This window comes from Mobula birostris, chromosome 6 (genome assembly GCF_030028105.1).
Source record: "Mobula birostris isolate sMobBir1 chromosome 6, sMobBir1.hap1, whole genome shotgun sequence".
NCBI classification, from domain to species: Eukaryota; Metazoa; Chordata; class Chondrichthyes; order Myliobatiformes; family Myliobatidae; genus Mobula; species Mobula birostris.
The window spans coordinates 113,287,788-113,417,401 of NC_092375.1; the positions used below are offsets into that span (position 1 = coordinate 113,287,788).

Here is a 129,614-nt window from a genome sequence, read left to right on the forward strand (position 1 = left end):
ACTGTAATCAGGAAGCTTAAGCAACACACATCAAAGTTGCTGGTGAACGCAGCAGGCCAGGCAGCATCTCTTGGAAGAGATACAGTCAACGTTTCAGGCCAAGACCCTTCGTCAGGACTAACTGAAAGAAGAACTAGTAAGAGATTTGAAAGTGGGAGGGGGAGGGGGAGATCCGAAATGATAGGAGAAGACAGGAGGGGGAGGGATGGAGCCAAGAGCTCGACAGTCCTTCCAGGTGAGGTGACACTCCACCTGTGAGTCGGCTGGGGTGATACACTGCGTCCGGTGCTCCCGATGTGGCCTTCTATATATTGGCGAGACCTGACGCAGACTGGGAGATCGTTTCGCTGAACACCTACGCTCTGTCCGCCAGAGAAAGCAGGATCTCCCAGTGGCCACACATTTTAATTCCACATCCCATTCCCATTCTGATATGTCTATCCACGGCCTCCTCTACTGTAAAGATGAAGCCACACTCAGGTTGGAGGAACAACACCTTATATTCCGTCTGGGTAGCCTCCAACCTGATGGTGTGAACACTGACTTCTCAAACTTTCACTAATGACCCCCCCCCCCCGTACCCCATCCGTTATCCGTTATTTATTTCTATACACACATTCTTTTTCTCTCTCTCCTTTTTCTCCCTCTGTCCCTCTCAGTATACCCCTTGCCCATCCTCTGGGTTTCCCCCCCTCCCCCTTTTCCTTCTCCCTGGGCCTCCTGTCCCGTTATCTTCTCATATCCCTTTTACCAATCACCTGTGCAGCTCTTGGCTCCATCCCTCCCCCTCCTGTCTTCTCCTATCATTTTGGATCTCGCCTCCCCCTCCCACTTTCAAATCTCTTACTAGCTCTTCCTTCAGTTAGTCCTGACGAAGGGTCTTGGCCCGAAACCTCGACTGTATCTCTTCCTAGAGATGCTGCCTGGCCTGCTGCGTTCACCAGCAACTTTTATGTGTGTTGCTTGAACTTCCATCATCTGCAGATTTCCTCGTGTTTGCGCCAAGAAACTTAATCTCATTTCCTTTGTCCCTCACATTGTCCTATTTTCATTTGAACTTTCCCTCCAAGCTAACACCTTCATCCCCGCCACTAGACTGCACTACCTAGATTTCATTATGGTGTACGATAGAAAGCGTCCTATGCAGGTGCATAATGGCTTGTAACGCAACTGCTCTGCCTATGACCGTAGGTAACTGCGGAGAGTTGTGGACACAACTCAGCACATCATGGAAATCAGCCTGTCCTCCATGGACTCTGCCTACACTTTACAGGGAAGGAGATTAAGAGGTGTACAGGAGCCACAGCGCGGATGACCAGATACTTTTTCCTTCCCCTTCCTTCCCAATCATGATGAAGGGTTTTAGCCCGAAACATTGACTGTTTAGTCCCCTTCGTGACCTGCTGAGTTCCTCCAGTATTTTGTGTGTTACTCAAAGATTTCCAGCACCTGCAGAATCTCTTGTGTTTATAGTAAGGTTCCTTATACTTCATTGTTTAACAGCATTGCACTTTCTCTGTAGCCGAGACACTTCATTCTGTTACTGTTCTACCTCGAAGCACTGTGTAAATGATTTGATCTGCATGAGCAGTATGCAAGACAAACTTTTCACGGCAGATGTGAGAGTGTTAGCAGAATTGTGATTTCAGATAGGAGAGGGGTGGAGGCTGTTCGAAAGCCGCGTGAACATGCAGGGAATGGAGGGATACTGACCAGGAGCAGGCAGAAGGGATGAGTTTAATTTTAATGTTCGGCATAAGCACGGTAGGTTGAAGTGTCCGTTACCGCGCCGTGTAGTTCTGGTGGGAGCGGGACAAAGTGCTTTCAAGCTCGCAGGTGTCAAATATCACATCCCTCCAGGGTCCCGTCCCGGAGCAGAGTGGAGGGTGGGGGTGGTGGTGGAAGGATTAAGGGGATGGACTTTGGGGAGATTTTAGGAAGGTCCTGGAATCACGTGTCCTTCGCATTTTTTTCTCCCCCCTCCGCTGTTCGACCGCTCCGCCTGGTCTTTGTTTGCTCGGGCTATCCTCTGGAGTGTGTGCGGCGTGCGAGGGAGAGCTCCGCATCGCATCTCTGGAATCTCCGGGACCCCACTCCCACCACGCCGGTGAGTACTTAAAGTCCGCCAAGGGACGGCCGGAAAGCAAGCTGAGTGTAAATTGGTCACTGCAAACTTTCCGGAGAGAGATGGGGGTGGAGGGAGTGAGGGAGAGAGAGAGAGAGACTGGGGGGTGAGAGGGAGAGAGAGAAAGAGGGGTGAGAGGGAGAGGGAGAAAGAGGAGAACGAAGGGGAGGGAGAGAGAAAGAGCGGGAGGGGGATGAGGGAGAGAGGGTGAAGGGGAAGGGAAGGAGGAAACTTCTTGCGAAGTTTCAACTGGATTTCGTGCCCCCTTTTTGCCTTACTGTTTCTGATCCATTCCCCCCCCCCCCCACCTCACCCCCGTTTCCTCGGGGACGGAGTAGCTACTGCCTCCTCTCTCAGCCCAGACGGTGAGGAGCCTCCAGGCTCGGGTTACCTGCTTGAGGATGTAGGGAGGGGGAGGAAAGGGACTCCTGGCTTACTTTATCTCAGTTGGGAAAGTGACTGGGATGCGTTGTGAAAGGGTGAGGAAGCCAGACTGGCTCTGCCTCACACCCCGTTCCTCCTCCCGCCAGACTGCGGGACTACTTGCCCCCATCATTCGGGTCTTTGTTCTCGGCTCCCGACGCGAGATGATCGGTGTGTATGGGCAGCGGAGACCCCACCCCCACCCACCTGAGACTGGTTCCAATTAACCCTTTTCACATCCCCCTCCGCACACATTTCTACACCCCCACGCCTGCACTTACCCCACCCTCCCCTCTTTCTTGCCACCACCGTTCTCCTCCCACATCCTTCCCTCACACTTACTGCTCTCCCCACCCCTTCTATCTCACAACTTTCCCACTACCCCCACCCTTCCCTCATCTGTGTCCCCACCAGGTCTACACAACACCTTCCCCATTCCCCTTATTCCCTTTGTCCCCACCATCTTTGCTCTCTTTCTCCCCATTACCACTCACCACGTCTCCACGCCCTTCCACCCCACACCCTTCCCTTTTTTCTTCCCCTTTCTCTTCCTACTCCCTTCCCTCACCCCCTTTCTCTCCCCTACCCCTTCCATCCCACCCCTTCTTTTCCCACTACGTCACCCCATCCCTTTTCCCTCACATCACCACTCCCCACAGCCCTCCATCCTCATCCCTCTTCCTCCCTTCATCCTGTACCTACTTGCCCCCACAACACCTCCCCCACCCCCTGTCCTCTCAAGACCAGTTGCTCCATGGGTCCCCCTTCTCCCCACATTCCTCCTTATGATTTTGCACTTTATTATTTACCTGCTCTGCAGCACTCTCTCTGTAGCTGGTGCACTTTATTCTGCAGTCTGTTACTGTTTTACTGTACCTTGTTCTACCTCAATGCACTGTGCAGTGATTTGATCTGTATGAATATGCAAGGGAAACTTTTTCTGGTACGTAGTGATAAACCAAGCAGCAGAGCTGAGGTGGCACCTAGGTAGCTTAGCAGTTGGCACAGAGCTTTACGGTGCCAGCGATCGGATCATCGGGCTTCCACTCCCGCTGCTGTCTGTAAGGAGTTTTACGTTCTCCCTGTGGATGCGTGGGTTTCCTCCGGGTGATCGGGTTTCCTCCCACATTAGGGTTAGGGCTAGTGAGTTGTGGGCTGGTTATGGCGTCGTGGTGAGCTCATCGTCAGATTGTGCTGGTCACTGACGCAGTGCAATGAGCTTCACCGTTTCTTTGATCTTTCAATGTACCTATGCGAAAAAAAACTGAAAGCTGAACCAAACACGAGAAAATCTGCAGATGCTGGAAATTCAAGCAACACACAGCAAAGTTGCTGGTAAACGCAGCAGGCCAGGCAGCTTCTCTAGGAAGAGGTACAGTCGAAGTTTCGGGCCGAGACCCTTCGTCAGGACGTTTTGGCCTGAAACATCGACTGTACCTCTTCCTAGAGATGCTGCCTGGCCTGCTGCGTTCACCAGCAACTTTGATGTGTGTTGAAAGCTGAACCATCTCCTCTTTCAGATTACCCTAACAGACCCAACAACGGTGCCTGGAAGAATAGCAGAATTCTTAGCAATGCATTAAATCAGCATTGCCAAAATAGTTTTGTTTTAATTATTTATTCATTAAATGTTGATATCACTGGTAAGCCCAGCATTTATTACCATCTTCAACTCTGAGGTTGAGGGACAGAACGTGATTGGATAAGGGTAAAGGTAACAATTAGCTTTAATTGTCACATGCACATCAAAACATATCGTGAAATGCCTTGTTTGCATCAGTGACCACCAGTCAGAGGATGTACTGTGGGGCAGCTCGCAATTGCTTCTGGCACCAACATAGCATGACCACAGCTCACTCACCCTTACTGACCCATACATCGTTGGAATGTGGGAGGAAACTCACCCAGTTACACTGAGAACAGACAAGCTCCTTATAGATTAGATTAGATTGTGAGGACGCTCAGTCCTCGTTTATTGTCATTTAGAAAATGCGTGCATTAAGAAATGATACAGTGTTCCTCCAGAGTGACAGCGGTGGGAACTGAACCCTGATCAAGGGAGAGAGGAAAGATCAAACAGAAGAAATATTAGAATTAAAATTTAAAGGATTAGATAGGATAGACAGTCAGAATCTTTTATCCGGGGTGGAAATGTCTAATACGAGAGGACGTACATTTAAGGTTGGGGGGGGAGTTAAAAGGAGGTGTGCGGGGCAAGTCTTTTTACACACAAAGTAGTGGGTGCCTGGATGTGCTGCCAGATATGATAGGGGTATTGAAGAAGCTGTTAAACAGATATGCAGGAAATGGAGAGATAAGGATAACGTTTACTGAAGGTGCACTCCACAAACCCAACCCATGGACACAATCTTGTCACTGAGTTCAGGAGCTCCATCCCCTGATATTCCTTTGCTAGGATTAGTGGCTAGTTTGGGATGTTGATTCTTGACATTGAGGCTCTTGATTAGTAAGGACGTCGAAGGTAATGAGCAGATGGTAGGAGAATGGGGTTGAGAGGAATGATAGATCAGCCATGATGAAATGATGGGGCAGTCTTGATGGGCCGAACAGCCTAATTCTTCTCCTGTCTTAAGACAGAAGGGAGTTAGTTTAATTTGCATCATGTTCGATGCAGACATCTTGAGGTGATGGGACTGTTCCTGTTGTATTTTCCACGTTCTATAATGTCAGAAGATCCCAGTCTTCTATTTTGATAGGTAAAAAGGTGGTGAATGAGCTAAATGGGGAGGGATCTTTGGAATAACAAACAATTCTTTGCCTGATGTGAGAGCAGAAATATGAGACGTAAACGAGATGCATGATCGACTCCTGCGTCAACTCCTGCAGAATGGAAGCTATGCTGTAAATGGACGTTTCAGGTGTCCCAGACTGGAAAACCTCATCCTGAGAGCAGAAGTTCCCTGTTCCCAGAGCCAGATGGATACACTCTGGGTTACTGTGGGTAGAGATTGGTGTGCCCTTGGCGATGATCTTTGTGTCCTCCACTGGCCACAGGAGGAGTTCCAGAGGATGGATGGTGTCAAATTTTATTCCTTTGCTCAAGAAAGGCAGTAGGGATAATCCTGGGAACTATAGACCAGTCAGTCTTACTTCAGTGGTAGGAAAATTATTGGAGAAGGTTTTTACAGACAGGATCTTTGAGCATTTGGAGAAGCATAGACTGATTAGGGATTGTCAGCATGGCTTTGTGAGGTCATCACTCTCAAGTCTGATTGAATTCTGTGAGGAAGTGACAAAGCACATTGATGAAGGTAGAGCAGTGGATGGGGTGTATATGGATTTTTGTAAGGGGTTTGATAAGGTTCCCCATGGTAGGCTCATTCAGAAAGCCAGGAGGCATGGGATCCCAGGAAACTCGGCTGTGTGGATTCAGAATTTGCTTGCCCACAGAATGTGGTTGTAGGTGGAATGTGTTCTACCAGGAGGTCAGTGATCAGTGGTGTTCCACAGGGATCTGCTCTGGGACCCCTCATCTTTGTGATTTTTATAAATGACTTGGATGAGGAAGTGTAAGGGTGGGTTAGTAAGTTTGCAGATGACACGAAGGTTGGCAGTGTTGCGGATAGTGTAGAAGGTTACAACGGGACATCGACAGGATGCAGGGCTGGACTGTGAGGTGGCAGATGGAGTTAACATGGAAAAGTGTGAAGTGATTCACTTTGGAAGGTCTAATTTAAAGGCAGAATACAGGGTTACCGGCAGGATTCTTCGCAGTGCTTTCACCCAGAGAGTGGTCAGCAGATGGAACGAGCTGCCAGAGGAACTGGTTGAGGCAGGTACATTAATAACATTTGAACGCTATGAGCATAGGGACAAAATGGGGTTCAGAGGGATGTGGGCAAATGGAATAATCTTTGATGGGAACCTAAGCTTAGCCAAAAGGTCTGTATTTTTCTGTAGTGTTCTATGTGGTTGAGAGGAAGGAACTTGGAGCCAGGGTGGGAAGAGGTGTAGTCTAAGAAACTGTGGGAAGGAATCATTTGGCGGGGGGAGCTTCATAGTAAGTATCAATGTCTCCTGAGAAAGAGTCAGAGAGACCTCAACAAGGGCAAGAAATGTCAGAAATGGTTCTGGTGACTTTGAGAGCAGGGTGGAAGTTGGTGGCGAAGGTGATAAGGGGTCAAGGAACAACATCTGCAGCCTTTTGGGTCCCCACGAGATCTTTGGAACCTACTTCCTTAAGGGGGCAGCACAGGCTAGTGTAATGCCATTATGTTACTGGCAGCCCGGTTCAGTTCCCGCCTCTGTGAGGATGTATTCCCTGTGACTGCGTGGATTTCCTCCTGCATTCCGAAGAGGTATGCGTAACTAGGTTAATTGGTCACGTGGGCTCATTGGGTTGGGAGGGCCTGTCACAGAGCTGAATCTCTAAATAAAAGATAGAATAAAAATAACAATCAAACCTTGATAAGCAAAAGGGTGGGAATGGACAGAATATAGGAACGGAAGATTCCTTCAGCTCAGCCACAGTCATGCACACTCCAGGAACCCAGTGGCCTTTTCTGGATTCATACCAAGTTCAAGTTTAATTGTCATTCAACGGTACACATGTACACAGCTGAACGAGGCAGTGTTCCTCCAGGGACAAGATGCTGAACAGTCACACACAGCACAATAGTCATGATAGCCTGTGAAATCACGCAATAATAATATTGGGACAAGTGGTGTGGCCTGAAGACTGCTGATGCGTGGGATGTTGCTCTGGAGCCATGTTTTCGCGAGGGCAAGTACGTAGCAGCTCCTCATTTCGTGCTGGGTCAGCTTGTCTTCCAGGGAGCGAACACTGGAGTGCAGCACCCACATGTGTGTGTTATATGTAGAGGGCGGCTAACAATGGCAGGTTTTGTTCCCCTTACAGCCATTAGTAAACCAGGTGGCTTTTTATGACAGTGAACAACATTGTAACTGTGATGGCAGATTTATTCAATTAACTTTTTAATCAACAGTGCTGTGTTGGCACCAGAATGTGTAGCAACACTTATTTATTTAAATGTAAAGAGCAGAGCAGGCCCTTCCATCCCTTTCAGCCGCCTGCCGGCAACCCTCGATTTAACCTAGCCTAATCATCGGACAATTTACAATGACCAATTAACCTGCTAACACACAAAGTGCTGAAGGAACTCAGCAGGCCTGGCAGCATCTATGGCAAAGAGTACAGTCGACGTTTTGGACCTCGACCCTTCATCAGGACTCCCTCCTCTTGTTTGTAATTGACCTACTAACCGGTGGATCCTTGGAATGAGGGAGGAAACTGGAGAAACGCATGCATTCCCTGGAGAGGACGTACAGACTCCTTACAGAGGACACTGCGATTAAACTCTGAATCCCGGCGTCCTGAGCTGTAATAACGTCATGCTGTCCGCTGCGCTAACATGGCGCCCCAGCACATCCTTGGGTGTGTTGGTTGTTAACACAAGTGACGTCTTTCACTGTATGCTTCGATAAGTAACTGAATCTGAATCTAGTCCCAGTTGCCCATATTCCTCTAAACCTTTCCTATCCATGTTCCTGCCCAAGTGTCTTTGCAATACTGTAACGGCTGCTGACACGGCAGCATAGTGGTTAGCACAGCTCAGGGTGCTCTGGAGTTTGCAGTTCAATACTGCTTTCCTCCCGCAGTTTAAAGACATACCGGTAGGGAGATTAATTGGTCATAGTAAATTGTCCCATGATTAGGTTAGGGTTAATTGGGTTCGTTGGGGGTTGCGTGGCTCGAAGGCCAGAAGGACCTACTCCATGCTATATCGCAAAATAAGTAATTAATGAACAAATGTACCTGCCTCAACAACTTTCTCTGACATTCCATACACTGACCACCCTCTGGATGAAATATTTGCCTCTCCAGTTCCTCTCTCCTTAAACCTGTGCCCTCCAGTTCTTGATTTCCCAACCCAGGGGAAAAAGATTTGATTGCATTCACCCTGTCTATAACTCTTGTGAATTTATACATCTCTATATGGTCACCTTTGGTCTCCTATGCGCCAAAGAAAAACTTCTAGCCTGCTCAATCCCTCTCTATAACTCAGCCCATCAGGTCTTGGCAACAGTCTTGTGAATCTTCTTTGCATGCTTTCCAGCTTAACGACATCATTCCCACAACAGGGAAACCAAAACTGTACCCAGTACTCCAGGTGTGACCTCACAAGAGTCCTATACAACTGCAATGTAATATCCCGACTCCTGTACTCAGCGTCCCGACTGATGAAGGCCAGCGTGCAGAGTGCCTTCTCCACCACCTTGTCCAACTGTGACGCCCTTCTAGATGAAAATTTTTTAAAAATCTGCAGATGTTGGAAATGTGAAAATAAAGCATAAGGTGCCCAGAACAGCTTTCTGAAATGTCTTTGTTAACTCCAGTCTGGGTATCTTACTAGCTTGTGATCTTTCTGTAGTTGTGTGTGTCGTTCAAGATTTCTAGCATCTGCAGAAGCTCTATATTGAGTTACACAAACGCAATATTTTTATTCTGCACTCAGTTATTGCTTCACCTAGTTCTACCTGAATGCACGCTGTAATGATTTAATCTATATGAAGAGTATACATGACAAGATTTTCACTGTTTCCCGGTGCACGTGACAATTCCAGATACAAGTGCAAAGTGGTCATAGTATTGCTGACTGTAGTGATAAGGATTGTAATGGTGGGACATGCCCTCTTCTCATTACTACCATCAGGGAGGAGGTGCAGGAGCCTGAAGACCACACTCTATGTTTTAGGAACAGCTTCTTCCCCTTCCCCTCTGCCGTTAGGTTTCTGAACAGCTCATGAACCCATGAACACTACCTCGTTATTCTGCTCACTTTTTGCATTACTTATTTATTTTATATTTATTGTGACTTATCGTGGGTGGTGGGGTGGAGATACATCTCTACCAAAGGAGGTGTAAGGCACTCACTCCTTACTTCCGCTAGCCTGCAGGTCACTCTTGGGCAAGGTGTAGCACCTGCTTGGCCCTCCGCTCAGGGTCACATGGAGCCATGGGAGCAGGTGGTGGATGGTGGTCTGAGCAGCCCGGTACATATCACACGTCCTGTTTATGTGATCACTGACACCAGGCAGACAATCTCTCATGAGTATTGATAATGGCTGGGAGTCACCTGTCTTGTAAAGACACTGCCCAGAAGATGGCAATGACAAACCACTTCTGTAGAAAAATTTGCCGGCAACAATCACGGAAAGACCCTGTTTGCCCAAGTCATACGACATGGCCCATAACGAACGAGTAAATAGTATATTTTTATGTATGCCCTGTACTGCTGCCACAGAACAACAAATTTCACAACATATGTCAGTGGTAATGAACTCAATTCTGGTTGAGATTCATGAACCAAATGGTTGAAGAATGTGGATTGATTGATTAGTGTGTAGATGAGGGGCAGAATCCAGGAGAGTTATAGCGTCATAGAGCACAGAAACAGACCCTTCGGCCCATCCTGTCCATGCTGTATTGTCTAGGTACTACGCCTAAACCATACTATTCTCATCCACGTACCTATCCAACCTGCTGTTAAATGTTGCAGTTAAACCCACATCGATCCACACTTGTACTACTGTCTGAGTGAAGAGGTTCCACCTCAAGTTCCCCTTAAATAGAACTTAGAACATTATAGCACAGTACAGGCCCTTCAGCCCATGATCTTATGCTGACCTTTTAACCTACTCCAAAATCAATCTAACCCTTCCTTCCTACGTCATCATCATCAGGTGCTGTGTTCAGTTTGAGCTTTGACTGCCATGGCCCACACACTCCTGTTTTGGGTCAAGTGGATCAATTCATTGGTATTCATTTCCTTCCTACATAGCTCTCCCAATCAACTTGCACGTCAGCTTTGAGGGATCCATCGACAGACCCCGAGATTCCTCTGTTTCTAAACACAGAGAACTCTGTCATTAACCCTGTATTCCAAAGTGAATCACTTCACACTTTTCTGTGTTGAACTCCATCTGCCATTTCTTGGCTCAGCTTTGCATCCTGTCAATGTCCTGTTGTAACCTCCGACAACCTTCTGTACTGTCAAAGCTCCACCATCTTCATGTCATCGGCAAACTTACTCACCTACTCTTCCACTTCCTTACCCAAGACATTTATAAGTATCACAAATAGCCGGGGTCCCAGAACAGATCCTTTGTTCATGCTTCACCTTTCGCCCTAAATATTTCACCTTTCACCTTACACTTCCTCCTATTTCTCATTTCATCCTGCCGGAAGGGAAAAAGCCTGCATACATTCACCCTATCTATACCCCTCAATTTTATATACCTGAGAACAAAATGGGGTAAGATTAGAACTGGGTGGTAGGTGTTAGCTGAGGACTTGAGCGGTTGATGGGCCTGTTTCCCTACTGTTAGACCCTGTATGACACACTGTTGTTCTCTGAAGTAAACTTTGTTCCTTACTGGTAACTCAGGCCCTAGATTTTAAACCTGTGTCCCCTGACCCTTGACCTATTCACTGAAAGGAAAAGCTTTCCTCTATCTAGTCCTCGCTCCCGGCGCATGGTTCCAGCAGCTTCTTTCATCCCACAGGTGACTGATCGACCCGCGGAGTTCCTCCAGCAGTCTGCTTTTTTTTTAAAAAGGTCTTTATTTTTCATATGTGCGTTGAAAGGCACCTGTTGTGTCAATGATCAACACAGTCCGAGGATGTGCTAGTGCCACCGTGCTCCCGGTGCCAACATAACATGCCCACAACTCACTAACCCTGATCTGTCGGTGTTTGGCGTGTGGGAGATCAGAGCACCGTGGTAAGCCACATGGGTCACAGGGAGAACCGTACAGACTCCTTACAGACAGTGAACTGGGCTGCTGGTGCTGTAATGGTGTTAACGCTGAACTGTGCTGCCCAGCTTGCTGTTCGCTGGCGCTGTAATCAAGTTTATTGTTGTTTATCTACATACGTGTATATAACCGTATGATGTATATAGAAATGAGCAAACACGAGGAAATCTGCAGTTGCTGGAAATTCAAGCAACACACACAAAATGCTGGTGAACGCAGCAGGCCAGGCAGCATCTATGGGAAGAAGCACAATTGACGTTTCAGGCCGAGATCCTTCATCAGGACTAACTGAAGGAAGAGATAGTAAGAGATTTGAAAGTGGGAGTGGGAGGGGGAGGGGGAGAACTGAAATGATAGAAGACAGGAGGGGGAGGGATGGAGCCAAGAGCTGGGCAATTGATTGGCAAAAGGGATACAAGGCTGGAGAAGGGAGAGAATCATGAGACAGGAGGCCTAGGGAGAAAGAAAGAGAGAGGGGAACACCAGAGGAAGATGGAGAGCAGGCAAGGAGTGATTGTGAGAGGGACAGAGAGAGAAAAAAGAAAAAAAGAAAAAATAATAAATATTCCACGTCCCATTCCCATTCTGATATGTCTATCCATGGCCTCCTCTACTGTCAAGATGAAGCCACACTCAGGTTGGATGAACCTTATATTCCGTCTGGGTAGCCGCCAACCTGATGGCATGAACATCGACTTCTCTAACTTCCGTTAATGCCCCTTCTCCCCTTCTTACCCCATCCCTTATTTATTTATTACTTTTTCCCCTTTTTTTTCTCTCCGTCCCTCTCACAATTACTCCTTGTCTGTTCTCCATCTCCCTTTGGTGCTCCCCTCCCCCTTTCTTTCTCCCTAGGCCTCCCGTCCCATGATACTCCCCCTTCTCCAGCCTTGTATCCCTTTTGCCAATCACCTGTCCAGCTCTTGGCTCCATCCCTCCCCGTCCTGTCTTCTCCTATCATTTTCGATCTCCCCCTTCCCCCTCCCACTTTCAAATCTCTTACTATCTCTTCTTTCAGTAGTCCTGATGAAGGATCTCGGCCCAAAACATCGACTGTACCTCTTCCTAGAGATGCTGCCTGGCCTGCTGCGTTCACCAGCAACTTTGATGTGTGTTTCTTGTCTAAGCTGCTTTTTTTGGGCCAGTTAACAGTTCAGTGTGTGGGGAAGGGTGGGGCCCATTTGCCCATTGGGATTTGTGGGGGAGGGATTGTGGCTGTGCCCATTGGGATTTGTGGGGGAGGGATCGTGGCTGTCTGAGACAGATTTTCTGGCTGCCTAGTACCATCTGTGAGCTGCTCCCTCCCCCACCCCTCCCGACCTCAACGCCCTTTGTTTTAGGTGACTGAAGTTGCTTTTCAGCATCGTTTGATCTCTCTCCCCCTCTCATTGGCATCTGGTTCCCTGCGACTTTTACAACCCTTTTATTGTGGTCTTCTTCCTGGCCTTGTATTAGCAAGGTAATAAAAGCACAAGGTTGTTGGCTCTCAGTGTGCTTCAAAGTACAAAGCTGAATGTAGTTACATTCATGTTACCAAATACTACCCTGAGATTCATTTTCATTTTCTTATGGGCTTTCACAGGAGTACAAAGTGAAATAGAATCAAATAAAAACTACATGCATAAATTGACAGATTGTAGAAATACAGAAGTGTATTAATCAAAAATAACTGATTAAATAATACTGAGAACATGAGTGTAGATCTTTAAAAGTGAGTCCACAGGTTATGGGATTAGTTCAGAGTTGAGATGAGTGAAGTTATCCACACTGGTTTAGGAGCCTGGGGTAATGACTATTTCTGAACCTGGTGGTGGTGGTGGAGCAGGACCTAAGGCTCCAGTACCTCCTTCCCAGTGAGAAGAGAGCATGTCCTGGATATGGGGGTGCCTTGATGATGGATGCTGCTTTCTTGTGGCAGTGCTGTTTGTAGATGTGCTCAATGGAGTGCCTTGCCTGTGATGAACTGGGCAGTATGCACCACATTTTGTTGTCTACCACAGTACTGGTCTACTGGATGGCTTTATTACCTCATGTTACGCTGGGCAGTGAGAGTCGCTGCTCCTCTCACAGATCCCGGAGTGTAAAATGGCCACCCGGCCCCCATCATACATGTCAAAGTTGCTAAGTTGAGTTTATTGTCGCAAAGATGCACAAGTACACAATATCAATAAGGTTGAAAGAATGGAGGGAAAATTTACAAGGATGTTGCCGGGACATGAGGACCTGAGTTATAGGGAAAGATTGAATAGGTTAGATCTTTATTCCCTGGAGTGTAGGAGAATGACAGGAGATTTGACAAAAATGTAACAATTATGAGGGTGTAGATAGGATGAATGCAAGCAGGCTTTTTGCACCTTGGTGGGGTGAGACTAGAACTAGAGATCATGGATTAAGGGTGAAAGGAGGAATATTTCAGGGGACATTTGAGAGAGATTTGGATAGATAGGTGGATGGGAAGGGTATTTAAGGCTGTGGTCCGGATGCAGGTCAATGGGACTAGGCAGGATAATAGTTCAGTCGGAAAGCCCTGTTTCTGTGCTGTAGTACTCTATGACTCTGCACATACCTGCAGCAGCATCACAGGCAAATAGCATCAGAATCGGGTTTATTATCACTGACCAACGTTGTGAAATTCGTTGTTTTGCTGCAGCAGTACAGGCGTAGAAAGAACTATAAGTTGCAATAAAAAATAAAATTAATAAATAGTGCAAAAGAGGAATATTGAGGTGGCTTACGAGTTCATGGGCCTTTTATATAAGCAACATTCACAAGAAAAGCATAAATTATGCACCATTTTTATAAGAAAGAATTGGTAGCTGTGAGAAAAAACAAAATAATCCATTTTAGTGCAAAGTGGTGACAGTGTTGCTACTCCAAGGTAGTGATTAGGGTTGTGCCAGTTGGTTCAGGAACCAAATGGTTGAAGGGAAGTAGCTGTTCTTGAACCTGATGGTGTGGGACTTGAGGCTTCTGTATCTCCTGTCCGATGGTAGATGAAAGCAGATGTCATGGCCCTGTTGGTGAGACCTTTGACGGATGTTGTCTTCATGAGGCAAGGCAGTGCCTCCTGGAGATACTCCTGTGAGCGGGGATTGATGTGCTTGGTAGACTGGGCTGAGCCCACGACTCTGCAGTTACGTACATTCTTGCATTTGAATTGCCGTGTCAGACCATGATGCGGTTAGTCAGGCTTCTCTCAGCAGTACATTTGTAGAAGTTTGGTGACAAGCTGAACCTCCTTAACCTCGTAAGAAGAGCTCTGCACTCACACACTCTTTCTCAAGTGCCTGGTAAGAATCCCTTGAAGTAATTTTCTGACTTCCCTTTGAATTTGTCCCCACCAGCGTGTCCAGATCACTGCAGCTCACCGAGTTTCAAAAAATCTTTCACAGTAATTTGCTGCTCCACTGTGGAGTCTCTTCCAGGAATGTCTGCCCTGAAGCACCTTCTAGCTTGTACTATTTCCCCTCCCTCACCTTCATATTCTACTACCTTCCCTTCCAGTCCCGATCGAGGGTCTCGACTGCTTATTCCCCTCCATAGATGCTGTCTGACCTGCTGAGTTCCTCCAGCATTTTGTGTGTGTTGCTCTCGATTTCCCACACCCGCAGAAACTCTTGTGTCTATTTCACAATCCCAGTGTGGCCTGCTGTACATTGGTGAGACCCATGGGAAACTGGGGGACCACTTTGTCGAGCACCTCCGCACCATCCACCACAAGCGGGACCTCCCAGTGGCCAAACACTTTAATTCCCGTTCCTGTTCCGACGTGTTGGTCCACGGCTTTCTCTTGTGCCAAGGTGAGGCCTCCCTCAGGGTACAGGAGCAACCTTACCTTCTGTCTTGGAGCCTTCGACCTAACGGCATGGATATTGATTTCTCCTTCTGGTAAACAAATTAACCACCACCTCCCCCACCCCCCCCATTCCCCACTTTGACCATGTACTTCTTCTTACCTGCCTATTACTTCCCCTGGGTCCCCTCCTCCTTCCCGTTCTCCCATGGTCCACTCTCCTCATATCAAATTCTTTCTTTTCCAGAACTTGATCTTTCCCGTGTGTCTGGATTTACCTATCCCTTTCACTCCCCACCCCCCCACCACTCCCCCACCTTTTAATTCTGACACCTTCCCGCTTCCTTCTCAGTCCTGAAGAAGGGTCTGGGCCTGAAACATCGAATATCTATTCATTTCCATGGGTGCTGCCTGGCCTGCTGACTACCTGCAGAGTTTTGTGTGTGTTGTTACACTATACCTGCTTCCTTTGCCAATTATCTTCAACCTCTATTCTCCGGTTACTAATCTATCTTTTCAGTGGAAATAATTAGCATTTAAGAAGTAAAGTTCCTTTCCTAAGGTGCTTCTCATTCACTCAGAAGGGCCCACGAGGTTTCCCAGTGAAGCTAGATTAGATCCCCTTTATTTGTCACATGTACATGAAAACATCAGAATGTAAGTGAAGTGTGTACCACAGAGTGTGGCCATTCTTCCAGCGCCAACATAGCATGCCCACAACTTCCTAACCCTGGCCTGTCGGCATCTGGAATGTGGGAGGGAATGGAGGAAACCCACACGGTGCCGGGGAGAATGTACACCCTGCTTACAGACAGCAGTGGGAATTGAACTCTGATTGCCGGTCACCATTATGCTAACAGGCCACACCTTCCCCTCCATAACCTGCTGAGTTCCTCCAGCATGCTCAGGATTTCCAGCATCAACAGGATCTCCTGTGTTTAATGAACACTGTAACTGTACCTGCCTCAACCACTCTCTCTGGCAGCTCACTACTTTCACCCATCACTGTACATGTGAAATAGTTGTCCCCTTAAATCTTTTCCCCTCTCAACCCTAAATCCGTGCCTCTAGTTTTGGACTTGGGGGCCCTGGGGATAAGACTGTGACCACTCCCCCTATTGAATGCCCCTCGTCATTTCTATCAAGGGTCACCTCAGCCTCCTTTCACTCCGAGGAAAACAGTCCCAGCCTATCCAGTCTTTCCTTACAGCTCCTTCTAACAGGGGTGTCACGGTAGTGTAGCAGAACATGACACTATTCCTGCTCCAGGTGTCAGTGTTCAATTCCTGCACTCTCCGTGATACTGAGTCCTCCAGGTGCCCTGGTTTCCTCCCACATTCCAAAGACGTACCAGCTAGTAGGTTAATTGGTCATTGTAAATTGGCCTAGGAGTAGGCCAGGGTTAAATAGGTGGCTGCTGGGTGGTGTCGCTTGTTGGGTTGGAAGGGCACCGTATCTCTAAGTAAAAAATAAACTCAAGCCCTCCAGTCCCTAAGCACCCTTGCTAATTGTTCCTCCTCCACTCTTAACTTTATCACATCCTTCCCATAGTACAGCAACCAGAACTGTGCACAATATTCCAGAATAACACAAAAAGTACTGGAGGAACTCGGCGTATGAGGTGGTATCAATGGAGGGGAATAAGCAGTTGATGTTTTGGGTCGAGACCCTGCATCGGGACTGGAAAGGAAGAGGGAAGAAGCCAGAATGAGATAGTGGGAAGAGGGAATAAGTACAAGCAGCCAGATAATAGGTGAGAGCAGGTGAGGGGGTAGGTGGGTGGGAGAGGGGTCCACAATATTCCAGGTACAATTCCACCAACGTCTTGTATGACTGTAACATGATATCCCAACTCCTGTACTCTACCTGTCTTCACGGAGGATGGGGGAGCGAGACTCACTGGATTGATTGTACATAGAGCCAGCACAGACTAGATAAGCAGAATGGCCTCCTCCAAAGCTGTAACTATTTATACCAGAGACTCCCTAAAGCTCGAGTCAATGATTGAACATAATTGCACTCTCGAGAGAAATTTTAACCCAAGGTCGGCTCGGTACCCCTGACCCCTTGGCCAACGGAACGGTCTCTCCCTGTCTCCTCTGTACCCTTCATGATCTTAAATCCCAATCTCCAGTCTCCTCGCCACCTCCCGTGTCCCAAGGAGAAACCCCCAGCCTCCCCAGTCTTTCCATAGGATGAAAGCCCCTCTCTCCTCCCTGAAATGATTTACGTGTGATGGCATGGTAGCCTAACTTCACAGTGCCAGTGATCCAGGTTTAATTCCCACTGCTGTCTGAAAGGAGTTTTTTATATTCTCCCTGGTATCCTCTGGGTGCTCCACTTCCCGCCCACGTTCCAAAAACGTAGCGGTTAGTAAGCTGAAGGCACGCTATGTTGTTCGCAAGCGTGGCCACACTTGTAGGCTTCCCTCAGCACAACTTTGGACTGTGTCAGTCGCTGATGGAAAGGAAATGACACATTTCACCGTAAACAGGCCCTTCAGCCCACCTAGTCCATGCTGAACTGTTACTCTGCCTAGTCATGTTGGCAGAAATATGTGCCCACATGTGGGGATCGATGTTTCGATGTACATGTGACAAATAAAACTAATCTTGCTCATTTTCAAAGTCAAAGTTCAAAGCAACTTTTATCAAAGAACATAATTGTCACCATATTCTATCTTGAGATTCATTTTCTTCCAGGCATCTCCAGGAACTAAAATAAGGATTTAAGGAAAAACAGCCAATGTGCAAACAAAGACAATATTTTGTAAATTAAATGAAAGTACTGAGAACAAGTGTTGTAGGGTCCTTGACAGTCAGCCTACAGGCTGTGGAATCACTAGTAAGTCACTCACATTGGTAAAATCTCTGCTGCACTCTCTCCAAAGCCCTCACATCTCCCCTGAAGCACAGTCCGCAGATCTAACACAAACCTCCTGTTGTGGTTCTGTAACAGTGGGGTCTGTTTCTGAACAGCCCTCCTTCCCAGAGAGAGCCACCCTCTAGGGTTACCGCATTCCTGAAACCTGATTCTGTGTCAGTGCAACCTGACCTGTCTGCTCATTGTACAAGGGATTGAAAAAATAGCACTTAACAATCAGTACTTTGACCAAGTTGCTTTAAAAAGTTCCTGATGTCTATGGAAGCTTTTTCATGTAATTTCCCTCAGAAAGAACCTTTTATTATTTCTGTGAACCAACACTGTTCCCAGGGGTGTAACCGGCTCTCTCATTAATCAAACAATGCAGCTATGTACTGGGCTAAGTGCACAGGCTCCATCTTAGGCACCAGAGCCACGGCAACCCATTCTGACGGGTTTCGGCCCGAAACGTCTACCATTTATTCCCCTCGATAGATGCTGCCTGACCTGCTGAGTTCCTCCAGCATTTCGTGTGTGTGTTGCTCTGGATTTCCAGCGTTTGCAGAATCTCCTGTGTTCACTACCTGGCTTGAGGTGATTTAGAATCATCACTGGAGCAGAGGATAGCGCAAGAACAGGCCCTTCGGCCCATAATGCCTGTGCTAAACACAAAGTCAAATTAAAAACCAGTTGCATCTGTCTGCGCGTGGTCCATACCCCTCAGTTCCCTGCCTGTTCATGTATCTGTCCGTTACCCGTTAAACGTCCATTGTATCTGCTTCCATCACCACCCCGACAGCCTGTTCTCATTCCACCACTCTTGGCGTAAAGGAACTTGCCCGCACACCACCTTTAAACATTCCCCCTCTCACTTTACATGTAGTATTTGATATTCCTACCCTCTCTAAGCATCTGATAATTTGTTTAGCAATACAGCACACTTCGGCCCAACGAGCCCCTGCTGCCCAATTCCACCGCTGTAACCAATCTACCTGTTAACACATACATCTTTGGGCTGTGGGAGGAAACCCACGTGGTCATGGGGAGAACGTAAAAACTCCTTACAGACAGCGGCAGAATTGAACCCGGTCTCTGGTGCTGGAATAGCCAGCTGCTGCATTCCTGTGCCGCCCTGTTCTGGAGGGAATCCTGAATAGGATTTTTTAAACTTCTACCAATCCTCTGATGCAGCAGGGAAAACATCCTCTCTTTGTATTTTTTTAACTATAAAGAGAGGCGGCATCCTAGTGAGTCTCTTCTGCACCCTCTGCAAAGCCTCCACGTCCTTCCTGTAATGGGGCAGCTAGAGCTTCACATATTACTCCAGGTGGGACTGAACCAAAGTTTCATACATTTGCAGCGTGACTTGCTGACTCTTGTACTCGGTAGCCTTAGCAATGAAAGCAAGCATGTCCTACACCTAATCTTATACGGCAGCCCAACTCATCCATACCAACCTTGATACCAGTCTTAAGCCACCCCCATCTGCCCGTGTGCGGCCCTTAACCCTCTGTCCGTGTACCTGTCCAGAGATGCGACTAACTTTATTTGTCAAGTGTGCATCAAAACATACAGTGAAATCCGTCATTTGCGTTAAGAACCAACACAGTTGGGGCATGTGCTGGTGGCAGCCTGCAAGCATTGCCATGCTGCCGGTGCCAACACAGCATGCCCACTACTTACTCACCCTAACCCGTATGTCTTTGGAATGTGAGAGGAAACGCGCATCATGGCAAGAACATGCAATCTCCTTACAGAGAGCGGTGAGAATTGAACCCTGATCGCTGTCACTGTAACAGTGTTATGCTAAGGCTACCTCATGAAATATATTTAAGAGACAGATAGATTTTTGCATAGCTGAGGAATTACGGGTTCTGAGAAAAGGCAGGTAGGTAGAGCTGAGTCCACGGCCAGATCAGCCATGATCTTATTCAGTGGCGGAACAGGACGGGTCAGGTGGCGGACTCGGGACTACTGCTCCTCGTTCTTACGTTCTTAGGGCCTCTGTGTTAGTTGCCATCTATTGCGGATCGCACATTTGTCCGAGCTAGGCCTCTAGTCTTGTATCCTACAAACCCAGTGCTGCATTGTTACTGCTCGGGAGTCTGGAGCCAAACTCCATCGAAGGAGACCTTTCAGATTCGGATTTAATTTATCAGATGCATGGAAACATACAGTGAAATGTTCCGTTTGCATTAACAACCAACATAACCTAGGGCTGTGCTGGGGCCAGCCCACAAGTGTCACCACACATTCTGGGGCCAACATGGCATGCCCCCAGTTCTCGGCAGAATGACAGAGTCAGAACACAAGCAAAAAAAAACACAACAGCAGCAAAACAAGCCCCATTTCTCCCTTGCACCCACCCACAGACATAGCTAGTCCTCCAACTCCAGGACAATTTCCTCCACTTCCAGACCTCCAGCAGACATTCGGGCTCCGATCTTCGGAATTGACCCCCGGACTAGCTACTGTCTGGATCCGAACTCTGGGCATGCCAACTGTCCTGCCCTCGTGCCCCCTTATGCTTCCTGCTCACAGAAACCCATCCAGGGATGTCTTTCGTCACCAGTCCACGTCACTGGTCTTCGATCGTGGAGCAGAGGCATAGACTCCAGATGTCCTTCACCCCTTGTTGACATTGCTGGCCTATGAACGTGCTGTACTCTATGTTCTAAGAAAAAAAGCACTTAAACAGGAACTTGGATAAAAAAGGTGTGGAGGGATTTGAGCCAGATACAGCAAAGTAGGATTAGCATAGATGGGTAATGGTCAGTATAGGTGAGTTGGGCCGAAGGGCCTGTTTTTGTTAATTCTATGAGAATTATTACATAGAAATAGCTCAGTAAAATGACTGTAATCTCTGTCTGTACACAGCTGGGGTGAGGAGCAGAGAAGGGAATCATTTATAAGAATAACATATTCTAATAGGAAGTAATATTTCACTGTTTTCTTGAGTGCAACAGACAGGGTGGAATACTTGAACCGAATAAACTGACAGTCAGTTGAAAAGTATGCAGGAGGATTTGTTTTCCTCATTGCCTGCAGTTCTGAGCAATCGTATCTGTACGTGCTCAGCAGGGGTGCTGGGGTGGGACGAGAGAGGATCCTTATAGATTATCAATACCACCTGACCGCTACCAGCCCATCGCAGGGTGCAGGTTGTTGTGTTGGTATTCATAGGGGGAGGGGGTCCCGGGTAGTGTTGTCCATATTTACAGCCAGACTCCAGTGGGTGTGACAGTATTGACAGAGGGTCTCTGGGGTGTGTGTCCATATTTACAGCAGGTGTCGGGGACCTTTATTTACAGGGTTCCCTGATTACTGTACGTATCATTATTTACAGGGGTTTCTGGGCAGTGTGTTGGTACTTATAGGGAGACCTAGGGAGCGTACTGGTATTTACAGGGGGTCTGCAGTGGGTTTGTCACTGTTTACAAGATGTCCTTGGGGGTAAGGCTCCTTAATAATGGGCGCCATATTTTTGAGGCACCACAGTTTTGAAGATCTCCTCAATGCCCACGATGGGTCCGGCTGCGTCTGCAACTTTCTGCAGCTTTTCCTGATCCTGCGCAGACAGTGATACAACTGGACGGAATGCTCTCCATCATACATCTTTACAATCTGCTGGGGTCCTTGGAACATACAAAATCTCCTCAAACCCCTAATGAAGTATAGCCGCCTTTGTAACTGCACCAATATGTTGGGCCCAGTAGAGATCCTCAGAGATGTTGATATCCAGGAGTTTGAAACGGCTTCCCCTTTCTGCTGCTGACCCCTCGATGAATGACACTGGTGTGCATTGCCTTGACTTTCCTTCCAGAAGATCACAATCAATTCCTTGGTCTTACTGACGTTGAGTGCAAGGTTGTCACTGCAACAGCACTTAAGCAGCTATGCAGTAATCTATCAAAGAGTCTCGTAAGTGTTCCCAATGAATCTGCTACTAACACCAGAGCTCCCTCTACACCGCCCCATCACACACTCCTTTGGGGAGGGTGAACAGTACAGGTAGACAGTACTACTTACATGACAAATCCATCATATTGTGAGCAGTTAAGAGCCGACCGTGGCTGTATGTCTGGAATTGATCTTGGCTGGTTAATGTACAGTGATTCCGATCAGACTGCGCTGGAATTCTATCTGCCAACAAGTCTCGACACAAACTCTCATAACAGTTTTCACAACTGCACATAAACATCTGATGTTATGGCTTTCCCTGAAACAACATCACGCCATTACATGTGTGACAGTTTCCGGACACTCCTAATGAATCTAACACAGAGTGGAGCTTCCTCTACACTGTCCCATCACACAGACACAGGATCAGACACAAGAGTGAAGTTCCCTCACCACTCCTGGGGTCAGACATGGTGTTCCCAATGCCATGGACCAGTACCATTAAGGAAGGGATCTGTGGGCCCCAGGATGGGAACCCTCGTGTCTACACTGTCCATCGTATACTTCCAGGGCCAGACACAAAGTGAAGCTCCCCCTATACTGTTCCTACATAATGTAATGGATATAGCACAGTCTACCATGGGTAAAGCCCTCCCCACCATTGAACACGTCTATGCAGAGCGCTGTTGCAGGAAAGCAGCAACCATCATCAGGGACCCCCAACTCCCAGGCCGTGCTCTCTTCTCACTGCTGCCATCAGGAAGAAGGTACAGGAGCCTCAGGACCTCCACCACCAGATTCAGAAACAGTCACTACCCTTCAAGCAACAGGCTCTTGAACCAGAGATGATAACTTCACTCCGCCCATCACTGAACTGGACTCTCCAAGGGCTCTTCATCTCATGTTTTTGATATTTATTTATCGTTTTTTTCTCTTTCTTTTTGTATTTGCACAGTTCGTGTTTTTTTGCATGTTAGTTGTCATCTTTCATTGATTGTATCGTGTTTCTTGAACACAATAGAATCAGTGATTACCCGCAAGAAAATGAATCGCAGGGCTGTATATGGTGCCATATATGTACTTTGATAATAAATTTATTCTGAACTTTGACCTAATGACGCATCTCACTGTATGTTTCGATGTACATATGACAAATTAAGCTAATTTGAATGAATGGACCTTTATCTTTAATATAAACACAGGAGATGTTGCAGGTGCTAGAAATCCAGAGCAACACACACGAAGTGCTGGAAAAACTTGGTGGGTTAGACAGTGTCTACGGAGGGGGATAAAAAATAGTCTATACTTCTGGCAGAGACCCTCCAACAGGACTGGGTCCTAATTTTCATTTTTAAGATATTTGCTCAGCTCCTCAGCTCTGCTCCTTGTTCCTGCATGAATCCCATGTCTTCAATTACCTTAATACCTGAAAGTGATTGACGTCAGTGTGGTGACTAAGCTGTTGTGAGAAGAATTGTGTAATGGCAATGTTTGTGCCTGGACCCGCCGGAGGTTATGTTTGATAGAAATCATTCTGTGAGCCATCAGCAGCCACCTGTTGAAACAGGCCCTCGGCCATGACTGATTACTGGGCTGGACGTGCAGAGTCTTTCTGTTTCCTGCCCCACCTGCAACCTGATTGAAGGAGAATTGGACTGGATCCCATCACTAAAGGGTTCTAAGACCATATCACGACCATTGTCTGGAACCTGACTATCCCACCCATCTACGTTTTCATCCAGGTCATCAGTGGCCACTTTATTAGGTACATCTGAACACTTGTTCGTTAGTGCAAATATCTGATCAACCAATCAAGTGGTAGCACCTCAATGCATAAAAGCATGCAGACACGGTCAAGGGTTTCATTTGTTGTTTAGACCAAAGATCAGAATGGGGGAAGAAATGCGAACTATATGACTTTGACCATGGAATGATTGTTGATTTGAGTATCTCAGAAACTGCTGGTTCTCTGGGATTTTCACACACAGCAATCTCTAATCTGAATGGTGTGAGAAACAAAATACATCCAGTGATGGTGGCAGTTTTGTGGGCAAAAACGCCTTGTTAATGAGGGAGTTCGGAGGCAATTGACCAGACAGGTTTAAACTGATAGGAAGGTGACAGTAACTCAAATAACCACACATTAGAACAGTGGTATACAGAAGAGCATCCCTGAACTCACAACATGTTGAACCTTGAAATGTATGGGCTACAGCAGCAGAAGACCACAAACATATACTCAGTGGCCATTTTCATAGGTACAGGATGATCCTACAAATATTCATTTAAATTGTAACATTCAGGATGATTGGTGAGACCTTTAACTTTTTTGTAGTGTCTAACTTGCTGAAGTAGTGAAATTATTTCATTTTCACTCCTGGCCGTTCCTGGCATTTCCAAGCCTGAATGCTTGAAAGCGCAGTGAGCGAAACAGTTCTGAATTGTCTTACTGCTTATTTCTCGCCAACACTTTGACAAAAATCAGTGCTTTTGAACACGGACACGCAAATGCCGCTATTTAAAAACTTTGCTCTAAGCATGACGCTAGTTAGAAAGTTTTCAGCAACAATCTCCTGTCCCAATTAAGTGGCATGGTGTCCAAAATAAATGAAGGAATTCCAGCAATTTTCTCGAATAGGTTTTGTTCTTTAAGAGTTGTCCCAAATAAGTGGCATCTGAATTCATATGGTCATTTTACCGTGGATCCCCTGCATCTTAATCTTCTTGCTGAGCCTGTCATGAGGGACCTTGTCAAGTGCCTTACTAAATCCATACAGACAACGTCCACAGTTCAGGGGCTTTTAGTGATGAACCAGAAATGATGGCATTGCACTCAATGCCACCTCATAAAACATTGCTCGTCTTGTCAAACGTCTAATCCTAAAGGGTGTGCAATTTTGGTGAGGTGGGGAGGGGAGTTTAAAGGTGATGTGTAGGGCAAGTTTTTTTTTTACAGAGAGTGGTAGGTGCCCAAACATGCTGCCAGAAGTGTTGGTGGAGGCAGATACGATAGAAGTGTTCAGAGGCCTATGGATGGGGGAATGGTGGGATATGGACCATGTGCAGAAGACACTATCTAATTAGACATTATCAGCTTAAATAATTCAGCATAACACCGTGGGCTGAAGGGACTGTTCTGTTCGGTGTTCTGTTTTCTGTGCTCTATCTTCACTCTGTCTGACAGGATACCTGGCACTATTTTTAGAAAAAGTAGGTGGCCTAACCAGTTCATGCCTAGATAGATGCCTATCTAAGCTTATCCCATTTGACCACGTTTGCCCATGTACCTCTAAACCTTTCCCATCCATGTAGCTGCCCAAGTACCTTTGAAATGTTTTTCCAGTTGGTCAGTATTTTTTTATTTTATTTAGTAGTACCGTGCCAACCAGGGCATCCCAGCCCACTGAGCCACTTTGCCCAGCAACCCACCTATTTAACACCAGCCTAACTAAAGGACAATTTATAATGACCAATTAACCCATGAATCATTTTGGATTGTGGGAGGAAACTGGAGCACCTGGAGGAAACCCGCACTGCCACGGGGAGAACGTACAAACTCCTCCCTGAGGGCGCTGGAATTGAACTTAGAATTCCAGTACCTAAAGCTGTGATAGTGTTGCGCTGTCTGCTACTTTACCAGGTCAAGAAATATTGTTCATATTTAGTCAGTAGGGGATTCTTTGCCGATGTCTGATCCACAGATGCCCCATCCCTATTTTCTTCGATAGTTTCCAAAAGTTGTCAATCTCGATCTCTGAACATTCTCTCCCACCATGAGTGGTGGCGATGTGTACTGTGTATGGAATGCACTTCAGTTATCTGTCCAGCTACTCTTGAAAGTTCATCTTAAAGACAATAATACTTAAGAGTAAAATTAGGCCACTCAGCCCTTTGGGTCTGGGTTGCCATTCCATCATGGATGATTTACAGTGCTGTGCAAAGCTTTAGAGACACACACACGACATAGGAGAAGAATTTTTCCATTCAGCCTATCGAGTATGCTCCATCTTTCAATCATGGCTGATCCTGTTTTTCGCTCCTCAGCCCCACTCCCCAGCCTTCTCCCTGTAACCTTTGATGCCTTGTCCAATCATGAACCTATCAAGCTCTGCCTTAAATACACCCAATGTCCTGGCCTGCACAGCTGCCTGTGGTATTAAATTCCACAAATTCACCCTTTGGCTAAAGAAATTTCTCTGCATTTCTGTTTTAAATGGACATCTCGCTATCCTGAGCTGTGCCCTTTTGCCCTAGACTCCTCCACCATGGGAAACATCCTTTCCACATCTACTCTGTCTAGGCCTTTCAACATTCGAAAAGTTTCAATGAGATCCCCCTCATCCTTCTAAATTCCAGCATGTACAGACCCAGAGCCATCAAACGTTCCTCGTATTATTACCTTTTCACTCCTGAAATCATCCTTGTGAACCTCTCCTACCAATCAGCCAATGTTCTAACCATACGAGTAACTTTCCTGTAATACCATGGGCTCTTAACTTGGTAAGCAGCTTCATGTGTGGCACCTTGTCAAAGGCTTTCTGAAGTCCAACTATACAGCATCCACTGCATCCCCTTTATCTATCCCACATGTAATATCCTCAAAGAATTCCAACAGGTTCATCAGGCAAGATTTGCCCTTAAGGAAACCATGTAGACTTTGTCCTATCTTGTCCTGTGTCACCAAGTACTCCATAACCTCATCCTTAACAATTGACTCCAATATCTTCCTAACAACTGAGGTCAGGCTAACTGGTCTATAATTTCCTTTCTGCTGCCTTCCTCCTTTCTTAAGCAGTGGAGTAACATTTGCGATTTTCCAGTCCTCTGGCACCATGCCAGAGTCCAATGATTTTTGAAAGATCATTACTGATTCCTCCACAATCTCTACGGCTACCTCTTTCAGAACCCTAGGGTGCAATTCATCTGGCCTAGGTGACGTATGTACCCTTAGTTCTTTCAGCTTTTTGAGCACCCTCTCCCTTGTAATAGTAACTGCACTTATTTCTTTTCCCTCACCCCTTCAACATCATGCTAGTGTCTTCTACAGTGAAGAATGATGCATAATACTCACTTAGTTCATCTGCCATCTCCTTGTCCCCTGTTATTATTTCTCCACCCTCATTTTCTAGCGGTCCTATATCCACTCTAAAATCACTTTTATTTTTTACTTGAAAAAGATTTTACTACCCACTCTGAAGTTGTTTGCCAGCTTGCTTTCATATTTCATCTTTTCCCTCCTAATGATTCTTTTAGATGCTCTCTGTAGAGTCATAAAAGCTTCCCGATCCTCTGTCTTCCCACTAATTTTTGCTTTGTTGTATGCCCTCTCTTTTGCTTTTACGTTAGTTTTGACTTCCCTTGTCAGCTACGGTTGTACTATTTTGCTATTTGAGTATTTCTTTGTTTTTGGAATACATCTATCTTAATCCTTCCTCATTGTTCTCAGAAACTCACACCGTTGCTGCTCTGTTGTCATCCCTGCCAGCATCTCCTTCTGATTTCCTTTGGACAACTCCTCTCTCATACCACTGTAATTTCCTTTACTCTGCTGAAATACTGCTGCGTCAGACTTTACTTTCTCCCTATCAAATTTCAAGTTGAACTCAATTATATTGTGATCACTGCCTCCTAAAGGTTCTTTTACCTTAAGCTCCCTAATCACCTCCTGTTCATTACATAACACCCAATCCAGTATAGCTGATCCCCTAGTAGGTTCAATGACAAACTGCTCTAAAAAGCCATCTCATAAACATTCAACAAACTCACTCTCTTGAAATCCATTACCAACCTGATTTTCCCAATCGACCTGCATGTTGAAATCTCCCGGGACTATCATAACATTGCCCCTTTGACACAGTTTTTCTACTTCTTGTTGTAATCTGGTTCACATCCCAGCTAGTTTTGGGGGGCCTGTTACTCATGCAGTTTCTTAACTAAACCCACAAGAATTCAACATCTTCCGATCCTACGTCACATCTTTTTACTGATTTGAAGTTATTCTTTACCAGCAGAGCCACACCATCCCACTGCCTACCTTCCTGTCCTTCTGAAACAACGTGTAACTTTGGACATTCAGCTTCCAGCTACAACCATCCTTCAGCCAGGATTCAGTGATGGCCACAACATCATACCTGACAATCTGTAATCGTGCAACAAGATTGTCCACATTATTTCTTATACTCTGTATTTGCTGCCTTTTTTGATTCTGCATCCCTAATGCACTGATAGTCACTCTGCTGGCTGCAGATATGTCCTATCACCTGCCTGCCCTTCCTGACAGTCTGACTGCATGCTGTCTTTGCTTTTTAACCATCCGTCCTATCCTGAGTCCCTTCACTCCAGTTCCCACCCCCTTCCAAATTAGTTTAAACCTCCCCAACAGCTCTAACAAACCTGCCTGCAAGAATATTGGTCCCCCTCAGCTTCAGCTGCAACCCATCTCTTTTCAACCAGTCATACCTCCCCCAGAAGAGGTCCCAATGATTTAAGAACCTGAAACCCTGCCCCCTGCACTAGCTTCTCGGCCACACATTTATCTGCCAAATCATCCTGTTTCTACCCTCACCGGCACGTGGCACAGGCAGCAATCCAGAAATTACTATCCTGGAGGTCCTGCTTTTCAGCTTTCTACCTAGCTCTCAAAATTCTCTTTTCAGGACCTCTTTGCTTTTCCTTCCTATGTCATTGGTACTGGATATATTGGTTTTATATATATAGATGGATATAGCTAGGGTGGGTGCCTAAGACTTCTGCACGGTATTGCAGTAATTTTATGTATTGCACTGTACTGCTTTCACAATGAAAGAAACAAACATAACAACATGTGAGTGATGATAAACCTGATTCAGATATAGAAACAGAGAAACATAGAAAACCTACAGCACAATACAGGCCCTCGGTCCACAAAGTTGTGCTGAACATGTCCCTACCTTAGAAATTACTCGGCTTACCTATAGCTCTCTATTTTACTAAGCTCCATGTACCTATCTAAAAGTCTCTTAGAAGACCCTATCGTATCTGCCTCCACCACCATTGCCGGCAGCCCATTCCACACACTCACCACTCTCTGAGTAAAAAGCTTACCCCTGACATCTCCTCTGTACCTACTCCCTAGCACATTAAACCTGTGTCCTCTTGTAGCAACCATTTCAGCCCTGGGAAAAAGCCTCTGACTATCCACACTATTAATGCCTCTCATCATCTTCTACACCTCTATCAGGTCACCTCTCATCCTCTATTGCTCCAAGGAGAAAAGGCTGAGTTCACTCGACCTATTCTCATAAGGCATGCTCCCCAATCCAGGCAACATCCTTGTAAATCTCCTTTGCACCTTTTCTATGGCTTCCACATCCTTCCTGTAGTGATGTGACCAGAACTGAGCATAGTACTCCAAGTGGGGTCTGACCAGGGTCTTATATAGCTGCAACATTACCTCTCGGCTCCTAAATTCAATTCCACAATTGATGAAGGCCAATAAACCGTACGCCTTCTTAACTACAGAGTCAACCTGCACAGCTACTTTGAGCGTCCTATGGACTCGGACCCCAAGATCCCTCTGATCCTCCACACTACCAAGAGTCTTACCATTAATACTATATTCCGCCATCATATTTGACCTACCAAAATGAACCACCTCACACTTACCTGGGTTGAACTCCATCTGCCACTTCTCAGCTCAGTTTTGAACCCTATCAATGTCCCGCTGTAACCCCTGACAGCCCTCCACACTATCCACAACACCCCCAACCTTTGTGTCATCAGCAAACTTACTAACCCATCCCTCCACTTCCTCATCCAGTTCATTTATAAAAATCACGGAGTAAGGGTCCCAGAACAGATCCCTGAGGCACACCACTGGTGACCGACCTCCATGCAGAATATGATCTTTCTACAACCACTCTTTGCCTTCTGTGGGCAAGCCAGTTCTGAATCCACAAGGCAATGTCCCCTTGGATCCCATGCCTCTTTACTTTCTCAATAACCCTTGCATGGGGTACCTTATCAAATGCCTTGCTGAAATCCATATACCCTACATCTACTGCTCTTCCTTCGTCAATGTGTTTAGTCACATCCTCAAAAAATTCAATCAGGCTCGTAAGGCACGACCTACCCTTGACAAAGCCATGCTGACTACTAATCATATACCTCTCCAAATGTTCATAAATCCTGCCTGTCAGGATCTTCTCCATCAACTTACCAACCACTGAGGTAAGACTCACTGGTCTATAATTTCCTGGGCTATCTCTACTCCGTTTCTTGAATAAAAGAACAACATTCGTAACCCTCCAATCCTCCGGAACCTCTCCCGTCCCCTTTAATGATGCAAAGATCATCGCCAGAGGCTCAGCAGTCTCTTCCCTTACCTCCCACAGTAGCCTGGGGTACATCTCATCCGGTCCCGGCGACTTATCCAACTTGATGCTTCCCAAAAGCTCCAGCACATCCTCTTTCTTAATATCTACATGCTCAAGCTTTTCAGTGTGCTGCGAGTTATCATTACAATCACCAAGATCCTTTTCCATAGTGAATACTGAAGTAAAGTATTCATTAAGTACCTTTGCTATTTCCTCCGATTCCGTACAAACTTTCCCTCTGTCACACTTGATAGGTGCTATTTTTTCACGTCTTATCCTCTTGCTCTTCACGTTCTTGTAGAATGCCTTGGGGTTTTCCTTAATCCTGCCCGCCAAGGCCTTGTCATGGCTCCTTCTGGCTCTCCTATTTTCCTTCTTAAACTCCCTCCTATTAGCCTTATAATCTTCTAGATCTCTAACATTACCTAGCTCTCTGAACCTTTTGTAAGCTTTTCTTCTTGTCTAGATTTATTACAGCCTTTGTATACCACGGTTCCTGTACCCTACCGTAACTTCCCTGTCTCATTGGAATGTACCTATGCAGAACTCCACACAAATATCCCCTGAATATTAGCCACATTTCTTATGTACTTTTCCCTGAGAACATCTGTTTCCAATTTAAGCCTCCAATTTCCTGCCTGATAGCCTCTTAGTTCCCCTTACTCCAATTAAACGCTTTTCTAACTTGTCTGTTCCTATCTCTTTCCAATGTCCAATAAAGGAGACAGAATTATGATCACTATCTCCAAAATGCTCTCCCACTGAGAGATCTGACACCTGACCAGCTTCATTTCTCAATACCAAATCAAGTACAGTCTCTCCTCTTGTAGACTTATCTACATATTGTGTCAAGAAATCCCTTTCTTGTAGGTCGAATTAATGTTATTAAAATGTATTTCCTTCCTAAATTTTTGTATCTATTTCAGTCTTTATCAATTTTTATTTCTAAGCTTTTTTTTGATGGGTTAGATTCTATTATTTCCTCCTATCTATGCTCTATCGCTCTAATGATCTTTGCATCATTAAAGGGGACGGGAGAGGTTCCGGAGGATTGGAGGGTTACGAATGTTGTTCCTTTATTCAAGAAACGGAGTAGAGATAGCCCAGGAAATTATAGACCAGTGAGTCTTACCTCAGTGGTTGGTAAGTTGATGGAGAAGATCCTGACAGGCAGGATTTATGAACATTTGGAGAGATATATGATTAGTAGTCAGCATGGCTTTGTCAAGGGTCGGTCGTGCCTTACGAGCCTGATTGAATTAAACGTAAACGCTCTAGACTTAATAAAGCTCACCTTCAAAAATCTGAAAAGGAAGGTGGTACGGCCTTGCCTAATTTTGGTTTATATTATTGGGCAGCCAATACTCGTTGTCTTATTCTTTGGTCTTTCTTCTATCATAAGTCTGACTGCCCAAAATGGGTGGCAATGGAGTAGAACTCTACTAAGGATTTTTCTATTTCTGCATTTCTCGGTTCCGCACTTCCTTGTCATTTGCCTAGACTTATTTTTAATCCTCTTATCAGACATACTTTAAAAATATGGCTCAGTTTAGAAAATTTAATAGTCTTAATGGTTTTTCTCTCTCTAGCCCGATTTTACACAGTCACCTTTTCCTACCTTCTAAACGGGATTCAACATTTTACGATTGGTATAGAAAGGGTATTAGGCGCTTTGAAGATCTTTTATAGATAATTGTTTTGCAACTTTTCAACAACTGTCTGTAAAGTTTAACCTACCTAGTTCTCACTTCTTTAGATTCTTTCAAATTAGACATTTCATTAACCTTTTAAAATCAAACTTTCCTGAGATGCCTGAGAAAAATGTTCTGGACTTGTTCCTTTGTAGCAATCCATTGGGTAAAGGGTAAAGGTTTAATATCTGCTATTCGGGATAAGTTAGTGATCTTGAGGCACGCCCCCTTCGATAAAATTAGAACTGCCTGGGAACATGATCTAAATATCTCCTTATCTGATGCGGTTTGGGATTCAAATCTTAAGTCAGTTAACTCAGCCTCTCTATGTGCTCGCCACTGCCTTTTGCAGTTTAAGGTTGTACACAGGGCTGATATGTCTAAGACTAAATTATCGTGGTTTTACCCTGACATTAGTCCTCTTTGTGATAAGTGTAAAGGGGCTGAGGCTTCTCTTATCCATATGTACTGGGCCTGTCCTAGTCTAGAGAAATTCTGGAGAGAAGTTTTTTCAACCCTATCTCATATTCTTAATTACCATTTAGAACCTGACCCTCTGCTTGCTCTTTTTGGCACCTTGGGTGAAGGTGTTCTTTTTATGCACTTGAGTCTGACTAAACGTCAAACATTACCTTTGCCTCTCTCTTGTCTAGCCGGTTGGTTCTTCTTAGGTGGAAAGATGCTGCCCCACCCACTCACATTCAATGGCTTAATGATATTATGGCCTGTTTAGACCTTGAAAAGATTCATATTCACTTCCTAATTCGGACATAAAGTTTCATAAGGTGTGGGGACCTTTTCTTGAATATTTTCATAACTCCTCTTCAGGTTCAGTTTATCCTTTTTTTGCATGCTACAATCCCTTACTTTCAGCTTTCTTTTTACGTTTTACGGTTTTTTGTTGTGAATTACATTATAGTTTTGGTAGTTGGCATTATACTTTTTTCTTATATATATTTACAGCTCTGTGGGGTTGAATGCTCTGATTAATTTTTTTTTCTTTTATACACAGGAATGGTTGGCCTGGGTATTTTTTTCAGTGGGAGGTTGGCGTGGATACTAATCTTACATGATTTTATTTTGGGTGCTTTTTTTATTGTTATGAATTATATATTGGATTTGTTTGTTTTGCATTGTATAAACCTCCATTTTGTTTTTTTTCTATAGCTCTATTGTAGAAACGCATAAAAAAATTAAGAATAAAAAAAAGAAACCTTCCTGAACACACCTAACAAACTCCACCCCATCTAAACCCCTTGCTCGAGGGAGATGCCAATCGATATTTGGGAAATTAAAATCTCCCATCATGACAACTCTGTTATTATTACACCTTTCCAGGATCTGCTTCCCTATCTGCTCCTCGATATCCCTGTTACTATTGGGTGGCCTATAGAAAACACCCAGTAAAATTACTGACCCCTTCCTGTCCCTAAGAGACTCCGTAGACGATCCCTCCATGACGTCCACCTTTTCTGCAGCCATGACACTATCTCTGATCAACAGTGCCACGCCCCCACCTCTTTTGCCTCCCTCCCTGTCCTTTCTGAAACATCTAAAACCCGGCACTTGAAGTAACCATTCCTGTCCCTGAGCCATCCAAGTCTCTGTAATGGCTACCACATCATATCTCCAAGTACGCTCTAAACTCATCCGCTTTGTCCACAACACTCCTTGCGTTAAAATAGACACATCTCAAAGCTTCGGTCTGAGCGCGTCCCTTCTCTATCACCTGCCTATCCTCCCTCTCGCACTGTCTACAAGCGTTCTCTATTTGTGAGCCAACCTCCTCTTCCCCAGTCTCTTCAGTTTGGCTCCCACCCCCCAGTAATTCTAGTTTAAACTCTCCCCAGTAGCCTTAGCAAACCTCCCCGCCAGGATATTAGTCCCCTTGGGATTCAAGTGCAACACATCCTTTTTTTACAGGTCACACCTGCCCCAAAAGAGGTCCCAATGATCCAGAAATCTGAATCCTTGCCCCCTGCTCCAATCCCTCAGCCACGCATTTATCCTCCACCTCACTCTATTCCTATACTCACTGTCACGTGGCACAGGCAGTAATCCCGAGATTACCACCTTTCCGGTCCTGCTTCTCAACTTCCTTCCTAACTCCCTGTAGTCTTTTTTCAGGACCTCTTCCCTTTTCCTACCTATGTGAAGCACCTTCAATTACTCCAAAAGACTGAGGTTTGGTAAAATACTGAAAGGCTTTTATTCGCTGTACAATATGACCTCCACAGTGAGTGTCTGCCCCCGGACTGAGGGGGAGGGGCAAGGCGAACACCTTTATACAGGACTCTGTGGGAGGAGCCACAGGGGCAGTCAGCAGAGGGGTGTGTCCAGACAGGTAACCGAGTTACAACATATATACATGGTTTACCACACTATGTCATTGGTAACAATATGTACCACGACTTCTGGCTGTTCTCCCTCCCACTGCAGGATATCTTGGACGCGATCAGAAACATCCCGGACCCTGGCCCCTGGGAGGCAAACTACCATTTGAGTTTCTTTCTTGCATCCACAGAATCGCCTGTCTGACCCCCTAACTATAGAGTTCCATATCACTGCTGCCATCCTCTTCCTTTCCCTACCCTTCTGAGCCACAGGGCCAGACTCTGTGCCAGAGGCACAACCACTGTTGCTTCCCCCAGGTAGGCTGACCCCCCCAACAGTACTCAAACAGGAGTACTTATTGTCAAGGGGTACAGCCACAGGGGTACTCTCAAGTACCTGACTCTTCCTCTTCCCCCTCCTGACTGTGACCCACCTGTCTGTGTGGGTCTCTATCGTGGACTGAGAGTGGGAAGGGGGCAGGGAGAGGGGGAATCATGAATGGGGAGAGGGGAGAGCACAGGAAATACCAAAGAGACATTCTGTAATGATTAATAGACCATTTGTTGAGAATCAAATGGCCTTGTCTGGTGTCTCAGTGCCGGGTGTGTCCACCCTTGCCATTCTTTTCCTCACCTCCCTTGCGGCATGGACTCCACTCCTGTCTGTGGCAATGAATTCCATAGATTAATCACCTCTGGCTAAAGAAATTCCTCCTCGTCTTCGTTCTTGTATGTCCTTGTATTCTGAGGCTGTTCTCTCTGGTCCATGCTCTCCCACTGTTGGACACATCTTCTCCACATCCACTCTATCTAGGCCATTCACTGTTCAATAGGTTTCAATGAGACCTCCCCCCTCACCCCAAATTCATCGCATGCTTTCCTGCATTGCCGTACGTACAGTGTTGCTGTAAATATAACTGTGACCCAAATGTGACAGGCAGGTTTCCTGACTCTTCAGTAATGCCTTTCTTCTTACTTTCTTCGATGTGAGTGTCGTCTGTACCTTCCAGCGAGTACAGGCCCAGGGCCATCAAATATTCCTCATACTTTCATTCCCGGAATCATTTCCGTGGAATTCCTTTGGATCCTCTCCAATGCCAGCTCATCTCTTCCACCAAGCCAGACACGGAGCAGCTGCAAAGGAGCACCTTGTAGGCCCTCCTCCCGAGCCATTCGCCATTCACAGCACCCTAACTTAGGAAATTCGTCACCTATCATTCCCAAAGGTACTGTGAGAGCACCTTCGCCAGAAGCACTTGGTAGCTCGAGGATCAAATAGAATCTGCAGATGCTGGAAATACTGAGCAACACACACACATAATGCTGGGGGATCTCAGCAAGTCAGACAGCATCTATGGGGAGGAATAAACAGTCAACGTTTCAGGCCAGGACCCTTCAGCAGGCCTGGAAAGGCAGGGGCAGGTTCCAGAATAAGAATGTTGGGGGGTGGGGGAGGAGTACAGCTGGCAGGTGATGAGTAAGACCAGGTGGGTGAGTGGCTTATGAAACAGGTTGGTGGGTGGGTGCAGAGGCGGACGGCCAGCGTTTAAATTCACATCTACCCTAACTGCACAAGATACTGCAGATCAATGGAGGGAGTTAAAAAGTTGATGCTTTGGACTGGAATGGGGCAAACAGAAGTCAGAATCTGAAGCAGAAACCTCAACTCTTTATTCCCCTCCATAGATACTGCCTGACCTGCTCAGTTCCTCCAGCATTTTGTGTGTGTTGCTGCAGTAGTTTGAGCAGATGTCTCACCTCAGTCTCCTTAGTGGTAGGCAATAATTGAATGGCTTTGAACAATCAGTAAATAAAAACACTCAATGGCCACTTTATTAGGTACACCTGCTTGTTAATGCAAATATCTCATCAGCCAATCATGTGGCAGCAACTCAATGCATTAAAGCATGCAGAGATGGTCAAGAGTTTCAGTTATTGTTCAGACCAAATATCAGAATGGGGAAGAAATGTGATTTAAGTGACTTTGACTGTTGAATGATAGTTGTTGCCAGAAGGAGTACTTTGAATGTCTCAGGAACTGCTGATCTGAATTGTCATAAGCGTTTACAAAGAATAGCGCGGAAAACAAAAAAAAAATCCAGTGAGTGGAGTTCCATGCACCCATCACTCTGTGAAAAGAATTTTCCTCTGATATCCCCCCTAAGCTTTTCTCCAATCACCTTAAAAATAGGAAAGGCTTGGTTAAAATTGAAAGAATACAGAAAGTATTTACGAGAAGGTTTCCAGGACTAAAGTTATGGAGCAGTACAGCACAGAAACAGGTCCTTCAGCCCACCTAGTCTGTGCTGAACTGTTATTCTGCCTAGTCCCATCAAACTGCACCTGGACCATATCCCTCCAACCTGTCCCATCTATGTACTTATCCAAACTGCTCTTAAAAGTTGCATTCGAGTTATAGGGAGAGTTTGGCCAGACCGAATCTTCATACCTTGGAATCTAGGAGGGGTGACCTTGTAGAAGTGTTAAAAGGTATGAGAGGCTTAGATAAAATGGATGGTAACAATTTTCGCCCCAGTGTAGGGGAATCCTAAACAAAGAGGCTAAGTCTAGTGTGAGAAGGGAAAGATTTATAGGGGACCTTATGGGACAACTTTTTCACCCGTAGGGTGGTGTAGGGTTTATGGAATGAGCAACCAACGGGACTGATTGAGGTAAGTACAATACTATTATTTAAGAAACAAATTGGATAGGTACATTGTAGGGGCAGGGCTTAGGGATATGGGCTGAATGCAGGTAATTGGAACTAGATGAGCGGGGGTCGTGGTCAGGATGGACTGGTTGGGCTGTTATTGCTCTATGACTTACCACACTCACGCACACAACCCCCCCTTGGGGATACTGAACAAGTCAGGCGGTATCTGTGAAGAGAGAAACTGGTGGATGTTTTAGGGTTTCCGTTAGGGCCAGTGGCCCAGCAGTGCAGTGGTTAGCACAATGCTTTACAGCACCAGCAACAAGGGCTCAAATCCCACTGCTGTCAGAAGTTTGAGCCTTCTCCCCGTGACCGTGTGAGTTTCCTCTGCATGCTGCAATCTCTTCCCATCTTCCAAAGACATACAGTTAGGGTCACTAAGTTGTGGGCATGCTGTGTGGGTGCTGGAAACATGAACAGATGAAATATGAGGGCAGACTTGACAATAATATAAAGCAGGATACCAAAAGTTTTTTTAGTTATATAAAGAGTAAAAGGGAGGTGAGAGATGATATTGGACCACTGAAAGATGACGCTGGTGAGGTAGTAATGGAGGACAAAGAATTGGCAGATGAACTTAATGGATACTTTGCATCTGTTTTCACTGTGGAAGACACTAGCAGTGTACCAGAGGTCCGTGAGTGTCAGGGAGCAGGAGTGAGTGCTGTTGCTATTACAAAGGAAAATGTGCTAGACAAACTCAAAGGTCTTAAAGTGGATAAGTCACCTGGACCAGATGGACTACATCCCAGAATCCTGAGAGAGGTTGCTGTAAAGATATGGATGCACTGGTCATGATCTTTCAAGAATTACTTGATCCTAGCATGGTCCCGGAGGCCTGGAGGATTGCAAGTGTCACTCCACTCTTTAAGAAGGGAGGAAGACAAAAGAAAGGAAATTATAGGTCAGTTAGCCTCACCTCAGTGTTTGGAAAAGTGTTGGAGTCCATTATTAGGGATGAGGTTTCAGGGTACTTGGAGACTAACGATAAAATAAATCAAAGTCGGCATGGTTTCTGTAAAGGGAAATCTTACCTGACAAATCTGTTGGGAATTCTTCTAGGAAGTAGCAAGCAGGGTGGACAAAGGAGAGGCGGTGGATGTCATTAACTTGGATTTTCAGAAGCTGTAAAATCCTGTGGCGTTACAGGAAAGATATTGGCATAGGTGGAGGAAAGGCTGACAGCAGGAGGCAGCGAGTGGGAATAAAAGGGCCTTTTCTGGTTGGCTGCCAGTGAGTAGTGGTGTTCCTCAGCAGTCAGTATTGGAACCGTTACTTTTCACATTGTTTGTCAATGATTTTGGGTAATGAAATTAATTGACGGCTTTGTGGCAAAGTTTGTGGATGATACGAAGATAGGTGGTGGGGTAGGTAGGGCTGAGGAAGCAATGCGATTGCAGCAGGACTTAGACTAATTGGAAGAATGGGCAAAAAAGTGGCAGATGGAACACTGTTGGGAAATGTATGATAATGCACTTTGGTAAGTGGAACAACAGTGCGGATTATTATCTAAATGGGGAGAAGGTTCAAACATTAGAGTCCTTGTGCAAAACTCCCAGAAGGTTAATCTACAGGTTGAGTCTGTGGTAAAGAAGGCAAATGCAATGTTGGCATTTATTTCAAGGGGAATAGAATGTAAAAGCACGGAGATAATGCTGAATCTTTAGAGGTCACTTGTCAGGCCGTACTTGGAGTATTGTAAACAGATTTGAACCCCGTATCTCAGAAAGGGTGTGTTGTCATTAGAGAGAGTCCAGAGGAGGTTCATGAGGATGATTCTGGGAATGAAGGGGTTAACTTATGAGGAACGTTTGGTAGCTTCGCGCTTGTAGTCACTGGAATTTAGAAGAATGTGGGGGATCTCATTGAAATCTGCCAAATATTGAAAATGGATGTGGAGAGGATGTTTCCTATAATGCTCCAGAACTATGGAGCACAGCCTCAAAATGAGGGGTGACCTTTTAGAACAGAGGTAAGGAGGAATTTTTTTAGCCAGGGTGTAGTGAATCGGTGGAATGCTCTGCCACAGACTGCGGTGGAGGCCAAGTACGTGGGTATATTTAAGGCGGAAGTTGATCGTTCCCTGATCAGTCAGGGCATCAAAGGATATGTCGAGAAGGCAGCTGTATGGGGTTGAGTGGGATCAGCCATGATGGAATGGTGGAGCAGACTCGATGGGCTGAATGGCCTAACTCTACACCTATGTCTTATGGTTTTACAGTGAAACTTGTGGTCTGCCCCCAACACAATGCTTGGACTATGCTGGTCGTTGATGCAGATGACGCATTTTACTGTATGTTTTGATGTACATGTGATAAATAAAGCTAATGTGTAGGTATGGTCCATCAAAGATTGATTAGCGGAAGAGATTTCTGGAGATTGAAATGGAGACCATTTTGTTCAGGCGCAGCAAGTTTGGGCGGCATTGGGCGAAAGATGATCACAGGTTTCTGTACCTGTGTCTTCATGTTTCCCTGATTTAATTTATGGAGATATTTGAAGGGAGGAGCTAAGGTTTTAAATTATTGGGTTTCTCCAAGGCTTGGTTCAGTCTTGTTGAGTGTCACGCCAAAAGGAATCTTTGCCACATCTAAACCTATTCTTTTTTCTTTCTCTTGAATTACAAGGAGCTGTGTTTCAAAGAGGCTGGGCCGAGAGTCACATTTGTTCATATTTTTTAAGGTAGGTTGTTAATCTTGTCCACTCTGGATCCTTGTGTGGGGTAGTTTGTTTATCAGGGTGGCTGGGGGAGCATTTCCATTTGAGACGGAAGTCGGGCACAGAGAAAGTGAGGTTACTTGCAGACGTGACTAGAAATAAAGAGCTTTGAAGGTAAGACTGTCGCTGGTGAAACTGGCTAAGGGTTCAGGAGAAGCTTCCCTTCCCCAAGTTGTTGAAGTTGAGGGGAGAAGTGATGGTCATCGGGAAAGTGGATAAACTCACAAGGAACAGAACATAAGCAGAATTAGGCTATTCCTCCAATCGAGTCTGCTCTATCTTTCCAGCCATGCTCAGAACACGATGAAATATGGAGCCTGAAGACACACGTACATTTTAGAATAGCTGCTTCCCCTCCATCAGATTTCTGAACCCATGAATGCTTCCTTTTTATTTCTCTTATGCTCCATTTATTTAATTTTCATTGTAGCTAATAGTAATTTTTTAAAAGTCTTGCAGTGTACTGCTGCCAGAAAAAGCAACAGTTTTCACATCGTATGTCAGTGACAAACCTGATTCTGATTCAGGTCCTATTTCTGCACTTCAGCTTTTGAGAGGCTGAAATACCAGTTTTAATATCAGTGAAATGTTCAGTTTTTAACTGTGGCATTGATTGCGTTACATTTAGAAAGGTTTTATACTTGCGCTCCCTCTCCCTTCCCCTCTCTATCTCTCTCCCTCTGTCTCCCTTTATCTCTTAATCTCTATCTCCCTTTCTTCCTTTCTCTCCTCTACCCCTCTCCTCTTTGTCCTTTCTCCCACCTTCCCCCCACTCTCCTCCCTGTCCTCCCTCCCTCTGTCCTTTGCAACCCGTAGAACCTATTGTTGATGTCCAAAAGGTAACGTTGCAAAGGATGTGAGATAATATCTTTACTTGAATGTTTGGTAAAATCTGCAAAGGGGGGGATTATTGACTGTACGTTGGTCAGGTCAGAGTGAAGAGGTGGTACGCTGTGGGTATGGGCTTTGTGGGGAGGATTTGTACCAGGGGAGTGGGCTCGGGCGAGATCAGGCTCCTGGATACTGCTGTCCCTTGGGGCTAGTTAGTAAATATTGTCCTGGCTCATTGCCCACCCCTCCACTCCTTGCAGCTTTTGAACTCGTGTTTAAGCAAGCTGAACTGCTCATGTCTCTGGGTGAAGTCGGACATGTTTCCACATAACTCCATGTCACACAATGTGAACATTACCCGTAAGGTATTTAACACACTCCACCCCTGAGAAACACAGAACTTAGTGGCTTAAACAACACACGCAAAATGCTGAGGGAACCTCAACAAGTCAGGCAGATTTTGGAAAGGTGCAAAAATAACAGGGTTGTTGTCATGGGGCACTTCAACCTCCCAAATATTGATTGGTAATTCCTAGTGCAAAAGGTTTGGAAGGGGTGGAATTTGTTTGTTTTATCCGGGAAGGACTCCTAACACCATATGTAGATGGTCGACTAGAGGAGAGGCCATACTGCATCAGGTACTAGACAATGAACCAGGTCAGGTGTTTAGATCTCTTCATGGGTGAGCATTTTGGAGACAGTGACCACAATTCCCTGAACTTTACTATATCCTTGGACAGACAGTATGGGAATGTAGTTAATTGGGCAGGAACATTGGAATGTAAATTGGGAATGGATGTGCTCAGGGAAATGCACAGCAGAAATATGGAGCTTGTTTAGGGAGCATTTGCATGGCGTTCTGGAGAGGTTTGTCTTGTTAGGGTAGGGAGAGGATGGTAGGGTGAAGGAACCATGGCTGATGAGAGATGTGGAACATCTAGTCAAGAAGAAGAAAGAAGCTCACTTAAGGTTCAGGAAGCAAACATTCAACAGGGTTCTAGAGAGTTACAAGGCAGCCAGGAAGAAACTTAAGAATGGATTTAGGAGAGCTAGAAGGGGCCATGAGAAGGCCTTAGTGAGTACGCTTCTGGAAAACTACAGGGCCATCTATATGTACGTGAAGAACAGGAGGATGAGTAGAGTGATGGTAAGACCAATCAGGGATGGGAGAGGAAACATATGCCTGGTGTTGGATGAGGTAGGAGAGGTTCCTAATGACTCAGTATTGACCAGTGAGAGGGACCTTGACTGTTGTGAGGTCAGTGAGGCATAGGATGAAATGCTGGAACAGGTCGACATGAAGAAAGGGAATGTGCTGGAACCTTTGTGAGACATTGGGATAGATAAGTCCCTGGGGCCGAATGGGATAAACCCCAGACTACACTGGGAAACAAGGGAAGAGATTACTGGGCCTTTGGTATTATCTTTGTGTTTTGGCCACAGGAGTAGTACTGGAGGATGGGTGGTGGCAAATGTTGTTTCTTTGTTCCAGAAAGGAAGTAGGAATAATCTTGGGAATTGTAAACCAGTTGAGTCTTCAATGTGGGAAAATTATTGGCGAAGATTCTTAATAGACAGGATTTACAAGTGTTTGAAACATAGTCTGATTAGTGATAGTCAGCGTAGCTTTGTGAGGGGTAGGTTATGCCTCCCATGTCTGATGAATACTTTGAGGACATGACAAAACACATTGATGAAAGTAGAGCAGTAGATGTGGGGTATATGATAAGGCTCCCCATGGTAGGCTCATTCGGGAAGTCAGGAGACATGGGATCCGGAGAAACCTGGCTGTGTGGATTCAGAATTGGTTTGCACACAGGAGGCAGAGATCGGTTGTAGCTTGCGTGTTTTCTGTCTGGAGGTTGGTGACCAGTGGTGCTACATGGGGATCTGTTCTGGGACTATTGCATTTTGTGGTTATGCTAAATGACTTGGATAAGGAAATGGAAGGGTGAGTTAGTAAGTTTGAAGATGACATGAAGGTGGCTGGAGTTACGGAGGTTTGGCCAGGTTACCATGGGACATTGACAGGATGCCAAGCTGGGCAGAGAAGTGGCGGATGGAATTCAATCTGCAAAAGTGAGAAGTGATTCAATTTGGAGGGTTGAATTTGAAGACAAAGTACAGGGTTAATGGCAGGATCCTTAGCAGTGTGGAGGAACAGAAGGATCTTGGGATCCACATCCATAGATTCCTGAAAGTTACAGCACAAGTTGATAGGGTGTTTGACAGGCGTACAGTGTGTTGGCCTTCATTAGTCAAGGGTTCGAGTTGAAGAGCTGCGAGCTCATATCGCAGCTCTATAAAACGCTGGTTAGGCCACAGTTGGAAATATTGTGTTCAGTTCCGGATGTGGATGCTTTAGAGAGCGTGCAGAGGAGATTTACCAGGATGCTGCTTGGATTAGACAAATGTCTTATGTTGTAGTGTTCCAAGTGCGTCCTCACCACTTCAACATAATGTCCCAAATTAGTGCTGTGACTAAAGATGGCCAGTTTTGACACCCCGTACGCCTGTGATGACAAGCTTCCAACCCATTATGCTGTTTCATTGCGCTCCCAGTGCCCCACCATTCATAGCATAAGCCCTATGCAGGTTTAACTTTCCAAAATGTGTCACCTCACACTTACTTGTATTGAGGCTTATGATCAGAATCAGGTTTATTATCCCTGAAGTACATCATGAAAATTATTGTTTTCTAACGGCAGTACAGTGCAAGATATCAAGATACCATAAATTCCAGGCAAGTAGATATTGTAGAAGAAGCATAGTGAGGGAGTGTTCATAGGCTCATGGACCGTTAAGAAACCTGATTACAGAGAGGGAGAAGTCGTTCTTAAAGTGTTGAATGTGTATCTGCAGGCTCCTATACCTCCTCGCTGATGGTAGTATGAGAAGAGGGCATGTCCTGGGTGGTGAGAGTGTTTCTGAGGCACCACCTCTTGAAAATGTCTTCGATGGTGAAGACGGTTGGGCCGTTGGTGGAGCTGCCGGAGTCTACTGCCCTCTTTGGCCTCTTGCGATCCTGCGCATTGGAGGCTGCATACCAGGTGGTGCACAGCCTTCAGTTAAGAGGCTGGAGATTGAGAGAAACTGTTTCAGTTGGTGGAGGATGTTATGTTGAAGTTGTAGAATACATTGGTGAGGCCTAATTTGGAGTGTCATGTGCAGTTCTGTTCACCTACCTACAGGAAAGATATCAATAAGGTTGATAGGGTATGTGGAAAATATACAAGGGTGTTGTTGGGACATGAGGACCTAAGTTTTTGAGATTAGGAGTTTATTCCCTGGTGTGTAGGAGAATGAGGGGAGATTTGATAGATGTATACAAAATTATGAGGGATATAGATAGGGTAAGTACAAGCAGGATTTTTTTCCACTGAAGATGGGTGAGGCCAGAACTAGGGGTCTTTGGTTAAGGGTGAAAGATGAAATATTTAAGGGGAGGATGAAGGGGAACTTCTTTGCTAAGAGAGTGGTGAGTCTGGAGTGAGCTGTCAGCGGTAGTGGTGGATGGAGGTTTGATTGCAACATCTAAGAAAAGTTTGGATAGGTACATCGATGGTCAGGGTATAGAAGGCTATGGTCCAGGTGCAGGTCAATGGGGGTAGGCAGATTAATAGATTGGCACGGACTAGATGAGCCAAAGGGTCTCTTTCTGTACTTTCAGTACTTTTCTGTGATTCCATGACTCCATAATAGGTCATCCTGAATCACCAATACCAGGTGTGTGGATTTGAGAACATGGAGGAGCAGTGTTTAGTGCTGCTGCCTCATAGCTCAAGAGACACAGGTACAATCCTGACCTCGGTTGTTGTCTATGTGGAGTCTGGTTGGTTGGTTAATTGGCTGCCAATAGTCTCTGCCAATGAGTTGCTGAGTGATAGGCTATTGATGTCCCCTAGAGACTCTACGTACTTCCTGTGTCCACTCATTCCTCCCCACTGATCTCCCTCTCGGCACTTACCCCTGTAAGCGGGATAAGAGCTATATCTGCCTCTTCTCCCTCACCACCATTCAGTCTCCCAAACAGCCCTTTGAGTTGAGGTGTCACTTCATCTGCAAGTCTGTCGGGGTCATCTACTACATCCAGTGCTCCCAGCGCAGCCTCCTCTACACCCTCCTTACCTTAAACGTGTGTCCTCTAGTACTTGACCTACCCTGAGAGAAAGATTTTGCTTGCTTACCCTATCATTGCCTCTCGTAATTTTATAAAACTCTTATCAGGTCTCCCCTCAGCCTCCACCACGCTAGCGAAAAAAAAAACAAGTTTGTCCAACGTCTCCTGTAGGCACGTGCTCTCTGATCCAGGTGACCCTCTCCAAAGCCTCCACATCCTTCCTGAAATGGCATGACCAGAACTTCACACAATATTCCAACTGCAAGATAACTTCCTGATTCATACCCAATGCCCCAACAGATGGAGAGAAGCTTGACGTATGCTTTCTTTACCACTCTAATTGTATGGCCAGTTCCAGGGAGCGATGGCCTTGGGTGATGACATACCAGCAGAAAGTCACAGCAACTGGGTCTCTGGCTCTGAGGCGCAGAAGGAGAGGGGGAGCAGAGGATTGCAGTAGTGGTAGGGGACTCCATAGTTAAGAGATCCTGTGGACGTGAAAGAGGCACCCAGATGGTACGTTGCCTCCCAGGTGCCAGTGTCAGGGATGTCATGGATCAGGTCCACAACGTCTTTAAGGTGAGCAGCCAGCACTCATGATACACATTGGTAACGATGACATAAATATGAAAAAAGATAATGTCCTGAAGAGAGAATATAGGGAGTTACGTAGAAAGCTGAGAAGCAGGACCTCCGGAATAGTAATCTTTGGATTGCTGTCTGTGCCACACACCTGTGGGGGTAAAAGTAGGATCATGTGGTGGATCATAATTGGGCTTTCAAGTCTACTCTGCCATTCTGTCATAGCTGATTTATTATCCCTCTCAATCCCATTCTCCTGCTTTCTGCCTGTAACATTTGATGCCCCTTTTAATCAAGAACCTATCAAACTCCACTTTAAATATACCCAGTGGCCTCCACAACCATCTGTGACAATGAATTCCACAGATTCACCACCCTCTGGCTGAGAAATTCCTTCTTATCTCCATTCTAAAGGGATGTCCTTGTATTCTCAGGCCTTGTTCTCCAGACCTAGAGAACAGTCTCTCCACGTTCAAAATTCAAAGGTTGTATTGAGAACTCCCCCCTCCCACCCCCATTCTTTTAAACTCCAGCAAGTACAGACCCAGAGTCGTCAAACACTTCTCCTTCATTAACCCTTTCATTATCAGAATTATTCTTGTGAACCTCCTGGACACTCTCCAATGCTAACACATCTTTTCTTAGATAAGAAGGCTAAAACCGCTCACAATATTCCAAGTGTGGTCTGACCAATGCCTGACAAAGCTTCAAAAGATTGAAGGTTGTTGAGAGGTTTGATGGAGACACCGTTGTTCACACTTGTGTTCTGTTGTCGCCTGCAGTGTTTCCCCTCTCGAAGAAGACCTGAGGTACCAGGATGAGCTGGAGTTTCCTGACCCGGCTCCTCGAGGAAATCAACAATCATTCCACCTTCGTGGGCAAGGTCTGGCTGACAGTTCTGGTGGTCTTTCGCATCGTCTTGACAGCTGTGGGCGGAGAGGCCATCTACCATGATGAACAGAGCAAGTTCACGTGCAACACCCTGCAGCCGGGCTGCGAGAACGTCTGCTACGACTCGTTCGCCCCCCTGTCTCACGTCCGGTTCTGGGTCTTCCAGATCATCCTGATCTCTGTGCCTTCCGTTATCTACCTGGGCTTCGCCATGCACCGGATTGCCCGGATGGAGGGCAGGAGGCAGCCCAGGAAGAAGATACCCATGGTGCACCGGGGCGTCGCCCGGGACTACGAAGAGGCAGATGGCGACAATGAGGAGGACCCCATGGTCTCCGAAGAGATCGAGCCCGAGTCGCTATCCAAGCCGGATGAGAATACCTCCGATAAGAGACCGCACGATGGGAGGAGGCGTATTAAGGAGGACGGCCTGATGAAGGTCTACGTGTTCCACCTTCTGATGAGGACGCTGTTCGAGGTGGGGTTCCTGGTGGGTCAATACTTCCTCTATGGGCTACAGGTCCTGCCCGGTTTTGTCTGCAGCAAACCGCCCTGCCCGTACACCATTGACTGCTTCGTCTCACGTCCCACCGAGAAGACCATCTTTCTGCTGGTCATGTATGTGGTGAGCGGGCTCTGCCTTTTCCTCAATATTCTCGAGCTGGTCCACCTGGGCTGCGGTGGGATACGGGATGGGCTGAGGGGCCGCCGGCTGGCCAAGTGCCGTGCCTTCGCCCCACCGGGCTACCACGCCGTGTTGCGCAAGGAGCAGACCAAGATGAGCAACGGTGACATGTCCTACCGTGGCGCGGTGGGCGGCCTACCGCCGGCAAGCCTGGAAATGACCGACATGGTTCACCGACACCTCAGGATGGCCCAGGAGCAGCTGAACATGGCATACCGAGCATACGGGGATGTCCCAGATCACCACAGGAGTGGCAGCCCCGAGTCCAATGGAACTGCTGTCGAACAGAACCGCCTCAACTTTGCTCAGGAGAAGGAAGGCACATGCTCCGAGAAGACAGGTAAACCTCATGCCAAAGGTCAAGGCGGACCCATGTTGTGGAGAGATGGGAGCTTTAGTTAGAGGACCTGAGTTACTAGGAAAGATTGAATAAGCTCTAGCCTCTACTTTCTTAGAAGTTTGCGTAGGATTGGCATGTCATCTAAAACTTCGACAAACTTCTATCGATGGACAGTGGAGAGTATCCTGACTGGTTGCATTATGGTCCGGTATGCCGCTACAGACGGGAGCATTTAGAAAAAGTCGTTTGCAGGGTGGTAGTGTCCGCAATTATTTTTCCTGCACACTTCTTTGTCCTGGACACAGACAAGCCCTGCTGCTACAGGAAAGCAGCATCTATCATCAAGTACCCCCACCATCCAGGCCATGCTCTTTTCTTGCTCCTTCATTGGGCAGGAGGTACAGGAACCTTAAGTCCCACACCACCAGGTTCAGGAAAGGTTATTACCCTAAAACAATCAGGCTCCTGAACCAGCATGGATAACTTCACTCACTCCAACTCTGAACTGATTCCACAATCTCCAGACTCACATTCAATGATTCTACAACTCATGTTCTCAGTATTATTTACTAATTCATTAAATTCTTACTATTATTTGTACAATTTGCCTTCTTTTGCACTTTGGTTGTTTATGTGTAGTTTTTCCATTTATTCTATTGTATTCCTTTATTTCCCTGTAAATGCTTGCAAGAAAATAAATAATAGGTTAAATATATGGTGACCGTGAGACATGGGAGCAGAATTAGGCCATTCAGCCCATTGAGTCTGCTCCACCTTTCCATCATGACTGATTTTTTTCACCCTCTCAATCCCATTCTCCTGCCTGCTTCCTGTAACCTTTGAACACACTTAATGATTAAGAACCTTTCAACCTCCACTTTAAATATTTCCAAATACTTGACCTCCACCGCCGCTGTGGCAATGAATTCCGCAGATTCACCAGCCTCTGGCTAAAGAAATTCCTCCTCATCTCTGTTCTAAAGGGACGTCCTTCTATTCTGAGGCTGTGTACGCTGGTCTTGGACTCCCCCACTATAGGAATCATTCTCTTCACATCCACTTGATCTAGACCTTTCAATATTCTATAGATTTCAATGAGCTCCCCTCTCATTCTTCTAAACTATAGCAAGTACAGGCCCAGAGCCATCAAATGCTTTTCATAAATTCAACTTTTTGCTCCTGGGATTGTTCTCCTGCACTTCCTCTGGATAATCTCAAATGCCAGCACATCCTTCCTTAGATAAGCGTCCCAAAAGTGCTCACAGTACTCTAAGTGCGGTCTGGCCAATGGCTATGAAGGCTCAGCGTAAATCCTTGCTTTTATATTTGTGACCCTTGAAATGAGTGCTAACATTGCGCTTGCCTCCTTTACCACCTACACAACCTGCAAGTTAACCCTTTAGGAGTTCTTGCACGTGGACTCCCAAGTCCCTTTGCACCTCTGATTTCTGAATATGCTCCTCGTTCAGTCTACATCTTTGTTCTTTCTACCAAAGGGCACTTCCCTACACTATATTCCATCTGCCACTTCTTTGCACAATTCTCCTAATCTGTGTAAGTCCTTCTGCACTCCCTGCCTCCTCAACAATACCAGTCGCTCTTCCTATCTTCATATTGTCTGCAAACCTGGCCACAAAACCATTTAATAAGTCCACTGCATAAATTCAACTTCTTATAATATAATGGAAGTAAATGAGAGAGTATCAAAATTTTCATGAGAAAAAATTTGTGATGATATTGCCAAGACATTTTTATCTCTTGACATACACTCAGTGGACACTGAATCTCTGTTCTTCATCTTCTAATGCTGTAGCCCATCCGCTCACAAACAATGGAAAATCTGCAGATGCTGGAAATCCAAGCAACACACACAAAATGCTGGAGGAACTCAGCAGGCCAGGCAGCATCTATGGAAAAGATTATAGTCAACGTTTCAGGCCGAGACCCTTCAGCAGGACTGGAGAAAAAGGCTGAGGAGTAGATTTAAAAGGTGGAGGGAGGGGAGAGAGAAACAGAAGATGATAGGTGAAACCTGAAGGGGGAGGGATGAGGTAAAGAGCTGGAAAGGAGAATGGTGCATCTGTAGATGGGAATAAACAATCGACATTTCAGTCTGAAGCCCTTCATGAGTCCTGATCAAGGGTCTCGGCCCAAAACGTCGACTGCTTATTCCCACCCATAGCTGTGCTGCTGAGCTACTCCAGAACATTGTGTGTGTTGCTGTAGGTCTCCAGCATCTGCAGTACCTCTTATGTCTATGATTTGCTACCCTCTGCAGCTTTTTCCAGTCCTGTGCATTGGAGCCTGTGTAGTAGATGGTGTTGGAACCAGTCAGAATTCTCGAGTCTTTGGTGACATATCAAAACTCCTCGCATGGTTTTGGGGGATAAGGGCCAAACACAGGCAAATGAAACTTGCTCGGATGGGAGTCTTGGTTGGCATGGATGAACTGGGCCAAGGGGCTTGTACCCATGTGGTATAAATAAATAGTTAACCGTAGGACAAATAGAACATTACAGCACAGTACGGGTCAGATCGCCCACAAAGTTTGACCTGCTCTTAACCTTTTAACCTGCTCTGAGATCAGTCTAAACCTCCTTCCTACATAGCCCTCTATTTTTCTATAATTTTTTTCTAACTATGCCTATCTTTTTTTTCTGTCCCCTGCAGGATTGAGAGGCTGATCCTAACGGAACCGGCTCTTCGACTAAGCGGTTCGGAGGGAGTCCGAACGCTCGAAGTAACTGAGAAAGGGACCTCAACTGGAAAAAAAACTAGTGTTTCATCTTGACCTCCTTGGCGCTAAGGACACTAATTTTTAACTGAAACCTCTGGATACAGCTGGAATAGTGGGTGGGTGGGAGGGTGGGAGTGCTGTTGGCATTTGGAAGAACGTGACTACACTACACGGTGAAAACCAGTGGTGCAGTTCACTTGTACTATTAGGTACCTTTCTGGAACATTCCATGCACAACGCAGTCGGGTACAGTGTGTCTTGGATGAGCTTTGACACCAATCTAGCCTCCTCTGGGAGCACTGAACCAGCATTCCGCTGTACGAGGTGGAATGCCTGTCTTCCTTAAAGTGTTGAGAGGCAGTAACACCTCTAGGCCACAGCCATCCTCAACCTGACCCTTTGTGGGCAATTGCCAATAGAACAAGACACTTTTTAATTCTATTTTTTTTTTTCTGTATCTTAATAAGAAACCCCAGTGTAGTTTTGGGCTTTTGATTGCCAATTGATTTATTTTTTAAATTCCAGTTGTTTACAGCTGTAGAACATTCCAGAACTTTGGGTGTTGAGGAAGAGCAGCGATCAAATGAATCTCCTTTTTTTTTGTTTATATTTTAATGAACTTGATACTGATTTTGCTGTAGGTCGCTGGATGAGATTTCCTGTTTCATTCTGCACAATTCCATGACATATAGTTCAGGCCACAGTTCCACAGTTACTAACTCCTGGAATTCAACTCACTTCCTCCTCAGCCCTTCACCTTGCCCCTCAACCCAACAAAAATCTCCGCAGAATCATTCATTCTTGTCATGCGCAGCGACACAGCGGGGATTGCCTCTCTGACAGCATCAGCGACACCAGGGTTCTCTGGTTGGTTGGCAGATGGGTATTCCCTTGCGTTCCTTGAATTTTCTCTCAGCTTGTTGCCCAGAGCTCTTTTTCCTCTTTTTCTCTCTGGGAACTACAGGCAGAGCAGCTGACTAGGAAGCCTTGCATTGGCCAGTAACTCTAGCCTTTATGAATAAGGTCTAACCTGTAGATTGTTTTTCCCACCCACCTGTCCACCTTTGTAAGGTGTATGAACCAAAGATCAGTTTGCAGTTTACTTTTTTATATATATTTTAGGTAAAAATGCATAGGTTCTTAATCCACTATGTTCTAGTAGTCTTAGATTTTGGAAGGGTTTTCTTTTGGTGAATATTTTCCTTTGGGATTTGAGATTGTCTTTCTGACTGGGTTCTATGTAGTTTACATGTTCCGAGTGTTTAAGTCCGGTACATTTCACCACTGAGGCTCACTTTGTGCTGTTTTCATTTCAAAGACACTTGTTCAGGTACCTGCCGAACCTGTAGACTCCTTCCTCAGCCACTGCTGTGCTCGGAAGGTGATCTGTTTACTACAGCAGTGAGCCACTGTGTTCTACAATCTCATGTGTGAACTGCCTTTGCTGTTGTGCTTTTTTTATATATAGAGAAATAAAAAGGGATGCTGACTAACTTATGCTGTCGAATTCTGTGTTGTCAGCCACACTGATTCTCTGACGTTACCTTGTGCTGGTTGGAGCAGGCAGAACATAAAGCATTGAACAGTACAGCACAGGACCAGGCCCTTCAACACACAACGTTGTGCTCAACCAATTAAATTAGCAATCAAATGGTAAACGAAACTCATCCCTTCTGCCTGCACAATGCCCATATCATTCCATTTTCCTCACATTCCTTACATTGTGCTCTTAAAATTCCCTGTATCTGTCTCTACCGCCAGCGCTGGCAGTGTATTCCAGGTATCCAAGGCTCTGTGTGAAAAAACACCTGTCCCCGCATCTCCTTCGAAATTACCCGCTATCCCCTTAAATGTATGTCCTTTGGTATTAGACATTATGTTCCTGGGAAAAGATACTGTCTGTCTGCTCTTATCTATGCCTCTCAAAATCTTATAAACCTCTATCGGATCTTCCCTCAGCTTCCGCTGCTCCTGAGAAAACAACCCAAGTTTGTCCAACCTCTCGCTCTAGGACATGCCCTCTAATCCTGGGAGCATCCTGATAAACTGAACAACATTTAAACACTTTGTAACCAACTTCCACCCTGCCCTCAAGCTTACTTGGTCCATCTCTGACACTTCCCTCTTCTTTCTTAAACTTTCGGTCTCCAACTCTACTGATAATCTTTTTCCCACTCCTGATTGAGGGTCTCAGCCCAAGGCGTCGACTGTTCATTTCCCTCCGTAAACGCTGCTTGACCTGTTGAGTTTCTCCAGCACTTTGTGTGTGTTACTCAACATTTAAAAGGCTCCAGAACAGGTCCGTGGCGGATAGGAAAGGTATGGGCCAAACACACACAAATGGGACAGTCTAGATCTCTTGTATGACAAGATGGATTCTCAGATTCACAATCTACCTTATTATCATCTTGTGCTTTATTGTTTATCTGCATTGCCCTTTTACAGTAGCTCTTACACTTTATTCTGCATTATTATTGATTTTTATGTTCTACCCCAATGTACTGTGTAATGATTTGATATATATGAACATTATGGAAGACAAACTTTTCAAAATCTTGGTATCTTGGACCCCACTTGGAGTACTGTGTTCAGTTCTGCTCACCTCACTACAGGAAGGATGTGGATACTATAGAAAGGGTGCAGAGGAGATTTACAAGGACGTTGCCTGGATTGGGGAGCATGTCTCATGAGAATAGTTTGAGTGAACTTGACCTTTTCTCCTTGGAGTGGCAGAGGATGAGAGGTGACCTGATAGAGGTGTACAAGCTAATGAGAGGCATCGATTGTGTGGATAACCAGAGGCTTTTCCCAGGGCTGAAAAGGCTGACACGGGAAGGGGGGGGGAGTTATAGTTTTAAGGTGCTTGGAAGTAGGTACAAGGGGGATATCGGGGTAAGTTTTTCACACAGAGAGTGGTGGGTGCGTGGAATGCACTGCCAGTGAAGGTGGTAGAGGTGGATAGAAAAGGGTCTTTTAAGAGACTCTTGGTACATGGAGCTTAGAAAAATAGAGGGCTGTGTGGTAGGGAAATTGTAGGCAGCTTCTCGAATAGGTTACATGGTCAGCACAACAGTGTGGGCTGAAGGGCCTGTAACGTTCTGTAGATTTCTATGTTCTATGGTACATGTCTGAAGGGCGAAACCCCTGGGTTCCCTTGTCTAGAGGTTGGAGGCTCAATGTCTGAGAGCCTGGGGCCAAGGACTGGAGGCCGGAGGCTGTTCATGTGTGCGAGTAGCTGAGAAAGGGACTTCTAGAGTCAGACCATAAGAGACAAGACAGAGAAGGAGAATTAGGCCATTCAGCCAATCAAGTCCTCTGCCATTTCATCATAACTGATTTATTATCCCTCCTAACCAAATTCTGCTCTCTTGTCTGTGTAACCTTTGGTGTCCTTAGTAATCAAGAACCTATCGACCTCTGTTTTAAATATTACAGCCACTGGCGATGGTTTCCACAGATTCACCACCCTCTGGCTAAAGAAATTCCTTTTCATCTCTGTTCTAAAGGGACATCTGAGGCTGTACCCTCTGGCCCTAGACTCTCCCACTATTGAAATCATACTCTCCACTTCCACACTCTCTCTCTCTCTCTCTCTCTCTACCTTTCTGCTCTCCCTCCCTCCCTCCCTCTTTCTCTCTCCCCTTACCTCCTCAACCTGCATTCTAGCATTACCTGTTTTTATTGTAGCCATGATCTCTGTGCTTTAATGATTCTTGTAGTAGGGTTTAGAGGGAAAGGAGGGATTATCCAGCAGGACGATAATAAAGGTTTAATGAGGAACGTAAACTGCAGAGAGTGCTGGATTAGCCTAATACATCGTAGGCTCATCCCTCCCCATTGGTGGTATCTACAGGAGGCACAGCCTCAGGAAAGCACCATCCATCATCAAAGATCCTCACCATCTGGGCCATGCTACCTTCTCACAGCTGTCCTTGGGCAGGAGGTACTGAAGTCCCTTACAACCAGGTTCAGGAACAGAGACTACCCTTCAGCCATTGAATGGCCCACTTCTGTTCGTAGGGTCTTATGGTCTTACGTCTTCTTGAACCAACCAGCAAAATGAAAATTTAAAACGTAAACCACATTTTAGCAATCACTTGAACTAACTTGCACTAAAATGAACTTAGATTTTTTTGGGTTTTAATTGTTTTCTTGCAAATTTATGTCTAATTTACGATGAATTTATATTTCCCTCGTGAATGTTGAGTACCTGTGATACTGCTTCAAATATGGTTTAATTACACCAGCGTGCACATGTCTATAAACTCAACTTTGACTTCGATATTAGAGGAAAAACTGAAGAATTTACAATTAGGATGAAAACAAGTGACAGGGAAGTACAAGATGATAAGAGGCATAGATCGAGCGGACAGACAGAGACAACTTCTCAGGGCGGAAATGGCTAATACAAGAGAGCCTAATTTCAAGGAGGTTGGAGGAAGTATAGAGGGAATGTCAGAGGCAGTTTTTTTACACTGAGTTGTGGGTGCATGGAATGTCCTGCCAGGGATGGTGGTAGAGGGAGATAAATTAGGGACATTTAAGACACTCTTAGGAACATAAAAGTAAAATGGAGGGCTATGTAGGAGAGAAGGTTAAATTGATCTTAGAGTAGGTGAGAAGGTCTGCACAACGTCGTGGGCCAAGAGCCTGTACTATACTGAAATGTTCTATGTTCTCAGTCTCACAATATAAACACACGCACGCACATCCCCTTCAGTTCCTCTCTGGGTTTGTTAGTAATTTATCTGATAGGTTCAAAACTTCAGAACTTCTAAACAATGCAGCGAAGCCAGATACATTCTTGGAGTTCCCAGATACTCCTAGAATTCCCAACCCTGGCCAGAAATTTGATCACATGACCCCCTCCCATCAATCTATCCCCCTCATTGGTCAACCACATCCAGTCTCTCAATTCTCATTGGAGAGGGATCATTGGTCATCTACTCCCTCCCCTCATTGTTCAACCACATCTAGTCTCAATTCCCACTGGAGAGGGAACAGAATTTTCATTATCTGTTTGGATGGTTCTCAAATGTTAGTCAAAGTCTTTTCTCTCTCAAAGTACAGAGTTCAAAGTAAACTTTATTATCAAAGTACATATGTTCAGGAAAGGACCATACCTTGTGATTAATTTTCATGCTGGCATTAAAAAAAACAATGCAATTTATGAAAAACTATACATAAACAAGGAATGTCAAGCAACCAAAATCGTGCAAATAAAATATTATTTGAGTTGCGGAGTGTTTGAAAGTGAGCCTGTAGGTTGTAGAATTGATTTGGAGTTGTGGTGAGTGAAGTTATCTACACCGCTTCAGCAACTTGATGGTTGTAGGGTGATAGCTGGTGGTGTGGGACCTAAGGTTCTTGTAGAAGAGAACATGGCCTGGATGGTGGGATCCTTGATGCTGGATGCTTCCTTGTGGAAGAGCTCCTTGTAAATGTGCTCAATGGTGGGGAGGGCTTTGCCTGTGACGGACTGGGCTGCATCCACTACTCTTAGTAGACTTTTCCTTTACTGAGCATTGAAGTTTCCATACCAGGCCATGAAGCAACTAGTCAGGATATACCGATCTATAGAAGTTTGTTAAAGTTTTAGATGGCATGCCAAATCTATGCAAAATAATACTGAAAACATGCATTAGTAAGAGTCCTTGATGGTGAGTCTGTAGGTTGTGGAATCAGTTGTGAGTGAAGTTATCCAGGCTGGTTCAGGAGCCTGATGGTTGTAGGGTGGTGTTTTCCTGAACCTGGCAGGGTGAGATCTTTATGATTAGTTAAGGAAAGCATTTCAGAAGGGATTAACATTGATGTGATCTTTGCTCCCTGTGGTGTATGTGTGAGATCAAGATCCAGCTTCACGACAGGGCAGGGCTGAACCAGCTTCAGATGCAGCCACACTCCCTAGTGATGATGTTGGGGATGGTCTCGTACTTGAAGGTGAGGCCGCTGTCAGATGTCGTCCTCACTCTGAGGGGTTTCAGTGTGCCAGGGACAGAGGTGCAGCACAGACTGAGACCAGGGCTAGAGGTCAGTCTGTTGGAGTTGGAACAGGTCCCATTGCAATAGTAGAAAATGAAGCTCCTTGGGTGGACAATCCAGTTGCCCCAACCCAGCTCCTCGAAAGTGATGTTGATGGCGGAGCGCTGGCAGTCGTCCCGGATTAGCTCTGGCCTCAGCGGTCTTTGAAGCAGTTTGACATAGGCCAGAGACCAAGGGACAGATGAGCGCCTCGACCTTCCAGGCCTCATGGACTTGATAGTGGACAGGATGAACGGCAGCTTGCTCTGATCCGCAACGCACTGGCAGGTGGGGCACTTGATCTGCAGGACGAGCACCCTGTGCATGATGTAGGGGAGGAACGGCTCTGAGATGTGGAAGACCACCCAGCTTCCTTTCACCTCCACGCTGTTGGGCACTCTGACAAAGCTGTCCTCGATGAGGAAGTAGAGTTCGGCCAGAGGCCGCGCTCTGGCCACTGAGGTGAACTGGCGGATCCCGGTGTAAAACCAGAGCTCAGCAGAGGTCACCAAGTGCCGGTGAGGGTGCATGGACAGCTGGAAGATGTAGTTATGGCCATCGGCAAACCCTTCAAACTGCGTATCACACGGGACATCTGTAAGTGGGACATAGAACATAGAACAGGTGTTGCGATGTTATGTAGAATTTGTATAGTTTTCATTTATTTAAAGCACAGAACTGGCCCTTCAATTCCAGCAAGCCTTGCCTCCTGGCAACCCACCTATTTAACCCTAGCCTAATCGCAAGACAATTTACAATGGCCAACTAACCTGCTAACCGGGACTTGAGGACTTGAGTTATAGGGAAAGGTTGAATAGGTTAGGACTTTATTACCCAGAGCGCAGAGAATGAGGGGAGATTTGATAGAAGTATGCAAAATTTTATGAGGGTATAAGTAGGGTAAATACCATCAGGCTTTTTCCACTGAGCTTGCGTGAGACTAGAACTAGTCATAGGTTAAGGGTGAAAGGTGAAATATTTAAGGGGAACCTCTTCACTCAGAGGGGGGTGAGAGTGTGGAACGAGCTGCCAGTGGAAGTGGTGGATGCAGGTCGATTGCAACATTCAAGAGTTTGGATAAGTACATGGATGGGTGAGGTATGGAGGGAGATGGTCCAGGTGTGAGTTGAAAGGAATAGGCAGAATAATACTGTAGTTCCACATGGACTAGATGGGCCGAAGGGCATGTTTCTCTGCTGTAGTGCTCTATGACCCTATGAACAGTGCAGCACAGCAACAGGCCACTCAGCTCACGATGTGCAAAAGTAATTAAACTAGTACTTAACTAACTAAACTAATCCCTTCTGCCTACACAATCCCGCCATTCTTTACACATTTACGTGCCTACCTAGACATAAAAGTGTTCACACACAAAATGCTGGAGGAACTTAGCAGGTTAGATAGGATCTATGGAGGGGAATAAACAGTCAGACCTTTCCTCAAGACTGGAAAGGAAGGGCGAAGAAGCCAGAAAAAGAAGATTGAGGGGGAGGGGGATGAGTACAATCTGGCAGGTGATCGGTGAAACCAGGTGAGTAGGTAAGTTGGGAGGAGTGATGAAGTAGGAAGCTGGGAGATGATAGGTTGAAAAGGCAAAGAGCTGCAGAGAAAGGAATCTGATAGGAGAGGAGAGTGGACCATGGGAGAAAGGGAAGGAGGAGGAGAATGGTGGTGATAGGCACGTGAGGAGAAGGGAAGGGGGCGAGAGAGGAACCAGAATGGGGAATGGAAAAAGAGAGGGGGGAATTATTGGAAGTTAGAGAAATCTATGTGAATGTCATTAGTTTCAAGGCTACCCAGACAGAATATGAGGTGTTGCCCCACCAATTGTGATGGTATTGTGTTTGCTGACCATGAAGTTCTAAATTCAAGCAAAGATCTTGTGCCCTGTCCGCTATCGATGGCTATAGGTACCGTCACTAAAGGGAGGTTATACAATAACTACCTACTCCTCAAAGGTTAGTTCACTTCCCTGTTTCTTCTCGATGACAAGTTTTGGTGCCAATACTTTATTTGAGTGGTGGACACCTCCCCACCCCCACCAAGGAGGAGATACTTCCAGCTATCAAAGTAGTCTAAATACAGTTAATTTGATTTTAGTGAAACATGTTTAAATCCAACAACATTTTTTAAAACACATAAAAGATTTCTAAATTACAAATGATTTCTAAAACACAAAGGATTTGCAAAACACAGGTACAATTCCGATACACTAAAAAGACATACCACAGAGTTGTACGTAAACGAACCAACAATTGCAGAAATTGAAGGCAGAGGAATGAATTCCAGTCACCCCATCTTTCTGTCATTCTTGATGTTCCTGGACCATTCCTAACAAGCCCGACTGCTCTCTACATTTACACTGTTTTACTGCCACTTGGGTGACTTCACATGTATATATTTTTTAGATACCTTTTTACACAAACAGTCTACAACCTTCTCAAGACAGAGATCCCAGATTCTCACAATTAATGCTGTGAAGCTGGCTTTCTGAGCACATAAACCTTCTAACTATTAACAGATCAGCTACTTGATGTGCTAAGAGAAAGTATCAATCTGGTCTGCAAGCTTCCTTGCACTAAATAACTTAGCCATCATTGTCTGGTTTGAAACAAACACAGTTAAGTAACCCCATTGTCTTACACTTCAACTCTTAAGAAATCAGCCTCTCACTGTGGGCCAGCAAGTCTGTGTTCTATGGACTGCATTGTTTGTTTGCACTGCTGTGTTTTTAACTTCAGACTGATTATTGCTGGCCATTTACTTTAAGAACTGAAGACTGGCTCCCATTTACGACCAGATGCTAAACAAAAAATATTGGTTGGAAGCTTATTTTATTCAAACCAACTCTTTGATCTCTAGAAACTGACAGCCACTTTGTTTAGAAAACAGAGCTTGGCAAAAACAATTTCCTGGATGAGGACAGGGAATATCCATCACATAACTTGAGAGTGGCCTCTTTGTTACAGTAGAGGAGGCCATGGACCAATGTGTTGGAATGCAAAGTGGAATAGATATGCCTATCTAAGAGCATATTAAATGCCTCTATCACACCGTCTTCCAGCATATAAAGCATTCTGTTTGGATGTATTATGGCTTGGTACAGCAACTGCTTTGCATGAGACCAGAAGCAACAGCGGGGAGGTGTGGACACAACTGAACACTTTGCGGAAATCAACCCCCCCCCCGCCCCATGGCAGTGCATTCCAGGCACCCACAGCTCGTTATCAGAAAACCTTGTCCTGCACATCACCAGCAAGAGAAAATCTGCAAATGCAGGAAAACCAAGCAACACACACAAAATGCTGGAGGAACTCAGCAGGCCAGGCAGCATCAATGGAAAAAAAAATTGCACTCAACATTTCAGACCCAAACCCTTCGGCAGGACTCAACATGACTGTAATTTTTCCATAGATGCTTCCTGGCCTGCCGAGCTCTTCCAGAATTTTGTGTGTGTTGCCTGCACATCGCCTTTAGACTAGTCACCTTAAATGTGTGCCCTCTGGTATTGGACATTTTGACCCTGGGAAAAAGATTCTTGCTGTCTACTCTATCTCTCATAACCTTGAACTTTTACCAGGTCTCCCATTGGAATTGGTTTATTTTTGTCCCATTAACCGAGGTGCAGTGAAGAGCTTGTCTTCAATACTGTTCATACAGTTTAATCCATTAAACAACCTCTCCTTATGCCCTCCAATCTAGGCAGCATCCTGGTAAACCTCTTCTGCACCCTCTCAGAATCAGAATCTCAATGAGAATTAGATTTATGATCACTGACATGTGCTTTTCTACAAATTACTGGTTCAGCTTTGGATGTCCTAGATAAAGTGGACAAGGAGACAGTATTTCCTGTAGTGGGGGAATCGAGGACCAGAGGGCACAGCCTCAGAATACAAGGACATCGCTTTAGAACAGAAATGAGGGGGAATTTCTTTATCCAGAGTATGGTGAATCCATGGAATTCATTGCCACAGTCGACTGTGAAGGCCAAGTTATTGAGTATATTTAAAGCAGAGTTTGATAGGCTCTTGATTAGTAAGGGTGTCAAATGTTACAGGAAGAAGGCAGGAGAATGGGGTTAAGAGGAAAAATAAATCAGCTATGATTGAATGGTGGAGCCTATTCAATGGTCCAAATGGTCTAATTCTGCTCTTATGTCATATGTTCTTATGATTTCTAGAATCTCTCATTATAGCTCAAGCCCCCTAATCCAGACAGCATCCTGGTGAACCTCTTCTGCACCCTCTTCAAAGCCTCACTATCATTCAAGAAATGGGGTGACTGGTACTGGATGATAGACTCCTGATGTGATCTAATTAAAAAAGGAATTTGATACACTGCTGGTTCATATATACAGGTTTCTTGAGTCCCCAGAGAACTGTCAATGTCTAAAACATTAACTGTTTCTCCCTCCACAGATGCTGCCTGATGTGTTGAGTATTTCCAACATTCTGTGTTTTTTTCTCAGTATTTGTTTCACGGGCTGGAGGCAGTGTATGATACAGGAAAAGGAACACATTGGGTCAGGCAGCATCTGTGGAAAGACATGGACAGTCGACTTTTCATCTGAATTGGCAGCTTGGTTGGCAAAATGGTTTACTATTGTCACATGTACTGGGTCAAGATGGCACTTGGCTGGTCCTCTTGTATGATAAGATGGACTCTTGGCCTCATGATCTACCTCGTTATGATCTTGCACCCCTATTGTTTACCTGCACTGCATAGTTTTTGGAGCTGTTACACTTTATTTTGCATTGTTATTGTTTTATCTTATTCTAGTTCAAGCACTGTGTAATGATCTGATCTGTATAAGCAGAATACAAGAGAAGCTTTTCACTGTGCCTCGAACAAACAAACACAAAATGCTAGAGGAACTCAGCAGGTCGGGCAGCATCTATGGAGAGGAATACACAGCGTATATATTTCAGGAAACATCCCAACACAGACATTCCCTCTTCTCCCCTCTCCCGTTATCTTTAGGCTCAAGGACAGCTTATTACCCTGATGTTATCAGACTCTTGAAAGAACCTCGTCTTCACAACCGACCTCGTTATGACAGTGCACTTCATTGCCTCCCTGCACTGCACTTTCTCTGTAGCTATTACACTTAATTCTACAATGTTATTGCTTTACCTTGTTCTACCTCAACATGTTGTGCGCTGATCTGATCTGTATGAACAGTATGCAAGACCAGCTTTTCACCGTATTCTGGTACATGTGACAATAATAAACAAATACCAATAAAGGAATCTGAAGACTCTCAATAATTTGCAAACAGCTTCTCTTCAACATCAGATTGCTGAACAGTTCATGAACACACGAACTGTCGAGTTAGTCCTTTCTTTACACTATTCATTTTTTTGGGTGTTTTATATTAATTTTAGGTCTTTGCACTGTACTGATATCTCAAAACAATACACTTCATGTCTTCTAAATCAGTGCTAAGCTCTGATTTGGATTCTGGTGTAGTCTCACTAATAATTGCAACATGATGCCTCAGCTCCTGTAACCCCTGTCCTCAATGTTGAATGCAAGTGTGCCAAATGTTTTCTTCACTACCTTGTCTATCTGTGTCTTTGACATAATATTTTCAGCCTTCACCCTCATTCTCTTGTCCTTGACCCATTTAGTATTGGGAACTCTGAAATGCCCTGAGCTATGATAACTGCTATTTTAAATACAACATTTTAAAATCTCTAATCTGGTCAATGTGCTCAGTTCTGGTCACCTCACTACAGGAAGGACGTGGAAACCACAGAAAGGGTGGAGATTTACAAGGATGTTGCCTGGATTGGGGAGCATGCCTTATGAGAATAGGTTGAGTGAACTCGGCCTTTTCTCCTTGCAGCGATGACGAAGGAGTTCTGACGAAGGGTCTCGGCCGGAAACGTCGACTGTACCTTTTCCTAGAGATGCTGCCTGACCTGCTGCATTCACCAGCAACTTTGATGTGTGTTGCTTGAATTTCCAGCATCTGCAGAATTCCTCCTGTTTACGTTCTTGAATCTGGCAGTATGAGTTTTCAAGTTTTTTTTAGATTGGACATGAAAGGGTTAACATACAAGGAATGTTTGATTGCTCTGGGACTGTACTGGCTGGAGTTTAGAAGAATAACAGCGGAATCTCATTGAAACCTATTGAATATTGAAAGGACTAGATAGAGTGCACATGGAAAGGATGTCTCCTATTGCGGTGAAGTCTAGGACCAGAGGGCACAGCCTCAGAATAGAAGGACGTCGCTTTAGAACAGAGATGAGGAGGAATTTATTTTGCCAGATGATGGTAATCTGTGGAAGTTATTGTCACAGATGGCTGTGGAGGCCAAGTCATTGAGTATGTTCAAAGCGGGAGTCGATAGGTTTTTCATTAGTCAGGGCATCAAAGGTTTAGGGGAGAGTGAAGGAGAATGGGGTTGAGAAGGATAATAAATCAGCTATGATCAAATGCTGGAGTAGATTTGAGAGTCTGAATGGCCCAATTCTGCTCCTTTGTTTCAAGTTAATTTTAAGGAGAGCTCCCCAGTGGATGGATTGTGCCTCTGCATCTTTTAAAACACTCAAAAAGGATAAGGGAACTCAAAGAAAGCAATCTCAGGAACTCAGCAAGGTTGAGCAGCATCTGTGGGGGGGGAGTGGGGTAGGGGAAGGAATTGTTGATATTTTGAATTTTGACCCAACATATTCAACTCCTGGTGCAGGGGCTTGAAATAAAACAATTCCTTTTCCTGCCACAGATGCTGCCGGACCTGCAGAGTTCCTCCAGCAGACTGTTTGTTGCTGCAGATTCCAGCATCTGAAGTCTCTTGTGCCTGCCTCTGTTTCATAGATGATCCAGACCACAGTCCCTCTGTTTTCCACCGGGTGTCAGTCTAGACCCAGCACTTGTCTGTGGTGAGCTGTACAAGGTGATAAGAGATGATATGGTGGACAGCCGGAGGTGTTTTCCCAGGGCAGAAAGGGGTGTATTTTTAAGGTGTTCGGAGGGAAGTATGCGGATATGTTAGAGGTAGGTTCTTTAAACAGAGGGATGAGTGTATTGAACGTGTTGCTGGGGCAATGGTAGAGGCAGATACGTCAGTATGGCACATTTGCCTTCATCAGTCGGGGGCCACTGAGTATACGAGTAAGCAAGTCATCCTGCAGCTGTATAAAACTTCAGTCAGACCGCACTTGGAGTAATGCGTGCAGTTCTGGTCCACCCCATTACAGGAAGGATGTGGGAACAGTGGAGAGGATGTAGAAGAGGCTTACCAGGATACTGTCTGGATTAGAGGGTATGAGCTAAAGGAAAGGATGGACAAACTCGTAATATTCTCCCTGGAGCTGAGGGGAGGGGAGACTTGACTGAGTACCTCTACTACCATCCCCAGCAAGCGGGTTCCATGCACCCACCACTCCCGATATGAGAAACCTATCTTTGGCATCCCCCCACAAAGTGCTGGAGGAACTCAGAAGTCCAGGCAGCATCAATGGAGGGGAATAAACAGCCGTCATTTCGGGTCAAGGCAAAGGTCGCATTTTGCATATGTTGCTCTGGATTTCCAGCATCTTCAGAATCTCTGTTCACTTGAACTTTGACTCTTAACTGCTTGTACACCTCTCTCAAATCACCTTTCATTCTCCTTTGCTCCAAAAAGAAAAGCCCTATTTATCCTGCCGCCCAATCCAGGCAGCATCCTCATAAATCTTCTCTGCATCCTCTCTAAAGCTTCTACATCCTTCCTATAATGAGGTGGCCAAATCTGAAAACAAAACTTCAAGTGGGATCTAACTAAAGTTTTAAAAGAGCTGCATTACATTGTGGTTCATGAACTCAATCCCCAACTAATGAAGGCCAACACACCATACAGCTTCTTAACCAACTAATCAAGTTGTGTGGCAACTTCCAAGTGTCTATGGACGTGGACCCTAAAAACCCTCTGTCCCTCTGCACTGACAAGAATCCTGCCATTAACCCTGTACTCTTCCTTCAGGTTTGACTTTCCAAAGTGAATCACTTCACACTTCTCTGGGTTGAACTTCATCTGTCATTTCTCAGCCCAGCTCTGCATCCTGTCAATGACCCATTGCAACCTACACCAACCTTTCACACTACCCACAATAAAAACTGGTGCCCTTATTTTGAAAATCAGAGCACATCCTGCCCCCACCTCTGTTCTTGATCCTGAATTCTTGATTGATGGGAAGAATCTGTTTCTGAATCATTGTGATCAACAAATTAGTAACAGCTTCAAAGTTCAAAATAAATTTATTATCAAAATACATATACATCACCATATAAAAACCCTGAGATTCATTTATTTAAACAGTATTTACAAGAAACACAATAGAATCAATGAAAGACTACATGCAACAGGATGGACAAACAACCAATGTGCAAATACAAAAGAAAAAAACCCAATAAGTATCAAAAACGTGAGATAAAGTATCCACGTAAGTGAGTCCATGGGTTGTGGGAAGTGAAGTTGAGTGAAGTTATCCCCTTTGGTTCAAGATGCTGAAAGATGATGAGTAACAACTGTTCCTGAAGCTGATGATGTGGGTCCTGAGGCTTCTGCACCTTTTTCCCGATGGCAGCAGTGACAAGAGAGCATGACTCGGATGGTGGGGGTCATTGGTGACGGATGCTGCTTTCCTGTGACAGCGCTTCACGTAGATGTGCTCAATGGTGGGGAGGGCTTTGCCTGCGATGGCCTGGGCCATATCCACTACTTTTATAGGATGTTCCATTTAAGGGCATTGGTGTTTCCATACCAGGCTGTGATGCAGCCAGTTAGTATACTCTCCACTACACATCTATAGAAGTTTGTCAAAGTTTTAGATGACATGCCAAATCTCTGCAAACTCCTAAGGAGGTAGAGGTGCTGCTCTGCTTTCTTCTTAATAAGACCATAACCTAGGAGCAGAATTAGGCCCATCGAGTCTACTCCACTATTTCATTATGGCTGATTCATTTCCCTCTTAATCCTATTCTCCTGCCTTCTCCCCATAACCTTTCACGCTGATGCACCATCAATAACTCCAAAAGACTGGAAGTAGAGTAAGTACTGAAAGGCTTTTATTAGCAGTAAAATGTGACCTCCAGCATGCTGAGTGTTGTCTGCCCCTGGACTGAGAGGAGGAGCAGTGGCCCAATCGCCTTTATTCAGGGGTCTGTGGGAGGAGCCACAGGGGCAGTCAGCAGAGGGGCCTGTCCAGACAGGGAACCCAGTTACAACATATATATATATGGTTTACCACTCACGCCCTGACTAATCAAAAGCCTATCAACCTTAACTGCACCCAGTGACCTGGACTCCACAGCCACGTGTGGCAAAGAATTCCACAGATTACACAGTCCTGAGGCACCTATATCTTCTACCTGATGGCAGCATTGAGAAAAGAGCATGGCCTGGGTGGTGAGGATCTTTGATAATGACATTGTTTCACGTAGATGTGCTCAATGATTTGGAGGGTTTTACCCGTGACGTACTGGGCTGAATCCACTAGCTTCTGTAGGATTTTCCATTCCAAGGCATTGGTGTTCCCGTACTAGGCCATAATGCAGCCAGTCAGCCAGCACACTTTCCACCACACATCTATAGCACTTTGCCAAGGTTTTTGATGACATGCTGAACTTCCACAGACTCCTGAGGAAGTAGAGGTGCTGTTGTTCTTTTTTCACAATTATATTTATATGATGGGTCTGGGACAGGTCCTCTGAGACAGTGACACCCAGGAATTTAAAGTTACTGACCCTCTCCACCTCTGATCCTCTGATGAGAACTGGCTCATGGACCTCTGGGTTTTTTCTCCTGAAGTCTACTATCAGTTCCTTGGTTTTATTGACATTGAGTGAGAGGTTGTTGTTATGACACCACTGAGCCAAGTTTTCAATCTCACCTCCTGTATATTGATTCATCACCTCCTTTGATACAGCCCACAACAGTGGTGTCATTAGCAAACTTGTATCTGGTTGGAGCTGGACTGAGCCACACAGTCAGAGGTGTAAAGTGAGTAGAGCAGGGGGCTAAGTATACATTTCTGTGGTGTATCCGTGTATCTGACCTCAACCGACTGGGGTCGACACGTGAGGAAATCCAGGATCCAGTTGAACAAGGGGTACTGAGGCCCAGGTCTTGGAGTTTACTGATAAGTTTTGGGGGAATGATGGTGTTAAATGCTGAGCTGTAATCGATAAAAGGCTTCCTGATGTGTGCACCTCTGCTGTACAGAGTTGTGTGAAGAGCCGACAAGATAGCATCTGCTGTAGACTTGTTGCTTTGGTAGGTGAACTGGAGCAGATCCAAGTCACCACCCAGGACAGGAGCTGGTCTGCTTCAACACCAGCCTCTCAAAACACTTCATCACTGTGGAAGGAAGTGCCACTGTGAGACTCAACCGCAAGCTGCTCCTAAAGCCATCTTGGAGGCGTTCCACAAATTCTCTCTCTCTTGAAATCCACTATAAACTTGATTTTCCCAATTTACCTGCATATTGAAATCCCTCATGACTAAAGTAACTTTGTCTCTGTGATATGTTTTATATGCTTTTTCTATCTCCCATTATAATTTGTACAGCACATCCTGGCTACTATTCAGAGGCCTGTAAATAATTCCCATCAGGGTCTTCTTACCCTTGCAATTTCTTAACTCTACCCACAAGGAGTCTACCTCTTCTGATCCCATGTCACCTCTTTCTAAAGACTTGGTTTCATTTTTTACCTGCAGAGCCACCCCACCCCCTCTGCCTACCTGCCTGTTCTTTCGATAGAGTGTGTATCCTTGGATATTGAGCTCCCAACAACAATCATCTTTCAGCCATGACTCAGTGATACCCACAACATAATACCTGCCAATCTGTAACTGCAGTATAAGATCACCTACCTTATTCTGTATGCTGCATGCATTCAGACCTGTATCCATCACCCTTTTCAATTTTGTCCTCCTTTTACACTGTAACCCATCTCACTGACTGCCAATTTCCTTACCATCTGCCTGTCCTCCCTGACAGTCTCACTACACACTGCCTCCACTTGTAAACCGACATCCCCATCCTCAGCCCTATCACTCAGATTTCCATCCCCTTGCCAAATTAGTCTAAACCCTCCCGAGCAGCTCTAGCAAAGGATACTGGTCCCCCTTGGGTTCAGGTGTAGCTTGTCCTTTTCATTCAGGTCAGACCTTCCCCAGAAGAGATCCTAGTGATCCAGGCAACTTGAACCCCTGCCCCCTGCACCAGTTCACAGATTCATCTGCCAAATGATCCTATTCTTACCCTCACTGGTGCATGACACTGTTAGCAATGCAGAGATTACTACCCTGCTGTTCAGCTTTCTACCTAACTCTCTAAATTCTCTCCTTAGGACCTCCACTCTTTTCCTTCCTATCTCATTGGTGCCCATATGTACCAAGACACCCGGCTGCTCACCCACCCCTTTAGAATGCCATGGCCATGATCTGTGACGTCCCTGACCCTGGCACCAGGGAGGCAACATGCCATCTGTGTCTCTCTCTGTCACGTCCACAGACTATCCTATCTACTCTTCTAACTATGGAATCTCCTATCACTACTGCAGTCCTCCTCTGGCCCTTCCCTTCAGAGCCATGGTGCCAGACTCAATGCCAGAGACCCGATTGCTGCCGCTCCCCCCGGTATGTCATACCCCCACCCCCAAACAGTATCCGAAACAGTGTGCTTGTTATTGTGAGGAATGGCCACATGGGTACTCTGTACTGCTGCCCATTTCCCTCCCCTCTCTGGGCAGTCACCCACTAACCTGCCCACTGCAACCTAGGGGTGACTGCCTCCCTGTAGCTCCCATCTGTCACCTACTCATTATCCTGTATAAGGTGAAGGTCACTGAGCTGCAGCTCCAGTTCCTTAACACATTCCCTGAGGAGCTGCAGTTTGGTGCACCTGGTGTAGATGTGGTTATCCCTGAGGCTGGAGCTTGCCCAGAATTCCCACATCTCACACACAGAACAAAACACAGTCCCTGGAGCCATTATTACTGCCCGACCTCATTCTTATTTGACCTTGCTAAAGAATCCTGAACTCTGATTGGCTGCTGTTCAAGCTCTGAAAAAAAATGGCGATGAAGCACTGATTTGTAAAGCTCTCTCCTGGACCTGGGTGGAGACTCTTTTACTTTTCACCTCCGAACTTCAATTGACTGCTTTTCAAGCTCTTATGTGCTTAACCCTGGGCAGATCTTCTAAAATGATAATACTGAGGAATTCAAAGTTGCTGATCCTCTGCACCTTTGATCCCCAGTGTGGTAAACCATATATATATATGTTGTAACTGGGTTACTTGTCTGGACAGGCCCCTCTGCTGACTGCCCCTGTGGCTCCTCCCACAGACTCCTGAACAAAGGCGATTGCGCCATTACTACCCCTCTCAGTCCAGGGGCAGATACTCAGCATGGTGGAGGTCACATTTTACTGCTAATAAAAGCCTTTCAGTATTTACTCTACTTCCAGTCTTTTGGAGTTATTGATAGTGCATCACCCAGGTAAGGACTGGCTCTGATTTCTTCCTCCTGAAGTCAATAATCAGTTCCTTGGTCTTGTTGACATTGAGTGAGTAGTTGTTGTTATGGCACCGCTCACTCAGGTTTTCAGTCTCCCTCTTGTATGCTGATTCATCACCACCTTAGATTCAACCAACAACAGTGGTATCAGCAGCAAACTTAAATATGGCACTGGAGCTGAGCTTGGCCTCACAATCATAAGTGGAGCAGGGGGCTCAGCATACAGCCTTGTGGTGCACCCGTGCTGATGGAGATTGTGGAGGAGATGTTGTTGCAAATCCAAACTGCCTGGAGTCCACAAGTGAGGAAATCCAGGATCCAATTGCAAGCTGGTAGGGAGGCCCAGGTCTTGAAGCTTATTGATTGGTTTTGAGAGGATGATAGTATTGAATACGGAGCTATAGTGGATGAAGAGCATCCTGATGCAGGCACCTTTGCTGTCCAGTTGTTCCAGAGTTGAGTGAAGAAGCAATTAAATAACGTCTGCTGTGGACCTGTTGTGCCAGTAGGCAAATTGGAGTAGATCCAAGTCACTTCTCAGGCAGGAGTTGATATGTTTCATCACCAACCTCTCAAAACGCTTCAAGGATGAAGTACCACTGGATGATAGTCACTGAGGCAGCTACCATGTTCTTCATAGGCACCAGTGTAATTGAAAAGTGCTGGAAGCAGATTGCTGAATGGCCCATGAACACTATCTCACTAGTCCTCTTTCACACTGTCGTTGTAAACTTTAGTTATTTATTCAGAGGTACAGAGCAGAACAGGCCCTTCGGCCCATCGAGTTGTGCTACTCAGCAACCCACCTGTTTAACCCTAGCCTAATAACAGAACAATTTTCAATGACTAATTAACCTCCTAACCGGTCTGTCTTTGGATTCTGGAAGAAACACCAATAAAGTATATAAAAATTATATATATGTAATTATATGTGTGTATGTGTGTGTGTATATATATATATATATATGTATGTAGAGAGAGAGAGAAATAAAATATATAACTATGGAGGTTATAGTAATTAACCCCAATAAACAAATCTACTAATTTACTGATTTGTAAATATACTGCAGGATCTGAGATATATTTCAATAAGTAACAATTAAAGCTTACTTGTAATAGGGAAGGAAATGACCTGCGACGTGTCATCGTCCTTGTTGGGCTTTTGGTGGGTAGCCCATTGGTTCAGGTGTCGTTCCAGCCCTGGATGGCTGAAGGGTTTTGGTGTATCCATTCTAGTTTGGTTACAGGTCCGTGGTGCTTCGGCCAAGCCCAGGCTCTGAAGAATTTTGTCCCGCACCTTTGCAAGAACTGCGTCCTGACTGAGGCTTTGCGTGGAGCAGCTGCCCCCCAGCCCTGGAACCTGGAACAGGAGGAGCAGCAGCAGCAGTGGGGGCAGAGAGGCGGCAGGAAGCCTTGATACATAGAGCGGTGAATACATTGGGGCAGAGAGTGCGAGTGTGAGACACCAAGATCTAAAGAGAAAGGATGATATGTATACAGAGAGATGGAGAGAAAGAGGCAGTTAGGAGGCAATATGGTGGTGTACGCAGAAATAAAGTGTTAGCTATTGAGGGATTTAGAGATTCAGTGCAAGATATTTACAGCGAGGGTACAGGCAGGGAGAAAGAGGGTACAGAGACAGTAATTGAGGGAGAAGGGAAGGAAAAAGGGTCGACGGCAGGACAGGAAATGAGACAAAGAGATTGAGAGGAGGAGGTGGTCTGGAATTGGGAAAGAAAGATGAAAGAGTGGAAATAGAGTAAGACTGGGGAGAGAGAGAGAGATACAGAATGAAATGAGAGAGAGGGAGAGAGAATGGGAATCAGAAGGGGTGAGACTGGGAGAGAGTGAGGATCAGAGAGGGAGAGAGACAGGAGAAGGGGGAAAAGGGGTGATACAACAAATAGAATGCAGATACAGAGGGAGTGGGATTGGAGATGTTGGGGAGATGGAGGGAGTATCGAGTGAGAAACAGGGACAAGACTGGGGAGAGAGTGGAGATGAGAGAGGGAGTGAGACAAGAGAGGCTGGAGAGATAGAGGGAGTGAGTGAAGAATGGGAAATGGAGGAGAGAGACAGGAGGGCTTGCAACTGGACAGAGGACAGGGATTAGAGAGGGAGTTAGTCAAGAGCTAGGGGAGATAGAGGGAGTGAGACTGGGAGAGGGGAACAGGGAATGAGACTGCACAGAGAGAGAGAGAAGGGATCAGAGAGAGGGTGAGTGCAGGGAGATGCAGGGAGTGAGTGAGAGTAGGAAACAAAAGGGAGAGACTGGGGAGAGAACAAGAACCAGGGAATTCTGAACAGTGAGGGAGAGGCAGAGAGCCGGGTATTGGGGAGAGAGGGAGGAGGGGCCACGAGGAAGAGGGCAAACAAGGGACACCAGGACTGCCGAGAGAAAAAGGAGGGGAAAGAAGCCACAGCGGTTCAGGAGGAGAAATATGAACAAGCAGCAGAGGAGGTGAATGTACAACCAGACCAGACAGACGCAGAGGCCCAGTTACACAGAGAAATCTGAGGGAGCAGGCTTGAGAGGAGAAACAGAGAGCAGCAGAAATATCCTCTGGTTTTGACCTCAGGATTCCTTGAGCCCCCCAGGCATGTCCTCAGTCACTGTAGCCTTCACAGAGAAGAGCGAGCTGGTAGACTGTTCTTTCACCTTTCTTCCTGACTCTCGTCACTCCCTGATCCTAGCGTCAAGAGCAGCCGCTATCAAAAGTTTGTGAAACACTGTCGACTTTGGGCACATCCTCCAGGGTTGTTCCTGGTGGCAGTGACGTAGCTGTCTGTCTACACAAACCTTATCTCAGCTGAGAAGGCAGAGAACTCTCTCTGGAATGTCGTGTTTTGACTGTTGGAACTGAGCTGGTGGCCATGACACATCTCCTAGTCACCTCTGCCATCCCTCAGGCAACTTGCTCTACGTGGAAACACCAGTCCTTTCTGTGGCTGGAGAGGAGAAGGTATATCATGTAAAGGACAATATAAAGGAGATGGTTATTAATTTCAGAACTTGTACCACTCACATCCACTTTACATCGGCGGCATAGCAGTGGAAAATGCGAGTTTCAAACTCCTGGGAGTGCTCATCTCCCACAAAGTCTCATGGTTGCAGCACACATCCTACACAATCCGGGAAGCTCACCAGTGTCTCTCGTATCTGAAGAGAGCTGAACAATGCATGTCTATACTCATGTCGTTCTACAGCTGCGCAGTAGGGAGCATCGTAGCAAGCTGCATCGCTGCATGGTGCGGAAACCGCCCTGCGGCAAACAGGAAGGCGCCAGGCAAAAACGCCCAAAGCTCACCGGCACCAGCCTACCTGCCATCAAGGACATATATACACAGAAAGGCACAGGAAAAGGGCCAGTAACATCATAAAGGGTCCCACTCACCCTGCTCATGGACTGTTTGTCCCACTCCCGTCAGGGAGGAGGCTATGTAGCATCGACACCAGGACCACCAGACTCAAAAACAGCTACTTACCCCAAGCAGTAAGGCTGATCAACACCTCCACCCACTAACCCACACCTCTACACCACCTACCACCACTATCTTATCATTTCCTGTCAGAGTCATCTTATGTACTCTGTGCTGACCATCACTACAATCAATCTATTCATTTATATTTATTGTGCTTATTATTATTATTATTATTGTGTTCTTTATCTGATTGTGTGTTTTGTTTGTGCTGCATCAGATATGAAGTAACAATTATTTTGTTGTCCTTTACACTTGTGTACTGGAAATGACATTAAACAATGTTGAACGTTGAACCTTGAATTTTCAATGTCTATTTGGTGTGTGAGAGGATGCAGCCCTTGGTGAGTATCTGAACGGGCTTCTCAAGTTTTGGCTGCATCAGCCCTGTGCTCCTGATCTACAGTCATCCAGTACGGAGGGCACTGGTTACTTGGGGTTCTCCTGACAGGCTTGTTCCTGGGCCTGGACAAGATGGCCATTCATAGGTCCAGTCAAAAGTCCGTTGAGGGCTGTGCCTGAGCTGACTGTCCGCCCCTTTCCCGGGGTTACTGCGTTGCCTGGGTGTCCTTAGAGAAGGAGCATGTTGTGTCTATGGTTACAGTGGGGGAGATCTGGGAACGGTTGGCCCCTCCCTCAGGAACTGAATGTTTTGTAGATAATAGTAAGCATATTTTAATTTGAAATCATTAAAAGTTTTGTAAACCCCTAGTTACTGTATGTACACTCAGTGGCCCCTTTACTAGGTACACCTGTACGTGTGTTCGTTAATGCTCGTTAATATATAACCAGCCAGTCATGAGGCAGCAACTCGATGCATAAAAGCACGCAGACATAGTCAAGAGGTTCAGTTGTTGTTTGGACCAAACATCAGAATGGGGAAGAAATGTGATCTAAGTGACTTTGACTGGGGAGTGATTGTTGGTGCCGGATGTGGAGGTTTGAGAATCTCAGGAACTGCTGATGACCTGGGATTTTCACGCACAAGAGTCTCTAGATTTTACAGAGAATAGCACAAGAAACAAAAAGAAAAACCTCGTGAGCAGCAGTTGTGTGGGCAAAAACATCTTGTTAATGAGAGATGTCAGAGGAGAATGGCCAGACTGGCTCAAGCTTACAGGAAGGCAACAATGCTTTAAATAGCCACATGTTACTACAGTGGTGTGCAGAAGAGCATCTCTGACACACAACACATTGAAACTTGAAGTGGATGGGCTACAGCAGCAGAAAACCGTGAAGATACACTCAGTGGCCATTTTATTAGGTACAGGAGGTCTAACAATCGGCCCTGTTATGACCTGGCACCTTATTGTTTACCTGCACTGCGCTTTCTCTAGACACATGAGAGACTGAAGATGTGGAACTCTCGAACATTACTGGAGGAACTCAGCAGGTCAAGTCAGGCGGCATCCATGGAGGGAAATGAACAGCTGACAGTTCAGGTTGAGACCCTTCATCAGTCTTTTTGATTTTTCAAGACGATTTGGCTGAGGAATTAGAGGAGTAGGTGAGTAAATTTGCAGGTGCTATGAAGATCGATGATATTACGGACAGCGTAGAAAATTGTCTTAGGTTACAGCAAGACGTTGACAGGACGCAGACCTGGGCTGAGAGATGAGAGATGGCGTTCATTCTAGAAAAGTATAAACTGATTCACTTTGAAAGGTGAACCTGAAGGCAGAATACAAGGTCAATGTCAGGATTCTTAGCAGTGTGGAGGAATAGGGGGACCTGGGGGTCCATGTCCATAGACCCCTCAAAGTTGCTATGTAAGCTGATAGGGTGGTTAAGAAGGTGTATGGTATGTTGGCCTTCATCATTTGGGGGGCTGAATTCAAGAGATACTGCTTCCTGCTCACCTCATTGTAGGAAGGATTTGGAAGCTTTAGAAAGGGGGCAGAAGAGATTAACCAGGATGCTGCTTGAATTGGAGAGCATGTCATATGAAAATAGGTTGAGCAAGCTAGGACTTTCCTCTTTGGAGTGAAGAAGAATGAGTTTTGGAAAACTACAGCACAAAACAGACCCTTTGACCCGTCTACTCTGTGCAGAACCGCTAATCTGCCTAGTCCCATTGACCTGCACGCGGACCATAGCCCTTTATATCTCTCCCATCCACGTACCAATCCAAATTTCTCTCAAATGTTGAAATCCACTACCTGCGCTGGCAGATCATTCCACACTCTTACCACACTCTGAGTGAAAAAGCTTCCCTCATGTTACCCATAAACATTTCACCTTTCACCCTTAACCCATGACCTCCAGTTGTAGTCTCACCCCACCTCAGTGGAAAAGCCTGCCTGCATTTACCCTATCTATATTCCTCATAATTTTGTATACCTCTATTAAATCTCCCCTCAGTTGTCTATGTTCTAGCGAATAAAGTCTAACCTATTCAACCTATCCCTCTAACTCAGATGCTCAAGTCCCGGCAACATCCTTATAAATTTTCTCTGTACTGTTTCAATCTTACTTACATCTGTCCCGTAGGTAGGTGACCAAAACTGCACACAATACTCTAATAGGCCTCATCAACGTCTTCTACAATTTCAACGTAACATCCCATCTCCTGTACTCAATATATTAATTTGTGAAAGCCAATATGCCAGAAGTTTTTTTTACAACCCTATCTATTTGTGATGCCACTTTCAAAGAATAATGAATTTTGCATATGCTGATCTATGCCCTAAATTCATTGGTCCTTACTCTAGCAAACTTTCTCACTGGGGTATTAGTACTAGTACTGTCCCTTCGGTAGAGGTTCCACCTTCCCTGAAGCAACCTAATGATCCAAATATCAGAATCCCTCCCTCCTGCACCAATTCCTTAGCCAAGTACTAAAGTGTATGACCTTCTTATTTCTGGCCTCATGAGCACGTGGCACAGGTAGCAATCCTGAGATCACAAACCTGGAGGTCCTGTTCCTTAACTTAGCATGTTCAACCTGGAACTCATTTTGTAGGATGTCATTGCTCATCCCACCCATGTCATTGGTACCCATCTCTGGCTGCTCACTCTGCCACTTAAGAATGCTGGGGACTCATCCGGCAGGCAACAAGCCAATCAGTAACCTCATTCTTGTTCACAGAACCTCCTTTCTGTTTCCCTAGCCAACAAATCCCCTATTATGTCGGTTAGCCTCTTTTCTCCCTTTCCCACATAGCCAGAGACCTGACTGCCGTAGCTTTCCTCTACTAGGTCATTCCCCACACCCCATCCAACAGTGTCCGAAGCAGTATAATTGTTGTTAAGGGGAATGGCCACAGGGGTACTCTGCAATGGCTGCCTATTCCCTTTCCCCTTCCTGACGGTCACCCAGCTACCTGTTTCCTGCATCTTGGGTGTAACTACCTCTCTGCTTATCCTGCCTGCCAATCCCTCAGCTTTGCAAATGATCCAGCGTTCATTCAGTTCCAGGTTCAGCTCCTTAACACAGTCTGTTAGAACCCTCTTGCAGTTGTGGTTGTCAGGGACCCTGCCTTTCCACGTACCACAAGAGAAGCATTCCTATCTGGTATCCCCACTGCTCCAAATGTGCAATAAGAAGGAAATAAGGAATAGATAATTTTTAAAAGACAACCTATGGCCTTCGCCTCTCCTCGATGAGCTGAAGCCTCAACTCCCCACTGTAACACTGGCCCACGAACACAATGGCTGCTATGTTTAAACCTAACTTCTTTTTTATTAGCCCCTGCTAAGTGCCTGGTTATGCGCATTTCAATGTCCCCTCGGGAACTGTGTTGTACAAAAGTGCTGACAGCCCCCACTCGCTTCTTTTAAACTCTCTCTCCCTCTGCTCAGTCTGGTGTCTCCCTGGGACTGAGGCACTCAAAAAGTGACGATAGAGGCATAGATTGAGTGGACAGTCAAAGACTATTTTCCAGGGCGGAAATGACTAATACAAGGGGCACAATTTTAAGGTGATTGGAGGTAAGCATGGGGGGGGGGGGGGCGGATGTCAAAAGAAAGCTCTTTACACTTGGTTGTGGATGTGTGGAGTGCACTGCCGAGTGGCAGTAGAAGCAGATGCACTAGAGGCATTTAAGAGACTCTTGGAAAGGCACAAGGATGAAAGAAAAATGTAAGGCAATGTGGGAGGGAAGGGTGAGATTGGTCTTGGAGTAAGTTAAAATGCTGGCACACTATTGTGGGCAGAAGGGACTCTACTGCTTAATGTTCTAGATAGTTGGTATCAGCGCTAAAAGCAGTGGGCCAGCAACAAACTGATTTCCTCCAGCATTTCTATTATTCCAGATTTCTGCATCTGCAGGCTCTTGTGTCTTCCAGTGGGATGTTGTTGGCCAAGTACTGAGGAGCGTAAAAGTTTTCAGAAAGTGATGGATACAGCTTAGCCCAACACGAGGAAAGCCCTCCTCACCATTGAGAACATTTACATGGAGCACTGCCGCCAGAAAGGAGCATCCATCAGCACGTACCCCCGCCATCCAGGCCATGCTCTCTTCTCGCCCCAATCATCAGGCAGGAGGTACAGGAGCCTTAGGTCCCACACCTCCAGGTTCAGGAACAGTTACTACCCCTCAACCATCATGGATAACTTCACTCACCACAACACTGAACTGATTCCACAACCCACAGACTCACTTTCAAGGACTCTACAACTCATGGTCTCCACATTATTTATATTTTTTAATTGCATAATTGTTTCAAAAACATTGTTTGTTTATTAGAGTTTGTTTTTGTATCATTTTTCAGAAATTCTATCGAACATCTCTATTTTCCTCTATATGTTTGCAGGAAAGTTAATCTCCAGATAGTATATGATAACATACTTTGATAATGAATTTTACGTGGATTTCCACTTGCCCAGTCCTTCAGAGTCCAAGCTGAGTTTGTCATCTGCCCAAGAACGCGTCTGCAATGAAAAACTTATCCACAGCAGCATTACTGGCATACAGCATCAGATTAGCAATATTCACAAGAGAAATATAAATTACCCATAACATACACCAATTAACTAAAAAAAAGAACACAATTAGAGCAAAAGACCAGTGCAAAGTATTTGAAGTGGTGATAGTGTTGTTACAGAGAGGCAGTGGTTGTGCTGGGTGGCTCAGGAACCGAATGGTTGAAGGGAAGTAGCTGTCCCTGAACCCGGTGGTGTGAGACTCCAGACTGCTGTACCTCCAGCTGTGAGAAGAAGACATGGTCTGGATGATGATGGATCTATAACAGAACACCTGCTAGGCATATTAGTGTAATTAGCATAATTTTGGCGCAATAATTAGAGTTAGTGCATTAATTAAACAGCGCAAATTTTTTCTCTTCAAATTCCCATTGACGACCCCTCAGCCACACACTAAGGCCAGTCAACCCACTGATCCGGCAAGTCATCGGGATGTGGGAGAAAACCAGAGCAGTGACAGGGAGAGATGCAAACTCCACGCAGACAGCACCGGAATATAGAACAGTACAGGCCATTCGGCCCACGGTGTTCTGCCGACCTTTATGATAAATCGAACCCTTCACTCTCCCATTGCCCTCCATTTTTCTATTATCCATGTGCCTATATGACTGCCTCTATCTCCCCTGTGATTAGGGAGTGTTAGACAGGTTGCAGGGCAATGCAGCTCTTTGGGCTGAAAGAGCTGTTCTGTACCGTATCTCTAAATAAATAGAGTTGCTTAAATGAACCTAAGGTATCAATCTGCCTCTACCACCACCCCTGGCAGCACGTTCCAAGCATCCATCACTCTCCATGTAAAAAAAATCTACCTCTGATATCACCCTGTATTTTCCTCTAATCACCTTAAAATTATTTAATTAATTAATTAATTTATAGACAATAGACAATAGGTGCAGGACTAGGCCATTCAGCCCTTCAAGACAGCACCGCCATTCGCTGTGAGCATGGCTGATCATCCACAATCAGTATCCAGTTCCTGCCTTCTCCCCACAGCCATTGATTCCGCTATCTTTAAGAGCTCTATCCATCTCTTTCTTGAAAGCATCCAGAGACTTGGCCTCCATAGCCTTCTAGGGCAGAGCATTCCACATATCCACCACTCTCTGGATGAAAATGTTTTTTCCTCAATTATGTTCTAAATGGCCTACCCCTTATTCTTAAACTGTGGCCTCTGGTTCTGGATTCACCCATCAGCGGGAACATGCTTCCTGCCTCCAGCGTGTCCAATCCCTTAATAATCTTATATGTTTCAATCAGATCCCCTCTCAGCCTTCTAAATTCCAGTGTATACAAATCCAGTCGCTCCAATCTTTCAACATATGACAGTCCTGCCAAACCGGGAATTAACCTTGTGAACCTACGCTGCACTCCCTCAATAGCAAGAATGTCCTTCCTCAAATTTGGAGACCAAGACTGCACACAATATTCCAGGTGTGGTCTCACCAGGTCCCTGTACAACTGCAGAAGGACCTCTTTGCTCCTATACTCAATTCCCCTTGTTATGAAGGCCAGCATGCCATTAGCTTTCTTCACTGCCTGCTGTACCTGCATGCTTGCTTTCAGTGACTGATGTACAAGAACACCTAGATCTCGTTGTACTTCCCCTTTTCCTAACTTGGCTCCATTTACATAATAGTCTGCCTTCCTGCTTTTACCACCAAAGTGGATAACCTCACACTTATCCACATTAAACTGCATCTGCCATGCATCCGCCCACTCACCCAGCCTGTCCAAGTCACCCTGCATTCTCATAACATCCTCCTCACATTTCACACTGCCACCCAGCTTTATCTCATCTGCAAATTTGCTAATGTTACTTTTAATCCCTTCATCTAAATCATGAATGTATATTGTAAATAGCTGTGGTCCCAGCACTGAACCCTGCAGTACCCCACTAGTCACTGCCTGCCATTCTGAAAAGGACCCGTTAATCCCTGCTCTTTGTTTCCTGTCAGCCAGCCAATTTTCAATCCATGTCAGTACTCTGCCCCCAATACCAAGTGCCCTAATTTTGCCCGCTAATCTCCTATGTGGGACTTTATCAAAGGCTTTCTGAAAGTCCAGGTACACTACATCCACTGGCTCTCCCTTGTCCATTTTCACAGTTACATCCTCAAAAAATTCCAGAAGATTAGTCAAGCACGATTTCCCCTTCGTAAATCCATGCTGACTTGGACCAATCCTGTTACTATTATCCAGATGTGTCGTAATTTCATCTTTTATAATTGACTCCAGCATCTCTCCCACCACTGATGTCAGGCTAACCGGTCTATAATTCCCTGTTTTCTCTCTCCCTCCTTTCTTGAAAAGTGGGAAACATTAGCCACCCTCCAATCCACAGGAACTGATCCTGAATCTATAGAACATTGGAAAATGATTACCAATGCATCCACGATTTCTAAAGCCACCTCCTTAAGTACCCTGGGATGCAGACCATCAGGTCCCGGGGACTTATCAGCCTTCAGACCCAACAGTCTATCCAACACCATTTCCTGCCTAATATAAATTTCCTTCAATTCATCCATTACCCTAAGTCCTTTAGCCACTATTACATCTGGGAGATAGTTTGTGAAGACAGATCCAAAGTACCTGTTCAACTCGTCTGCCATTTCCTTGTTCCCCATAATAAATTCACCCGTTTCTGTCTTCAAGGGCCCAATTTTGGTCCTAACTATTTTTTTCCTTCTCACATACCTAAAGAAGCTTTTACTATCCTCCTTTATATTCTTGGATAGTTTACCTTCGTACCTCATTTTTTCTCGGCGTATTGCCTTTTTAGTTACCTTCTGTTGCTCTTTAAAAGTTTCCCAATCCTTGGGCTTCCCACTCGTCTTTGCTACGTTATATTTCTTCTCTTTTATTTTTATACTGTCCATTACTTCCCTTGTCAGCCATGGCCTCCTCTTACTCCCCTTAGGATCTTTCTTCCTCTTTGGAATGAACTGATCCTGCACCTTCCGCATTATTCCCAGAAGCACTTGCCGTTGCTGTTCCACTGTCATCCCTGCTAGGGTATTGTTCCATTGAACTTTGGCCAGCTCCTCCCTCGTAGCACCATAGTTCCCTTTGTTCAACTGTAATACTGACACTTCCGATTTTCCCTTCTCTGTATTTACAGATACAGAGCATCTTCTTAACACTAGCTTAATCACAGGACTATTTACAATGTCCAGTTAAACTACTAAACGGTATGTCTTTGGAAAGTAGGAGGAAACTGGAGCACCCCGAGATAACGCACACAGTCACGGCAAAAAACATACAACCTCCTTACAAGGGGCACTGAAATTGAACTCTGAACTCCTGAACACTCAGAGCTGTAGTAGCACCCCCTTAACCATTACACTAGTGTGGCATCCCCTCATACTAGTCATTTCCACCCTGGGAACAACCCTCTGGCTCACCACTCGATCTATGCCTCTTATCATCTTGTACGCCACTATCATGGGGAGTGAACTGTTTCTGTGAGACAGCAACACTACTGGCTATGCCTCTGTGCCGTCCTTGACCGTGACGGCCTCAACTCACGGAGAAGCTTTTAAAAATGAGCTTTATCATGGAATTTCTTTGATGGTGAACAATGCCACCAGATTCATGGTGATCTTTCCAATGCACTGACATCGTGACAAGTCCTTGGCCTGCTAAAGATAAGACTCTTTATTAATAGAGGATTAAGGTCTCTGCACGCAAGCAGTGGCGTCAATCAGAATGTCTGGCATTCGTGATACAGAGGCTGCAAAGTTCCAGCCCCAGAAATACTGGTGCAATTCTACACTGCCATTGTAGAGAGCATCTCACATCAGCCATTACGGTTTGTTTTGGTGTAGCATCCTCCCACAATACACGGGGGCTACAGTGAACTCTCAGGTCAGGACAAAGGTCACTGGCTGCAGTCTACCATCACTGCAGGGCCTGTGCGTGTCCAATACGCGAGAAATGGGCAGGAGAAAGCACTGCAGACACTACCCGCCCAGCAAGCTGTCTTTTCAAGATCCGAGATTGTTTATTGTCGTTCTTCGTACACAAGTGTAAAGGAGAGCGAAATAATTGTTACTCTGGATCCAATGGAGCATAAGAAACACAATAAGCATAAAGAACATAATCTTAAAAATCACAATCAGAATCAATATAAAGCAACACACACAAACTGCTGGAGGAACACAGCAGGTCAGACAATATCCATGGGAATGAATGAGCAGTCAACGTTTCAGGCTGAGGCCCTTCTTCAAGACTGGAACTAAATATAAATTCCAAAAATTCCCTTCTGGAAAGTGCTATAGGGCTATTAAAACAATAACTTCATGAAGGCAATTAATCTGATCAACCATTCTAGTTAGCACCCCCACCCCCATCTACTACCTCAGTCATTGGACTGTAAACACTTTACACTTTTTAATAATGCTGTTTACATTGTAAATACATGCTGGTATGCACATTTTATTCCATATTCGTACTTTTAAGTTTGATTTCTATATAACTCTTTATTCTTTATAGTTGTTGAATATTGTTTTTCGTTACATGTCGCGCCTTTACCAGCACACCACAGCAAATTCCTAATACATGTAAATGTTTATGGTGAATAAAGATGATATTTATTCCTTTTATCCTTGGAAGATAGTAACCGGGGGCAGGGGGCTGGGGGAGGTGTAAGGGGGAGCAGGGGGAGCCGTCGGCAATCGGATACCCTCCTCATCATGACGGGTCCATGGAGAGACAGGTAGGGGTGGTGATTTTGGGAAGGGACGATGCCGTCATCCTCGGCATCTTCCTCCTCCTCAGGGCCATCCCAAGTTTTGCCAACTTTATGGTTAGAGAAATCTTTATTATAAGAGAAATCTGAGGGAAAACTTCTTCACACAGAGGGTAGCGCACATGTGGAATGAGCTGCCAGTAAAAGGAATGGACATGGGTTCAATTTCAGCATTTAAGAGAAGTTTGGATGACAACATGGATGGGAGGGTATAAAGGGCTGTGGTCCTGTTATGACTAAGCAGAATGACGGGTTGGCATGGACTAGATGGGCCAAAGGGGCTGTCTCTCTGACTCTAAACTTTTACTCAAACATTAAAGATGGTAAACATTAAGGATTAGTTTGATTTGTCACATGCACATCAAATCAGACAGTGAAATGTCTCGTTTATGTCAACAACAAACTCAATCCGGGTTTGTGCTGGGGAGAGCCTTTAAGTACCGCCATGCCCAACATAGCAGGCCCACAACGCACTAACCCTAACCCGCGTTGTCTTTGGAATGTGGGAGGAAACCAGAGCACCCCGAGGAAACCCACACAGTTGCGGGAAGAATGTATAGACAGGGAACACTGGTTCCCGCCTTACAGACAATAGTGAGAATAAAAACCCAAACGCTGATCGTTGGCCCTGTAAAACAATAGTCGCCACTGGCAGCAGAAAGAATGGCCAAGTGCGCACAGGAAGATTCCAGAGCAATGACCTTCATAATTGCAACTGAGACTCATGCTCCTCTCGTACAGGCCACAATACAGGGGCTATGGAAGGGATAGGGGATAGTGGGGGAGCCTAAGATCAGAGGGCACAGCCTCAGAATACAAGGACATCCTTTTCGAATCGAGCTCAGGAGGAATTTCCATCTGGCATAATTTACATATTATTATTTAATTATTTATGGTTTTATATTGCCATATTTATACTCTATTCTTGGTTGGTGCAACTGTAACGAAACCCAATTTCCCTCGGGACCAATAAAGTAGGTCCATCTATCTATCTATTTCTTTATCCAGAGGGTGGTGAATCTATGGAATTCATTTCACAATTGGAGGCCAATTCATTGGGCATATTTAAAGCAAAGGTTGATAGGTTCAAAGTTCAAAATAGATTTATTATCGAAATACGTATATGTCACTATATACAGCCCTAAGGTTCAGTTTCTTGTGGGCATACTCAATAATCGATAATAGAATCAATGAAAGACCGCACCGACGTAGGCGTTCAACCAGCGTGCAAAAGACCACACACTGTGCAAATACAAAAAGAAAGAAATAATAATAATAAATAAATAAGCAATGAATATCAAGAACAGGAGTTCTTGAAAGTGAGTCCACAGGTTGTGGGAACATTTCAGTGAGGGGTCTCATTCCTCTGTGTTTCAGCCTAGCTCGGAGTTCCTCCCCCCTCCCTCCCCACCTCGCTTCTACCCATGGTGATCAACCTTGTCTGCTTCAAGGTGCTGTACCTGCTTGCTTGAGAGTTAAGTCCTTGAGAAAATCATGAAATCTGTTGTTCATTAAATCAATTTAAAAGTACATTGCTCAGAGGGAAATTGTATGCTGCAGATTGCGCTGAGAATGCACTCAAGAGGTTTTCAGGATTTAGAAGCATTTTATGTGGCCCACAGAATGTCACTGTGGTTCACCAGCACAATCTTACTCTTGATTAGTAAGGGTGTCAAAGGATTTGGGGAGAAGGCTGGAGAACGGGGTTGGGAGGGATAAGGAGTGGCCTAGCTCTGCTCCGGGGCCTTATGGTCTCAGAGGGGAGGTGAGGGAATATCTAATGTTTTGGGAGATCCCAAAGCTGTACCGTACAGACAGCTGATTGTGGGTCTCTAGTAGGGGGGAGGGCGTGGGACTGAACTCTATCTGGTGTCCTCCATATTACCCGGTCACCACCAAGCTGCTCATTGTGGAATCCTGCTATGCATTCATGTGTGCAGTCTTGTTCTCCACATGACGAGTGTGAGCAGGATTTTGGCAGTAAAGGGCTTGAACATACTCCAAGGATGAATCTCTCTCTCTCTCTCTCTCCACCCCCCCTTTCCTCCCTCCCTAACTCTCTCCCATTTCCCTTCCTCCTCCTTCTCTCTCCCTTTCCTCCTCTCCATCCCTCATTCTCTCTCCATTTACTCTCTCCCTCCCTTTCTTCCCCTCTCTCCCCCTCACTCTTTCACTTTTCCTTTCTCCCTCTGCCTCTCCCTTCTCCCCTCTCTGTCTGCTTGTCTCTGTCTGTCTCCGACTCTCCTCGCTCCCTCCCTCCAGCCATCTCCCGCAGATCCCAGGGAGCATGGTGCATGCAGTTATATTGCTTCCTCGCTGAAGTTCAGCTGCTTGGGATCAAGTAACGGGACAAGTTTACATTTTAATTCCATCTGCCTTGTTCCACCGGCGGGTTAGATTGGGGGTTGGATGCTAGGGGTCTGGAGGAACGTGGGGGAGTGTGGGGGAAAGGGTCGTGATGGCAGGCTCCTTCTCTAATGGTACTTGAACGCAGACACATATCATTCTCCTGCTCTCCGAGGGATTGATATAGATTCTCTGGAACCGTACGGATAAATCTTCAGGATTCCTGCGGGACCTCGTTCTATTCTTAGTATAACCAGTCAATGAATGTGGTCTCTCTCTCCCTCCCTCCCCCACTCCCAATTCCAGCCCTTATCGCTGGTGTCAGGTCACAGTGGCAGGAGGTATTTTTGGGCAGAGAGGAGCAACTGCATTAACTCTGCAAATGAGCTGGGCAAACGGTGCAGGAGGGTCAACGGGAGGACGGATGGTGCCTCGGTTGAGGGAAAGAGGTGTCCACACAGCAGCTCCCCCCCCACCCCCGAGCCCACTGACGTACAAGGAGACTGAAGTGGGTGTAATATCTTCCACAGGGAACAGCTTGGAGTGCTGAAGGTAGACTTCTGCACCAGATAAACCAGCAGCTAAAAGCCCCTGATCTCTCTGCGATCGCTCAGTTTATTGTCTGGTAAGTGAGACAATCTGCATTAACTTAATGTCCTGATCGTTGTTTCACCAGGCAGCTGGGAATGACTGGGAGGGTAATGGAGTGTGTAATATCAAACTGGGAATTGCAGGGGGATTGTAGAGGATCAGAATGTGTAGCTATGGGGAAGTGTTGGCTATCAGATCTAACGGTGGGTTATTAGGGATTAAAGTAGTATCCCTAGGTAAGGGGTAACAAGAGTAGCAGGGAATAATGAAGGGTAACAGTGAGCAATGGAGGGTATCGGTGAGTAATGGGGGTACCAGTAAGTAATGAGGACTTCAGTTCCGAAAGCTGTTTGCTTGTGTTTGTTTGCCTGATGGTTTATTTTCTCCACACTTTGGGTGTTTGATGGTCTTTTTAATGGTTCCTTTGTGTTTCCTTGTTCCGCAGCTGTCTCTTAGGAAGTGAATCTCAAGGTTGTATAATGTACACATACCCTGATAATAAACGTACTTTGAACTTTGAACCTTGAACTTTAATGAGGGGTGTTAGTGAAAATAAGGAGAATTGTTATAGAGTTATCCAGCACAGAAACAGCCCCTTCGGCCCAACTCATCAATGCTGACTAGGTTGCCCCCTGAGCTAATCCCTTTTTCCTTCTTTTGGCCCCTATCCCTCTAAGCCTTTCCTATCCAGCTACATGTTGAATAATGTTGCTAATGCACCTGCCTCAACCACTTCCTCTGCTGTCTCATTCCATATACTGGTCACCAGTGAGTGTTATTGGTTTATAACGCTCAAAGCGAGCTACAGTGAAAAGCCCGTCTTGCATGCTCTCCATACAGATCAGATCATTACACGGTGCATTGAGGTAGAACAAGGTAAAACAATAACACTGCTGAATGAACAATTTAGAGAAAGTACAGTGCAGGCAGAAAATAAAAGCCATTTAGGTCCAATGAACCTACGAACTTCACAACCCAATTCTTGGGAATGTGGGAGGAAACTGGAGCACTTGGAGGAAACCGGCATGGTCATGGGGTGAAAATTCCTTACAGACAGTGGTGGGAATTGAACCCAGGTCGATGGCATTGTAAATGTTACACAAACCACTACTTTGTCATCCTACCCTGGGGAGGTGGTACATGAGTCTGAAGACTCACACTCAACATTTCACTGGTTTAAATGGTTGCTTGAAGAATGTTACGGACTTAGCGGAAAGAATCTGATGCATAAGGTATAGGAGCATAATTAGGCTACTTGGCCAATCAAGTCTGCTCTGCCATTCTATCATGGCTGATTTATTATCCCTCTCAGTTCCACTCTCCTGCTTTTCCCCATAGCATTTGATGCCCTTACTAATGAAGAATCTATTGAGAGGGAGTGTGGCCCCACTCTGATTCCATCTCTGAATGATCCTTTCCAATGTTAATAGTGTTGGACGTTCTTTGTTTTAGGTGAAACCCCAGGAGAGACAGTGGACGAGAAGACCTCACTCATGGATGTGTTCGGCGGGGCGCCGAGGTTCTTGGCGTACCCCAGGACCTTCACCGTGCCCAGCGGGGCAGACGCGGTCCTCAAGTGCCAGATCGCGGGAGACCCTCGGCCAACAGTGATCTGGGAGCGGGACCAGACACGGATTTCTCCGTCAGACCGCTACCACTTTGTGGAGGAGGGCGATGAGTACAACCTGGTGGTCCGCCGGGCCCTTCTGGAGGACAGTGGCCAGTACATCTGCAAGGCAAAGAACCCAGTGGGCGAGACCTACGCCGCTGCCACACTCCGGGTGGAGGAAGGGGAGTGGGACTCGGAGAACCGGCCGGTGTTTCTAGTCAGGCCAAGCTCGGCCCGGGTGGGCCGGGGGGATGACGTGGTCTTCATGGGGCAGCTGGCCGGGAAGCCCGCCCCCTCTGTGTGTTGGGAGAAAGATGGGAAGAAGCTGAGCGAGATCTTTGAGAGCGCCCATTTCAGCGCAGGCGGCCAGGGCGAGGGGTGGCACCACCTCAAGCTCTTCGGTGCCCGCCCGCCCGACGCAGGGGTCTACCTCTGCAGGGCCTCCAACACATACGGGGAGGCAATGGCTGCTGCAGTGCTCCTGGTGGACCCTGCCACGGAAGCTCTTACCCCCACCCTCAGCTCGTCCTCCCGCCAGCCAAGCACCCCTGGTCTCCAGAACGGGGAGGGGCAGGAGGGGCATCGGCCCCACCGTGAGCGGAGGCATCGGGGCCGGCCCCAGGAGAGGAGGGCTGAGCCCGGCCTGGGGAGGGGCCCTGCCGGAGCGGGGGACCAACCACACCCCGCCAAGGTCAGGGCCTTTGCCGTGTCCCAGGGCAAACATGCTAAGTTCCGCTGTCTGGTGACGGGCAAGCCCAAGCCCGAGATTGTGTGGAGGAAGGACGGAAGGCTTGTCACTCCCGACCGGCGCCATCTGCTCTACGAGGACCGCGAGGGCTACTTCAACCTCAAGGTGCTCTACTGCAAGCAATGGGACCGCGGACTCTACACCTGTGCAGCCTCCAATGCGGCGGGTCAGACTCTCAGTTCAGTCCTACTCCATATCAAAGGTAAAGATCTAAAGATGAGCTTTACTTGTCACATGTACATCGAAACATCGGGCCGTACAGTGACATGCGCCGTTTGCAACTGTATTATTATCAGACATTGCTGCTGAGCCCAGTTACAACAAACTTCACGACAAATGCCAGAGATATTAAACCTGATGCTGATTATCACTGACATACTATATGTCGTGAATTTTTTGTTTGTGGCAACACTACAGTGCAATACATGAAATATACTACAAATTATAATAAGGAGTGTTGATGTATATATATATAATTAGTACAAGACAGCAAAGAATGGTGAGGTAGTGTTCATGGGTTCATGGTCCATTCATAAATCCAGTGGCAGAGGGGAAGTCATGGTAATTTCTTCCCCTCCCTCCATCTCTCTCTTCCATTCCCCATGCTGGCTCCCCTCTTATCCTTTTCTTCTCATCCCTCTGGTGCCCTTCCTCCTTCCCTTTCTCCCAAGGCCTGCTCTCCTCTCTTATCAGTTTCCTTCATCTCTAGCCCTTTACCTTTTCCATCTATCACCTCCCAACTTCTCACTTCATCCCCCTTGACCAGCTAGCCACTTTCTCCCTCACCTCGTCTCACCTATCACCTGCCAACTTGTACTTTTCCTTCACCCCACCTTTTTATTCTGGCTCACTCCCCCTTCCTTTCCTATCCTGATGCAGGGTCTTGGTCCAAAATGTCAATTGTTTATCTCGCTCTGTAGCTGCAGCCTGACCTGCTGAGTTCCTTTGGCATCTTGTGTGTTGCTCTGACCTCCCTTACTGGTTGCTTCCTCGCCAGAACCCCGGATCAAGTTTCGAAGCCAGCTGCAAGACGTTGAGGTGAAGGAGAGGGAGCAGGCGGTCCTGGAATGTGAGGTCCCCGCTGAGTCCGTCCCTGCCACTTGGTATCTTGAAGACCGGCAGCTGCAGCCCAGCGCCAAGTACGTCATTGAGCAGTGGGGCACACTGCGTCGTCTCACCATCAGGGACATCACCATGGATGACGACGGCGTCTACCTCTGCCAGATGAAGGACGGAGGGAGGAGTATTGCTGAGGTGGCAGTGAAAGGTGAGACCTGGGTGCTGAAGTGACATCCCTATGGATTGATGCTAGCTTCAATCCCTTCTGAAACCAACACCACCAACTTGCCTCCTTGGGCTTTATGTGGAGGTGTGTCCGATGGTGGGTTAGGGACTGGGAATGTAACGAGCTCCCAACATCAGGAGTGGACTAAAAGATGATAAACTCAAGATCCTTGGACTGATGGCTCTGTGCCTGTGCTTGATGGAGTTCAGAAGAATGGGGGGCGGGGGATCTCATTGAAACATTAGGAGTATTGCAAGGCCAAGATATAGAGGACATGGTGACGATGTTTCCAGTAGTGGGGGGAGTCTAGTACAAGAGGGCACATCCTCAGAATGAAGGACGTCCTTTAAAACAGAGATGAAGAGGAGTTTCTTTAGCCAGAGGGTGGTGAATCTGTGGAATTCATTGCCACAGACAGCTGTGGAAGCCAAGTCATTGAGTATATTTAAAGCAGAGGTTGATATTTTCTTAATTAGTCAGGGTGTCTAAGGTTACGGGAGAAGAATGAGGTTGAGAAAGATAATAAATCAGCCATGATAAAATGGCGGAGCAGACTCTATGAGCTGAAAGGCCTAATTCTGCCCTGACATCTTAGGATCTTATGGTCTGTTTCTCACCCACTGCATGCCACCTTGGCTGAATAGAGGAGCACTTTTATTAATCGACTAAGACAACTGTGCTGCTCCAAAGAGCACTATGTGAGGTCATTTCTACTCTCGGCCGTTAGGCTCTATAATGAGTCAATCTATAGCCAGGGAAGTGATGACCTCCTCCTGTTAGATTGTTTGAGGTAACTTATTTTTTATTCTTTCTTACCTCTTTTCTAATATTTGTGTATCTGTGCACTTGTAATGCTACTATGACACTGTAATTTCCTTTGGGATCAATAAAGTATCTATCTATCTAACCCAACGCTATATAGTTGATATTGGATAACTAGGGGATTCAAGGCTATTTGTAGAGGGTTCTGGGAATATAAAGGGCTCCCAATTTAAGGACCGGATTGAGAGCACTGTATCAGGGGGGCAGTCCACAAGTCCATAAGACCATAAGACATAGGAGCAGAATTAGGTCTTTCAGTCCATTATATCTGTTATGCCATTTCATCATGGCTGATCCATTTCCCTGTCAATCCTCTTCTCCTGCATTCTCCCCATAACCTTTCATACCCTGGCTAATCAAGAATCTATCAACCTCTGCCTTACATACACCCAGTGACCTGGCCTCCACAGCCACCTGTGGCAATGAATTCCACCAATTCACCACCCTCTGGCTAAAGAAATTCCTCCTCATCTCTGTTCTAAATGGACACCTCTTTATTCTGAGGCTGTGCCCTCGGAACCTAGATCCCTACTATAGGAAATATCCTCTCCACATCCACTCCTTCAACATTTGATTGGTTTCAATGAGATTTCCCCCTTATTCTTCTAAATCAAGCAAATACAGTACTGGCCCACAGCCATCAATTGCTCCTCATGTGAGAAGTCTTCCATTTCCAGAATCATTCTCGTGAACCTCCTCTGAATCCTCTCCAATGTCAGCACATCCTTTATTCCCACTCTTTGCCTTCTGCCAATCAGCCAATGCGCTATCCTTGCTAGTATCTTCCTGAAATACCATGGACTCTTATCTTGTTAAGCAGCCTCATGTGCGGCACCTTGTCTAAGGCATCCTCCATCGATTCTCCTTTGTCTATCCTGCTTGTTATTTCCTCAAATAATTCCAACAGATTTGTCAGGTAAGATTTTCTCTCGAGGAAATTGTGCTGATTTTGGCTTATTTTATCATGTGCCTCCAAGTACCTCGAAACCATATCCTTCACAATCAACTCCAACATCCTCCCAACCATGGAGGTCAGGCTAACTGGTTACGCACACTCCCCTTTAGAACATCATGGATGCAGTCCAAGATGTCTCTGACCCTGGAACGTAGGAGGCAACACATCCACTGAATCTTGTGTCTACTCCTCTAACAATGGAATTCCCTGTCAGTACCGCAGTGGTCGTCTCCCTCTACCCCCTTCTCTTCTGAGCCACAGTGCCAGAGACCCGGTCACTGTGGCTTGCCCCAGCAGGTCGTTCCCCTCACAGTACACAAAACAGTATATTTATGATTGAGGAGAGTGTCCTGACAGAGGCTGTGTTAGGTAGTGCTGGTCTGTGCAATGTGGCGCCACCGAGGGGCTGGATAGAAAGTTGGCACAGTGGTACTGAGGGAGTGCTGCTTTGTTGAGGGGCAGTATTGTGGAGGGGCAGAAATGTTGAAGACTCAAACTGTGGGAGGGGTGATACTGAGGGAGGGTCACACTGTGGGAGTGGGGGTACTGAGGAAGAGTCACACTGTGGGAGTGGGGGTGCTGAGGGAGGGTCACACTGTGGGAGTGGTGGTACTGAGGAAGAGTCCCATTGTGGGAGGGGTGATACTGAGGGAGAGTCACACTGTGGGAGTGGGGGTACTGAGGGAGGGTCACACTGTGGGAGGGGGTGATACTGAGGGAGGGTCACACTGTGGGAGGGGTGGTACTGAGAGAGGATCAGACTGTGGGAGGGGTGGTACTGAGAGAGGACCAAACTGTGGGGATGGTAATGATGGAGAGTCACACTGTGGGAGGGGTGGTACTGAGGGAGGGTCACACTGTGGGAGGGGTGGTACTGAGGGAGGTTCACACTGTGGGAGTGGTGGTACTGAGGGAGGGTCACACTATAGGAGTGGGGGTATTGAGGATGGTCACACTGTGGGACTGGGGGTTACTGAGGGAGGGTCACACTATGGGAGGGGGTACTGGGAGGCCCACACTATGGGAGGGGGTACAGGGAGGGTCACACTGTGGGAGTGGGGCTATTGAGAGTCACATTGTAGGAGGTGTGGTACTGAGGGAGAGTCACACTGTGGGAGGGGTAGTACTGAGGGAGGGTCACACTGTGGGAGGGGAGGTACTGAGGGGGGGTCACACTGTGGGAGTGGGGGTACTGAAGGAGAGTCACACTGTGGGAGGGGTGGTACTGAGGGAGGGTCACACTGTGAGGGGGAAGTACTGAGGGAGAGTAACACTGTGGGAGGGGTGGTACCGTGGGAGGATCAACTGTGGGAGGGTCACACTGTGGGAGGGGTGGTACTGTGGGAGGATCAACTGTGGGGGGGTCACACTGTGGGACTGAGAGGTATTGAGGGAGGGTCACACTGTCGGAGGGGAGGTACTGAGGGAGGGTCACACTGTGGGAGTGGTGGCATTGAGGGAGAGTCACACTGTGGGAGGGGTAGTACTGAGGGAGAGACACACTGAGGGAGGGGTGATCACAATTCTTCCTCATCTCCATTCTGAAGGGACATCCTTGTATTCTGAGGCTGTGTCCTCTGGTCCTAGACTCCCCCACTATATGAAACATCCTCTCCATGTCCACTCTACCTAGGCCTTTCAATATTCAATAGGTTTCAATGAGATCTCCCATTATTCTTCTAAGCTCCAGCCAGCAAATGTCCAGAGCCATCAAATGCACCTCATACATTAACCCTTTCATTCCCAGGATCATTCTCATGATTCTCCTTTTGTTCCTCTCCAAGGCCAGCACATCCTTTCTTAGATACAGGGCCCAAGACTGCTCATAATACTCCAAGTGCAGTCTGACCAATGCCTTATAAAGCCTCAGCATCACTTCCTTGCTTTTATATTCTAGTCTCCTCAAAATGAATGCTACCATTCCATTTGTCTTCCTTACTACAGACTGAAAATGCAGGTTAACCTTTAGGGAATCCTACACTAGGACTGTGGCAGTGGCCAATTATTTTAAGGTGATTGAAGAAAAGTATAGCGGGGTTGTTAGAGTTTTTTTTACAGAGGGATCGGTGGGTGCCAGGTGTGGTGGTAGAAGCAGATACATTAGGAGTATGTAAGAAACTCTTAGATAGGTATATGGATGATAGAAAAATGTAGGCCTATGTGGGAGGGAAGGGTTAGATTGATCTCGTAGTAGGTTGAAAGGTCAGCACATCATGGGCCTGTTATGTTCTATGTTCTATATGGTGAATGACAGGTTTCTTAGCAGTGTGGAGGAGCGGGGGATCATGAGATCCATGTCCATAGATTCCTCAAAGTTGCCATGTAAGTCGATAGGGTTGTTAAGGAGGTGTATGTTGTTTAGGCCTTCATTAGTCAAAAGTTTGGGTTCAAGACCCATGACATTATGTTGCAGCTATGTAGATCTCTGGTTAGACTACACTTGGAGCATTGTGTTCATTTGTGACCACTTTATTATAAGAAGGGAGTGGAGGTTTGTAGAGACGAGATTTAACGGGATGCCGTCTGGATTAAAGAACGTGTCTTATGAGGATAGGTGGAATGAATTTGGACTTTTCTCTTTGGAATGAAGGAGGATGAGAGGTGTATAGATTGTAAGAATCATAGATAAAGTAGATAGCCAATGCCTATATCTAAGGGAGGCAATAGCTAATATGAGAAGGCATGATGTTATAGAAACATAGAAACATAGAAAATAGGTGCAGGAGTAGGCCGTTCGGCCCTTTGAGCCTGCGCCACCATTCAGTATGATCATGGCTGATCATCCAACTCAGAACCCTGCACCAGCCTTCCCTCCATACCCCCTGATCCCTTTAGCTACAAGGGCCATATCTAACTCCCTCTTAAATATAGCCAATGAACTGGCCTCAACTGTTTCCTGTGGCAGAGAATTCCACAGATTCACTACTCTCTGTGTGAAGAAGTTTTTTCCTAATCTCGGTCCTAAAAGGCTTCCCCTTTATCCTCAAACTGTGACCCCGCATTCTGGACTTCCCCAACATCGGGAACAATCTTCCTGCATCTAGCCTGTCCAATCCCTTTACGATTTTATACATTTCAATAAGATCTCCCCTCAATCTTCTAAATTCCAATGAGTATAGGCCTAGTCGATCCAGTCTTTCATTATATGAAAGTCCTGCCATCCCAGGAATCAATCTGGTGAACCTCCTTTGTATTCCCTCTATGGCAAGAATGTCTTTCCTCAAATTAGGGGACCAAAACTGCACACAATACTCCAGGTGTGGTCTCACCAAGGCCTTGTACAACTGCAGTAGTACCTCCCTGCTCCTGTACTCGAATCCTCTCGCTATAAATGCCAGCATACCATTCGCCTTTTTCACCGTCTGCTGTACCTGCATGCCCACTTTCAATGACTGGTGTATAATGACACCCAGGTCTCGTTGCACCTCCCCTTTTCCTAATCGGCCACCATTCAGATAATAATCTGTTTTCCTGTTTTTGCCACCAAAGTGGATAACTTCACATTTATCCACATTAAATTGCATCTGCCATGAATTTGCCCACTCACCTAACCTATTCAAGTCACCCTGCATCCTCTTAACATCCTCCTCACAGCTAACACTGCCGCCCAGCTTCGTGTCATCTGCAAACTTGGAAATGCTGCATTTAATTTCCTCATCTAAGTCATTAATATATATTGTAAACAACTGGGGTCCCAGCAGTGAGCCCTGTGGTACCCCACTAGTCACTGCCTGCCATTCTGAAAAGGTCCCCTTTATTCCCACTCTTTACCTCCTGTCTGCCAACCAATTCTCTATCCACATCAATACCTTACTCCCAATACCGTGTGCTTTAAGTTTGCACACTAATCTCCTGTGTGGGACCATGTCAAAAGCCTTTTGAAAATCCAAATATACCACATCCACATGGGGATTGGAGGAAAGTATAGGGGTGTTAGAGGTGATTTTTTTTACACACCGTGGGAACGTTGAACACCTTTCCAGGGGTTGTGGTAGAAGCAGATACATTAGGGACATTGAAGAGACTAGGTTTTTATGTAGGCACATGGATGACAGAAAAATGGAGGACTATGGAGGAGGGAAGGGTTAGATTGATCTTGGAGTAGATTAAGGGTTAGCACAATATTGTGGGCTGAATAGCCTGTACTGTATTGTATTCTATATTCTCCTGTGAATGCAGTCTAGTCCATGTCATAATCAATAGCCAGGCTCTTCCCCACCGTGCCCAACATATCCTTCTGGCTGGATTATGGAGATATGCAGTCATAGAGCCCTGAAACAGAACCCTTGGCCCAACTTGTCCATGCCTTCTTGAGATGGTCCCATTTACCTGCATTTGGCCCATATTCTTCTCAATGTTTCCTATCCACATACACATGCAAATGTTTTCTAAAGATTGTAATTATACCCACCCCTACCCCTACCTCTATTCTGTGTTCTGTGTTCTACGAGAGGAGAGATTATCTTCTGCTTAAGCTTCCTCCATTGTTGTCCACTTGCCCAAGGTAAGATCGTGAAGCGGTTGCCACGGAAACTGGACGTGGTGGAGGGGGAGAACGCGGCGTTCTGCGTGGACTTGGACGAGGACAACGTGGACGTTCGCTGGTACAAGGATGGGGAGCTGCTCAGTGAGTCTCACAAGACCATCATCAAATCGTTCGGGAAGACGCACATCCTGGTTTTCGTCAATGCCACCCTGGAGGACGCCGGCGTTATCACCTTTGTGATCAGTGAATCTAAGTCGTCCTCCCAGCTCCGTGTGAAACGTGAGTTGTCCGACATCCAGTCCCGACACTCTCTGGGTAGTGAACCTGACGCCATTTTGTAAGGGAGCAAAGAAACAGATTTTTTTTCTTTTGACAATCCAGGGTGCAGGTCCTTCTGGCCTAGAGCCTGTACCATCCAATTATACCCACAGATGGCACAGTAGCATAAGGGGCAGCAAGGTAGCAATGCAATTAGTGAAATTACTTTAAGCAGCAATCCCCAGTCTGGGTTCGATTTCCCCACTGCTGCCTTCTCCTTGTGACTGTGTGGGTTTCCTTTGGGTGCTCTGGTTTCCTTTCATATTCCAAAGATGTACGGGTCAGGATTAGTAAGTGTGGGCATACTACATTGGCGCTGGAAGCAGGGTGACACTTGCGGCCTGCCCCCAGTGCATCCTCGGACTGTGTTGGTTGTTGATGCAAATGACCCATTTCACTGTATGTTTCAATGTACATGCCACAGTTAAAGCTAATCTTTAAAAAATGTTTAATACTTCAATCATTAATGAGGCAATTTAGGATGTGGGAGGAAATATGAAGCACCCAGGCAGTTCACAGGAAAAACATACATGTGACAAATAAAGCTAATCCATAGGCCAACGGGCCTGTGTTTCCCAAGTACCGATGTGACCTATTAACCTACTAACATGCTCATCTTTGGGGCAACACACACTAAATACTGGAGGAACTTAGCAGGTCAGGCAGCATCGATTGAAATGAATAAACAGACATTTTGGGCCAAGACCCTTCATCAGGACAGAGGTCTTTGAGGTGTGGGAGGAAATTGGAGCACCAGAAACCCAGGCAGTTCACAGAGAAATGTACATGTAGCCATTAAAGCTAATCTATGTGAGCAATTAACCTGCAAGGACCTCCATCACTGGGGTTATGCCCTCTTCTCGTTGATAACAGGAGCCTGAAGACACACACTCACTGTTTCCGGAACAGCTTCTTCCCCTCTGAACTCAGATTTCTGAACGGACTACGAACCTTTGTACACTACCTTACTATACCTTTTGCTTAGTTTTTACACCACTTACTCAGTTTAATTTATATATATATATAATTATAATTTAAAGATAGTTTTATTATTGTGTATTTCATTGTACTGCCGCAAAACAATGAATTTCACGGCAAATGACTGTGATATTAAACCTGATTCTAATTCCTACCAAGCCGTGTTTCTCTGGAATATGGGAGGAAACTGATGAACCCACGTGGCCACAGGGAGAACGTATAAAGTCTTTACAAACAGCAGCAGGAGTTGACCCTGGGTCACTGGCGTTGTAATAGCATTACGCTAACCACCACGCTACTGTGTCGCTCCAAATTGGTTTATTATCGCCCAAAGTCTATGTCAAGGTTGAGTTTATTGTCATACGCGCAAGTACACGTAACCACTGGTGCAATGAAAGACTTAATACAGTCTGCATAGCAGAGCATGAAGATTGAATTCTTCAACTTGTGGTAATTTCTCCCCGTCCTCCTCTCTTTCTCCATTCCCCATTCTGGGTCCCCTCTTCAGAATCAGGTTTAATATCACTGGCAGCTGGCATGAAATCTGATGTTTTGTGGCAGCAATACATTACAATGCATAATAAAATAAGTTACAATAACAAATATTTATATATAGCCATGAATTAAACAAGTATTGCAAAGCAAGAGCAAAAACAAAACCAGTGATAGTGTAACGCACACAAAATGCTGGAGGAACCCATCAGTCTAGCAGCATCCATGGAAATGAGTACAGTTGACATTTCGGGCTGAGACTGGAGAAAAAAAAGATGAGGAGTTTGGAGTTAGAGGGTGGGGGGAGGAGAGAAGGAAACAAGGTGATTGGTGAACTGGGTGGGGGGGGTTGTGAAGTAAAGAGCTGGGAAGTTGATTGGTGAAAGAGATGCTGGGCTGGAGAAGAGGGAATCTGATAGGAGAGGACAGAAGGCTGTGGAAGAAAGGGAAAGGGAGGAGAAACAGAGGGAGGTGAAGGCAGGTAAGGAGATAAGTTGAGAGAGGGAAAAGGGAATGGGGAAAGATGGGGGCGGGGAGGCAGATTTCCAGCATCTGCGGACTTTATTCTTGTTAGTGAGGTCGCGTACGTGGGTTCATTGTCCATTCAGAAATCTGATGGCAGAGGGGAAGAAGCTGTTACCTGAAATATTGAATGTGTGCCTTCAGGCTCCTGTACCACCTCCTTAATGGTAGCCAGCAGAAGAGGGCATGTCCTGGGGGATGGGGGACAGCTCTTCTCCTCACCTCCCTCTGGTATCCCTTTCTTCCACTCTCCTCTCCAGTCAGGTTCACTCTTCTTCAGCTCTTTCACTCTTCAGGTATCGCCTCCCAGCTTCAGAGTACAACCTGTCAGGTGATAAGCGAGACCAGGTGAGGGGGAAGGTGGGTGGGCGGGCAGGAGAGGGGGATTGAAGTAAGAAGCTGGGAGGCGATAGGTGGAAGAGGTAAAGGGCTGCATGGGGAGAAGGCAGGAGAATGGGGTTGAAGGGGAAAATAAATCAGCTACAATTGAATGAGGGGCAGACTCGATGGGATGAATGGTCTTGTTTCACTCCCTGCAGCCAAGAGGCAGACGGTCCCCGGAGCGCCGGAGAACGCCCGGATGAGCTGCGAACGGTCCAACACTGCCTCACTGGTGTGGTCCCCGCCGGCCGAACGCGGCGGCACTGGGGCCACCGGCTTCGTTGTGGAGCGGCAGGAGTTGGGCTCCGAGGAATGGGTGCGCTGTCTGACCACTGAGGAGAGCACAGCCGTGGAGATCCTGGGGGAGAGCGTCCCCGCCGAGGCCCGCTACCGGTTCCGTGTCTGCGCCGTCAACAAGCACGGGCGGGGAGGGGTGACTGAGTTCCCCGGAGCCCTGCACTTGGGTGAGTGGTGATGGGTCATTGGAGGTGGGGAGGGGATGGGGAGCAGTGCCAACTGATTGTAGCGGTTAGAGGGGATGCAGACACTGTTGGGGGAGAAGGTCATTTGGAATTGGGATGAGATTGATGGGCCAGAGGCTGTGGGAGGGTATATCTACCCAGGCAAAGTCACACACAGGGGCATGGAGACACAAACACACACAGATTCACACACACTCACACACACATACAGACAGACAGACACAGATACAGACACACACTCACTCACACACAGACACAAACACACACACACACACACACACACACACACACACACACACACACACACATACACTCACACACACAGATGTACACAAATACACTGGCTCGCATACACACATACTGACTCTCACACACTCACACAAACACACACACACACACACACACACACACACACACTCACACTCACACACTGACAAAGACATAGATACAGACACATACTCACTCACACACAGACACGCACACAAACACACACACACAGACACACACACACACTCTCACACACACAGATGTACACAAATACACTGGCTCACATACACACATACTGACTCACACACACTCATACACACACACACACATACATGCACACATACTGACTCACACAGACACACACACTGACTCACACAAACACATACACTCATTAACACACACACATATACTGACACATACACTGACACATGCACACACTCACACACACAGATGTACACAAACACACTGGCTCACATACACACATACTGACTCTCACACACACTCACACAAACACACACACATGCACACATACTGACTCACACAGACACACACACTCATTGACACACACACATACACTGACACATACACACACACTCACACACACAGATAGAAACATAGAAACATAGAAAATAGGTGCAGGAGGTAGGCCATTCGGCCCTTCGAGCCTGCACCGCCATTCAGTATGATCATGGCTGATCATCCAACTCAGAACCCTGTACCAGCCATCTCTCCATACCCCCTGATCCCTTTAGCCACAAGGGCCATATCTAACTCCCTCTTAAATATAGCCAATGAACTGGCCTCAACTCTTTCCTGTGGCAGAGAATTCCACAGATTCACCACTCTCTGTGTGAAGAAGTTTTTCCTAATCTCAGTCCTAAAAGGCTTCCCTTTTATCCTCAAACTGTGACCCTCGTTCTGGACTTCCCCAACTTCGGGAACAATCTTCCTGCATCTAGCCTGTCCATTCCCTTTAGGATTTTATACGTTTCAATCAGATCCCCCCTCAATCTTCTAAATTCCAACGAGTATAAGCCTAGTTTATCCAGCCTTTCATCATATGAAAGTCCTGCCATCCCAGGAATCAATCTGGTGAACCTTCTTTGTACTCCCTCTATGGCAAGGATGTCTTTCCTCAGATTAGGGGACCAAAACTGCACACAATACTCCAGGTGTGGTCTCACCAAGGCCTTGTACAACTGCAGTAGTACCTCCCTGCTCCTGTACTCGAATCCTCTTGCTATAAATACCATTTGCATACCATTCGCCTTTTTCACCGCCTGCTGTACCTGCATGCCCACTTTCAGTGACTGGTGTATAATGACACCCAGGTCTCGTTGCACCTCCCCTTTTCCTAATCGGCCACCATTCAGATAATAATCTGTTTTCCTATTTTTGCCACCAAAGTGGATAACTTCACATTTATCCACATTAAATTGCATCTGCCATGAATTTGCCCACTCACCTAACCTATCCAAGTCACCCTGCATCCTCTTAGCATCCTCCTCACAGCTGACACTGACATCCAGCCTCATGTCATCCACAAACTTGGAGATGCTGCATTTAATTCCCTCATCCAAGTCATTAATATATATTGTAAACAACTGGGGTCCCAGCACTGAGCCTTGCGGTACCCCACTAGTCACAGCCTGCCATTCTGAAAAGGTCCCGTTTATTCCCACTCTTTGCTTCCTGTCTGCCAACTAATTCTCTATCCACATCAATACCATACCCCCAATACCGTGTGCTTTAAGTTTGCACACTAATCTCCTGTGTGGGACCTTGTCAAAAGCCTTTTGAAAATCCAAATATACCACATCCACTGGTTCTCCCCGATCAACTCTACTAGTTACATCCTCAAAAAACTCTATGAGATTCGTCAGACACGATTTTCCTTTCACAAATCCATGCCGACTTTGTCCGATGATTTCACTGCTTTCCAAATGTGCTGTTATCACATCTTTGATAACTGACTCTAGCAGTTTCCCCACCACCAATGTTAGGCTAACCGGTCTATAGATGTACACAAACACACTGACTCCCACATACACACGCACTCACTGACACATTGACACACACACACACACTCTCGCGCACACACACACTCACGCTGACTCACACACAGACTTAATACATGCAAATTCACAGACAAACAGACATGCACAAATACAAGGAGACATGCACAACTATACACACACACACTGGCACACAGTACAAACACACAAATATGCAAAATCGAGCAGAAGAAAGTGAATGTTTCACCTTGTCTGACTGTAGTCTGAGTTTTCTAAAGTGGTAAAGGTGTCAGCTCAAGTCGAGTTGAGTTTCTTTCCTGTGCACAGTACGGTGAGGTACAGGTACAGTGAAATACTTGCAGCAACATCACAGGCATGTAGGTACAGACCACACACAGAACGTTAATTATATGTAAATTATACAAGACAGTGAAGAAAAAGGCTGCAAAACAGGATATTGGTGACAGAAAAACCCAATCTGAGCCAAGTGCAGAGTATTGCAAGTGATGCTCCATAGTGTCCGTCGCTGAGGTAGAGTTAGGGTTGTGCTGGTTGGTTCAGGAACCTGACGGTTGTAGGGAAGTAGCTGTTCCTGAGCCTGGTGGTCCCAGACTTCAGGCTTCTGTACCTCCTGCCTAACGATAGCAGTGAGAAGATGAGAAGAGGATGTTGCCTGGATTGGGGAGCATGCCTTATGAGAATAGGTTGAGTGAACTCGTCCTTTTTTCCTTGGAGCGACGGAGCACGAAAGGTGATCTGATAGAGGTGTATAAGATGATGAGAGGCATTGATCGTGTGGATAGTCAGAGGCTTTTCCCCGGGGGCTGAAATGGTTGCCACAAGAGGACACAGGTTTAAGGTGCTGGGGAGTAGGTACAGAGGAGATGTCAGGGGTAAGTTTTTTACTCGGAGAGTGGTGAGTGTGTGGAATGAGCTGCCGGCAACGGTGCTGGAGGTGGATACGATAGGGTCTTTTAAGAGACTCTTGGATAGGTACATGGAGCTTAGTAAAATAGAGGGCTATAGGGTGCCTAATAATTTCTAAGGTAGGGACATGCTCGGCACAACTTTGTGGGCCAAAGGGCTTGTATTGTGCTGTAGGTTTTCTATGTTTCTATAAACTGGATTTTGGAGAACCTTGATGGTTGATGTTGCCTGCTTGAGCCAGTGCCGATGGTGAGGTCTGTGTCCACGATATACAGACAGTAATGCTTCCTCTCCCTTTCAGTGCCCGTGGCCAGGATCCGCACTCACCTCAATGACGCAACGGTTTGTCAGGAGGAAGACGTGGAGTTTGCCATTGAGCTGACCGCCCCGGTCATTGGGACCTGGCACATGAGAGGCAGACAGCTACAGGAGGGTGAGCGCATCAGCATCCAGCAGTCGAGGTCGCAGCATTCCCTCCTCATCCGGCGAGCCAAGCTGGAGGAGAACGAAGTGGAGGTAACCTTCGTCGCGCATGGCGTGAGGGACTCTGCCATTCTGTTTGTTAAAGGTAAGGGCGGCGTTCCAGCCTCTCTGTGGGAACACGAATTCAAATTCAAATCAGATCTATTATCATTGAGGCTAGTTATGAAATTTGTTTTTTTGTGGCAAAAATACAGTGGGATGCATAAAATAAATTAGTTATACTGTAGATACATAAACATCCTGACCTCCAGTGGTGCCTGTGTGGAGTTCATATGTTCTCCCTGTGACCATAAATGCTACCTCAATATTCTTTTTGTGCCATTTACTTATTCTGTAATTGATAGCAATTTTATGTCTTTGCATTGAACTGTGACGACAAATTTCACATCATACAAGACTGCAAATATAAACCTAATTCTGACGCTGGTTGCTCTGGGTGTCGATGTTCCCTCGCACACGCGGACCGGTGGGTCAACTGGCTGCTTGTAGTTGGGTGTACGTAGAACCAGAAGCAGGTTTGTTATCACTAGCAGACTGCATGTCATGAAATTGGTTGTTTTGTGGCAGCAGTACAGTGCGATTCATAAAAAACTACTATGTTACAATAAGAAATAAATGTTAAAGCTAAATATTGAAAAAAAAAGAGCAAAATAGTAAAATAGTGATCATGGGCTGTTCAGAAATCTGAAGGTGAAGTGGAAGAGGCTGAGGGTCTTTAGGCTCCCCGATGGTAGTAATGAGGAGAGGGCATGTCCTGCGTGGTGGGGCTCCTCCAAATTCTTGAAGCACCACCTCTTGAAGATGTCCTCCATGGTGAGGTGGGATGTGCCCATGATTGAGCTGGATGAATTTACAACTCTTGCTTTGGCACCACCATACCTGAGAGAGATGGAACTAGTCAGAATGCTCCCTTCAGTACATCTGTAGAGAAAAATTTGCGAATCCATCCCCTCAAGCCTCTTTCATTCCATGTAAATTCCAATCCACCTCTGTTCAGATCCCTCCAAACCAAAGTTCATTGAGTCATGCAGCATACCATAGAAACCCTTCGACCCACTGAATCCATGGTGAATTACAGACTACGAACTGATGAAGAAGTCATGCCAGTGGCTACATTTCATTAGGGGTTTAGTGAGATTTGGTCTGTTACCAAAGGCCAACAAACTTCTACTGATGTTCCGTGGAGAGCATTCTAACTGGTTGCGTCACCATCTGGTATGGAGGGGCCACTGCGCAGGATCGGAAAAAGATGCAGAGAGTTATAAACTTTCCCACTCCATCATGGACACAACCCTCCCCACTGAGGACAGCTTCAATAGGCAATGCCTCAAGAAGGTGGCATTCATCACTCAGGACATACCCTCTTCTCATTACTACCATCACGGAGGAGGCACAGGAGCCTGAAGATGTAAGCACAACATTTTAGGAATGACTTCTTCCCCTCTGCCATCAGATATCTGAACGAATGGTAAACCCATGAACACTACCTCACTTTTTTTGCATTATTTAGTATGGTATGTTTTATATTTCTAGTAAAGTATTCTTTAAGCTGCAGCACTGTGCTGCAGCAGCAAAACATCAATTTCATGACGTATGTCAGGGACAATAAGCCTGATTCTGATTGTGAGACTGACTTTCAAGGACTCTTTACAACTCATGTTATCAGTATTGTTTTTTCTTTTGGCAGTTTGTCTTCTTTCGCACATCAGTTGTTTGTCAGTCTTTGCCTTTTTATATGTACATTTTGTTGTAACTTCTATTGTAAATTTTTTTCTTGTAAATGCCTGCAAGAAAACAAATGTCAAGGAAGCATAGGGTTGCATATACATACTTCGATCATAACTTTACTTTGAACACAACTGCCTTCCCCAATCCCATTTTATTCACCCCACGTTCCCATCAACTTCCGCTACACTCTAGGGGTAATTTACAGCGGCCAGTTACCCCACCATACAGCATGTCAATGGTCCCTTCAGCCCTCCTCTTCCATGGGTGACATGGTGGCTTAGCAGTTAGCCTAACACTATTATAGTATTAGTCACCCCAGTTCAGTCGCTACTGCTGTTGGTCAGGAGTTTGTACGTTCTCCCCGTGACTGCATGGGTTTTGTCTGGGAGCTCTGGTTTCTTCCCACTGTCCAAAGATGTATGGGTTAGTAGGTCAGTTGGTCACATGGGTGTAATTGGGCAGCACGGACTGGTTGGGCCTGTTCCTGTGCAGTATCTCTAAATAAAATTAACGTTGACCACATTGCCCAGTGAGCTGGTTCGGCCCAGGGCCTCTGAACCTCTCCTGTCCGTCCAACTATCTCGAGGGTTTTTAAATGCTGCTAATGCGCCTGCCTCAGCCACTATTTCTGATGCTTGCTTGCGCCTTTAACTCCTGGTGGAGTCGTTGGGGTGCTGTCAAGTTTTGCACCAGCCTGTTCCATCTGTTGTAGTTACGTGCCAGAGCCTGGGTCACCGCAAATGTTTTCCCTGTCCATCTTTTCCTCTGTCTGCCTCTCCTTCTTTTCCCCTCCGCAGTTCCTTGTAGAATGGTCTTTGCAAGGCCACTGGATCTTGTTACGTGGCCGTACCATCTCAGCTTTCTTCTCTTCGCTGTTGTGAGAAGGTCTTCATGGGGGCCAATGTGGTGCTGGATCGTCTTGCGGACCTGCTCGTTTGTGATGTGGTCCAAGTATGAGATGCCCAAGATGTTGTGATAGCATCTCATTTCCAATGCCTGTATCTTCTTCTGTAGCTCTGCTGCGAGGGTCCATGTCTCACATGCGTACAGGAAGATGGAGGATGCACGCAGGAGTCTGATCTTGTACTTCTTGGTGATGTTGCTGTCCCTCCATATTGTCTTGCGTTTGGATAGTGCAGTCATTGTCTGTGCGGTCCTTGTCAGAATTTCTGGTCTTGATCCTTCATCACTGATGATTGCCCCCAAGTATTTGAATTGCTGCACTGTCTCAAGTTTCTGACCATGGACTGAGATGTCTGTTGTGATGGCACCATTGGCATTTGCCATGAGCATGGTCTTCTTGGCACTTATTTCCATTCCAAACTTTGTGGAGGCTCTGTCAAGATGGCTGACCAGGTTGGCCAGTTCGTCCTCTTTTCCTGCAAGTCCGTCAATGTCGTCAGCAAATCTTAGGTTTGTGATGTTCCTCCCTCTGATGCTGACTGTGCCCACATGATCTTCAAGGGCAACACTCATGATTCGTTCCAGGAAGACATTGAAGAGAGTGGGGGAGAGGAGGCAGCCCTGACAGACTCCTACAGAGGTACGGAACCACTCCCTGATGGTGCCCTGAGCGAGTACTGCACTGGTTGCCTTGGCGTAAAGCTGATGGATTGTATGAATCAGCTTCTGGCCCATGTTGAATTTCTTCATGGTGGCCCATAAGGCATCATGCCAGACTCTGTCAGATGCCTTCTTGAAGTCTATGAAGACGTGGTAGAACTCTCTCTGGTGCTGAAGGTGTTTCTCACAGAGGGTGTGGAGGTTGAAAATCTGCTCAGTGGTGCTTCTGCCCTTACGGAAGCCTGCTTGTTCCTCGGCAATGATGTCTTCTGCCTGTGGTCTCAGTCCGTTCAAGATGATTCCGAGCATTACCTTGCTTACATGGCTGATCAAACTGATGGTACGGTAATTCTGGCAAAGTTGGAGATTGCCTTTCTTGGGAAGCACAGTGATCAGCGACTGAGTCCAAGGTGTCGACCATTCACCTGTCCATCAGATCTTATTGCAGATGGTGGTAAGCATGTCTATCGTGACCTCTCCTCCATGCTTCAGCAGTTCAGCAGGGATGTTGTCAATTCCTGCTGACTCCCCGCACTTCAGTGATCGTATTGCAGCTTCAACTTCTTCATGCATGATTGGATAGTCATCCTCATTGGAAGATTCCTGCACGTTCAGCACGCTTGAATCCCCTTTGCTCTGGTAGTTGTACAGTTCTGAACAGTACTCTGTCCACCTTTCCATTATTTCCTTTTCTTCTATGAGACTTTTGCCATTTTTGTCTTGGATGGTGTTTACTTAGGCTTGTTTTTCTTTGGTAAGATCTTTCACCAGTTGGAATGCCTTCTTTGTGTTGTTGTTGCAGACGCTGTCTTCAATGTCCACACGTTGTTCGGTTATCCAGCTTTGCTTTGCTTCCTTCATGTCTCTCTTGGTTTCCTTGTTGATTGTCCTGTATTCTGTTCTTCCCTCTGCCGTGTTTTTATCTTTCTTTAATTTCCTTTAATTTCCTTCTTGTGTCACACATATCCAGTACCTTGTTAGTGACCCATGGTTTAGACTTACGGCGGCTTTTCCCCGGAATCTTGCTTGCTGTTTCCGTCATCACTGTGTTAAAGTTATTTGTGGTGGTCTCCAGCTCTCCATCAAAGAGGGGTATTGATGCAAACTTCCCCCCAAATGCTGCCTGAAATTCTTCAGAGATGGCGGAGTCTCTCAGTTTTTCAAGGTCGAATCTCAGCCGGCTGTTTTTGGCTTGTTGATTCTCCTCAAGCGCACTCTGGTGTTCATCATGACAAGGTCATGGTCACTGCCCATGTCTGCTCCTGGGAATGTTCTGGTCTTCGGTCTGTTCACACCAGATTTGTGCCGTCTTTGCACCAGGATGTAGTCAATCTGGTGATGTTGACCACTGGGGGCATGCCAGGTCCATCTTCAGGATGTTTTGTGCTCTCCAAGTGTGTTTGACAGCACCATGCTGTTATAACTGGCAAATTCCAGCAGGCATAGTCCCCTCTCATTGGAGGTGTCATTGCATGAGGGGCCGATGAGATCCCCCCACTCATCTTGCGCGTGTCTGCCCACCTTGGCATTCCAGTCACCCTGAATGATCAAAATATCTTTCTTGTCTACCTTGTCCATGACATCTTATAGTTTCTTATAGAATTCTTCAATGTGTTCATCGTTGTAGTCTGTTGTTGGGGTGTAGACTTGTGCCACTGTGATGTTGAATGGTTTACTCGCAGGTGGATGGTCATGAGCCTGCTTGACACTAGTTGGCATCCTAGGACAGCATTCTTGATGGATTTGTTGACTAGGAACCCAAGGCCATTTTCATGTCTGTTCTCTTCTCACCTGCCTATTACTTCCTATCGTCAGGAAGGAGGTAGAGAAGCCTAACAGCACACACTCAGCAATTCAGGAATGGCTTCTTCCCTTCTGCCATCCAATTCCTAAACGCCCTGAAAAGGACATGGAACCCGTGAATACTACCTCACTTTTTTAATATTATTTCTGTTTTTGCACTATTTCAGTAAAAGTTTTCGAGTGTCACAGAGACTCTAGCACCTTATGCATCAAGGCTCAACTTTATTCGCCATGTACACCCAGCGACCACTTTATTAGAAACCTCCTGTATCTACTAAAATAGTCACTGCGTGTATGTTGTGATCTTCTGCTGTTGTAGCCCATCTACTTCAAGGCTCGAAATGTGCATTCAGAGATGCTCTTCTGCACACAACTGTTGTATGAGTGGTTATTTGAGTTACTGTCGCCTTCTTGTCAGTTTGAACCAGTCTGGCCGTTCTCCTCCGGCCTCTCTCATTGACAAGGTATCTTCGCCCAGAACTGGATGCTTTTTTTGTTTATTGCACCATTCTCTGTAAGGAGATCAACAGTTTCTGAAGTACCCAAAGTGTCCTGTCTGGCACCAACAATCATTCCATGGTCAAAGTCACTTAGATCACGTTTCTTCCCCATTCTGAGATTTGGTCTGAACAACAACTGAATCTGTTCTTCTTCTTCTTGTTTTACAGTGGTTGGCACCCAGCTTAATGGTGCATTACCGCCAAACTGAATCTGTTGACCATGTCTATGTGCTTTTATGCACCAAGTTGCTGCCACATGATTGGCTGATTAGATATTTGCATAAACGAGCTAGTGTAAAGATGTACCTAATAAAGTGGCCATTGAGTGTACATTTACAAGAATTAGGAATTTGCTGTGGTGTGCTGGTCAGAGAATGAAATGCAACAAGAACAACATTCAGCAATTATAAAGATTAAAGAATTATAAAGTTAGATGTTGAAGTTAGATGTTAAAGAATAGATATCGAATAACATGCATAAATACATAAATACCAGCCTGTATTTGCAATGTAAAATGTGTTTCAAAGTGTTTACAGTGCAGTGCAGTGATGTGAGTAATAGATAGAGTGGACTGTGTGGGGGGGGCATGGGAAGCAGGGAGGGGGCCACTCAGTTCCTCAAACCTGCTGTAAATTCAATATCATAGTTCCTGATCTTATCACTGTCCTGATTGTTCCCATCAACTCTCACCAAAATCAGAAACAGAATCAAAATCAGGTTTATAATTACGTACTGACGTGTTCTGCTTTGTGGCAGCAGTGCAGTGTAATACCTACAATATTCTATAAATTACAATCAGAACTATATCTACATAACATTCAATAAGGTATTAAAATAATAAAATAATTTAAACAGAGCTTGGACAAACTTATGTTGCTTTCACTGGAGCTGCAAAATTGAGGGGAGACCTGGTGGAGGTTTGTAAGAGAATGAGATGCATAGATAGAGCTGAGATGTCTAATACCAGACGGCATGCACTTTAGGTGAGGGGGGTAATTTCAAAGGAGATGCAAGGGGCAAGTTTTTTACACAGCGAATGGTGGGTGCCTGGAATACACTGCCTGGGGTGGTGCGAGAGGGAATTTTAAGAGACATTTAGATAGACACATGAATGTGAGGAAAGTGGAAGATATGGACATTGTATAGGCAGAAGAGATTAGTTTACTTGGCCATTGATTATTAATTTATTTGGTTTGGCTGAATGGCCTGTTCCTGTACTATATCGACCTATATTTCTAAGTAGTGCAAAAAGGAAGCAAAATTCTTGCCTTTCTTGGTATTGAATATACTATGGAAGAGTGGAGTGTACTTTGTGTCAAACCTGTGTGGTTCCTGCACTGGGGGTGTGTGATGGGACAGTGTAGAGGGAAATTCACTCTGTGCCTGATCCCAGGAGAGTGTGATAGAATGGTATGGAAGGAGCTTCATTCTGTACCTGACTCTTGGTGTGTGTGATGGGGTAGTTTTGGGGGTGTGTGATGGGATAGTTTTGGGGGAGGTGTGATGGGATAGTTTTGAGGGGGTGTGATGGGGTGGTATTTGGGGGTTGTGTGATGGGATGGTTTTGAGGGAGGGGTGTGATGGGATAGTTTTGGGGGTGTGATGGGATAGTTTTGAGGGAGTATGTGATGGATGGAATGCATCGATACTCATGTTATTCATCACTTTTTGACTGGGGTCTTTATGTTCCAGCTGTCCCACTGAAAGTCTCACTGAGCCCGGGCATGGAGAAAGAGCAGCGGGTCACAGCCCTTGAGCCGATCGTACTGAGCTGTGAACTGTCCAGGCCCAGCGGCCAGGTCCGCTGGGTCAAAGATGGCCAAGACCTCGAGGCCAGTGACCGGATATCACTTGAATCCTGTGGCCAGACAAGGAGGCTCATTGTCCAGTCCAGCCAGCTCTCAGATTCCGGGCAGTACACCTGTGATGCGACAGATGACTCCATCACTTTCTGCGTTACTGTATCAGGTACGATCTCCTTCAATCTGAAACCAAGCGGAGTTAATCAGAATCAGGTTTATTATAAACACAAGAAAAGCTGCAGATGCTGGAAATCCCAAGCAACACACACAAAATGTTGGAGGAACTCAGCACTCCTGGCTGCACCTATGGAAAGGAATAAACAATTGATGTTTTGGGCCAAGGCTCTTCTTCAGGACTGACAGGGAAGTTGGTGGGGGCGGGAGTGAGGAATGCCTGAATAAAAAGGTGAGAGAGGGGAAAGAGGCTAGCTGGAAGGTGATAGGTGAAGTCAGATGGGTGGGAAAGGTCAAGGGCTGGAGAAGAAAGAATCTGATAGGAGAGGAGATTGGACCATAGGAGAAAGGGGGGAGGAGGGGACCCAGCAGGAAGTAATAGGCAGGTGAGAAGGGGTAAAATGTCAGAGTGGGGAATAGAAGGGCAGGGTGGGGATTTGTTTAACAGAAGGAGAAATCGACATTCATACCATCAGGTTGGAGGCTACCGAGACGGAATATAAGGTGTTGCTGCTCCACCCTGAGGGCGACCTCATCGTGGCACAAGAGGAGGCCATGGATCGACATGTCAGAACAGGAATGGGAATTGGAATTAAAATGTTCGGCCACCGGGAAGTCCCACTTATGGCAGATGGTGCGAAGGTGCTTGACAAAGTGGTCCTCAAATTAGCAACAGGTTTTCACCAATGTGGAGGAGGCCGCATCGGAAGCACTGGACAAAATAGATGACCCCAGCGGATTCACAGGTGAGGCGTGACCTCACCTGGAAGGACTGTTTGGTTCCTGAATGGAGGTGAGGCAGGAGGTGTATGGGCAGGTAAAGTACTTAGACCGCTTGTGGAGATAAGTGCCTGAAGGGAGATTCGTGAGGAGGGATGGATGGACAAGGGAATCGCAGAGGGAGCGATCCCTGCGAAAAGTGGAGAGGGGGTGGGAGGTAAAGGTAACTGTATGTTTAGTGGTATGATCCTTTTGGAGATCGCCCAAATTGCAGAGGATAATGTGTTGGATGCGGAGGCTGACGGGATGGTAGGTAATGACAAGAGGGACTCTCGTTATTACAACACCGGGAAGATGGGGTGAACACAGATGTACAGGAAATGGAGGAGACGTGGGTGAGTGCAGCAAAAATAATACAGGGAGGGAAAGCTTGTTCTTTAAAGAAGGAGGACAGCCCTGATGTCCTGGAGTGGAAAGCTTCATCCGGGGAACAGATGCAGCAGAGGCGAAGAAACTGAGAAAAAATAACATTTTTACAGGAGATAGGGTGGGAAAAGGTATAGTCCAGATAACCATGGGAATCAGTAGGTTGATAAAAGATGTCAGTTGACAGCTTGTCTCCAGAGATGGAGACAGAGAGATTGAAAAGGGGTAGGGAGGTGTTGGAGATGGCCCAAATGAACTCAAGGACAGTATGGAAGTTACATGGATGGGAGGTGTACGGAGGGATATGGTCCAGGTGCAGGTCAGTGGGACTAGGCAGAAAAATGGTTCGGCACAGCCAAGAAGGGCCAAAAGGTCTGTTTCTGTGCTGGAATGTTCTATGGTTCTATGGTTCTGAAGCAAAATCAATGAAGTTGATGAGCTCAGCGTGGGCGCATGTGGCAGCGCCAATTCAGTTGTCAGTGTAGCGGGGGAGTATGAGTGGGGAAGGCTTTGAACATGGATTGTTCTACATAGCTGACGAAGAGGCAGGCATAGTTTGGGCCCATGCGAGTGCCCATGGCCACCACCCAGGTTCGGAGAAAGTAGGAGGAGCTGAAGAAAAATTTAGGTTTATTATCACTGACATACGGTATTAACTTTGTTGTTTGTGGTAGCAGTGCAGTGCAACACAAAAATTACTGTAGATTGCAAGATACAGAAATTGTGTTGATGAGGTAGTGTTCATGGGTTCATGCACCATTCAGATATCTGATGGCGGAGGGGAAGTAGACGTTGTTAAAACTGAGTATGGGTATTGAGACTCCCGTACCTCCTCCCCAGTGGTAGTAACAGGAAGGCATATCCTGGCTGATGAGGGTCCTTAGATGGATCAAAGAACCTATTTTTGTGCTGTAGAGCTTTATGACTCCGTGACTCTATGCTCATCTAAGCTAATCCCATTTGCCTGCATTTGGTCTAAACCTTTGCTATTCATGTACCCATCCAAATGCCTATAAATGTTGTTAATGCATCCACTTTGACCAGTTCCTCAGCCAGTTCTGAATCCAATTGGTTTCCTCTCAGCTTCTACAGCTCCAGAAAAAGAACAACCAAGTCTGTCCAACAGTCCTTATGGTACATGCCGTCTAGTAGTGGTGTGATCACTCGAGTTGAGTATGATGGGGTTGTCTATTGGTGGCTCCTCAGTGGGGTGTAGAGGCTGATCTGGGATCCACATATTCGGTGCAGTGTGGGCAAGTGTAAGTGGTGGTGGTGGTTAGTGGTCGGGTCTTTTGGTTGTTCAGTCTCTCCTTTCACAGCTGCCTGTTTTCTGAGCACAGCAGAGGTCGACCTCATGTAGCACAGTTCTCTGTTGAACAGATTTCCTCCTGGTATGTCTATTGAGTCAATATCTTCCCAGTTTTTAGATGTAATGTTGAATTTCTTCAGGCTGATTTTGATGTTATCTTTGAAGCGTTTTCTTTGGCCACTGGGGGTTTGCTGACCTTCCTTCAGCTGGGAGTAAAGGATCTGTTTAAATTGACATGACATGACTTATCCCTTGGAGCTGGTATTGCTTTGTCTAATGTCCTCCAATCCAGGCAGCATCCTGGCGAACCTCTCCAAAGCTTCTGCATCCTTCCAGCAACAGGGTGACCAAGGCACCAGCACTGAACGTGATACTCCAAGTGTGGCCTAGCTATGGTCTTGAATCCGGTACCTTCTGCATCAACACATGACGAAATAAAGCTCTCTGGAACAAGCATTGAAAGGGAAAATTTAATCAGGTTACGGGACCATAGACCATCAGGCAGAGGAGCAGAATAAGGCCATTTGGCCCATTGGATCTGCTCTGCCATTTGATCATGGCTGAGCTATTACTCTCCTGCCACTGTTGACACCTTTACTAATCAACCCTCTCTTTAAGTACACTCAATGACTTGGTCTCCACAGCTGTCTGTGGTAAAGAATAGCACACATTCAACACCTATAGGAAACATCCTCTCCATTCGACTCTTAGCTGGGCCTTTTAAAATTCGATAGGTTTCAGAGAGATCCCACCTCACCCCCACTATTCTTCTAAAAGACAGTGAAAGGCTCTGGGGATCTTGAAGGGGGTGCAGGTCTGGGTGAGGGAACACCGAGACAGGAGTACTTATGATTCAATCGCCAGTCCTAATTCAAAGTAACATTGCACACAATGCCACAAGGCACTGTGAGTGGGAAATCCGAGGCCTGATGGCTGAGTCTGCAAGTTCTGCGGAGGCTGGAAGCCTGTCCTATCTGTGTGTGTGAGGGGGTGGGTGGGGGGAGGAAAGGGGCTGGCTTTGCTGTTGTTACTTTGTTGGCCTTCTGCAGATTATTGGTGGCATGCTGTGTTGGAACCTGAATGTGTGGTGACACTTGCAGTCCCCACCCCACCCCCCAGCATATACCACCTTGAGATTCATTTTCTTGCAGGCATTCACGGTAAGAACAATGAAATACAACAGAATCAATGAAAGACTACACACAAAGACTGACAAACAACCAATGTGCCAAAGAAGACAAACTCTGCAAATACAAATTATAATATTAATAGTAATAAATATGCAAGTAAATAATATTGAGAACATGAGTTGTGGAGTCCTTGAAAGTGAGTCCATGGGTATCAGTTCATTGTTGAGGTGAATGAAGTTATCCATGTTGGTACAGAGCCTGAAGGTTGTTGGGTAATAACAGTCCCTAAACCTGGAGCGTGGAAACTAAGCTGCTGTACCTTCTTCTGGAAGGCGGCAGTGAGAACAGTGAAGGACTCTGGGAAGGGGGTTATGGGACTGGGTGAAGATACACCAAAAAAGGAGCATTCATGATTCAATGGCCGGTCCCAATTCGAAGAATCCTACACATAATGCCGCAATGCACTGTGAATAGTAACTAACTCAAAGATTTGGCTTTTCAGGGTCTGTCTGGGCTGGCAGCTGTGTCTGCTCTTAATAATGTCATTCAGAACACTTCAGACCGACATTTCTATTCTCCCAAAACTCATGGCCATTAACATTCCCTGCATAACTATTATCTGCAGTTCCTTCTGAATAGATCACATGCAGAGAGGAATGTGGCCCTGGTTCTAATCTCTTTTGGAACAAGGAACAAGACCTTGGAGATGGATCAGCAGAGATTTACAAACAGTAGCAAGAGTGAGGGAAACTAGAATGTGACTTGTGGATACAGAATTGGCTTGCCCGTAGAAGGCAGAGGGAGGTAGTAGATGGGAGTAAATCTCTCGCACATTTCCACAGGTGTACTGTGGAGAGCATTCTAACTGGTTGCATTACTGTCTGGTATGGAGGGGCCACCAGACAGGATTAGAAAAAAGCTGCAGAAAGTTGGAAACTCAGCCAGTACAATCAAGGGCACTCACCTCCCCTTCATCAAGGGCACCTTCGAAAAGCGATGTCTCAAAAAAGTGGCATCCTTCATAAAGGACCCAATCACCCAGTACATGCCCTCTTCTCATTGCTACCATAAAGCAGGAGGTAAGGAGCCTAAAGATGCACAGTAAACTTTTCAGGAACAGCGTCTTCCCCTCCGCCATCAGAATCCAAATCAGGTTTAATATCACCAGCATATAGAAACATAGAAACATAGAAAATAGGTGCAGGAGTAGGCCATTCGGTCCTTCGAGCCTGCACCACCATTCAGTATGATCATGGCTGATCATCCAAGTCAGAACCCTGTACCAGCCTTCCCTCCATATCCCCTGATCCCTTTAGCCACAAGGGCCATATCTAACTCCCTCTTAAATATAGCCAATGAACTGGCCTCAACTGTTTCCTGTGGTAGAGAATTCCACAGATTCACCACTCTCTGTGTGAAGAAGTTTTCCTTCATTTCGGTCCTAAAAGGCTTCCCCTCTATCCTCAAACTGTGACCCCTCGTTCTGGACTTCCCCAACATCGGGAACAATCTTCCTGCATCTAGTTTGTCCAATCCCTTTCGGATTTTTATATGTTTCAATCAGATCTCCCTTCAATCTTCTAAATTCCAGTGAGTATATGTCGTGAAATTTGTTAATTTTATGGTTACAGTACAATGAAATCCATGATAAATAAATATACAGTAAGTGTATATATGCCTATTAAATAGTTACGTTAAAATAGGTGGTGCAAAATAAAATTTAAAAAATAATAGGTAGTGTTCATGGGTTCAATATCTATTTAGAAAACTTTGTTCTTTTTTTGCTCTCTTTTTGTGCTATTTATTTAATTATATACATCATTATAATTTATAGTTTTTTAACATTAAGTATTGCACTGTACTGCTGCCTCAAACAAATTTCATGACATATGCCAGTGATATTATAACTGATTCTGATTTAGGGAGTATTCTGCCCAGAAGTTGGTGACCGGTGGTGTTCTGCAGGGATCTTTTCTGGGACTCCTGCTCTTTGTTAATTTTATAAATTACTTGGATCAGTAAGTGGAAGGGTGGGTTAGTAAGCTTGCAGACGATATGAAGGTTGCTGGAGTTGTGGATAGGATCATTGAAGTTTGAAAAGGGACATTGACAGGTTGCAGAGCTGGGCTGAGAAGTGGCAGATGTAGTTCAACCATAATGTGGAGAACGTGAATGTAGAACAGAGAACATTGAACACTATAACACAGTACAGCCTCTTCAGCCCATGATGCTGTGCTGACCTCTTAACGCACTAGGATTAACTTAACCCTTACTACCTACATAACCCTTCATTTTTCTTTCATCCCTGTATCTACCAGAGGGTTTCTTCAATGTCCCTGCGGTATCTGCCTCTGCCACCACCCCGGCCATGCATTCCACACCCAGTCATTTTCTGTGTAACAAAACTACCTCTGACCACCCCCCCCCCCCCATATGTTCCTCCAAATACCTTAATATTATGCCCCATCGTATTAGCCATTTCTGGCCCGGGAAAAGGTCTCTGGCTACCCACTCTGTCAATGCCTCCTATCATCTTGTATTCAAGGACCCCCACCATCCAGACCATGCCTCTTCTTATAGTTGCCATTGGGAAGGAGGTACAGGAACCTTGGGTCCCACATCACCAGGTTCAGGACCAGCTATTACTCCTCAACTATCACTCTCCTGCAACAGTGTGGATAACTTCACTCTGAACTGACTCCACAAACTGCAGATGCTGGAAATCCAAGCAACACACGCGCGCGCGCGCGCACACACACACACACACACACACACACACACACACACACACACGCACGCACACACACACACACACACACACACACACACAAAATGCTGGAGGAACTCAGCAGGCCAGGCAGCATCTATGGATAAGAGTAAAGAGTTGATGTTTTGGGCTGAGACCCTTCATCAGGACTGAAGAAAAAAGATTAGAAGTCAGGGTAAGAAAGTTGAGGGGGGAGGTAGTAGGTGATAGTTAAAATGAGGAGAAAGAGCTGGGAAGTCAATTGGTGAAAGAGATAAAGGGCTGGAGAAGGGGGAATCTGATAGGAAAGGGTAGAAGGCCATGGAAGAAAGGGAAGGGGGAGGAGAACCAGAGGGAGGTAAAGGGCATGTAAGGAGATGAGGTGAGAGAGGTAAGTGGGACTGGGTAATGGTGAAGGAGAGGAGGGAGAAAATACTGGAAGTTTGAGGAGTCGATGTTCATGCCAACAGGATGGAGGCTACCCAAACAGAATATAAGGTGTTGTTCCTCCAACCTGAGTGTGACGTCATTGTGGCAGTAGAGGAGGGCATGGACTGACATGTTGGAATAGGAATGGGAAGTAGAATTGAAAGAGGTGACCATCGGAAAACCCTGCTTTTTCTGGCGGACAGAGCGTAGGTGCTTGGTGAAGCATCGTACACTGCTTCAGGTGACACTGAAATACAGGAGGCCACACCAGGAGCGCCGGATGCAGTAGGTGACCTCAACAGACTTATAGGCGAACTGTCAACTCACCTGGAACGACTGTTTGGGGCCCTGAATGGTAGTGAGGGAGGAGATGTAGGGGCAGGTGTAGCACTTGTTCCGCTTGCAAGGATAAGTGCTGGAAAGGTGGTCTGCCCACCACCTCCCTCTGGTGCTCCTTCCCCTTTCTTCCATAGCCTTCTGTCCTCTCCTTTCAGATTCCCCCTTCTCCAGTCCTTTATCTCTTCAACCAATCAACTTCCCAGCTCTTTACCTCAGCCCTCCCCCACTCCCGGTTTCACCTACCCCTTTGTGTTTCTTCTTCCCCTCCCCGCAACTTCTTATCCTGACTCCTCATCTTTTTTTCTCCAGTCCTGATGAAGGGTCTCGACCCAAACATCGACTGTTTACTCTTTTCCATCAACGTTGCCCGGCTTGCCAAGTTCCTTCAGCGCTTTGCATGATTCCACAACCAATGGACTCATTTTCAAGGACTCTACAACTCATGTTTTCAGTATTATTTATTTGCTTATTTGTTTATTATTATTATTATTATAAACTGCTTGGTATGGAAACTGCACTGCAGCAGACAGGAAGGCTCTGCAGCAGATAGTCAAAACTACCCAGCACATTGCTGCACCGAGGGGAAGTGTGGGTTAGTAAGTTTGCAGATGATATGAAGGTTACCGGAGCTGTGGATAGGGTCTTTGATCTTTTTATTTTTTCACATTGGTGTTTGTCAATTTTTGTTTTCTTTGATTCTATTGTGTTTCTCTGTTCTACTGCGAATGCCCGTATAACACCCTGTAACAACGGGTTTGGCGGGACTGGAGTGTGTATTCCCTAGATTTACACAGCCAAGGAAACCAATGGGGTTTCACCTGCAAGAAAGCAAATCTCAGGGTAGTATTTGGTGACAGATATGTACTTTGATGATAAACATACCTTGAACTGTGAACTTCAGAAGACAGTACTGGCAACATACTTTAGGCAGCTTGCAAAACGTCTAGATATACTTCTTCCGAACTACTCTCGCTGCAATCTGCAGCCTGTAATTTCCTTTTATTAACATACTTTTGAACCATCTGAAGTGACCAGTGATTTTAGGTTCTTCTGAAGGACTTGGTAGACTTAACTCTCAGGAATGCAGGTACTGCACCTTTTAAGCAGATGAAGATCAGCCATCAACATGGCTGGAAGAGAAGGATGAGGGGAGGACTCCAAACCAGACTAAAATGTTGAGATGTATGGCATTCTCTACCAGCATAATGTTAGCAAAGCTACAGTCAATGGAGAACAAGACTGAGGAACTAAGGGCCAGGTTGCTGTATCGGAGGGAAATGAGGGATTGCTGCATTCTCTGCTTCATGAAGACATGGCTCATTTCAAACACGCTGGATACAGTGCTCCCACCTGAGGGGTTATTGATCCCTGAAGGATCAAATTGCCAATGTGGAGAAGGCAAGAGATGGGGGACTGTGTTTCAGATAAACTCTTGGTGGTGCCCAGACATAGTGGTCTTGTCACATTCTTGTTCTCCGAACCTGGATCATCTAAAGATTAGTACCATCCATTTGCCTTACCAAGAGAGTTCTCTTTCCTGATCCTGACTGCAGCTTCCATAGCTCTAAAGGCAGAAGTTAAGTAAGCACTCGATGTATTGAGTGCTGCAAATAGCAAACAAAAACCAGCCTACCTCGACAACTTTCAACTAATGTCTGGGAATTCAATCAGGCTTGCTTGAAAAAATTTCTGTCCAGTTATCATCAACATATCACCTGGAGCACCAGGGTTCCCAACACACTCGACTACTGCCATTCCTTGGTCTCATTTCAGGAAACCTGATGTTCTGGCTGTTCCTCCAGCATACAGGTCAACACTCAAGAATCCAGAGATGAAGATCAAGACTCTAGACTCCAAAGATAAAGATCAGGACTCCAGACTCCAAAGATAAGGGCAACACAGAGGTGTTCACGGGAGGCAGAGAGCAACTATGGTATTGCTTTGAGTCTTTGGACAGGGCCATGTTCAGAGGTTCTGAACGAATATGCCATTGTTGTCTTGGATGTGTGTGTCTCCACAAAATCATTTGGTCTTCCCGAACCAGAAGCCCTGGATGAACCAAAATATCATCAATCTGCTGAGGGCCAGATCAGTGGCATTCAGATCTGGTGACCAGGTAAAATACAAGAGGCTTGGGTACAACTCCCTGAAAGCCAACTCACATGCAAAGCAGAGATCCTGGACCAAACTAGAATCACAGAAAAATGCTGGGCAGCTGGGGCAGGGCTCGAATGCTGTCACCTCCTGCAAAGTAAAACCAAATGACATATGTGACAAAAAAGTTTCACTCTCAGATGAGCTCAATGCCATTTGTGTATGCTTTGACCAGCAAAGCATAGAGGCACCTTTGCAAACTCACATAGCTCCAATGACCTTGTGACTTCAGCCTCTGAGGCCAATGTGAGAGTGTCTTCGGGATGGTGAACCCACAGAAAGCATCTGGCCCAGAATGGATACATAGCTGAGTACTGAATACCTGTGCAGATCAACTGGCTGGAGTGTTGACTGAGATCTTTAACCTCTTGCTTCGGCAAAGTTTGAGATACCCACCTGCTTCAGGCAGGCTTCAATTAAACCGGTGCCTCAGTGACTATTGTTTAGTAGGTTACGTCCTCTGTGATGATGTGCTTTGAGAAGTTGATGATGAAACTATCAACTCCTGCACGAGAAGTGACTTGAATCTGTTCCCATTTGTCACAGCAGGTCAACAGCAGATGCCATTTCATTGGCTCTTCACTCGATCCTGGAACACCTGGACAGTGAAGATGCATACATCAGGATGCTCTCCATTGGCTACAGCACTTCATTCACACCATCATCCCCTCAAAACTAATCAATAAGCTCGAAGACCTTGGCCTCAACACCTCCTTGTGCAATTGGATCCTTAATTTTCTCCCTTGCAGACCCCAGTCAGTTCAGATTGGCAACAACATCTCCTCCACGATCACCATCAGCACAAAGGATCACAAGGCTGTGTGCTTAGTCCCTGCTCTATACGTGTTACACTTATGACAGTATAGCTAAGCACAGCTCCAACGTCATATTTTAGTTTTCTGATGACACCACTGTCATAGGGCAAATCAAAGGTGATGAGGAATCAGCATAGGGGAAGGAGATTGAAAATCTGACTGATTGGTGCCACAACAATCACTTACTCAACATCAGCAAAACTAAAGAGCTGGTTAATGACTACAGGAGGAGGAAACAGGAAGTCTCTGAGCCAGTCCTCATCAGGGGATCGGAGGTGGAGAGGCTCAGTAACTTTAAATTCCTCAGCGTTATCATCTCAGAGGATTTGTCTTGGGTCCAGCACGTAGGTGCCCTTACAGAGAAAGCATGGCAGTGCCTCTACTTTCTTAGAAGTTTGTGAAGATTCAGCATGTCAACCAAAGCTTCGACAAAGTTCTGTAGCTGTGCAGTGGAGTGTACCGTGACTGGTTGCATCATGGCTTGGTATGGAAACATCAATGCCCTTGAATGGAAAAGTTCTCGCTGTTACCATCAGGAAGGAGGTACAGGAGCTTTGGGTCTCACACCACCAGGCTTAGGAACAGTTTTTGTCCTTCAGCCATCAGGCTCCCGAACCGGAGTGGATAACTTCACTTGCTCGAACACTATCCACAACCTATGGACTCACTTTCAATAACCCTGAGTTGAATAACTCATGTTCTCAGAATTTATTACTTGTATATTAATAACTTTCACTTTGGTTGTTTTCTCATCTTTCCTGTGTACAGTTCCTCACATTGATTCTACTGTAGTTGTATCGCCTGTGAATGAATTTCAGTGTAGTACATAGTGACGTGTATGTACTTTGATAATAAATTTACTTTGATCTTTGATAGATCTCTGACTTGTCTAGCAGTGACTTTGATGAATCCCTGACTTTCTCCGTGATCTCAATGAAATTCCTGTCTTTTCAGAGCCACCAGTGAGAATCGTGAACACGGTCGATGACACCAAGGCAGAATACCTCAAGTCCGACCGAATCGTCCTGAACTGTGAGGTGTCCCGCCCAAGCGCTGAGGTGAGGTGGTACAAAAATGGGCTGGAGGTGGAGGGGGACACAAACATCACAATGATGTCACACGGAGTCCACAGGAGTCTGATCATCCAGAGCGCCAGAATAGAAGATTCCGGAGAATATGTCTGCGACGCTGGAGATGACTCCATCTTCTTCAATATTACTGTGAGAGGTTAGAGGTTAGATAAGATCAGTTACTGCCCCCATGATGTAAACATACTGGCCAGTTTATTAGGTACACCGGAATGCTTGCTTATTCATGCAAGTATCTAATCAGCCAATCATGTGGCAGCAACTCAATGCATTAAAGCATGCAGAGATGGTCAAGAGTTTCAGTTATTGTTCAGAACAAACATCAGAATGGGAAGAAATATGATCAAAATGACTTTAATCGTGGAATGATTGTTGGTGCCAGATGAGGTGGTTTGAGTACCTCAGAAACTACTGATCCCTAGAATTCTCACGCACAACAGTCTCTAGAGTTTACAGAGAATGGTGCAAAAAAAAACATCCAGTGAGTTGTAGTTCTGTGGGCAAAAACATCTTGTTAGTGAGAGGTCAGAGAAGAATGGCCAGACTGGTTCAAGCTGACCAGTCAACTCGAATAACCACACATTACAACAGAGGTGTGTACCTAATAAAGTGGCCACTGGGTGCATGTAGATTGCCTGTGGAACCTCTTGGAATCTAGGGTGGCACAGTGGTGTGGTGGGTAGAGCCACCACCTCACAGCTCCCAAGACCTGGGTTCGATCCTGAGCTCTGCCGCTGCCTGTATGGAATCTGGATATTCTCATGGATGTTCCAGTTTCCTCATGCAGGGTCAATGGGTTTAATTGGCCACTCTAAACTGCCCCTTAAACGTAATGTTGACGGCTAAGTGGAGAGTCAGTGCTCCACACTGGGATAGCGATAAGTGTGACACTATGACAGCTCAGGGAGTTCCGGAGTTTGGAGTTCAACTCCAGTGCTGTCTGTAAGGAGTTTGTATGTTCTTCCCATGACCGCTGGGGTTTCCTCCGGGTGCTCCAATTTCCTCCCACGTTTCAAAGATGTACTGGTTAGTAGGTTAATTGGTCAGTGTAAATTGTCCTGTGATTAGGCTAGGGTTAAATAGGTAGGTTGCTGGAAGGTGTGGCTCATTGGGCTAGAAGGGTCTGTTCCACGCTGTATTGCTAAATAAAAAATAAATGAAGTGGGGATGATTGTAAATGGGTGGCACATGTTCAGCATGGAATTGATGTATGAGTCTAAGATTGTGCAACGCCAATGCCAGTGTCTCCCTGTATGACACTGGAAACACTCATCAGGTCAGTCAGCATCTGTGGAGAGAGAAACGTTTAACATTTGGAGTATTGAGTGTGTTACCTCTCTGCCTCAATCCATGAAAACTACCTCACTATTTTGCTCACTTTTTGCACTATTTATTTTTAAAATATATTCTCACTGTATGTACTTCTGTTGCAGAACAACTAATTTCACAACATTTGACAGTGATAGTAATTCTGATTCTGATGTTGAGTTTTGTCATCCCGTCACAGGAAGGATGTGAAGGGTTTGGAGAAGGTGGTTTACCAAGGCAAATTTTTCACTCTATCTCAGTAAATCTGACAATAATCAGAATCAGGGTTGCTATCATCGATGTCCGCAATGACATCTGTTGTTTTGCAGCAGCAGGCATAAAAAGAAACAGTGCAAGAGCAGAATAGTGGGCTAGTCTTCAAGGGCTCATGGACTGCTTGGGACTGAAAACTAGCAGATGGAATTTAATGCAAACAAGCTTGCCACGGTGGTGAAGTGGTAAGAAAGTTCATACGTTCTTCTCGTGAGCACATGGGTTTCCACCAAGTATTCTGGTTTCCTCCCAAAGACGTACCACTTAATAGGTAAATTGTCCTGTAATTAGGCTGGGTTTAAACAGGAGAGTTGCTGGGCGGCACAGCTTGTTGGGTGGAAGGACCTATTCTCTGCCGTATCTCTCAATAAAGAAATAAGAATCAGGAGGTGTGAGGTGTTGCAGTTTGGGAGGACAAACTGGGGCAGGACTTACATATGGGGCACTCAGGAGTGTGGTAGAACACAGGAATCAGCAAATACAGATCCATATGAGTACAGGAGTTGGGATGTTATGTTGAAGTTGTATAAGATGTTGGTGAGACCTAACTTACAATATGTGTACAGTTCCAGTCACAAACCTACAGGAAAAATGTCCATTATTGAAAGAGTACAAAGAATATTTGGAAGGATGTTGCTGGGATTGAGGAGCTGAGTTACAGAGAAAGGCTGAACAGGTTTGGACTTTATTCCCTGGAGTGTAGAGAATGAGGAGAGATTTGACAGAGGTGCTCAAAACTATGTGGGTATGCAGTTGATAGGGTAAATGCAAGCAGGCTTTTAGAACTGAGGTTGGGAGGGACTTGATCTAGAGGTCATGGGTTAAGGGTCAAAGGTGAAAAATTTAAGGGGAAGATGACAGGGGTTCTTCTTCACTCGGGGTGGTGCAAGTGTGGAATGAGCTGCCAGTGGAAATGGTGGATGCAGGTTCGATTTCAACTTTTAAGAAAAGTTTGGATAAGTCCACGGCTGGGAGGAGTACAGAGGGCAATGGCCCGTAAGTGGTTCATTGGGACCAGCAGAATAACAGTTCAACAGGGAATAGATGGGCCAAAGGGTCTGTTTCTGTGCTGTAGTGTTCTCTGTTCTATGATGATGCCCTGGCAGAATCTGTTCCAAAAACTGTGAGTATGGTTCCTCAGCTCCTGTACTCCTCGATGGCGTTCTACTCTATTGTATTCTATTCTACAAAGCTCTCGTGGCCCTCTGCTTTTGTTGTAGAACCACGTGCAACACTGAGAGTTGCAGAGGACGGGCATCAGACACGGTACCTGTGTGGCGAGACCGTTGTGTTAAACTGCGAGGCATCTCACTCCGACGCTGAGGTCAAGTGGTACAAGGACAGCGGCGGACTGGAGGAGAGGCCGGGTGTTAGGATGGAGTCCGAGGGGGTTCAGAGAAGGCTGGTCATTCCCCACTGCTCCAAGAACGATAGCGGAGTCTACGTCTGCGAGGCCACAGGAGATTCACTGTCCTTCACAGTCACCGTGACAGGTGGGTTCACTGCAGAGAAGATGGTCAAACACAGCATAGCATGTGGGAGCTTCACTCTGTGTCTGACCCTGGGAGTGTGTGATGGGACGGTGTAGAAGGAGTTTCACTCTCTGTCTGAACCCAGGAGTGTGTGATGGGACAGTGTAGAGGGAGCTTCACTCTGTGTTTGACGCTGGGAGTGTGTGTGATGGGACAGTGTAGAGGAAGTTTCACTCTGTGTCTGACCCTGAGAGTGTGCAATGGGACAGGGTAGAGGGAGCATCACTCTATGTCTGACCCCAGGAGTGTGCGATGAGATGGTGTAGAGGGAGCTTCACTCTGTGCCTGACCCTGGGGGTGTGTGATGGGACGGTGTAGAAGGAGTTTCACTCTCTGTCTGAACCCAGGAGTGTTTGATGGGACAGTGTAGAGGGAGCTTCACTCTGTGTTTGACGCTGGGAGTGTGTGTGATGGGACAGTGTAGAGGAAGTTTCACTCTGTGTCTGACCCTGAGAGTGTGCAATGGGACAGGGTAGAGGGAGCATCACTCTATGTCTGACCCCAGGAGTGTGCGATGAGATGGTGTAGAGGGAGCTTCACTCTGTGTCTGACCCTGGGAGTGTGCGATGGGATGGTGTAGAGGGAGCTTCACTCTGTGTCTGACCCTGAGGGTGTGTGATGGGACAGTGTAGAGGGAGATTCACTCTCTGTCTGACCCCAGGAGTGTGCGATGAGATGGTGTAGAGAGAGCTTCACTCTGTGTCTGACCCCAGGAGTGTGTGATGGAACGGTGTAGAGGGAGCTTCACTCTGTGTCTGACCCCGGGAGTGTGTGATGGGACAGTGTAGAGGGAGCTTCACTCTGTGTCTGACCCCGGGAGTGTGTGATGGGACGGTGTAGAGGGAGTTTCACTCTGTGTCTGACCCCGGGAGTGTGTGATGGGATGGTGTAGAGGGAGCTTCACTCTGTGCCTGACCCTGGGAGTGTGTGATGGGACAGTGTAGAGGGGGCTTCACTCTGTGTCTGACCCTGGGAGTGTGTGATGGGACAGTGTAGAGGGAGCTTCACTCTGTGTCTGACCCCGGGAGTGTGTGATGGGACGGTGTAGAGGGAGCTTCACTCTGTGTCTGACCCCGGGAGTGTGTGATGGGACGGTGTAGAGGGAGCTTCACTCTGTGCCTGACCCTGGGAGTGTGTGATGGGACAGTGTAGAGGGGGCTTCACTCTGTGTCTGACCCTGGGAGTGTGTGATGGGACAGTGTAGAGGGAGCTTCACTCTGTGTTTGACCCTGGGAGTGTGCGATGGGATGGTGTAGAGGGAGCTTCACTCTGTGTCTGACCCTGGGGGTGTGTGATGGGGCAGTGTAGAGGGAGATTCACTCTGTGTCTGACCCCGGGAGTATGTGATGGGACAGTGTAGAGGGAGCTTCACTCTGTGTCTGACCCTGGGAGTGTGTGATGGAACGGTGTAGAGGGAGCTTCACTCTGTGTCTGACCCCGGGAGTGTGTGATGGGACAGTGTAGAGGGAGCTTCACTCTGTGTCTGACCCTGGGAGTGTGTGATGGGACAGTGTAGAGGGAGCTTCACTCTGTGTCTGTCCCTGAGAGTGTGTGATGGGACAATGTAGAGGGAGATTCACCATGTTTTTCTCCTGGACTAACACCCTAAGACACTTGACAACTCCAGGTCTCTGGATGAGGGCGTCAAGGTGGGAATTGACCAATGTTGTGACACTAGGTGCATTTCAGAATTTGATGTTTCATTAAATTATAATTGAGTATAATTTATTTGTTCTTTTCCTTTATCTTTCACTCCATTTCCCACCCTTCCTTCAACTACTCTCTCTCCCTTCTACTCTCTTCTCTCTCTCTCTCACACTTTCTCTGCCTACTCCTCTCTCTGTGCTCTTTTCCCTCTCCTGTTCCCTACATCTCTTCTTCAATTTGTTTTTCTGATTACACCTCCTCCTCCTCATCTCTCTTTCCCTTCTTTCTTTCTCTGTCTTTTGTTTCCCTGCTATTTGTCTGTCTCTCCCTTTTCTCTCTCCCCTTCCTCCTTTTCTTCCTTTTCCTGTCCCTGTTCTTCCTTTTCCCTTCTCCTTGTCTTCCTCTCTTTCCATATCTCTCCCACTTCCCTCCTCTGATTCTCTTGCACTTTCTCCATCTCTTCCTCTCCCTCCTTATTCAATTCACATTCTTTTCCCTCTCTCCCTACCTCCTCTACCTCCTGCTCTCCCTCCCTCTCTCCTCCCACTCACCCTCTCTCCCCTCTCCTCCCTCTATCATTCCTTCCCTCTATCATTCCCTCTGTCACTCCCTCCCTCTATCAAACTCTCACCTTCTCTCCTCTCTCTGCTCCACACCCTCTTGCACTCTCTCTTCTGCCCTCCCTCATCCTCTTTCTCCACCTCACTCTCACTCCATTGTTACCTCCCTCTCCCTCCCCGTTCGTATTCTACTTTTCCTTTCCCATTCCCACGCCCACTTCCCTGGTTCCAGATCACCCGGTGACCATCGTCAGCAGCTCCCCCTCGGAGGTGATGGTGCCAGTCGGTGCCGAGGTGATCCTGTGGTGCCAGCTGTCCTGGCCGCAAGGGCTGGTGAGATGGTCCAGGGACGGGGCCGAGCTGGAGCCCAGTGAGAGGTGCAGGATAGAGGTGGAGGAGGCGAGGAGGAGGCTGACCATTCACCCGGCCATGGTGGAGGACCAGGGCACCTATGTGTGCCGCTCAGCCGATGCCGTGGCCGTATTTAAGGTCATGGTCTCTGGTGAGTGCAAGCGAAGGGTTCTCTCATCCAATCAGTGAGTGTGAAACAGGGAAGATGTCCCGTTGGATGGGGAGATAACAGTCCATTGGTCAACCGTAGACCCTCAATCTTTCAATACACCTAACTGGCCTATAGTTACCTGCCTTTTGCCTACGTCCTTTTTTGAACAGTGGCGTGACATTCGCCATCTTCCAATCCACTGGGACCTGCCCAGAGTCCAGGGAATTTTGGTAAATTATCACCAAAGCCTCAACTATAACTTCTGCCATTTCTTTCAGTACCCAGGGATGCATTCCATCAGGGCCAGGGGACCTATTTATTTTCAGGCCCAAAAGTTTGCTCAGAACTACCTCTTTAGTGATAGCTATTGTATCGAAGTCCTCACCTCCCAATGCATCCATAACATCTCTCTTTGGCATGTTAGACGTGTCCTCCACTGTGAAGACCAACACAAAGTAGTAATTCAAAGCCTCAGCCATTTTCTCATCACCCAATAACAATTCCCCTTTCTCATCCTCCAAGGGACCGACTGTACGTTCACTCTAGCCACCCTTTTCCACTTTATATAATTATAAAAACTTTTACTATACATTTTTATATTGGGTGCTAGTTTATTTTCATAATCTATCTTCCCTTTCTTTATTGCTCACTTAGTGGTTCTTTGTTGCTTTTTAAAGTTTTCCCAGTCTTCCAGTTTCCCACTACTCTTGGTGACTTTGTATGCACGAGTTTTTAGTTTGATGCCTTCCTTTATTTCCTTAGTTATCCAAGATTGGCTCTCCCCACCCTTACTGTCCTTGCTTTTAACTGGAATATACTTTTATTGAGCACTGTGAACAATCTCTTTGGAAGTCCTCCACTAATCCTCAACTGCCCCACCATATAGCCTGTGTTCCCAGTCTACACTAGCCATATCCTCCCTCATCCCATAGTAGTCTCCATTGTGTAGGCATAATACACTGGTTTTAAATCAAACTATTGCACCCTCCATTTGTAGGAGAAACTCAGTCATACTGTGATCACTCTTTCCAAGAGGATCCCTAACTACAAGATCACTAATTTTACCTGTCTCATTGCATTGGACCAGATCTAGGATAGCACGTTCCCTTGTAGGTTCAGTAACGTGCTGTTCAAGAAAGCTATCATGGATGCATTCCATGAAGTCCTCTTCAAGACTGCCTCGACCAACTTGATTCACCCAATCTATGTGCAAGTTAAAGTCCCCCATGATAACTGCTGTTCCATTCTTACATGCCTCAGATATTTCTCTGTTTATTGCCTGTGCCACTGTAATGTTATTATCCAGTGGCTGATAGACAATTCCCACCATTGATTTTTTTCCCCCATTCTGCTCTATTGTATTCTATTCTACAAAGCTCTCGTGGCCCTCTGCTTTTGTTGTAGAACCGCGCGTGACACTCAGAGCTGCAGAGGACGGGCATCAGACACGGTACCTGTGTGGCGAGACCGTTGTGTTAAACTGCGAGGCATCTCACTCCGACGCTGAGGTCAAGTGGTACAAGGACAGCGGCGGACTGGAGGAGAGGCCGGGTGTTAGGATGGAGTCCGAGGGGGTTCAGAGGAGGCTGGTCATTCCCCACTGCTCCAAGAATGATAGCGGGGTCTACGTCTGCGAGGCCACAGGAGATTCACTGTCCTTCACGGTCACCGTGACAGGTGGGTTCACTGGCGAGGATGTAGTGACACACAGTGCAGCATATGTTATCAGATAAACAGCATTCACATGAGAACCATAAACTAACTTTACACAATTTTTACAAGAAATAGCATAATTAGAATCAGAACAAAGTGATTATCGTGTTGCTAAACTGTAATGATTAGGGCTGGGCCAGTTGGTTCTTTTCACGAACCAGCTGACTGAAGGGAAGTAGCTGTACTTGAACCTGTTTATGGTGCCTCATGGTGACTGCAAGAAGATGCCATGGCTGGTCAGTAAGGATCTTTGATGATAGATGTTTCTTACTTGAGAAGGTGCCTTGTGTTGATACTATCGACAGTGGGGAGGGATGTGCCCGGGATGTCTCGGGATGTCCTGGCTCCTTATGTCCCTGTGCATTCAGACTGTTGTGCCGGACCATACTGCAAACAGCAGGATACTTTCATGGGGACTCAATGACCACTCAGTGAGGGGGGACATTTGAAATGGCTTCAAGAAGCTTGTTTGATGGCACACAGAAGCTTCCTGTTAGTGGTCGAAGGAGCCCACTGTGTCATTTTATCTCTGTCTCTCTCTCCCTTCACCTTTCTCTCTTCAACTCCCCCTTTCTCCCCCTAAACTCTCTCTTTCTCTCTCCCCATCCCACTCTCTCTAGTCTGTCTACCCTCTCTCTCTATTCCTTTCCCTCTACCCGTCCCTCCCTACCTCTTTCTGTATACCTCAGTCCACCATTTAACTCCCCTATTCTCTCCCCATCTCTTTCCTACTCCCTCCTCCCCCTCCTTCCCCCTTCCCCCTCTCCCCTCTGCCCTCCCACCCCTCCCCCTCCTCCTCCCCCTCTCCCCCTCTCCCCCTCTCCCCCTCTCCCCCTCTCCCCCTCCTTCCCCCTCCTTCCCCATTCCCCCTTCCCCCTCCCCCTCCTTCCCCCTCTCCCCTCTGCCCTCCCACCCCTCCCCCCTCCCCCTCCTCCTCCTCCCCCTCTCCGTCTTCCCCTCTTCCCCCTTCCCCCTTCCCTCCTTCCCCCTTCCCCCTCTCCCCCTCCTTCCCCTTCCCCTTCTCCCCCTTCCCCCTCTCCCCTTCCCCTTCCCCTCTCCCCCTCCTTCCCCTTCCCCCCCTCCTTTCCCCTTCCCCCTCTCACCTCCTTTCCCTTTCCCTCTCTCCCCCTCCTTTCCCCTTCTCCCTCTCCTCCCTCCCTTCCCCTTCTCCCTCTCCTCCTCCTTTCCCCTCCCCCCTCTTTTCCCCTCCCCCTCTTTTCCCCTCCCCCTTCCTTCCCCCTTCCCTCTCCACACCACTCCTCTTCCTGCCCCCCATTCAGTATCAGGGCTGAGTTTGTTCCTCTGCCTGACACTAACCCGATATCCCTTGGTTTCCTAAAGCACAACAATCAACCCTCTACGCTCGTGTAGCTCTGCGCGTTCCATTTGGTGAACAATTCTCACAGCTTTCTATCTGGATCGCTGAGAAACATGGTATTAAAGGCAATGCATGGGATGCTCAAGGAACTCAGCAGGTCAGGCAGCATCTGTGGAGAGTCAGCGTTTCAGATCGAGACCCTTCATCTGAACTTAAAGTTAGAGGAGAGGTGACCGGTATAAAGAGGTGAGGGGAAGGGGAGGAGCAAGAGATGGCAGTCGATGAGTGGATCCAGGTGAGGGGGAGCGGTGATAGGCAGGTAGAGGAGGGGAGGATAGGAATAGTGACAGGGGCTGGGAGTTGATAGTGTCTCTGTCAGATGAAAGGCACGGCTCTGAAGCTCCCAGGATGCATTGCTACATTGAAAGTGCTACAGAACTGCTGAGTTAAGATTGGGCCCAACGCATTGATCCAATCATGAGGAAGGCACCACAGCGACTATACTTCATTAGGAGTTTGAAGAGATTTGATATGCCATCAAAGACACTGAAAATTTCTACAGATATACCATAGAGGACATTCTAGCTGTCTGGTATGGAGGGGCCACAGCACAGGATCAGGAAAAGCTGCAAAAGGTTGTAAAGTCAGCCATTTTCATCACAGGCACCAGCCTCGCCAGCACTGAGGACATCTTCAGAAGGCAATTGCTCAAAAGTGAGGCGTCCATCGTTAAGGACTGCCATCAC

The 129,614-nt window shown here is 46.2% G+C and overlaps 3 protein-coding genes across 6 annotated transcripts in view; 2 read left to right on the plus strand and 1 right to left on the minus strand.

Annotated features, from left to right (window-relative positions):
- The first annotated feature begins 1,969 nt into the window (after positions 1-1,969).
- On the plus strand, positions 1,970-50,009 carry LOC140199270 (gap junction gamma-1 protein-like). 2 transcript variants are annotated; one of them, XM_072261039.1, is made up of 4 exons: positions 1,970-2,107; positions 39,621-39,675; positions 46,027-47,160; positions 49,831-50,009. In XM_072261039.1, the coding sequence occupies exons 3-4, from the start codon at positions 46,062-46,064 to the stop codon at positions 49,842-49,844; spliced, it is 1,113 nt and encodes a 370-aa protein (XP_072117140.1). In that variant the 5' UTR covers positions 1,970-2,107; positions 39,621-39,675; positions 46,027-46,061; the 3' UTR covers positions 49,845-50,009. The 2 variants fall into 2 exon arrangements, with proteins under 2 accessions (XP_072117140.1, XP_072117141.1); XM_072261040.1 differs by lacking the exon at positions 39,621-39,675.
- A 4,998-nt stretch (positions 50,010-55,007) lies between these two features.
- On the minus strand, positions 55,008-71,114 carry inha (inhibin subunit alpha). Its single transcript, XM_072262376.1, has 2 exons — positions 69,542-71,114; positions 55,008-56,513 (listed from the first exon to the last, which is right to left on the minus strand). Exons 1-2 carry the CDS (start codon positions 69,867-69,869, stop codon positions 55,783-55,785), a joined length of 1,059 nt encoding a protein of 352 aa, XP_072118477.1. The 5' UTR covers positions 69,870-71,114; the 3' UTR covers positions 55,008-55,782.
- Positions 71,115-84,412: 13,298 nt separating this feature from the next.
- obsl1a (obscurin like cytoskeletal adaptor 1a) overlaps positions 84,413-129,614 on the plus strand; it is a 149,151-nt gene continuing 103,949 nt past the window's right edge. For all 3 annotated transcript variants that reach the window (XM_072261041.1, XM_072261043.1, XM_072261044.1), the window contains exons 1-11: positions 84,413-84,553; positions 85,972-87,078; positions 87,874-88,143; positions 94,443-94,703; positions 97,274-97,579; positions 101,108-101,374; positions 108,576-108,851; positions 119,882-120,154; positions 122,817-123,089; positions 125,568-125,837; positions 127,242-127,514. In XM_072261041.1, coding sequence (XP_072117142.1) covers positions 86,013-87,078; positions 87,874-88,143; positions 94,443-94,703; positions 97,274-97,579; positions 101,108-101,374; positions 108,576-108,851; positions 119,882-120,154; positions 122,817-123,089; positions 125,568-125,837; positions 127,242-127,514 — 3,535 coding nt within the window. In that variant the 5' untranslated portion in view covers positions 84,413-84,553; positions 85,972-86,012. The remainder of the gene's footprint in view (positions 84,554-85,971; positions 87,079-87,873; positions 88,144-94,442; positions 94,704-97,273; positions 97,580-101,107; positions 101,375-108,575; positions 108,852-119,881; positions 120,155-122,816; positions 123,090-125,567; positions 125,838-127,241; positions 127,515-129,614) is intronic.

Excerpts from the sequence above, each read along its gene's own strand:
- LOC140199270 (XM_072261039.1), top strand. The coding sequence starts at position 46,062 with ATGAGCTGGAGTTTCCTGACCCGGCTCCTCGAGGAAATCAACAATCAT.
- inha (XM_072262376.1), bottom strand. The coding sequence starts at position 69,869 with ATGTATTCACCGCTCTATGTATCAAGGCTTCCTGCCGCCTCTCTGCCC. Across the intron at positions 56,514-69,541 it reads CATTTCCTTCCCTATTACAA|ATGTCCCGTGTGATACGCAG; the intron begins GTAAGCTTTAAT and ends TCCCACTTACAG.